General features: G+C 37.0%; 1 protein-coding gene and 1 non-coding gene across 2 annotated transcripts; both read left to right on the top strand.

Moving 5' to 3' along the window:
- Window positions 1-41,866: 41,866 nt before the first annotated feature.
- On the top strand, window positions 41,867-101,247 carry KPNA4 (karyopherin subunit alpha 4). The gene is made up of 17 exons (XM_055308139.1): window positions 41,867-42,075; window positions 65,691-65,735; window positions 66,600-66,689; window positions 66,800-66,829; window positions 66,912-66,964; window positions 69,006-69,101; window positions 69,853-69,938; window positions 75,751-75,837; window positions 78,037-78,206; window positions 78,296-78,340; window positions 81,251-81,382; window positions 86,883-87,011; window positions 88,602-88,706; window positions 92,514-92,585; window positions 94,107-94,269; window positions 96,770-96,864; window positions 99,258-101,247. The coding sequence occupies exons 1-17, from the start codon at window positions 42,007-42,009 to the stop codon at window positions 99,354-99,356; spliced, it is 1,566 nt and encodes a 521-aa protein (XP_055164114.1). The 5' UTR covers window positions 41,867-42,006; the 3' UTR covers window positions 99,357-101,247.
- On the top strand, window positions 87,205-87,527 carry LOC129498977 (small Cajal body-specific RNA 7). The gene has a single exon (XR_008662250.1). It is a non-coding gene; the product is annotated as a small Cajal body-specific RNA 7 (non-coding RNA).
- Window positions 101,248-102,430: the final 1,183 nt, after the last annotated feature.

The raw sequence follows: 102,430 nt of genomic DNA, 5'->3' as shown, positions 1-102,430 counted from the left end.
TTATCTACAGCTTGGGGCTTTATGAAAACAATAATAGACCAGTTGAAGCTGACTGAATCACAGTATAAAAGAAAATGCACGTAGGTCACTAATTATATCCACACCAAATAGTACAATGAATACTGCACAGAAGAGTTCTGTGTGCCACATTCCAATCTTTTCACTAAAGAAGTGGTGGAAATTCTTAGGCAACTCCTGGGAAATGTTTCTGTTCTCAACTGTATTTCATTTATTATCTAGGCTTTACTGATCTTCCTCCAAGTAACACTATTCTTAATATAGACCAGTTTGCCCAGGAAAAACTCCTTCCTTAGAAGTCATTTAAAATTCTCAAAATCTACATCTGCTCAAAGCTTGAGATTTTACTAAGATATCTCCCCACATGATGGCTATGGGGGTTAGTGTTCCTTTGGATACATTGTGTTGACTTGCTATCAGCTTCTTACAGCGGGGGAGCAGAGCTTTTCTCCACTCACAGCTTCCTGTCTATCTCTGATCAGAATCTCTGTGCTCTGCCCCCACCAAGACTTTCAGTGAGATTTACATCCAGTTAATTTCTTTTGGGAAGAAATAAATACCAGTTGAGTCCAAACTGAACAAGATTTCCTTGGATCTGAAGCTAGATGCATATGAAAATTTGACAGATACTGCCAAAATACCTCTCAGAGGGGTTTACTATTGTCCCCCAGGAATTTTGTGTGCCTGTTTGCCCACAGCTTCACAGGCAGAGATAGAAATTTCTTTTTCCTGTGGATATCTTGGTGTCCTATGACATCTTCACATAGTAGTCACCATTAGAAGAACTTCAATCATCTCTCTTCAGATGCTTACTCTTCCTCTCATGTGCAGTTTTCTTTTTCTATTTAATTCAAAGAATTGAATTAAGAACTTACTCTGAAACTAGTTCTTACAAATATAAAATCACAGAACTTGCAACTTTGCTATGATATTTCTAATGGCCTCTGCCCTTTTCCTTTTTGAAGATGAGTCAAAAGTTTTCAAATCAGAAGGAAAAGAAACTGTTTTTTAAGATGTATTTATTATTTATGATAGACACAGAGAGATAGAGAGACAGAGAGAGAGACAGAGAGGCAGAGACATAGGAGGAGGGAGAAGCAGGCTCCATGCCAGGAGCCCGACGCGGGACTCAATCCTGGGACTCCAGGATCGCGCCCTGGGCCAAAGGCAGGCACCAAACTGCTGAGCCACCCAGGGATCCCCTGGAAAAGAAACTTTTACATGATCTAGCATTACTTGTATAATAGAGCTTGGAGTTTTGTTGTTATTTATTTCTGTATTCCAAGACATCTCTTTATTTTCATTCATAGAAAAGTATCACTTTTTTTTGCAATACACACCTTTATTATAGCAATATATAAAGCAAATAACTTTAAATGTTCATAACCACAATTATACATTAAGCTGGTGTTACTCAGCTTGCTCAAATTTGGGGTGAACAGCTGATGTGTAATTCTCGAAATTCGCAGACCTTCATAAAAACGGGTTGAAATGAATGTACATTGTTTAAGAATATTTCAGTGTTCTCTCTCCTGACTTTATTCCCAAATTTGGCACTTTCACACTTTAGTGAGTTAACCAAACTCAAAGCTTTTTGTTACTAAGAGAAGCTACAAGGTTATGTTTGCCAGTGGCACATAACCCCCTATCACCCACTACTGTCCTATTATGACTATTAGGACAGCTGAAATTCAAAAGTTAATCACTAATGCAGAATGTTTATAATAGAGGAAACTGGTTTGTGGACGGGGAGAGTATATAGAAACTTTCTGTACTTCTGTGCTTAATTTTTCTGTAAACCTGAAATTGCTCTAAAAAAATAGAGTCCATTGATTTCTTTAAAGTAAAACAAACAAAGAAAAAGAATAGGCTATGTAACAAAATTCTGTTTTGTAATTGAGAAATGCATGCATAGAAAACAACAAAACACATTTTACAAAAACAGATACAAAGACACTAATTTAATACATTAGAATGATGAGACCATCAGTCTTTGTGGGCAGTGATAATGGAAGTGGAGTATGGCAAGAAAATTAAATAAATAGGGTGCCTGGGTGGCTCGGTCAGTTAAGTGTCTGCCTTCTGCTTAGGTCATTTACCTAGGGTCCTGGGATCTAGCCCCATATGGGGCTCCCTGCTCATGGCGGGGGGTCTGCTTCTCCCTCTCCCTCTGCCTGTCACTTCCCCTGCTTGTGCTGTCTCTCCCTCTCTGACAAATAAGTAATAAAATATTTTTTAAAAAATGAAATAAACAGAGGGCAGCCTCAGTGGCTCAGCGGTTTAGCGCCGCCTTCAGCCTGGGGCGTGATCCTGGAGACTGGGGATGGAGTCCCACATGGGGCTCCCTGCATGGAGCCTGCTTCTCTCTCTCTCTCTCTCTCTCTCTCTCTCTCGAATAAATAAATACAATCTTAAAAGAAAAAAACTTTTAAAAAATGAAATAAACAGAAATACTGGGATATTGCATGGACCAACTATGATACCATGCCATGAACAGAGTATGATCAACTCTGTCCTGTGAACTTGAAATCCTAAACAAACAAACAAAAAAGTAGTGGTTCTTAACTTGGGCAGAGAGGTAGAATTTAGAGAAATTTAAAAAGAATACTCATGCATTGAATTTAAATTTAAAAAATAATAATGAAATAAAAATAAAAGAGAGAGAGAGAGAGAGAGAGAGAAAGAAAAAAAACCCTCATGCTTCAGCCTTGTTTCAGACACAACTGCATCAGAAACTCCAGACTTGGAGCATGTGCATTTTGCAAAAGTTCCTATTAGCCAGGACACTTTGGGTTACAAAACCCAAGTCCAAATAAGTATAAGCAATAAAAGGAAATGTATTGGCTCATGTGGCTTGGAAGTCTGGGGTGTCATCTAGCTTCAGGCACAGATGAATCCAGGAGCTTGAGCTATCCAATCAGGCTCTCTCTCACTGCTGCTTTTCTCCATCTCAGTCTCCCCTGTTCTGACAGGTTCTCTTTAAATGTGGTAGGGAAGCTTTTTACCGACATTTCTGGTCATGTGGAATGAGAGAGAGGATGTAGTAAAATGGAACATTACAACTGACAACACCTCAAGTGTTGTGAGAAGTGGAGTAGGAGTTCCTCAACAGAAGGGATAGGCTAAGCACATCAATCCAGATAATTACCATATCTTCCCAGGATTTTAATTCAGAATAAGTCAAACATTCCCTTGTAGAGTGACATGGATCTTCATGGCAATAGAAAAAAAGAATCACTAGATACATTTTTCAGGTTCCCCATCCTGGTCTCTTGCTCACTTGGGCTCAGTTACCATGTTCAGTCTAGTTTTGAACATGCCATTATGTTCAGTCACACTTTCCCCTGTCGCAGGAATATAAAAACATTCATTCAAACTTGCTATGGGTCTGGCTTACAACTCTTCTGGATAGGCTTAGAATGAAAATAAAGATATTTAGGGGAGCTAGATGTTCAACAATATAGATGAGCCTAAGATGGAGAAAGACTGAATAAATTTATTCCAGATCACATCTGTCACTTTTGTGACAGAATTTGAACTTAGGCTTTAAATCTTATGCTCTGTCCAAGGTGCAACAATGCATAGGTAGTATTAATAATAAAAATAGGGCACCTGGCTGGATCAGTCAGAAGAGCATATGACTCCTGATCTTGCTGTCATGAGTTTGAGCCCCACGTTGGCTGTATGGATTACTTAAATACATAACTTTAAATAGTAATTATTATTATTACAATAAAAATTGCTATTATTTACTGAGTTCTTCCTATGGTTCAGGCAGTGTTTTGTAAACATTATATCACTAATTCTCATAACAGGCTATGAAGAATGTATCATCACCATTTTACAGATGAAGTTATAAACGTCAAAGAAGAACTAAAGCTCAGAGAAATAATTATTCTAATTACATAACTACTGAGTGGTGGAACCAGGACTTAAAACCAAGTACATCAATAAAAAGGCTTAGGGGTGCCGGGGTGGCTCAGTGGGTTAAGCGTCTGACTCTTGGTTTTAGCTCAGGTCCTGATCTTGTGTGTCATGAGCTCGAGCCCTCCATCAGGCTCCATGCTCAATGGAGAATCTGTTTGGAGAGTCTTTCCTCTGGCCCTCCACCCTCTCATATGCAGGCAAGTGTGTTCTCTTTCTAAAATAAATAAATAAAAGTAAATCTTAAAAGGAAAAGTTAATAAAAGTTAATAAATTAACAAATTAACATCAAAGATCCAGGGGAAAAATAATTTTGGAAGAACATAACTAATTAGTTAAAGTAGTCTTGCTCATTTGAAAACATAGACCTCTGGGGCAGCCCTGGTGGCTCAGCGGTTTAGCGCCTACCTTTGGCCCAGGGCCTGATCCTGGAGACCTGGGATCGAGTCCCAAGTCGGGCTCCCTGCATGGAGCCTGCTTCTCCCTCTGCCTCTCTCTTTCTCTCTCTCTGTCTCTCATGAATAAATAAATAAAATATTTTTAAAAATAAACAACAACAACAAAAACATAGACCTCGGGATCCCTGGGTGGCTCAGCAGTTTGGTGCCTGCCTTCAGTCCAGGGCCTGATCCTGAAGACCCAGGATCAAGTCCCGCATCGAGCTCCCTGCATGGGGCCTGCTTCTTCCTCTGCCTATGTCTGTGCCTCTCTCTCTCTCTCTGTCTCCTCTCTTCCTCTCATGAATAAATAAATAAAATCTTAAAAAAAATAAAATAAAACATAGACCTTAAAATATAATCATTCAAACACAATAGAAGCTTATGTCTCTCCAACAAAGTGGTTCAGAGGGGTGTTCAAGTCTGGAAGTGTTCAGCTCCATGAAGTCATTCGGGAACTTGGCAGGATAGAGTTTCTGCCATCTTCGATCTTGGCTTGTAAGGTCACTGTAGTTGTCACCATCCTGGCCTATGAGATGGAGGAAAGGAGAACAATGCCTAGTCTCTTGAAAGTACAGTCCAGAAGGACACGCATAACTTGTGCTGCATTCCAGTAGTAAGTGCTTAGTCACATGAAACACTATGCAGCAAAGGAGGCTAGACAGTATGGCATGTAGCTAGACAGGCATGACCTAGTTACAGCTGCTGTAGAAGAAAGAAAGAACAAATTTTGGTGGAAAACTAGCTGTCAATGCCACAACAATTTAGTAGACTTAACATTAACATAGGCAGAGACCAATTTGTTGTAAAACTTATGAAACTCAGACTTCTAGGCCTCTCACTTGCATGGCCTCTTCCAAAGCTCTGTTAGGGGCCTGTAGCAGTTAGCAATTTCTGTGTAACAAATTACTCCAAAACTTACCATCTTAAAACAATAGCCTTATTACCTCACACAATTCCTGAGAGTGTGAAATCTAGGAGCAGCTTCTCTGAGTGGCTCTGGCTCAGAATATTAAGCTGTCAGCCAAGGATGCAGTTGGCTGGGCTGCAGCAAAGGCTTGACTAGGGCTGGAGGATCTGCTCCTGAAATGGGGTAATCACAAAGCTATGGGCTAGAGACTTCAGTTTGTCACTACATGGTCTTCTCCACAGGGTTGTGTGATGGTTCTCATGACATGGTAGCTGAGTTCCCCCAGAATGAGTGATCTGAGAGAGAGCTGTAAAAGTCATAATGTCCTTTATAAGCTAGCCTCCAAAGTGACATCAATTCTACTGAATTCTATTGGTCTCACAGACCAACTCCAATACAATATGAGAGAGGAGTTACACCAGGGCATGAACACCACGAGACAGGAATAACAAGTGGGTGGTGGAAATCTTCATATATGAGGCTGGCTAATAACAGGTTCCAGAAATGAATTTATGTGTTTTTTTGTAGCATTGGCAAAAGTAATAAGATTTTTCTTATGTTCATTTTCTTAATGAGTCCTCGTCAATTATATTAGCTTATAGCACCACAAAACATGAATCCTTTTCTTATATGACCTTGCCTGAACCTTTAAAATCATTTTAGGACATGGTCAATCTATTCCACAAAACAAAACCATTATAACAGTTCTGAAGGGATGAAGTACTTTTGCAAAATGTGTTTGTTTTAATTAGTGTTAATATTACATAGTTTGTACACTGCTGATTTGTTATCAATGCTAGACAAAAAGTTAGGAGATCTGGTTGTCGATCCAGATTCTACCTCTAACAAACTGGATGATCTTCCTGTCATACAATGCAACCTGCTGTGTTAACTGGCTTTGTGACTACAATGAGTGGTTGCATTCACTAATCTATACAGGCACTTCCAGGCAGTTCTTTAAAAGTCTATATTAAATGAGGGGATCCCTGGGTGGCTCAGCAGTTTGGCGCCTGCCTTTGGCCCAGGGCGCGATCCTGGAGTCCCAGGATCGAGTCCCGCGTCGGGCTCCTGGCATGGAGCCTGCTTCTCCCTCCTCCTGAATCTCTGCCTCTCTTTCTCTCTCTATCATAAATAAATAAATAAATCTTTAAAAAAATAATAAAAGTCTATATTAAATGATATATGTCTCTCTATGCTACAGATGTCTCATCCATAGTATGAGGATAACAATACTTCACAGAGGTGTAGTGATGATTAAGTAAGGCAGCTTATGTAAAGTATCCCAAATATCCTACCAAGCAGTACATGCTCAGTAAATAATAGCCATTCTTAGTATTTTATGAATAAAAATTAACCAATCTCAGGAAACGTATTTTGAATACTTTTGAAGTATCACAGCAATTGGGATCCCTGGGTGGCGCAGCGGTTTGGCACCTGCCTTTGGCCCAGGGCGCGATCCTGGAGACCCGGGATCAAATCCCATATCGGGCTCCCGGTGCATGGAGCCTGCTTCTCCCTCTGCCTGTGTCTCTGCCTCTCTCTCTCTCTCTCTCTGTGACTATCATAAATTAAAAAAAAAAAAAGAACAAGTATCACAGCAATTTATAATTTCAGTCTTCATCTCAGATGATTGCGTAAATCTTTATAAGTGAATAAAATAAAATATGAAATAATATCAAAGTTGTGGAACAACTGGAACTCTCATATACTTATTGATGGGAGTATGAACTGCTAAAATTACTTTGGTAAAATATTTAATAATGTATCTACTTAAGCTAAACTTACACATATCTTATGACCCAGCAAATCCTCTTCTGGCTAAACTCAACATATATTAGTACTATGTCCACCAAAAGGTATATATGAGAATACTCATCATAGCTTTATTGATGATATTCAAACTAGAAATAGCCTGAATGTCTTTCAACAGCAGAATGGAAAAGTAAAGCATATTCATACAATAGAATGAATATAGTAACAAAAAGAACAAATCTTACTAACATGTTGAGTAAAAGAAGCCAAATATGTAAAATGAATACCTCATGATCCCATTACAGGGAGTTCAACATCACGGAAACAAAACTATGGTAATGGAGGTCAGAAGAATGGTAATCTTTGAAAAAATGTTGATTGGAAGAAAGAATAAAGGATCCTTCTAAGGTGCTGGAAATGTTCTATATATTAATCTGAGTAGTGGTTTCACAGGTGTGTACATGTGTAAAAGTCAAGTTTTAGATTTAAGATTTGTGCATCTTATTTTAAGTTGTACCTCAATAAAACATTTTTTAAGTTGGTAATAGAATAAAGAAATACATTGCTGATATCATTGATGTAGGAAAAGGGGCTTGACCATAGTTTAGATTTATGCAATTCTGTTTCATCTCAGCTAAATTTTTGGCAATTATCGTCCTAGGAAGTAATTAGTGAATAATTATTACTCTTCTATCATACACTACCTTGTTAACTGTCTCAACTGCTCACTCATTTCACAAATATTTAAGTGCCAGATAATTTTCTAGGTGATGGAATCATTAACAGTGAACAAAATAGACATAGCTCTTACCTCCCAGAGCTAGGTGTATTGAGCAAGACAGGAGTAAATCAGAAGTTACAGTTGCAGAGAGAGTAGAGTGCACTGGGATGCGCAGAAGAATACTTCCCTAAAGCCATTGGCTGGGAAAATGAGAGGGGCTGATTTTCATGAATTTTTGTAACCCGTAGGGCTCAAAGATAGGAGTTTCAGGCTTAGTTGAGATGTAGACTTGAGGGTGCTGCCCTACTCCTGGGGAGAAGGCAGGCAAGCAACCCTGGGGCAGATAGTGTCATCTGAGGATCACCTAAGGTGCCTGGGGAGAGAGTGTTCACTCTTCAGGAATGCATCTGTGAGAGGTGGCATTCGCAGAGGTACCTCTCTGGGGATAAAAGAGCCAGTGGGTGCCACTTCCCTCCCCTGCCCCTCAGCATAAGTGCAGAGATACCTGCTGAGGGTGGCTAACCCAGACACTGGCTGTTTAGCCTGTCTGCTCCAAGTCCTACACCTCTGCATTCTGGCATCTTTCTTGGCCAAACCTGTATCCATACTAGCACAAATAGGCCCTATCCTAGAAAACCAGCACAGGCCCTGCCACAGCACGTCCTTCAAGTTTGAAGTTTTAAAAGTCAGCAGGCTTGGCTGGGATAGAGCCCAAAGTGCACTGTGCTGCTCCAGACAGGCAGAGACAGTGTGAAGACAGAGATTTGAAAAATGCCTGGGACACACGATGGGAATTTATTCACTCTTCTGGGTGGGATTCCCTGAGAGAAGCAAGTACAGAGACCCCACTCCAGGTACAAAGGAACTGGCTGGCACCATTTCCCTCCCCCATCCCTCAGCATAAACTAGTTTCAGTAAGCAACACAGTGCCAACAGTGACTCCCTAACCTGCTTCCATCAAGTCCGGCCCTCCTGCACTCTGCTGGTACTGCTTTTCTCAGGCAAGTATGCCTAGGGCCCAACACAGTGAGCCACTTCCACAGAAGACCATCAGAAACCCCCCACGCACCATGTCCACTCACCAGAGAGTTCTGGAAGGCTTCAATTCTCGTGCAAGTAGCATCAGGTGTCCTATAACAGGCAGATCAGAGCACACCTAGTTAAATCTCACCACATTCGGATCAGGGACCAGCCACTGCCTGCTGCCAACATGGAGAGGCTCTGCAGACAACTGACCTGAGGGATAGAGTAACTAAAACACAGCGGCAGAATGCAGGCAGCACTTACCAGAGACATTCCCTGAAGTACCAGGTCCAGGAAACTGTATGACCTCTTCTTCATATAGCCATTACTCTCAGGAGCAGGAAACATAACAGGCTTTTCTAACACAGAGAAGACAGAGACCTAGACAAAATACCAAGATGGAGGAATTCATCCCAAAAGAAAGAACAAGAAAAGGTCATGGCTGGAGATCTAATCAAAACAGATATAAGTAATATGCCTGATGGAGAATTTAAAACAACATAAGGATACTTGCTGGGCTTGAGAAAAGCATGGAAGACATCAGGGAGACCCTTACTGTGGAGATAAAAGAGTTAAAAAAATGAGTCAGAAATGAAATCAATAACTGAGATTCAAAACCAACTACATGTAATGACCACAAGGATAGAGGAAGCAGAGGAATGAATAAGTGATATAGAAGATAGAATAATGGAAAATAATGAAGCTGAACAAAAGAGAGAAGAATTATAAATACATCATGAAAACACACTCAGTGTATTCCAATCAATGTAATAACATTCATATCATAGGAATCCTGGAAGAAGAGAGAGAAAAGGGGGGCTGAAAGTTTATTTGAGGAAATAATAGGTGAAAACTTCCTTATTCTGGGGGAGGAAACAGACATCCAAATCCAGTAGGCACAAAGAATTCCCATCAAAATCAATAAAAGCAGGCCAACATCAAAACATACTGTAATTAAATTTGCAAAGTATAGTGTAGGGAAAAATGCTAAAAGCAGCAGGACAAAAGAAGTCCCTAACTTACAAGGGAAGATCCATAAGGCTAGCTGTAGATCTCTCCACAGAAACTTGGCAAGCCAGGAGAGAGTGGCATGATATATTCAACATGCTGAATGGGAAAAATCTGCAGTCAAGAAGGATACTCTATACAGCAAGGCTATCATTCAGAATAGAAGGAGAGATAAGGAGTTTCCCATACAAACAAAAGCTAAAGGAGTTCATGATCACTAAAACAGCCATGCGAGAAATATTAAAGGGAAGTCTGAGTGGAAAAGACCAAAAGTGACAAAGACTAGAAAGGAACAGAGAAAATTTCCAGAAATAATGACAAAACATGTAAGAAAATGACACTAACTATACATCTATCAATAACTACTCTGAATGTAAATGGAATAAATGCTCCACAAAGTTTTGGAGCATTTTTTTGGTCTCAGAATGGACAAAAAAACAAGACCCATCTATATGCTGCCTACAAAAGACTCATTTTAGACCCAAAGACACCTACAAATTCAAAGTGAGGGGATGGGGAAACATCTATCATGCTAATAGATGTGAAAAGAAAGCTGAAGTAGCTATCAGACAAAATAGACTTTAAAATGAAGACTGTAATGAGATAAAGATGGACACTATGTAATAATAAAGGGGACAATCCAACAAAAAGATCTAACAATTATAATGGCTCTGAATGACACACTGGACCAGATGGACTTAACAGATACATTCAGAACAGTTCATCCTAAAGCAGCAGAATACATATTCTCTTCAAGTGCACAAGGGACATTCTCCAGAATAGATCACATACTAGGTCACAAATCAGGCCTCAGCCAATACAAAAAAGATTAAGATCATACTGTGCATATTTTCTGACCATAATCCTATGAAACTTGAAGTCAACCACAAAAAAAAAAATTTGGAAAGACACAAATACATGGAGGTCAAACAACATGCTACTAAAGAATGAATGGGTTAACCAAGAAATTAAAGAAGAAATTTAAAAATACACAAAAACAAATGATAATGAAAACATAATGGTCCAAAACCTTTGGGATACAGCAAGAGCAATCATAAAAGCAATATAGGCTATACAGCAGGCTAGCTATACAGCAATATAGGCTTACCTCAAGCAGCAAGAAAAATCTCAAATAAACAATCTAACCTTACACCTAAAGGAGCTAGAAAAAGAACAACAAACAAAACATAAAGCCAGCAGAAGAAGAGAAAAAAGATTAGAGCAGAAATAAATGATATAGGAACTAAAAACAAAAACAGGAGAATAGATCAATGAAACCAGGAGCTGGTTCTTCAAAAAAAAAAAATGAATAAAATTGGTAAACAACTAGCCAGACTTATCAAAAAGAAAAGAGAAAGGACCCAAATAAATAAAATCACAAACAAGAGAGGAGAAATTACAACCAACACCACAGAAATACAAACAATTAGAATATTACAAAAAATTATAGCCAATAAATTGAACAGGATAAATTCACAGAAACTACCAAAACTGAAACAGGAATAGAAAACTTAAACAGACTGATAACTGTAAAAATTGAATCAGTAATCAAAAATCTCCCAACAAACAAAAGTCCAGGGCCAGATGGTTTCACAGGGTAATTCTACTAAACATTTAAAGAAGAGTTAATACCTATTCTTTTCAAACTATTCCAAAATATAGAAATTGAGAGAAAACTTCCAAATTCATTGTATGAGACCAGAATTATCCTGATTCTAAAACGAAAGACTCCACTAAGAGAGAGAGAGAGAAAGAGAGAGAGAGAAATGCAGGCCAATATCCCTGGTGAACACAGATGCAAAAATTCTTTGCAAACTACTAGCAAATCAAATGAACAGTACATTAAAAGAATCATTCACTATGATCAAGTGGGATTTATTCCTGGGCTGCAAGGGTGGTTCAATATTCACAAACCAATGTGATAGGCCACATTAATAAAGGATAAGAGCCATATGGATATGATCCTTTCAATAAATGCAGAACAAGCATTTGATGAAGTACAACATCCTTTCATGATAAGAACCCTCAACAAAGTAGGGATAGAGGGAACACACCTCAACATCATAAAGGCCGTACATGAAAAACCCACAGCTAATATCATCTTCAGTGGAAAAAAACTGAAAGCATTTCCTCTACAGTCAGGAGCAAGACAGGGATGTCCACTCTCACTAGTGTTATTTAACATAGGACTGGAAGTCTTAGCCTCAGCAATCAGACAACAAAAATAAAAGGCATTCAGATCGGCAAGGAAGAAGTCAAACTTTCACTATTTGCAGGTAATGTGATATTCTATTTAGAAAACCCAAAAGATGCCACTAAAAAATTGCTAGAATTGATGCATGAATTCTGTAGTCTCAGGACACAAATATCAATGTACAGATATCTGTTGCACTTCTTTACACCAATAATGAAACATCAGAAAGAAATCAAGGAATGGATCCCATTTACAATTGCACCAAAAACCATAAGATATCTAGGGATATGAAGAGACAGAAGGTCTATACTCTTAAAACTATAAAACACTGATGAAAGGAATTGAAGATGACACAAAGAAGTGGAAAAATAGTCCATGCTCATAGATTGGAAGAACAAATATTTCTAAAACGTCTAAACTATCCAAAGCAATCTACACATTTAATGCAATTTCTATCAAAATTTGTATGGAACCACAGAGACCCTAAATAGCCAAGGCAATCTTAAAAAAGCAAAGCAAAGCTGGAAGCATCACAATTCCGGACTTCAAGTTGTTTTACAAAGCTGTAGTGATCAAAACAGTATGATACTAGCACAAAAACAGATACCTAGATCAATGGAACAGAATAGAAAACCCAGAAATGAGCCCACAACTATATGGTCAATTAATTTTTGACAAAGCAGGAAAGAATATTCAATGGAAAACAGTCTCTTCAGTAAATAGTGTTGGGAAAACCAGACAGCAACATGCAAAAGAATGAAACTGGATCACTTTCTTACACCATATGCAAAAACAAATTCAAAATGGATGAAAGACCTAAAGGTGAGACTTAAAACCATAAAAATCCTAGAGGAGAACAGAGGCAGTAACCTCTTGGACATCAACCAAAGCAATTTCTTACTAGATATGTTTTCTGAGGCAAGGGAAACAAAAGCAGAAATAAACTATTAGGACTTCATTAAAACAGAAAGCTTCTGGGCAGCCTGGACGGCTCAGTGGTTTAGCGCTGCCTTCAGCCCGGGGCGTGATCCTGGAGACCTGGGATCAAGTCCTGTGTCAGGCTCCCTGCATGGAGCCTGCTTTTTCCTCTCCCTGTGTCTCTGCCTCTCTCTCTGTTTCACTCATGAATAAATAAATAAAATATTTAAAAAAATAAAACAGAAAGCGTCTGCACAGTGAAGGAAACAATCAGCAAAACTAAAAAGCAATAGGAGTTGCCTATAGAATGGGAGAAGATATTTGCAAATGACATATCTGATAAATGACATATATTCTAGACGTATTAGACTGTCTTCAACATGAAGAATGAACTAGAAGGAGGCAAGATCGCAGGAAGAGAGACAGACTGGGAGGCCATTGCAGTAAACTGGCTGGAGATGATGGTATCTAAAACTAAGGCAGTAGAGATGAATTGAGAGTATTTAGGAAAGTGGGAATAATGGGACAAGAAGATTGTTTGGCTAAGCAAAGAAGAGTGAAGAGTGAAAGTTGGCACCCACCCAGTTAAGGCTTAAGCAATCCTGTTGGCGGTGATGCCATTCACCAGGGTAGGGAATATAATGAGTATTATTTTGCTAGTTCGCTAGTTTTGAGGGATTTTGAGGAGGTGAGAGGAGGAAGCTAATGAGTTGTTTTGTCTATCCTGTGTTTAAAGTGCTTATGAGACAATGAAGTAGAGCTATTCAGAATGCAGTTGGTGCTTAGGGGACATAACTGTCCTGAAGAAATAAATTTGGAAGTCAGCACTGTAGAGATTAACTAAAGCTATGAAGTAGAGACAACCTAAAATCACTCCTAAATAATATGTAGGGTAAAAAAAAATCGATAGATATACAATACAGCACTTTAAGTGATATTTAAGTATCATCTTTAAGTGATTAGCAGAAGAGAAAGAAGAAAGAACCAGAAAATCATGTGTAAAGAAGGTAAAGGTAGGGAGATATTTCCAGAAAAGTGTTAGGTTGGCACAGGGTCTCATGTTGCCAAGAGATTACGTCAGGAAAGTCTTGGTGATCTTAACAAGAGTAGTAGCAGAGGAGGCAGCTGCCAAATTTCAGTGGTTGAGGACTGAATGGAAGGTGAGGTAGTTATTGTGTCTGATTCTCAAATACCTGCCCCTTCTTCAAAACTGGAGAATCCTATTCCTCTGGCTGTTGACTAGAGTAGTAGTTTTAGACAACATAGTACACGCTCACTGGTTTAGAGATTTATTCCACAGTATTGGTTAGTTTACAGAATATCTGGAAAGGCCAAGACACCAAGCATGGTTGTTGTACAGTCACTGACAACACAGCCAGGAAAAAGCCCAATGACACCATGCGTACTTTCCAAAAGATATGTTCTTTGTTCTTGCTGTCACCACCTGATGCTTGATACCCATGAATCAAGATCTGGTCACTAGAATCTCTACAACAGCTGCAGTAGAAAAAAACAAAAGCCTCTACATCTATGCTTGCCAGAACTATGTGGCCTCTGCCTTGTGATGTTCACTTCTGCCTGCCAAGTCTGGCAGAGGCACATCTGCCTGGCAGAAAGCATGAGTAACCCTTGCTATACTTCATGGGAGTCTTGAAAACATACTCTTCAACATTCTAGCTTCTAAAGCCCAGAAAGCATACTATAGTGGACTGAAAAGGTGTTAAATGAGATAAGTGCCACTGTTCATCCCTTTGGCTATTCAGCATCTATTCATCTTTCTCTCTAAACTTAAAAATACAAACCAAAAATTGCAACAGCATATAGATTCCTGAGGTTTTTTTCCATTGGTTTTGGCCCTGGGCATGGTAGTAGAAGGAGGCAAAGGATACTCTAGGTTCCAGATCTCTCCCTCCTTCCGCCCCCACCCCCACCCCCCGGCCTTTAAAATCTAAATCAAACACTTCAGCCCATACATGTAATCCCCTTACCTTGTTCATGAAGCATGAGGAATCCCAAAAGACCAGGTGTCAGTCTCAACCTCCACCTCACTGTAAGCACTTTTATGTTTCCTGATTTGGTCTCCCAAAGGACTGTCTACCTTTCTAACAGCCCACCCACTTTTGGATGATGGGATACGTGGTAAGATCAGTGAATATCAATAGCATTAGCCCAGTACTTACTTTACTTCATTCACCAAAAAACAAATTCTCTGGTCAGAAGCAATGGTTAATAAAATACTATGATGATGAATTAGGAATGCAATAGGACTATAGGTAATAATGCAGGTAAAGTTTTGGCATGTGAGGAAAGTAAACCTATATTTATAGCAAATATATGTTTACAGTAAGGAGAACTGCTGCCCTCTCCATGATGGAAAGAAGCCTATATAATCAAACTTCCATTAGATGGTGGTTTGGTATTCCAGGGCTGAGGGCAAGATCAGGACCCAGTTGTTGGTCACTACAGCAGGTATGTTAGGCCCTCAGGAGTTGTAGTAGCCAAGTCAGTTCTGGCGGGAAGGTGGGTGGGGAGTGTTAATATTGAACCTAGGAATAATCTCCTTCCTTGCCACTACAAAGACTTTTATTTATTTTTAAGATTTTATTTATTTATGAGAGACACAGAGAGAGGGGTAGAGACATAGGCAGAGGGAGAAGCAGGCTCCCTGCAGAAGCCCAATGCAGGACTCGATCCCTGGACCTGGAATCACGCCCCGAACCAAAGGCAGATGCTCAACCACTGAGCCACTTAGGTGTCCCTACAAAGACTTTTTAAATGAGGCTATTGAACACACACTTAGATGCCTGGGAAAAGGCCAGTTTTAGAATATTGAGAATCTTTTCCGTAGGGGTCCTTGACAAGCATCCATGTAGGACACAGTTATTAGTCTGGGCACAATCTGAAGATGTCCATCTATGCACTTCTTTCCCCAGATCTCCCTGTTATAATCGTTCAATCTTATTTTTCCCATGATTTGACTTAGCTCTTCCTGTGAATCAATATAGAGCCACACCTCAGAATATCTTCCAAACAAAATAGACTATGATACATACATTCCTTCCAAAATTTGCACGAATGTGTCTGAAAACCTTGATGATTATTTCTTTTTCCCTGTGAAGAAGAGGCAAAGTCACCTGCTAAAACTGAGGGAAGAAAGTGACAGAGTCAGAGATTTGAGGAATGAGAAAGTTTTAAAATACCCACACATAAGAGAGAGAATTTGGAAAACAAAGAAATGATTTGGAGACAGTTTTGAAGATGTCAAACTACATGGTTATGTGATTTTTCTCCAGAAGCACTACTCTAAGCCACTAAAAGCAAAACCACCACAATGGACAAACACAGCATGTTTACTGCAACCTCAAGACTTGATTCACCTGTATTTAAAAATAATTGCTAGTTTGCAAATTAATATACTGATAATTCTAGCTATATTAGGGTTATTATTTAGATAATATATGTGTTAATTGCATCTTTTGTCCAAGATATGAGTAATATATAAAAAGTAAGTATTATTTGGAATAATCATCTTTTAAAATCTGTAAAATCAATTGATAACAATTGTTGCCTCTGGGGCAGAGGATTAGAGGTTGAAAGACAAGAGTGGGGGGAGATTTACTTTTCACTCCATACACTTTTGAATCTTATATCTGTATATAAATATACCTATATAATCTCTTGATGTGTCCAGCCTTACTTGATATAACTATACTTCTCTGAGAGGTCAGGGATCTGTGCAACTGCAGCCTTCTGCCCCTTAGGTCTACTCTATACCAAATGGTACTCAGAGATCATTTTCTAAGCCATTTCTCAGTATCAGCTGACCAGAAGGATATTTTCCAAAATCTATGTGATGGGAATATGAATTACTTATTTTCTCCCCTATATTTTCTAAACTTTCTATAATGCACATAGAGAAAGAACTCATAAATATTTTGTCATGTATTCACTCATTCACTTGTCCCTGTATTCAACCAATTTTTATTGAGGTGTGTGTGTGTTTTCTAAAAATTCTTCTATGATGTGTTTTAGGAACTACAGAGCTACAAAGAGAAAGCCTCTAGTTAGCCACCTCAGTCCTTTTGAATGCGCAGAGCATAAATAAGGAGTGATTCCCACCTTCCCGTACTTACAGACAGATTATGTAGGAAAGTCCTCAGTAGAACAGGACAATATAAAAGCTTTATGTAACAAATGTTGTGCTGTGAGAATAAAGAAGAAACAATTCATCCTGGGCATATCAGGAAAGGTTTCACAGGGCAAAAAAACACCACGTATTTGAGCTAGGTTTTGACCAGTGATTAGACTTTTAGAAAAGAAAAGGAGATGAAAAATGCACATCAGGTTGAGGCATAAAAACACTAATATGTGTGGCAAATTTGGAAAAATGGTCACCGTCTAGTAAGATAAAAATAGAGTATACGTGGAAATACTTATAGAAGCAGGATGCCTAAAGGAACAGAGAGGTCATGTTAGTCAGACATGAACTGGAAGCCACAGAAAGTTTGTGAAAAGGAAGGAACAAGTTTCACTCATGTTTTAGGAAGACACTATATTTGGGCAGTGTGATAACATTAAAATCACATGCTTTGATGTTAAGCAGAACTAAATTTGAATCTTGTCTTGTACTCACTAGCAGCGTCATCTGGGGCAAGTCACTTAATTTCTCTGTTCTCAATTTCATCATGCCAGACAAGAGTTAATGAATGAGCAAAGGCATTCTTACATGGCACATAGCAGAGGTCAAATAAGTTATAGGTACTATTGTTATTATTATTTTAATGATTTATTTATTTGAGAGAGAGAGAGAGTGCATGTGCAAGTCAGGGGAGGGGCAGAGGGAGAGGGAGAGGGAGAAGTCTGCTGGAGAGCAGACTCCCTGCTGAGCAGGGAGCCTGAACGGTAGAGCTTGACCCCATGATCCTCGACCCTCAACCCTCAAGACCATGACCTGAGCTGAAATCAGGAGTGGACACTTAAGTAACTGAGCCACCCAGGTGCCTGTCATTATTATTTTTATGGCAACATGGAAGGCATAACAGCAAGGTAGGATATTGAATATATGGTCTAGTTCAGGGACTGAAATGGAATCCAGGTGAAGTGATTAGGGTCCAAAATAACAATTACTGTAGGAACAGAAATGGCTGAACATAAGATATTAGCATCTAGTGGGCAGAGGCTAAGGATCCTACAATGTATAAGATAGTCATTCAAAACAAAGATTTATCTGACCCAAAGGTCAGTAGTGCCAAGGGTGGAGAAACCCTGTATTAATGGAAAGAGATCAAAGAACAAGTTGAATGACCTTTCCTTAAAATTCTGTAAAATTATAAACTACTTAAAACATATTTAAAATATAATAAACACCCGTGTACTTACTACTAAAATTAAAGAAATATTCATAACATGGCTCATCTACATCAAGGAGAAAGAGGTAGAGACATAAGTCTGGATAATTCTTGAGAAATACTCTAGCCCTCTATGACAAAGAATTAGTTGTATCTGATGGAAGAGTACTTAAATATCTTCAGGTAAAGGTCCTTTGTTCCTCCTTCATGGAACTTTAAGATGGAAAGTTTCTGAAAGGAATAATTTATTAAGAGTAAGAATTTTCTCTTTGGCTCATTAAGCAATATTAACAAATATCATTAAGATAACATAATATCTGGAAAAGACAGAAAAATTGCAGTATGCTATAAAGAAAACTTTCAATAAATGGAGTGTGACATTTCATGGGGACTTTGTTTAAGTGGAATCAGGCAGGAGAAACCAATCTAGTCTTACAAGTCCCTCATTGCTCCATCAAAATGTGACATTGGGTAAGGATTCAGCCTTAGCATGGGCATGACCCCAAGTCTGTATATTCCACTACATATGTGATTTCTTCCCTAAAGTGTCACAAACATAAACAATAAAATTAACTGACTCCTTCAGGCTTTTAACGAACATTAGTACTTGTGAAATAAGTAGAGAAATACAGACAGAGGAGGTGAGACAGGCTTACATCCCAACAAAGGGTTGCTCCTAGTCAGGCCAATTCAGATTCACACCATAGCAAATTTTTAAGAACTACAGCAAATTCACAAGGGTCACTCTTGGGCAGGTAATACTACAAACATGAAATCTGCACATGCCAAGGATACACTGTATAACTAGGGAAATCATAGTAGTATGGCTCCCTACTTTGATCTATGCCTGCCTACCCACTTAGATCCTGTTATATTTACATGTGTACATGGGATATGCATTTTTTAAAGATTTATTTATTTCAGAGAGAGAGAGCATGTGGGGTGGGAGGGAAGAGTAAAGGGAGAGGGAGTGAGAAACTTAAGCAGACTATGTGTGAAGTGAGGAGCCTCACACAGGGCTCAGTCCCATGATCCGGAGATCACTACCTGAGCTGAAACTAAGAGTTTAGATGCTCTACCGACTATGCCACCGAGGTGCCCCTAGGATATGCATTTTTATTTCAAAAGAATCCAGCGGCCAGCAGCCTGGGTGGCTCAGTGGTTTCACGCTGCCTTTAGCCCAGGGCCTGATCCTGGAGACCTGGGATCGAGTCCCATGTTGGGCTCCCTGCATAGAGCCTGCTTCTACCTCTGCCTATGTCTCTGCCTCTCTCTGTGTGTGTCTCTCATGAATAAATAAATGAAATCTTAAAAAAAAAAAAAAAAGAATCCAGCGGCCTTACACAGAATGTTGTATAGATTATTATGCCTGTGGTTTAACATGCTCATGAAAAGCTCTAAAGCTGTCTTGTTCAATACGTGCTACATGTTTTTTAAAGATTTTATTCATTTATTTATCTTAGAGCAAGGGGAGGGGAAGAAGGGGAAGGAAAGGGAAGAGGAAAGAATCTCATGCTGACTCTGTGCTGAGCAGAACTGCTCATGGGGCTCAATCCCAGAATCTTAAGATCATGACCTGAGATGAAACTAAGAGTCAAATGCTTAACTGACTGTGCCATCCAGGTGCCCCAACGCTACATGTTTACTGAGCATGTAAAACATGGCTAGTCTAAATTGAGATATGCTACGAATATAAAAAACGTGGAATTTCAAAGACTCACATAAAACAAAATAGCTCATTAATTTTATCACATTGATTACACATTAAAATTATACTATTTTGGATATCTTGGGTTGAATAAAATATATTATTAAATCAATCTTACCTTTTTCTTTTACTTTTTAAATGTAGCTCCTAGAAAACTTAAATATGTGCCTTGCATTATATTTGTATTGGACAGTGCTAACCTGCAGCTTACCCTACACATCTAGCCATTTTAAGGATCAGATACATTCTAATTCAGACATACTGCTAATATAATATACATGGTATGGAACCAGACATTCAGACATCAGTTTTTCAGAGAAATATCTATGCTAGAGTAGGAGTTGTCCTATTCATGATAGAGGTTTAATCAAGGAAGGAGTAGCTCCAGACCTATTTCCTTAAGACAGGAACTGATGCAATCAATTATAAAAGGTATTACTTCTGAATATGTACATATATGTGATTCTTGGGGGCAGAAGGAATAATTCTAAGCATTCTTCAGGCAAAAGTCATACTTGATTACACATTTTTTTTTGTAGATAAATAATTACATGTAGTTCCTTATTCTATGACTCTGTCTTTAGGGAAGCTCACAACACAACAGCTTGCAAGAAAAATCTTCCAGTAATAGAGATGTTACAATCTTAGTAAGTAACCACACCCATGTGAACAAATAAATCCTATCCCCTTTACTGTATTCTACTGGTTAGAAGCAAGTCACAGATCCCATCCACACTCAAGGGAAAGGGATTACACAGGACGGGAATACCAGTAGTTAGAGATCATGGGCCCTCTTTACAGTCTGCCCTATTCAATAGGGAACTGGTTTAGAGATTAAAAACTAGGAAGAGATGCTGTTAGGATCATTTTACTTAATATGTTTCAAGTGATCTGAAGAGAGGAAAAATTCATTTATTTCCAATGAAAATAATTTTCCAAATAGTGAGATGTCATGGCACTGGGAACAAGTAAAGAAAAACAGGTAAATGGAAATCACAAGCAGCAACAGTAGCAATATCATTGGCAAGCAGCATGTGGACTTATTTCTGAGATCCAAGACACAAAAGCAATAATTGGAACAGTCTTGGTGGAATCTAAGAGCAAGACAAGGTACCTCCCTTCTCGAGTGTCAGGAAACGCTGCCCAGGTTAGCAACAGTGGAGGAAACTGTGCTGGCCAGACCTACACCAAGAGAGAAGTGAGTGCATGGTGAGGTTTCTCAGAGATTCAAAAAAACTTCCCAGTGAAAGTCCAGACAAGATGGACTCTGTAACTGCTTTAAAAGAGGCAGAGGGGTGCCTGGGTGGCTCAACTGATTAAGCAAGATTCATGATTTCAGCTCAGGTCATGATCTTGGGAGTTGTGAAATAGAGGCCTGTGTTGGGCCCCATGCTGGGCATGGAGCTTGCTTGCCATTTTCTCTCTGCCTCCCCATCCGCCCCCCACCCCTTGCTCTCATGCACTATCTCTTAAAAAAAAAAAAGTTAAAAATAAATAAAAGAGACAGAAAGATAAAAAGACATTTTTATTCAACTCAACAGGACAGAGGTATTTGATGTGTACAAAACTGACTAGGCCCATAGTATATGGCTATCAAAGCTCAAAAAAGATAACTAATTTCTTACTGATTGGCTTGATTATAGATTCACTTTAATACTAAAACTCTCATAAACTAAACTCTACTGTGTTTTGGTATCTACCCTCATTTGTTTTCATTTTTTGTTGAGCAGTTATTGTGCTAGGAAATGCTCTAGGGACTTGGGATAAAATGTGAAAAAAAAACAGGTGAGGTCTCTGCCCTCATGGAGTTTATAATGGTGGGAAAGATGGACATTGAAAGAATAATTACACAAATAACCATATAATTATTATTGATGACTGCTATAAAGAACAAGAATAGAGCACTTTAAGAAAAGTTTAACTAAAGAGGAATCCAGTCTAGCCTGCGGGATCAGGATTAAAGGAAAAGTGATATTCAAGCTGAGACCTGAAGAAGGGTTTCCCTACCAAGAGGTAGTGAAAGAACAAGCAGAGGAAACAAACACTTAAGAAGGCCCTGAGATGGGAAGGAGTTTGAGGGGTATGGAAGGAAGTCTATATGGCTGGGTCATGGTGACCAAGAGCTCAAATGGCAGTAACAATTATGTAGGACCTGGAAGATCATGTTAAGGATTTTAAAATTTTTTCTTAAGGGCAATGAGAAGCCACTTAGAGATTTTAAGCAGAGAAATGACTGTTATGGTCATCCCTCTACCCAATTCATGTATAGAATCCTAACCCCCAGAGATGATGGTATTAGGAGTTGGGGACTTTGAGAGGTGATTAGGTCATGCACCCTCCTGAATAGGATTAGTAGCTGTAGAAAAGAGACTCCAGAGAGATCCCTAGCCCTTCAGCCATTATGAGGACAGTGAGAAGGTGCCGGCTATGAACTAGAAAGTGGCTAAAACTAGAAAGAAGTCCTTCACCAGAAGGCATTTTGATCTTGGATTTCAAGGCCTTCAGTACTGTAAGCAATAAATTTCTGTTCTTTTTAAGGTAACCAGTCTGTGGAATTTTCTTATAGCAGCCAGAATAGACCAAGACAAATAACGTAATGTGATCTCTCTTTAAACTGTCACTCCATAACTCATGAGGATTGGATTGGAGAAGAGGCAAGTGTAGATGTGGAACAGTTAGTTCAAAAAAACTTTCCAGTGAAAGTCCAGACAAGTCAGTGAGAACGTTTTCACAATCATCCAGAGAGATACTTGGTGGCTTGGATGAGGGCAATTACAATGGAGATGGAGAGAGGTGGACAAATTCAACAAGTATTTTGAAAGTAGAAAGGTCATTTGATTGGATGGGAAGTACGCTTCACGAAGAGATTAAATTTTAAATTTTCAAGCATGACAACCAGGTTTCTAGCATGAACAACTGGATGGACAGAGTTGCCATTTACTGATAAAAGGAACTAAATGGCAATAGATTTGTGGAGAAGTTCAAGAGGCTTCAGTTAAAAGGTGCAAGATGATCCTTTCTATTGCCTGTGGTGGTAGGGGTAATAATTTTTTTTTATTTCTTTAAATTCAAGTTAGTTAACATATCATGTATTATTAACTTCAGGGTAGAATTTAGTGATTCATCAGTGCATAAAACACCCAGTGCTCATTATATCAGGTACCTTCCTGAATGCCCATCACCCAATTACTCTGATTTTAAAAGATCATAGTGATTAGATAACAATTGAACCACGTGACTTTCCTTTTTTTTTAATTTTTGTTTATTTATGATAGTCACACACACACACACACACACAGAGAGAGAGAGAGAGGCAGAGACACAGGCAGAGAGAGAAGCAGGCTCCATGCACCAGGAGCCCGACGTGGGACTCGATCCTGGGTCTCCAGAATCGCGCCCTGGGCCAAAGGCAGGCGCCAAACCGCTGCACCATCCAGGGATCCCTCCTTTTCAATACTAAATATGACTTACTCGTTAGGAGGTAGAGTACACCTGCTACAGAAGCAGACTATAATGTTATAGAGCAACCTTTGGACTTTTTCTACAATTTCTTTTTTTTTCTTTTTAAAGATTTTATTTATTTATTCATGAGAGACCCAGAGAGAGAGAGAGGCAGAGACACAGGCAGAGGGAGAAGTAGGCTCCATGCAGGGAGCCTGATGTGGGACTCGATCCTGGGACTCCGGGATCACACCCTGAACCACTGAGCCACCCAGGTGTCCCTACAATTTATTTCTGAATGGAAATGCAACTGACCCTATCTTAATTTGGCAATGTTCTCCATAATCAACTTTAGCAAGTCAGTACTAAACAAATGAAGTACCCTCATTTATCTTTACTGATGTAGTAGCTACCAGAAAGTAAAACCTTTCAAACTAGAACCAAACAATTCCTTCAGTTTGTAGAAAACAAATTAAAATCATGAATGACCAAATATTGCTCTTCTGAATGTAACAGAAGAACATTTCTGAGCTCTTGTCCAATTATCTGAGGACAGCAAGTGACTATTTCTCTAAGCAAGAATAAAGGTTACTCTGCCAACATTATTATTATGGTATCCATGATGTGTGGTGTCCAGATTGTGAGTGTATCTTCCATATTAATATTTTATAAAATTGATTCATCCAAGTGCGTTTTGTTTTTCCATATTGACTGGCCTCTCAAGCCAAACACTGTGAGGCTGTTATAAATGGCACTATGTCTTATCCGACTTTGAGCCATAGTAGATATTTAGTTAATGTTCACTGGATAAAGAAAGTAATGTGTGTAGATTGTAAAATGTAGTGAAGATCAATAAGGGATGTAAAAATGTAGAAATATGACAAATGAATTCAGTATAGATAAGTGTTAAGAGAAATGCACTGGAAGAAAATAACTCAGATCACACAAAATATTGTGTGATATCTGGGCTATCAAAATACAACCAAAATACAACTGTGTGATATCTGGGCTATCAAAATACAACCAAAAGAAGAATCTAGAACATAACTTTTTTACAGAAAATATCTATTCTGTGTTCTCTCTAGGATGGTAGTTTAATGCAATGAACTGTAAAGGGAGATTATATTCACCATAATGTAGAAATATTATTTTTAGATATTGAAGACAAGCAGGCATTGACCATGAAAAGATAAGGAATTTCTTATGTGAAAAAAATATACATCGAAAAGCAGTGAATGAAAAGATAAACACTTATAATTAGGCTTACAAAAATAGAAAATGGATTTATCTATCTCTTTGAAAACTTCTATCAAAGATAACAATTACTTTAAACAGTCATTCAGATTGTGTAACACTGAGAGATGGGGAATATTCCATAAACCATAAGTTAAAATGAAATTGTTTCAAATCTCTGATGCATGTTTCACTTATTACCATGTATTTCCATAGTTTGGTTTCTTTAGCATAGTTAAATTGTAACCTGAACGGTGCCTATTCAATCATCCACAATAGGGCATTCTAATTTTTACTGTGCAATCATTTGTAAACCACGGATCATATCCACTTTACATGTAAGCAACACCATTGATGACTCTCAGGAAACCAATGCTGTGTGGCTCTTTCCAACAGTGCTCAGGTTTATAGCCCAACATGTTTTTTTAAGTCTTTGAAAGACTAAGATTGAATTGCAAAAGGATTAATGCACCACCTGCTCATCAACCTTAGCTTCAGAAACTGTCGTCTTTTTTTAAAGGGAAACTTAAACATTGGAGAGCATATCTGGGAGGAAGATTTATTTTTTACTTGATAACTCCCTACTGTTTGATTTTATGTATTTTCACCACACATATTATTATCTTACAGTAATCACAAACCACAACTTTAAAACACACACACTGCCTTGGAGATAGTGCTTTCCCCAAACTTCCATAGAACTTGGTAATATTTTTTTTTAAGATTTTATTTATTTGTTTGAGAGAGAGAGACAGAGCACATGAGAGAGCAAGCATGAGCAGAGGGGAAGAGCAGAGGGAGAGGAAGAAAAGCAGACTCCCCACTGAGCGGGAGTGGGGCTAGATTCCAGGACCTCAGGATCATGACCTGAGCCGAAGGCAGAGGCTTAACTGACTGAGCCACCCAGGTGCCCCCTAACATTCTTACTATAAAATTCTCTATTGTATTATGTAAAAACAAAGCTGAATGCCTATATGGTCAGTAAGAACAAGTTAATTTTCTGTATTCCCAGAGTCATATTATCAAAAACAAACTGGATTCTTCAAGATTCAAATTTCATTTTAATCAAATATTTTAATCACACCACAACAAACTTTTTATTAAAGATGCTAGCAAGAAAGAAAATGGGCTGAGTCAAATTGAGTTAAATAGTCTCATTTCTTAACCTCCAAGCTCTAATGAAAGTACCATGAGCAGTGAAAATGCTTTTTTTTCTTCTTTAGAAAAAGGGAAGAGACCTAGACAAGTCATGAAAGGACTCAACCACTGGGTAAAAAGAATTGGCTCTGTTAGGCTCTGAGGTTAAGGTGCTAGGAAACAAAACAAGTACAACTCACCTGGAGTCCAGGGTCCAAATTCAACCCGGAAATGAGCCTCAGGTAAATTAGCTAATGTTATCTGTGCTCATGTGTGGCTCAGTTGTACCAGTAAATTACCTTTTTATGAATAGTGGGCAAAGACATCTAGTTCACCTACATACCTTTCTTGGTGAGGAAAGCCACTTAGAGATCCAAAAACTGGATCTGAAGTTGTTCTGGAGAAGTCCAAATCAGAGCCTAGGACATCTTATGTTCATCAAAATCCAGTAAAAACATTTTCTTTCCCCTTCAGCTCTGCGTTGCTTGAGAGAAATGGAACCAGTTATGGGGAACTTAAAAACAACTGGCTGACAAAGCTATCAGTTTTCCTTTAAGACTTTTCAACAGGCATTTAACTTGATGTTTTGTGGAACAAAATTTAGGGGTTGGAAAATTTCCTAGGATTATCTATACTAGAATACATAACCTCAGCATGTAGTCCAAATATCTTTCCAGTTCCCCTTAATACTTCATATTTGTGGTTTTCAGTTAGGGTGGGATGGGCTTGACTTGCATACTCTTAGTTTGGAAAACCCAACACAGCGATGGAATATAGTGAGTCTGCAACTATCCACCTCTGGTGTACACTTTACACACATGCATATGCATCAGTGTCTATATCACTAGATGTCAGATTTTACTGTATTCCATTATCGTGCCTTCTCACAGTAGACCAACCCATCCACCAACTAAACAGATTTTACCAAGCTTAATTTTTTTGGATTACGTTAGGAAAACAAGTCATATTCTTACAAATTGCACATGGTCTCCCACTCTGAAAACAGTTACTCTGACTTTTCTGTTCAGTTCTTCTGCTAACAGCATCCTTTTCCTAAGCAAATTCCTCACACCTTTATGATAGCAAAATTGCAATTCATAATAATGCAATCTGACATTACAAAAGATTGCTCAAATAAATTTTGAGTGAGTTCCTACCTAATTATAATGTCTCCATTATATATTGTGGAATTTGCTGCCATTTATTATTGATATTGCTGCCAATTCACTCACTTTTCACAGAATTGCATTAAGTATAGGAAGGCACCACAGTCTCTGGATTCAAATGACAGGGCCTAAGATTAAAATTCTAATTCTCTACTGATGCAGCCACGAGATGATAAAACAAAAATGTTCGTATTTTATTTAAAATAAGCATCTTTACTAAAATTACTGGACATTATTTAAAAATATTCTAAGGCCACTTCTTTTTAATTTAAATTCATTTTCTAAGGCCACTTGTAAAAGTAAAGAGATTTAGCACCTTTATTAATAAACCCAGAGGCTGCTGCCACAGGAGGCCTGTGTTGGATCCAAAGTACGTGAACCCTGGAGCCAAGGTCTAGAGTAGGCCATTTGAACTCTGCTACTTTAATTTCGAATTCTTTCTTGAGGTTTTTTTACTTCCCTTTTGAATTCTGACTTATTTTGGTCTTTCATTTCTTACACAATTTTCTTCATGTATTCTCACCTCATTTTGAACTAATACAGTGTAGTGGACCTGCTTTTTTGAGTATGTCCTACAGATATGCTTTACTGTCTCTACAGATGTTATTTTACTCCTCATCCTTTTTTCTCATAACTTAGTATGCCATCAGACCTTGATATTTTTCTGTTGCTCTTTTTTTAAAAAAAAAAATTATTTATTCATGAGACACACACAGAGAGAGGCAGAGACATAGGCAGAGGAAGCAGGCTCCCCACAAGAGCCTGATGCGGGACTCGATCCCAGGACCTCAGGATCATGCCATGAGTCAAAGGCAGACGCTCAACCTCTGATCCACCCAGGCATCCCTCTGTTGCTCATTTTTATGTGAATTTAGTTTTCTTGAACTTGAAGAAGGAAGACTGGTTCAGATAGTATTTATAACTTCAGTTGTTAAAAATAGGACAGTTTGCTTTTCAAGGTTTCCTGAATATTTCCCTCTCCCACGCACTAGTCCGGACCTTCTCTTTCCTTCTTTGCTATTCTCATCCTGCTGAATTCTGATTGTGCACCCAGCCATTTTTCCTCACTGTGAGGCTCTAGCCTCCAGGTAAAACAGTGAGTCCGTTTTGAGAGTTTCTGGGTTTAAACCACCTTGGTCCCTATAGGCCTTTCCTTGAGATCCTCAGTTTCATAGCCACCCACTAGCTGTGTGGCCTTGGACAAATTGCTCTACCTTTCTGTGCCTCTGCTTCCCCATTTGTACAATGGAAAAAGTGAGGTAGTTAAAAGTAGTTAAAATACTGCTTGACAGGCAGTGATCACTTTTTGAATGTTTTTTTTTTTTAAGATTTGTTTATTTATTTATGATAGACATAGAGAGAAAGAGAGGTAGAGATATAGGAGGAGGGAGAAGCAGGCTCCATACCGGGAGCCCGACACGGGACTCGATCCCAGGACTCCAGGATCGCGCCCTGGGCCAAAGGCAGGCGCCAAACCGCTGAGCCACCCATGGATCCCCTGAATGTTTGTTTAACAGGTAAAATACCCATCTGCACCTTTTTCTGAACTCACATTTAAGTTGTAGAAGCTCTCAGGTCAACTGATGGCAACTATCCCAAATCCTCAGCAACTCAGGAAGTCTATTCATGTGATAACCATAGTTAAGGTTTTGATTTGCTCAATCAACATAGCTCATACTATTTTGGTTTTAATAAAAAATTCAAGAGAAAAGAAAGCAGCTTAGTATCTTCCTGCTAAGAATACAAATGCCCTTTCCTCCAGAGGCTAGTCATTTCTCATTATATCTACTTCATTTTTTTCCCCTCCCTAGACTCTCTAGGAACTAAGAGGTCATTTTATTTGTGTATAATAAAATACGACTTTTCAATACCTGGTACTATTAGCAAATGTGGCAATCTTTTTAGAAAGGTCCTGAGAAGACTTTTCTTAAAAGCCTAGGGCATTAATAAAAAGCATTTTGAAATTTTCATTTTAACAGTCAGTGATTTACTGCTGGAAATTTCTATTATTTATAGTCAGTATCACACCTCTTTAACTTGTTGGATCTTATTTTCTCCCTTGTAAGCAACTTTACTTTAAAACATGTAAATACAAAAAAAGCTAACCAACCAGGTTGCCAAAAAGTATTTTTTTACATCAGCCTAGGATTTTTCTAGGAAAATATGACAAAAAAAAAATGGTATGGTTGGGGGCTCAGGACAACTAAATGAAATGTATGAACCTGGTTTGAATCCTGAACCAAATTTTTTTTTCTTCTTTTTCTACAAAAGAAAATTATTGGCAAAATTAATGAAATTTAAATAATGTGTACAAATAACAACTTTGAATGAATATTCCTGATTTAGATAAATACACTGTGAAACTATGAGAGAACAAACCTAAAATATTTGGGATAAAGAGGCATCATGCCTGTATGTTATTTTAAGAGTTCAGAGAAAAAGTGAAGATGTCAAAACAAATGTGTAAAATGTTAACATTTGGGGAATCTGGGTTAAGGGTACATGAAAATCCTGTGTATTTGTCTCTCACAACTTCAGCAAAAGTCTGAAATTATTATTTATTTTTAAGATTTATTTAGTCATGAGAGACACACAGAGAGAGAGAGAGAGAGAGAGAGGCACAGACAGAGGGAGAAGTAGGCTCCACACTGGGAGCCCGATGTAGGACTCAATCCTGGGTCCCCAGGATCATGCCCTGAGCTGAAGGCGGTGCTAAACCGCTGATCCACCGGGGCTGCCCCAAAATTATTCTAAAATAAAAAAGGGTTTTAAAAGTTGGGGAAGTTAAGAGCAGAAAAAAGCAAGGTCAACGTCTTGAGGGTTTATTTGAACATTTACAAAATCTGTGAATGTTACACAGGGAACACAAAACCCTTATTTTGTAAGAAAAGGTAGGAGCTGAGAGTGCCTCAAATAGTTGGCTAGGGAGACATCTACAAAATCTCTCCCTAAAGGTACTCACTTTGATAGGTGCACTAATGTTTGATTCGATGAACTTTCATTCTATATTAGCAGAATCAATGATATCCTGGTGATCTAATAACTCAGGTTAATGTGATTAGAAATACCAGCAATATCAGATTGGCGGAGATAAAGGTGAGGTATCATGCTAGCATGGGGGGCAACAATGGTACTTGTAATTTGTTGGTGGGATTTAGATTGATAAAACCTAGTGTAATCTTTTGAGGAGCCATCAGGTAGTATATATCACATTTTAAATGACCGTACCCTTTGACTCTACTTTTAGAAATTCATCCTAGGGAAATAGTGGGGAAAGTGAACAAAGATGTCTATTCAAAGATGTTCACTATCACAGCAAAGAACAGGAAACTATGTGTCTATCAGTAGGGAGTTAAATTATGGTTTATCCATGCAAGAGAATATTCTTCAGGATATCCCTAATATATTAAATGAAAAAGTAAAACTAGTATATATAGTATGATCTTCTGATATTTACATTACTTATTTACATTTAAAGTGGGATTTAAAGGCTTTTTTTTTAAGAGTTTATTTATTCATGAGAGACAGAGAGAGAGAGAGAGAGAGAGAGAGAGAGAGAGGCAGAGACACAGGCAGAGGGAGAAGCAGGCTCCATGGAGGGAGCCCGACGTGGGACTTGATCCCGGGTCTCCAGGATCACGCCCTGGGCTGAAGGCGGCGCTAAACCGCTGAGCCACCCGGGCTGCCCTATAAGCTTTTTTTTTTAAGATTGAAGGAATACATGCTAAAAAGAATTGTGGGTAGGAAAGTATTAAGATAAATTTCATAATTTGCAAAATGAAAATGTGGAGCCCCGTGTTAAAAAATCAAAAATTTCAAGATAGTGACAGCTGAGCATTAAATTAGGTGTGGGGCCCTTCTAAATACAGGGCCCCGTAAGATTCCTTAAGCTGCATGCTCTTGAAGCTTACTCTGGCTCTACACTGTGCTTTACACTTAGATATATGCAACACCGTAATATACATTACACTGTTTTGTATATACTAAGACACACACTACAGTACTGGTAATATATGACAGGTAGTTGGAAATATACCTGTTGTCTGTCTCTGCCCTGCCCCCCCCTGTTGTTATTTTGGGTATTGTAATAAGAGCAGTACTTTGTGATAAGGGCCATCCAAAGTGTGTTTAAATTATTCCTAAAAGAAGCTAGCACACTAAGGGTGCTGAGATTAACAATTTACTGGTACCCTTTGGATCACTTCACATGCCACAAGAGTGCCTCCAAGAGGCACTCAATGAGACAGAGATGTGTGCAGCTCTCAAAAAAGATTTCTGTTGCAAATTTTAATTACTTTTAATGAGGTTCTACGATAATGACTACCAGGGACAGATAAATGATGGGTAATTTTTTCCTCTTTTCATGTGGCAAGTAGAGGTAAAAGAAAAAAATAAGAACAAAGAACATAAAGGAATTTCCTATTTCTAGAAATTAAATAGCTCTCCTAGGCCACCCATGTGTGGATGTTTTTCTACTGCTCTAAATGGTTCTGTGATATCCTTGAATTAACCAAATAATATTACTAGTCATTAGTTGACTTGATCTGTCTACAAGTTAAATGCTTCCCCTGATGCTTCTATTTATAAGTAGAACTAAAAACCTGGGAGGTCTAATTTGGGATCAGCACGGTAGCTTCTGGTCTGCCATGTAGAACATCAGGGTTTGATTAGGCAGATCTTAGGGTCAAAGCCAAAAGGCAAGGGACCAAGACATTCTAGTATCTAATGGGCTCTAAATAAGATGGTTTAACACCTACCAGGCTCTGATTTTCATTAGTGATAAAGACAAAAACTTTTAACAAGGGCCTAATGATGTTGGGATAAGTACCAGGTGAGAGGACAAAGGTTTCTAGGATTCAACCAAAACGGGGAGGGATTTGTTGTTAAGTATTTTTCTGCAGTCCATCATAAGGCAATCAGTGGTCAAAGTCTAAATTACACCCCAGGAGCTACAGACCTTTGACTTTACAGGCATCTGGAGAATCTGCTGAAGCTATTTGAGTTCTCCAAGACTTCAGGGTTTTGTATAAGATAGTGACAGAACTATAAATAGAAAGCTGATAAATGCTATGAGGTATTGTGAATTTCAAGACTAATTTCTGTACTTAAAAGTCTTCTTTCTTGTATTATTTTTTAATTCATCTTATATGTGTATACATGATACCGTATGTCACATATAATCTATGCCAATAGATAGAAACAACTAATAAATACACCAGAGTCTTCCTCATATGTGATTATCCAAGGTAGTCATCTGTTTTAGGGCATCAGTTCCATCTTTATTGAAGTTATTAATATCATTCATATTCATGAGGATTTTCATCAGTCTGACTAGCACAACTATTCTCAAAATTCAAAACAGGACCCATAACATAGGTATATTACACTTGGTAGAAATCTATCATTTTCACAAATGCAGAAAATAGCTCTATTTAATGCACTTGCCCTTTGTATTCTCCATAGATACTTAACTGATTCAACCTTAAACATCACAAGGACTTTTGTTTTTATTTTTTTCATCACAATGACTTTTGAAGGGATATTAGACACACACAACACACACACACACACACATATACTTGACATGAAGAACTTTGTAATGATGATCCTCTGCAGACTGAATGGACTATGATTCAAGTAATATTGAGCTCCCCATTAATGAATGTGTTGCACTTCATGAAGTGAGAATTCAAGCACAAACTACATGGTTGGCCTAGATAACATATGTGTGCTATTCTTCTAACTCAGATATCATGAACATGAAATAATTCTTACTGGTCCTGAACAAGACAGAAGATAGTAGCAGAGAATGGAGAGGAGGCAAATGAGAGAAATACCATAAAGATATTCTATTTATTCAATACAAGTTGCCACTCTCTGAACATAGAACCCAGGAGAAAATAAAAAAATCAAAACCATTTAATTTTTTTGCAGTTTAAGAAACTACTTGTAGATTATTAGCCCCATCAGTTTTTTTTTCTTTTTTTGTTGTTTGGAAGGAATCCACCCTGAACAGGGTGACTAACCAAGGAGAACTCTACATTTTTTTTTGTCAGTATCAGAGATGGTTCCAGATCAGTGTGGATGTGGCAGGAGACTCCATTCCTGACTCTAACTGAGAAGGCATGGCCCTGAGACAGGCTAGTACAGGGAAACCAGAATGTCTGGCAGATGGGCCCCAATTGAGCAGAGGAAGAACATTTAAGACACATGTTTTGCCTCTTTGGGAGGTGACTCAAGAACTGAGACATAGTCTGGGCCTTCAAGGAACTAGGGAATGCTGCAGCAACAAGAAACTCAGACTAGACCTCACAGGCTCAATGGAGTCAGTCTTTTAGAAGAATGTCATCAAGAAAATGGCATTTGAGAAAACTCAAGAGAAAAACTTGAGAGCAGAAATGAACCCAGGAAAATATTGCTTTAATCTATTTAAAAAGTGAAATGGATTGGCTACTATCAGCCTGTTTCTTGAAACATTATTTGGTACATTTTTTAAATATAAGAGATATATAATCATTATTTATGTAATACTTTGACATACTGTAGAGCACATCACATCTATTACTGTGAAGCCTATTTATCCTTATTTTAATTCTGTCCTTACCTTGGGCTGAAACCACCCTACACGTGAGAAGTAAGAACAAATCTAGTACTTCTCAGAGTGTGTTCCAGGAAACAGTGCCAACAGCATTGCACTTGTTAAAAACTCAAATCTTCACATGCTATCCTAGACCTACTGAATTAGAAACTCTGGGGACAGAGTCTACCAGTTTGGGTTTTCAGTCTTCCAACTGGTTCTAAAGAACTCTAAAGTTTGAGAACCACTGCCTTAGGCATTTTAGAACTAGGCCTCTTTAGAGCCTGTTTAGGAAAAAAAATATATTTTTTTCTGTTTTCTGTCTCTTCACGGTACTATTCTCATTTCTGATTACCAGTGTGTAGTAGTAGTTTCCTACACCAAACAATTCTGTGACAGCTGATGGGTGTCCTACAATTTAACTCAATTCTGACACCACCTGGAGATAGTGTCAGATTCCACAGGTTAAGGCCTCAGCCCCACAAGACCTAGCACTGCCCCCCTCAACTTCACACACCAATCACAAGTTCAAGCTGTCACCTGTACATCTGACCAACCAGCTGTAAATCAGATTATTTTATATAACCTCCTTCCTGGGGCTTGATTAATTTGCTAAAGCAGCTCATAGAACTGAGGAAAACGGTTTATGTACTAGACTCACCAGTTTATTATAAAAGGATATAACCTAGGAATAGTCAGATGGAAGAGATGCATAGGGTAAGGTATGGGGAAAGGAGCAAAGAGCTTCCAGGATCTCTCTCGACTCGCCACCATCTTAGCACTTCCACATCCACCAACTGGAAAGCTCTCCAAATCCATCCTTTTTGGGGTTTTTATGGAGGCTTCATTAAGTATGCATGATTGATTAAATCATTGGCCATTGATTCAATCTCTAGTCCCTCTCCCTCCCCAGGGGTCAGAGGTTGGTGGTGGGACTGAAAATTCCAAGCCTCTAATCACACAGTTTCCCCTGGCAACCAGCCCCCCCCCCATCCTTAGGAACTACTCAAAAGTCACTGCATTAACATAAACTAAGAAGTGGTTGGAAGGGGCTTGTTAGAAATAACAAGACACCCATTTCATTCTGGAGCTCTTTCAGGAGCTGAGAAGGAAAGATGCCCCTGTAACTCTTATTACTAAGGAAATTATGAAGGTTTTAGGAGTTATGTGTCAGGAACCATGGAGGAAGACCAAATATATATTTAATATAAACCACAATATCACAGAGGTCCAGGAGAGATCTGTGTTATAGGCCAGGGAGGCAGCATGGTGGTTTTGTCTGTTCAGGCTTCTATAACAAAATACCATAGACCAGGTGCTTATCAACAACAGAAATTTCTTTCTTCTTTTTTTTTTTTTTTTAAAGATTTTATTTTCAAGTAACTACAACACTCAGTATGGTGCTAGAACTCACAACCCTGAGATCAGGAGTCACATGCTCTTCCAACTGAGTCAGCCAGGTGCTCCCAGAAATTTATTTCTCACAGTTCTGCAGGCTGGAAAGTTCAAGATCATGGCAGTGGCCAATGTGGTGAGATCACATTTCCTCATAGACCCCCATCTTCTCACTAACCTCACTTGGCAGAAGGGATGGAGGACCTCTCAGGGCCTCTTTTTCTAAGGGTACTAATCCCATTAGTGAGGATTCTATCTTCATGACCTAATTACTTCCCAAAGGCCCTACCTCCAAACACCATCACATTGGGGATGAGGTTTCAACACATGGATTTTAGGACACAAACATGCAATCCATAGTAATGGTCAACTAGAAACTGGGAGTTTTGCAGCTTGTCAGATCTGAAATCAAACTGGGACTCCACTTGTTAGTTGTGTAGGGTCTTGAGCAAACTGCTCAGCCTCTCTCAACTTTAGTTCACTTATTTAAAAAGTGGAAGGGGCACCTGGGTGGCTCAATCAGTTAAGCGTCTGCCTTTGGCTCAGGTCATGATCTCAGGATCCTGGGATGGAGCCCCGCACCAAGCCCTGCATCAGGCTCTCTGCTAAGTGGGGAGTCTGCTTCTCCCTCTCTCTCAAGTAAATAAATAAAATCTTAAAAAAAAAAAACAAAAAGTGGAAATAATGCCTACCTTGAAAGGTTACTATGAACACTGAAGTTTATGTGCCTATATGGTATTCAGGAGTGCTGGCTCTGGTGTCAGGCCCAGTTCAAATGCCAACTTTTCTACTTACTGTGTGATCTCGGACAAATTACTAATCCTCTCTGTTCTTCCATTTTCTCATTTGTAAAGTGAGTAATAACATACTTGCCTTACAGTGTTATTGTGAGGACTTAATGACCTAATATATATCAGTTGCTTAAAAGACTGCCTGTTCAATAGTTATGCTTGTAATAGAAATACAAATAAAAGCAATGATAATACATGTACATAAAACCTAAAATATGGTAGGTACTCAATATAATTATTAGTCATTACAAAATTCTTCCTCACAAAGCATTGTATTATAAGAGGTTCCAGTATATAGGCACCCCCAATACTTTTATATACTCTTTACATTCTAATGTCTTCCCTCCCCTCTGAATAAGCTCCGTGTACTATATTAATATCAATTTCCTGTTTTTTTAAAGGTTTTATTTATTTATTCATGAGAGACACACACACAGAGAGAGAGAGAGGCAGAGATACAGGCAGAGGGAGAAGCAGGCTCCATGCACGAAGCCAGACATGGGACTCAATCCCGAGTCTCCAGGATCATACTCTGGGCCTGGGCTGAAGGGCAGGGCTAAACCACTGAGCCACCCAGGCTGCCCCTGATTTACTGGTTTTGATAGTTTACTGTAGTTATTCAGGATGCTACCATTGGAGAGGGTTGAGTGAGGGTTTGTACATTTTTTTTAATGCCTATGAATCTGTAATTATTTAGAAATAAAAAGCAAAAAAAATAAAAAATAAATGGAGTAGGGAGCTTACCTGAAGTGAGAAATATTGGGGTAAGAGTTGGTCCTATACCTCATCCACCCCAGTTCCTTATTTACCAGTCCCTAGAATCCTAAGCTTCCTCTTTACCAGTGTGAGCTAATGGAAACCACAGAAGCCTGACTGGTAAGGGGCTAGTCCAGGCTCCCCTAACACCAGGTAAGGCATGAACCTGCATAATCTCTGATGCATGGAATTCTAATGTAAGGAACATCGTAATCCCCATAACTCTATGACCTAAAACGGTTCCTGGTGCACAGAGGCAAGGACAAGAGACGTACGCTTCCTGATCAGATTCGTAAATCCTAATATTTTCCTCATAGAAATACTGCCACATACTGTGATCAGGCTCTGTGATGTTCACTTACGTCCTTTATAGATTAAATAAACTTTTGTGGGGCACCTGGGTGGCTCAGCGGTTTAGCGCCGCCTTCAGCCCAGGGCATAATCTGGACCCCCGGGATCGAGTCCCACATCAGGCTCCCTGCATGGAGCCTACTTCTCCTTCTGCCTGTGTCTCTGCCTCTCTCTCTCTCTGTGTGTCTCTCATGAATAAATAAATAAAATTAAAAAAAAAAAAAGCTTTTGTGGGCTAACCTGAACACCTACCCACTAATCATGACCTATGGACATATTTCAAAGAACTAATCTTCAAGCAAACTTCTGAAATACTACCAATCTGTAAGTTATTATACTTATGCGATGCTATTAAAAACAAAATTTTTAATTGAGGAATAACAGTGATCATTCTAGGCTCACTATTTTCAAGTTTCCAAATAGTGTTCTGCTTAACACTAACATCTTAAAAGTTCCCATTACCACCCACCCTGTAAGTTCCTAAAATTGTTAGACCAAGGAAATTTTTTTTTTAAACATTTACTAACGCTGAGGAGTTCTGAGGAACTCTCTGAGAGACACTGCTCTAAGTCATATGATCAGTCTTCTTGACTATTTGGCTTTTAAATGGCTCCTTCTATGGTATTTATTTTTAAAAATTAAAAAACATTATTTTAGGCCCAATTAAAAGCAAGTGAGAAAAGCTTTAAAAAATCTAGGCATGTTTGCCTGGTAGCAATATAAAAAAGATACCAACCAGTCATCAATGATTTGTACCCATATATTACAAGTTTTCTCCAATTAATTAGTCAAAACTGACCTTAAAAAAAACTAAGTTGAAGAAAAATTGTGTGGCTCATCTCTCTCAATCAAATTAATACCTACAGCTAGCTTTTTTAATTCATCATCTCTTACCATTCAGGAACTTCAGTCAAAGTAAAGAAGTAGTTTTTTCCAGAGTTCCCAAGTTGTAAGTCAGAAAAGTTCTGGCAATAAAGAGGAATAAATGGGGGATCCCTGGGTGGCGCAGCGGTTTGGCGCCTGCCTTTGGCCCAGGGCGCGATCCTGGAGGCCCGGGATCGAGTCCCACGTCGGGCTCCCGGTGAGTGGAGCCTGCTTCTCCCTCTGCCTGTGTCTCTGCCTCTCTCTCTCTCTGTATGACTATCGTAAATAAAAATAAAAATAAAAAAATAAAGAGGAATAAATGAAGTCCCCCTATTCCTGATCAGCTGTTTTCCTAAGAAAATAAAGGCATATTACCAAAAGTCCAATGTTTTTCTCTCAAAAAAAGAAACAGTCCATCTATTAAAAAATACAGATTAGGGATCCCTTGGTGGCTCAGCAGTTTAGCGCCTGCCTTTGGCCTAGGGCCCGATCCTGAAGTCCCGGGATCGAGTCCCGCATCAGGCTTCCAGCATGGAGCCTGCCTCTCCCTCCTCCTGTGTCTCTGCGTCTCTCTCTCTCTCTCTCTCTCTCTCTCTCTCTCTCATAAATAAATAAATAAATCTTAAAAAAATACAGATTACATTTTAGCTAAGATTTAGCAACATATAAAATTGCTTCCTGTTTCAGCATATACTACCCAGTTTTGCTCAAGAAATCATCCACAATTCCCCAAACAGAAACAGAAACTATAAGATCCATGTTATAGATTAAAGAAACACTCCAACAGTTTTCAATTTAATGTATGAGAATATTCCAAACTGCTTAAATGAATTACCAATTATAATTCTTTTTATAATTACATTTGATCAAATAAATAAAATAAAATTACATTTGATCAACTAAAACCTGTGTAAAGCTTCCTTTCACAAATCTCTGCTGCAGAACAAAGAGTCTCTTTATTCTGAAAGTGACTAAGAGGACAATTTCATGACACATTCACTGAAAGCAAGTATCTCCATAATATTTTAGACTTTTCTTATACTAAAGTACTAATAAGTCAGGTTATGAAGTAACCTGACCTTGAATATCTTATTTGAAAACAGGTGTTGTATGTGGGTTTTATAGTTTGATTAGAACTATATTTCATATACACAAAAAACAGGTGTTAAAAAGTCTGTTGAAATGGTATTAATGGCTGCATTTACTTCCTTAGTTCAGCAAGTTAAATTTCTTAAATCTCCTAACTACAGATAGAACTACCATATCTTGCCAATTAGGTTGCCAATCTGCATTTAGATCTATTACTAACTCCTGGAAGAACTTCTTTACACTTCTGATAAACTATGTATGTTCTGTCTGGGAAGAACCGGAAGTACAGAACAGGCAGTGATAATTTCAAATGACAAATTTAGGCCAGGAAGCAGACTACCAAAGCAATATAATTAAGCATAATTGTTCCACTTTACAAACTGTGTCACAACTATTTTTAAACATATTGGGGGGTCTGCCCTAAAACCTATGTCTAATCTACTCCCTGAACTTTGTCCCTGGAATAAGCATGATACATAACTAAGAAAAAAAAATTAAGAATTATTAGAAGGGATCCAGTGTAAATTAAAAGCAGTTAACAACTCAATCCACATTCTTAATCAAGGAGTGTTAGCTTGAAAAAAATTTAGAAAGATGTGTTAGCTTGTTTTTTTTTAACTTAAGGAACATACATTGAAAGAAGATGAGATTCAGGTCCTATATTTGACAAATAGTCACAGAGGGCATACCATGTGCCAAGTACTACTAGGTGCCTAATACATGATTGAGAACAAAACAAGTATGCTCCTTGACTTCAGGGTACTTATGGTCTAGAAAGGGAGAAAGACTTCAGAAAGATATTAAATACTAATAATAAAAGAAACTAAATTACTCTGTGGTTATTTCCTGGTTGTGCTGCATGTCTCAGTGGGTAACTGTGATCACAGTCTTCTCTTGGGGGTATTCTGCAGAGAATCAGCTGCAGCTGGGAGAAAAAGACATAGGATGATGGACAACTTTATAAACTTCCTCATGAAAGCTACTATGGAATTTATTCCAATAAGTAACAAAATATTCGCCTATACATTCACGTTGACAGGATAACTTCTAATCATAGGATTAGTTATCACGGGATAACTTCTAATCATAATTCACCCGTAATTTGTTTTCAAGAATCCTGTTTGTAACAAAGAAATCCATGATGGTGGTACACGCACACACTCACACATACATATTTTTCTCAACCTAATTTTCTTATCCTAAAGTCATTTTGAAAACATCCGTGCTCCAGTGTGCAATGTTACTTCAATTTTTTTTAGATCTTTTATTTTTTAAGATTTTATTTATTTATTCATGATAGTCACACACAGAGAGAGAGAGAGAGAGGCAGAGACACAGGCAGAGGGAGAAGCAGGCTCCATGCACCGGGAGCCCGATGTGGGATTCGATCCCGGGTCTCCAGGACCGCGCCCTGGGCCAAAGGCAGGCGCTAAACTGCTGCGCCACCCAGGGATCCCTGTTACTTCAATTAAATCATTCTTTGGAGAAGAGGCTCTCTAATGAACTTCGTTTATATTTTAAGATCGGCAATGAAATTACATTCAAGTCAACTCTCAGTGTGAATTATTTCCAGGTAGGGCTTGTTTCTCTAGGCGGCTGAAAGTATACAAAGTACTGAGAATTTTGAAAGTATATATATATATATATATATATATATTTTATATTATATAATATTATATGTTATAAATATATATTTATTTTTAATTTTGAAGGTATATATATTTTTGAATTTTAAAAGTATATATATATTTTTGTATTTTATGTGTGTGTATATATATATATATATATCTTCAAAATTCTCAGTACTTATATATATCAGTAAAAAAAAAAAATTGGGAGGGAAGGGGGTTGGGCGAGGAGTAAAAGTTCCGAAAGAAATCCCCCAAAACCTCGTCAAATTCAAACACACCCAAATGCTCCTACACCGCCCCCTTTCCTTCCGACCCGCGGTCTTGCAGCCTACCTCGTTTTCCCTGCATATGTGAGATGCGATCAATGGGGTTCAAACTATCTCCTCCCCCCCTTTTTTTTCTGAAATATTCGCACACGTTCCTTCGTAGCTCGTATTATTTCCGCCTCTCTAGTAATAATATTCCCGATACAAATGTCCATCCTCGGGAATCCATTCTCTCTCCCCGCAGTCACAGGACTACTCCACGGCAGGTGCCACGTCTCCGCCTCCCAGAAGTTAGCACTTTGTGGCCAAGCAGCTTCTTTAACTTCCTAAGACGAGACACCTTAAGAGGCAGTAGCATCACTGGGTCACCAGCGCTTCCCGAGCTCCTACCTGTTGCGGGGACTTGGTCTGCAGGGATGGATGGGTCGGATGCGCCCAAGGCGTCCTTTCCCTTTCCCACCCGCTGTCCCTCTCGCTCCCCGCCGCGACTCGCGAACGCACGTCCCCCCTGCGCGTCCCAAGCCCACGGCCCGGGCCTCGCGCGGCGGGAACCCCGGGGGGGCGGGGGGCGCGTGTCCCGACCCAGACTGGGCCGAGGCGCAGCTCTCACTTCCTGTAAAGCCCGTGGAGCGCGCGAGCAGTGCCCTGGAAGAGAAGGCGCCCGGCGGGGGGGGGGGGGGGGGGACTTTAAGTCGGCTCCGACCCTGGACGCAGAGGTCCCGAGCGGCCCCGGCAACAGGAGCGAACCAACTCGTTCCCGGGCCTCCCCTTCCCCTCCCCGCCTCCCCTCAAGTCGCCCAATTCCCTTTCGCTTCCTCCCGGCGGCTCCCGGGCACGTGGTCCCTCCCCGCCCTGCCCCCGCCGCGCCCCTCCCAGCCTCCCCCGCCCTCCGGCCCTGCCTCCCCGCGCCGCTCGCTTCCCCTTTCCGTTTTCTCTTCCGCCCCCCGCTCTCCATCGTCCTCTTTGATTGGTCGAGCGCACCGGAGCCCCGTTGGCCAATCGGCGAGCGGGGCTGGCGGCGATGGGCGTGGCCGCGGCTCCGGGGCCCTCAGATCGAGGCTGCCTCCCCCTCTCAGCCGGCAGCACATTCCGCCGCCGTTGCCGCCGCCCGGCCCCGCAGTTGTCTTCGGCGGAGCTGCGGTCGCGCCGGGGTTAGGGCGGGGGGGGCGGGCGGGGAGAGGAGGAGGGGAAGGCCGCGGCGGAGGCAGCGGAGAGGAGGGAGGAAGCGGCGGCGCGGCGGGCACTGCAGCTGAGGCGGCGGCCCGGTTCCTGGGAGTGTCGGTGCGGCGTGGTGGTTGGGGCGGATCCCGCGGGGGCCCGGGCGGGGGAAGGAGTCACCGGCCCGGCCATGGCGGACAACGAGAAACTGGACAACCAACGGCTCAAGAATTTCAAGAACAAAGGCCGCGACTTGGAGGTAAACTCGGGGGCGCCGGCGGGGTGGGGGCTGCGGGCCTCGGGCCGATGTCCGCCGGGACTCCGGGCGTGGGGGGCCGGGGCGGGTGCCGTCGCCGGGCCGCGGGGGAATGGCGCTGGGGGCCGGCCCGTGCGTGACGCCTCTGCGAACGCGCCGGGAAGTTTGTGTCGGGCCTGGTGCCCCCTCCGCCCGGGAGCGAGGTGCCGGGGTACGGCCGGCGCGGCCTAGGCCTGCCCCGGGGAGCCGGCCCGGCGCGGGTGCGAGGGGCTGGGCCGCGCGGCGGGGAGGCCGGGCGCGGCGAGCGCGGAGGAGGCGTGCGTGTGCCGCGCGGCCCCGGCCCGGCCCCGGCCCCGGCTCCGGCCCCGGCCCCGGCCCCGGCCGCGGCGGAGATTCCGGCTCTGCCCCGGGCCCCGCCGTCTGGCGCCGCGTGAGGAGGGCGGTGGGAGGTGGGGGGGGGGGGAGGCGCCGAGCGTGCGGCGACCGAGCGGGGCTCGGAACTTCCCCTGCGGGGTCCGAGTCGTCTCCACTTAAAGGCGTTTTCTCTGGTCTTCCCGACTCCCGCTTTACCCCTGCCTCCCCCCGATGTCCGAACTACAGGAGTCAACTTCTCCGTCGAAAAAAACACCCCCGGCGTGAGAGGCCATCCTGGTGGATGCTAACAGTGCCTTCCAGCGGCCTGTGTTTTACTCTGGATATAGCTGATTCAAGATGTGGCTCACGGTGTGCCCTCTTCCAGGCAAAGAATACCCCTTATTTCAGCTTGCTCACAAATCTCTTTATCCCCTCCTGAGAGACCACCAGCTGCATTCTTGTATATAAAGTCCACAGGGTTATACAAAGCTGTCATCCTCTAGTCTACAGTATCCTTTCCCTCCACCTGCAGGTGGTGGTAGTGGGGGATGGGGTGGGCTCTGGAATGGCACCATCACGTTTTATTATTTTAAAAGGGTGGGGGGGGGGGAAACCCTTGATTATCTTCGATACAGCTCCCCCCCCCCAGGTGGTTAGGCTACATGAGGTGTGTGGGTAAAACACACACACACACACCAATCACAGAATTTTGATGGACTTTTCTTCCCTTCAGTGTTGAGAGTCTAGGTAAATCGATTCTTTTTTTTTTTTTTTAATACGTGCATCCTGTGCCTGCATCAGGAATGTAGCTTTTAAAAGAAAAGTGGTCAAGTAGTAGTTTTTGTATTGCCCCTCTGTACTTTTTTATACTAAAATCTTCAAATTCCCATCACCTGTTTCTGAACTTTGAGCATTTGCTTGACTGAGATAGTAACTATCCTGGGGGGCTTTTCACAAAGCCATGCAATCTTTAAGGTAGTTTGTGTTGTTTTCAGTGAGTTTCATAGTTTGAGGATCTATTAAAATACCTGAGGATGTGGTTCTTAATTCTGTGATTGTTTTAAGGTTAATGTGAAATATTATCCTGTGATCTTTTTTTTTTTTTTGTGGAAAATTTTTAACATCTTTATTGATATAATTCACATGCCATAATAATCACCACTTTAAATGTACAACTTATGATTTTTTTCATTAAATTTACCTACTTGTGTAATACTGTGATGAAGGAAATTTTTTACTGATACCAATATTTAGGATGAAAACAATTACAAGATTTAAAAACATAAATACCTCAAGTTACAAAATCCAAAAAATAGCGATTAGATGCTTGACAAGTTCTGATGCTTTCCCCTCACCTACATTTCTGGCTGCATTTTTTTTAAAAAACAGCTTCATTGAAATGTAATTCCTATGCTATACAACCCTGTGCAGCCATTAGCACAGCCAATCTTAAAATGGTCTTATCACTCCAAAAAGAATCTCTATTTCCCTTTACTCTCTGTCTAGATTTGCCTGTTCTGGATATTTCCTATAAATGGAGTTACATAGTATGTGATCTTTTGTGACTGGCTTCTTTTAGGTAGCATAATGTTTTCAGGGTTTACACATGTAACAAAAATAAAACAGAGCCTCGTTCCACCTCGTTCCTTTTTAATGGCTGAGTAATATGCTGAATAATAATCCAGCCTATGGATATACCACATCTTGTTTATCCGTTCATCAGTTGATGAACATTTGCGTTGTTTCCACTCTATTTTAGCCGTTATGCGTAATGCTGCTATGAACGTTTATGTACATAGTTTTGTGTGGACCTATGTTTTCATTTCTCTTTGGTTATATCCCAAGGAGTAGAACTAGTGGGTCATACGGTAACTTTAAAAGTAACCTTTTCTGGGATTGCCAAACTGTTCTAAAGTGATCCTGTTTTTTTTTTTTTGGTAATTTAATGTTTCCTCTTACTGTCAATTTCTTATCACTTTAGTCAAAATTAGATTGTGCTGATTCTATTAGAACAATATTATAAGTGATTTTTAAAAATAACTATAAACACATTAACCAGATTTTTTTGAGAAGTTTATAGTGCCTAGGGACATCCTTGAGGACTTTGATAACCCTGTGGCTACAAAAGAAATAGGGATATTTTCACTGTTTCACCTAGGAAAATGACATGACTGTAGTGGAAACTGTACTTTCTCCTCACTTATTCAAAGTCAGATACACCTGTAATGAGATAGCAACTTTTTATCATCTTTAGAGAACACTAAAATGGCCTATTTTGTGTATTTAATTATCTATATGTCTGTGTCCCTCAGAACACTTATTATCCCCATAACCTTCCCCTCCACATATGGTTACTATGTTTTGCTACAATAGATTCTAAGAAAATCCTACTTTGGGTTTAGGTCTCAATGATGACATCTGTTTCACTGAGAGTTTTTTGTAAAGAAGTATGGACCATTACTATCCAGTGAATTTTATTTAATCCCATATATCCAAAATACCAATATAACATCAGCAATATAAAAAATATTGGGATATTTTATATTCTTTTCATACTAAGTCTTCAAAATCCGGTTTGTATTTTACACTTAAAGCATTATCTCAGGGGTACCCGGGTGGCTCAGTGGTTGAGCATCTGTCTTTGGCTCAAGTGGTTTAGCATCTGCCTTTGACTCATCTGCCCTGGGGGTCCTGGGATAGAGTCCTGCATCAGGCTCCTTGCAGGGAGCCTGCTTCTCCCTCTGCCTATGTCTTTGCCTCTCTGTGTCTCTCATGAATAAATAAATTTTTTTAAAAAAATTAAAATGAGAAAAAAATTTAAAAAGCACATCTCAGTGTGGATTAGCTATTATTTCACTTGCTTAATAGCCATATGAAGCTATTGGCTCTCTTATTGGACAGTTCAGATATAGAACAGCATATAGAATGAGGTAATTACCATTTTTTCAGTTTGATCTGATACTGTTTGATAATGACATAGAGTACAAAGTCCTAGAGTTTAGTGTGATCTAATGTCTCTTAACTTTGTGTGTGACCTTGAGAGTCAGTCTTAAAGATTCTTTAATCTATTAAAACAGAGGTACTTTGACACCTGCTTCATGTGAGGAAGATGCTAGCAGTTCCCTGAGCATTTTATCACTTTTTGCTTTTTTGCTTCAGGGTTAGGGGGATTTAATAGGATTCATTGTAATTGATTCTTTTACTCCCGTATTTGCAGTTGGCTCTTTGTTTTTTCTCTGTGTCCATACAGAACTTAAGTTACATTGAACTTAAAATAAAAGGGAAGAGTTTTAATGTAGAGCTCTGTAATTGCTCATTGAAGAGTAGTTTGACCACAGGGAATCATTGACCCTTCTAATAGTCATAATTTTTAAGTGTTAGAAGTTAAAACTGGGGATACCTGGGTGGCGCAGCGGTTTGGCGCCTGCCTTTGGCCCAGGGCGCGATCCTGGAGACCCGGGATCGAATCCCACATCGGGCTCCCGATGCATGGAGCCTGCTTCTCCCTCTGCCTGTGTCTCTGCCTCTCTCTCTCTCTCTCTCTCTCTCTCTGTGACTATCATAAATTAAAAAAAAAAAAAAGCCCTTTAAAAAAAAAAAAAGAAGTTAAAACTGATGAAGAGCTTTCAATATGATGCTCATTCTTACCTTTCAATCTACCATTCTGGCTCTTCCAAAATGTGATCATGCTAAATTCTTGAAACACAGAAGTATTAAAGAAGACGTATATCGTATTCATTTAAAATAATTTATGGGAATTCTTGGATGATGTTAAGGGCTTGACTGCTTTCTTGCAGTGTGGTAGAGGATCATTGTTAACTAGGTTGAGAAAAGTAACCATAGAAAGGGTACACTGAACACAACACAGGAAATGGGTAGTGACCAAACTTAAAATATTTGTCAGGATAGATCAAATAAAGCTCATCTAGTTTATGGTTTTTTATATCATTTTTTAAAGATTTTATTTATTTATTCATGAGAGAGGGGGAGAGAGAGAGGCAGAGACACAGGCAGAGGGAGAAGCAGGCTCCATGCCGAGAGTTTGATGTGGGGCTCGATCCCTAGACTCCAGGATCACACCCTGGGCCAAAGGCAGGTGCTCAATTGCTGAGCCACCCAGGCGTCCCTAGTTTATGTTTTAAAAGTAGAGCAGGGATTCTTTTGTAGACTTTCCAAACAATCTATGATTTTTACAGTAGTTCCGAGAGTATCCCAAGTTCTAATAGCATAAATTGTTAGAAAATAGTTAGCTCTTGGTGCACCTGGCTGGCTCAGTCAGTTAAGAGTCTGCCTTCGGCCCAGGTCATGATCCCAGGGTCACTGGGATGGAGCCCCATATCTGGCTCCCTGCTTAGCAGGGAGTCCGCTTCTCCCTCTGGCCCTCCCTCTGCTTGTGGGCGTGTGCTCTCTTTCACATGCTCTCTCTCAAATCTTTTTTTAAAAAAGAAATTAATTAGATCTTATAAAAACACAACTTTGAGAAAAAAAACTTACCCTAAAAATAAATAATAAAATATTAAATGACTGAACACTTGTGTTTCTCTGAACTTTAGAAATAGTTGCTTGGTTGGCAAGAGTTTAATAAATTGATCGGCTATTTTGTTGTTGTTAACCAGCTTTGGTAGTTTGTAACCATACAGAGTGAAAAGCATTGTTAAGCTATTAAGTCTTGTTAACTTTTAGAGACTGACCTCTCTCATCACAAATCTTGGAACATATTTACTATACTTAAAATAACTGCAGTCTAATTTTTCATATAATAGTCCAGGCATGTGACAATGTGAAATATCTAATAGAAATATAGTTAGGAATTAAATAATTGTTTTTGTGCTCCCTGTCAGCTTTCCTGGTTTACAAGGCAAGCAATTTCAGAATTGCTTCATTGATAATTTTCTCAGAGATATCAAAATGTCTTCGTTTTTCATAGTCTCTAGAATGTCAAATGAACATATATATACAAGATTGGGAAGAGTTGTAGGAGTGAGTTAACTTCAAAAGAATGAAAGTACTTTAGAGAAAAAAAAAAGAAAAATGTGCATATAGTTTTTAAGCATTGATATCTAATGCCTGATAGTTACTGTGGGTCCTCAAAATATTTTTGAGTGTTTCTTTGGAGCAGCATTCTTCTGCCTTAAGGACTGTGATGGTAAAATGAGAGTGTCATCAAGTCTAGTCTTGAATGATGATTTTGGTATTTGCTGGTTTACTTTTGGAACAGAGAAGTATGATCGAAGCATATACTGTATATGCTTTTAATTGTATTCTCATTTCTCTCAGTCTAATAATAGGAATTACTTTATAGAAGAAAACTCTCTAGAGTTAAGTGACTTAATAGCATTACATTAAGGGAATGATTTTAATTCAGGTACATGTCAAAGTAAAGTCTGTACTATTTATACCATACCATACCATATTACCTGTTTTTAACTTCTTTCAGCCTTGATACAAGTCTCAAAGTTGATTAAAAGGTTATATGTGAAAGCATAGTCCATGGGGTGTAATAGCTATTCAGTAAGTTTCCTTTTTCTCCCAGAGAGATTTTTGAAATTGTGTATCTTTTGTGGACTTTAAAGTCTAGAGAACACATTTATAGTCTTTCACTTAGATTTGGTTAGTAAAAGGATTAGTGGAGACTCCCTTTTTTTTAGTTAATATGAGATGCTAATCTTTATATTGGCATCTACTAAATAAGATACACACACACTTCTAATGGCTTTAGTCCAGAAGTTTTCAAAGCTTTGGAGGATGAAGACCTATTTATGCTGTTAAAAATTAGGGATCCTGAAAGAGCTTTGTTTGTGGGTTTCTATCACTATTTGTCATTTCAAAAAAAAAAAAGTCTGTCACTTCAGAAATTAAAACAAGAATTTAAAAAAATATTAGCTCATAAAAAATAACAATGAAGGTATTTTATATTTTTATATAAACAAATTTCTAATGAAGAATAACTTATTTTCTAAAACCCAGAAAATGTGGTGAAAAGAAAAGCCATGTTTAATTTTGTTCTGTTTGGTTTTTTTTTTTTTTTTTTTGAAGTCTCCTATATTTGGCTCAAGAAACCATAGTTGGATTGTCATGTCTATTTCTGAATTCAATCTTTTGTGATAATGCTGTTTTGGTTAAAGTATATGAAGAATATCCCACTTTACACAGGCAGTTGGAGAGGGAGGATGTTTTTTTTTTGTTTGTTTTAATTTTTTATTTATTTATGATAGTCACACAGATAGAGAAGCTGAGACACAGGCAGAGGGAGAAGCAGGCTCCATGCACCGGGAGCCCGACGTGGGACTCGATCCCGGGTCTCCAGGATCACGCCCCGGGGCCAAAGGCAGGCGCTAAACCGCTGCGCCACCCAGGGATCCCCCGAGGGAGGGTGTTTTAATAGCCTTTTCAGATTATTATGGAAGTTTTTGTTTGATACTATACCAGAACTCCACAAAATAGTAGTTTCTTAAAGGTTAGTTGCAATATGGAATCTGAGGCCACCTCAGTGAGCCTTTCATACTCTGTTATCTTAAAATTTATAGGTCTATCTTGCACTTGGATTGTATCTTTTGCACATGCACATGATTTTGTAATAGCATGTATTGGTCATTTGGAAAATATTAGTTCACAGAGTTATGCAGATCTTCCAAATGGTGGCACATTTTATTATACAGTGAAAATTCACCAATTATTGTCAGTGTCATCAAGTAGTTCATCAGAAAAAGCTTGAATATTAGAAATTTGTGAAGCTCACAGTGATGGATACAGATTTTCCAAAATTCTTATTTTCACTTGAAAGCTTAAATTTTATCATTAGCAAGAAACACTGTAAGTTGTTTTCCTTGAAGCCATAAGCTCACTTTGCTCATTTTTGTGAAAACATCTGCCAGACACTGTCTGAATAGCCATAATTTGTCTGTCAGTCGTTCTTTCAAGTAAAAATGGTGTTCTATGAAAAAAATGGCTAGTTCAGTTTGCAACTCAATCATACAAAAACTTTTTCCTTGAGACAGTCATCGTTATGCAGAAGTGGGTATGCTGCAGTAGTTTATGTGTAATCCCCATTTTATCACAAAACTTAAAGAAAGGGCCAGTTTTTAAAAAGGTAAGTTTTTACTGTACTGTCAGGGACATTAAGTGAGCTGGCCTTTTTTTAAAATTTTGTTTTATTTATCTGAGAGAGAGTGCAAGAGAGCACACAAACAAGGGGAGTGGCAGGTAGAGGGAGAAGGAGAAGCAGACCCCACACTGAGCAGGGAGCCTGATGTCGGGCTACGGGGGCTCCATCCCAGGACCCTGGGATCATGAGCCAGAGGCAGACATTCAACCAACTGAGCACCCAGGCACCCATGTTTCTTGTTTTCTTAACTGAAATACAGTGTGTACTTCTACAGTTTGGTGACATTGTCTTAATTCATGCTAAAATACCAGCAGTTTTATCCACTGCATTGCATTGCTGTGCAAATATTAGAACCATAGTAAATATTAGTAGTAATATGAAAATAGTTTTGATCTGTGGACCCTCTGAAAAGGCTTCAGTATCTCTACAGAAACCTATTGATCACACTTTGAGAGCCACTGTCTTTATTAGTGTTGCTTCTGTAAGAGATGACTGTCACTTTTAATTCATAAAATCTCTCTTTTTTTTTTCCCATAAAGATTTATTTATTTATTTATTTATTCATGATAGACATAGAGAAAGAGAGGCAGAGACAAAGCAGAGGGAGAAGCAGGCTCCATGCCAGGAGCCTGACGCAGGACTCCAGGATCATGCCCTGGGCCAAAGGCAGGCTCCAAACCGCTGAGCCACCCAGGGATCCCCTTAATTCATAAAATCTCTTAAAAGACTGTAACAGTTAAAGCATGGATTTGAACTCTGGTTCCTCATTTAATACTTATGGAAGTTAACTTAATATCTCTAGCCATTTATTTTTTATTTTTTGAATCTCTCTAAACCGTTTATGTTTAATAGTGCCTGACATGTAGTATATACAGTGAATGGAAGCTCTTTATTTCTTCCAGCTTGCTTCATCGTTCATTATATCCAAATAATCCCTCGTATTCCTTGTCAGAATAACATTTTGTTTGTAGTTCCTTTTGTACTGCTGTGGACCATAATTCCAATCACATTCCATGAATTGGGGAAGGCTTCCTTTTCTGTTCATTAACGCTCAAGTAAAAGCCTTTCTCTTGTGTGCTTCAACCAAATTGTGGCAAAATTACTAGTTTCTGACTTCATTTATCTAATTTCTGTGTTGTAAGTAGGTTAGTAAATACCTAATGTAGTTTGTGACTTTTCCCACAAGATTGTAAATTTAACCAGAAAATAGTTTTGATTTACACTGTTAGTACTTGTGATGAAAAAAGAGTTAAGGTCATAGATATACTGGTAATACAAGAGTGGGTTGACTACTTAAAACCTAAACTTTTTCTATTACTGTTTATTTACTATTAGACCAAAATTTTACTAGCTGTCGCTTTTACCCTAAATTTAATTTACATTAAACCTAACATAAATTGCATTTTCAATAATGTGTTTTGAAAAACCCGGATTTTGACTTTTATTAACAAAAGTCAGAATCCCATAATTTGGTGGTAGGCATATTTTTTAATATTAGATAGCAAATCATATTCTATCTCAGTTTCCTACTTTATGAAAACTTTAGTTGCTCAGTATCTACTCTGAATACCTGTTTTAGTTTTTATAGCATGTGTTTTTGATTCCTTAAAGTAGGTATTATCTAAATTTATTTAGTTAATGGTAGTTGTATCTTGATGGCTCTATAGGTAGTGTTTCCTTGGTTTTATTAAATGACCCTATCCTGTTTGCCACCCATTCTACCTATTTACCCTGGTCTTCTGTGGTCACTTTCAGCTGTTACTGGTCCAGAAAAGCAAGTAAAATATAGTCTTAATATTTTCAAATAATTGTTACATTATTCTTGGTTTTTTAGTAAGTATAAAACCCAAGTTAAGTCTGATAACTTTAGGGACGCCTGGGTGGCTCAGCGGTTGAGCATCTGCCTTCGGCCCAGGGCATGATCCTAGAGACCTGGGATCGAGTCCCACATCGGGCTCCCTGCATCGAGCCTGCTTCTCCCTCTGCCTGTGTCTCTGCCTCTCTTTCTCTGTGTCTCTCATGAATAAATAAATAAAATATTTAAAAAAGAAAAAAGTCTGATAACTTTAGGCTAAAAGAGCTGATTTTTATACTATGTGGTTATGTTTCAGGAAACAGAAACCCACCTCGCATTAGTTTAAGCATAAGCTTTCATAACCCGTAAGTCTAGGGCCACAACTGGTATTAATTGTGGTTAGAGTTCTAGTGAAGGTCTAGGGAAGATTGATTAAGTAAGATTTGGGCAGCCCGGGTGGCTCAGCAGTTTGACGCCTGCCTTCGGCCCAGGGTGTGATCCTGGACACCTGGGATCGAGTCCCACGTTGGGCTCCCTGCATGGAGCCTGCTTCTCCTCTGCCTGTGTCTCTGCCTCTCTCTCTCTCTGTCTCTTTGTCTTTCATTAATGAATAAATAAAATCTTTTTTTTTTAAAGATTTGATTGCATGCTTATGCCCAAATTAATCATTTTGGGCAGGGGAATATGATTCTGTGATTGGGCAGCACAAGCTCTGTTTGTGTGTTAGATAGGGAAGAATGTTGGTACTTTCACATAACCCCAGATTTGTCACAAGAATGAGGGGATCTGATAGAGTAAAAAGAAAGGAAGAAAAAATTACTGAAGACAACATTGTAAAGCAGCCCTGTTCAATATAGATGTAGAATGGTTTCTTATTTTGCCTTTGAATTATTATGTGGAGGTGTTCATTATATACAGGTATATTTATAGAATTGAGTTCATTGTGATCAACTGTTTTCTCCAACATTTTATGTCAGTGTTCACATTTTTTCTCTTAGTATCTTGAATAATTTTCCCAATTCCCTTTTGTTCTCCAGCTTTAAACTAGTAACAGTATTATCCTCAAATCATAAAAAAGCTTTTTAGGACCAATAAACGAATAAAAAATATAACCAACATCATTAGTCATTAGGGAAATGCCACATCAAAACCATAATGAGATACCACTTCGGCCTACTAGGATTGGTTTTTTAATAAGTGTGAAAACAAAAATAAATAAAAAGTATCAAGTGTTGGTGAGGATATGGAGAAAGTGCAATCCTCCTACATGGCTAAAGGAAATGTAAAATGGTGCATTCTATCTTGGAATGTGGTTTCACAGTTCCTCAAAGTTAGACAATTAACATGTGACCCAGCAATTCCACCCCTAGGTAAAACCCAAGAGGATTAAGAATAAGTGTCTGCACAAAAACTTGTACATGGGTGTTGATAGCAGCATTACCTATAATATCCAAAACAGACTACCCAGATGCCCATCAACTGATGAATGGGTAAACAAATGTGGTCTGTACATACAATGGAATAGTATTATGCCATAAAAAGGAATGAAGTACTGCTTCATGCTACAACATGATGAACCTTGAAAGTATTTTACTACCTGAAATAAGCCAGTCAGAAAAGGTCACATATTCTTGGCAAATTGATAAATTTTAAAAATACTAAAAAATGGAGAAAAGATCACATATTCTGTAATTTCAATTCTATGAAATGTCCAGGATAGGTAAATTCATAGAGACAGAAAGTAGATTAATAGTTGTCCAAGCCTTAGGGAATGACTGCTAAAGGATATGGGCTTTATATGGTGAAGACAATAATCTGGAATTAGATGGTGGTTATTTATGTGCAATTTTATCCTAAAAACCATGGAATTATACACTTTAAATGGGCAAATTGTATGATGTGTGAATTATATCTCAATAAAGCTGTATGTTGGTTTTTGGTTTTTTTTTTAAGAAGCTTAATTAAGAGAAATAGAGACCATGACAACTTTCCACTACCAAAGGGTCATTGGTGACCTCTCGTTACCTCTTTCTCCATGTACCCTTCTGACTGACTGACTTCTCCATGTACTCTTCCCTGTATTGAATTCATTTGTTGAGCAAATATTTACTCACTTTCTGTGTCTGAGGTTCGGTTGTAAGCAGTGAGGATACAACAATGAATAACAGGGTAAATTCTCAGAGTTTGCATTCTAACAAGTCAAGATCGCTGCTATAGACTGACCCTGTGGCGATATACAGCCATTGTGAGCTACTGTTGTAATAGTAGATCTCTTGTGTGCCCTTCCTAAACTCAAATTTACAATAAATAGTATACCTCAAACATGAAGGGAAAGGACATCCTAAATGTTAACTTAGCCAATCCATAAGCATACTTTCAGCATGCTTATGGATTGGCTTTTCCTGAGTTAGGTGCTTTCCCCTTCACCACCTTCCTAGTCAGCAGTGCTGTGGGAGGGAGGATGTGACATGGTAATGAACAGCCTTTGCCTGCTTCTGCAGCAGCATCCTTGAAAGAGAAGTTTTTAGACAAGATTGTAAGTATGACATTATTTAGTTAATGTCACTCCGTTCTTAACTTTTCTGTTAACTTTCTACTCACCATTAAACTCTGATGTATCAGTATTACCTCATTATTAATCTCATCTCCATAGTGATTGCCTTATTTCTGCTGTTGCTCTTCTCCAATTCATAAAACAACTAGAGTGGTTTTTAAAAAATGAAATCATGCCCCTCTCTGCCTCAGTAGCTTTCCATCACACTTAGCTTCCAAATTCTTTACGGAGACCAGATCTGGTCCCTATCTATTTCTCCCTCCTATCTCTGTCACTTTATTATCTCCCTTAGTTACACTCTCATTTTTTAATTCTTCTAACTCTAGCACTTCAGTAGCTAGGCCCTTCACACATGCTGATCTGTGGGAATGCTTTCTCCACCCTCTATACCTATACCCGCCTTTTCTCCACTGTTTGTTTCTCATCCTTTGAGTCTTCAGTGTTATTTACATAGAGTTGCCATCCACCCACGCCCCTAGTGAGCTAATTGAAATTTCATCCCCCTTGTTTTCCTTAAGAAATACATTGATCATAATTTGTTAGTGTACTTACTCTGTTAATTTCTCCCCCAGACTAGAAGTTCCCTGAAAGTATAGACCTTGTCTATTTTGTATACCAGTCTTTTCTTAATTCTCATTGCAGAACCTGGGCTATCACTGGCATTTAAGGAACTACTTGAGGGAATTAAATGAAACTTAAAAAAAAAAATGTGTGTGCACTGTAATTAGGATTAGTGACTAAATCAGATTTTTTAAATGAAGGTAAATTTTTGTCTCTTGAAATGGTAATGGCATGTAATTGTAGAAATTTTTTAGAGAAATGGAAATAAAGTAATCCTCCATAATCTTACTGCTATTAATTTTCTTAGAATGTTTACTTTTTCTTATACATTTTTTCAAATATATTTGAACTTAATTTGGGGTCCTTTTTTTTAATTTGGGTTCCTATAAGAATAATTCATAGTAGAATACAGCCAAGTTTCTCTACCTTGACACTTGATACTTTGGGCCAAATAAGTTTTTTCTTATGGGGAACCATCCTGTGCATTGTACGCTGTTTTAGAGCTTTCTTCGCCTCTGCCATTAGATGCCAGTAGCATGCTCCCTCCCGGTTATAAAAGCCAAAATTGTTTCCAGAAACTGCCAGATGTTGCCTGAGTGGCAAAATCACCGCAGATTGAGAACCATTGGAATTTAGTTCGGTAAACTTCCCAGAACACCATTATTTCAGTGGATTCCTATTGTCTATAAAGTCAGTTAAAATTTTGTAATAAGCTAGGTATTTCAGCCTGTCCGTTAAGTTTAGCAGATATTTGAGTGTTTGCTACATAAATGCTAGGGAAAAGGCAAACGTTGAACATCCCCTGGATTCTTAACTTTTTAGTTTATAATTCCCCCATTTCTATAACTTTCATCTTAGACTCTTCTCCCTCTTAGGGCAGATAAATCCACCTTACCTTTAACACTCAGTTTCGCTTTTCTATCTTTGTTTTTATGGGGTCCCTATCGGAAACACTTCTTGTCTTCCCTTTACCTTGCCATTTCTCCCTTATATTTCCAGGTTGAGCTGAAACCTCAGTTGAATTGGAGGCCTCAGTTCAACATGGACCTTGTCTATTTTGTATACTACTCTGTTCTTAATTCCCATGACAGAGTCTGGCATACAAATTTTCCCTCACAACAGTTTGCATTTGATCATTTCTTAATTGAACTCTTAGAGTTGTTATTTGTGTACCTGTATTTTAGTGTTTACTCATGTAAGATAATGTTTTTACTTGTCATGTGTTTTGTAGAAAAAAAAGTATTACAAAAGGATATGTATGACTTAAACACCAACAAACTAGATAACCTAGATGAAATGGAGTAATTCCTAGAAACACACAATCTATCAAGACTGAATCCTGAAGAAACAAAATCTAAACAAATCTATAACTGGAGGGAAGGGGGGCACCTGGGTGGCTCAGTGGTTGAGCATCTGCCTTCAGTTCAGGGCGTGATCCCCCAGTCCCGGGATCAACTCCCACATTGGGCTCCCTGCATGGAGCCTACCTCTGCCTCTGCCTCCCTCTCTCTCTCTGTGTCTCTCATGAATGAGTAAATAAAATCTTTAAAACAAAAAAATCCATAACTAGGAAAGCAATTGAATCAGTAATCAAAAATCTTCCAACGGCGAAAAGCCCAGGATTGTATGGCTTCACTGGTGAAGTCTACCAAACATTTAAGAATTAATACCAATCCCCTTTAAACTCTCTCAGAAAAACTGACAAGGGAATATGGTCACATCTATTCTGTAAGACTAGCATTCTGGTACCAAAGCCAAAGGGCACTACAGGAAAATTGCAGACAAATACAATAGTGTTGCAGAAATTTTCAAAATACTAGCAAACTGAATTCAACAGCATATTAAAAGGATTATATACCGTGGCCAAGTGGGATTTAATCCTGGAATGTAAGGGATGGTTCAATTTATGAAAAGCAGTATACTATACCAGATTAACAGAATGAAGGGCAAAACCACACATTGATGTCCATTGATGCAGGAAAAGCAGTTGACAGAATTCAATACCTTTTCATGATAAAAAACACTCAACAAACTAAGAATAGAAGGAAACTACCTCAATATAATGAAGACCAAATACAAAGTGCCCCCCAGATGACATACTGGATGGTGAAAGATTGATTGGAAGCTTTTCCTGTAAGAATAAGATCAAGACAAGGATGCCCACTTTCACCAGTACTGTTCAACATAGTACTAAAAGTCCTAGCCAGAGCAGTTAGGCAAGAAAAAGAAACAAAAGGCCTCCAAGTTGGAAAGGAGGAAGTAAAATTCTGTTTATAGATGGTTTGATCTTATATGTCAAAAACCCTAATGATCCTTATAGAAAAATGTCAGAAGTAATAAATGATTCAGCAAAGTTACAGGATGTAAAATCAGCAGTCACTCACAAGGAACATTTTGAAAAGGAGTTTGAGTTACAATAGCATCGAATGGAATAAAATACTTAGGAATAAACCTAACTAATGAGGTAAAAGACTTTCACATTGAAAACTGCAAAATGTTGCTAAAAAATTTAAAGAGGACACAAATAAATAGACATCCCACATTCCTGGGTTGGAAGACCTATTGTTAAATGTCAGTACTACCAAAGTGATCTACAGATTTAATGGAGAAGTGCATATAGAATCTCAAAAGACCCTGAATAGCCAAAACAGTCCTGAAAAAGAGGAGAAAGTTGGAGGTCTCACGTTTCCTAATTTAAAACTTGAGACTTGACATGATCAAAACAGTATGATACTAACAAAAGGCAAACATAGACCTATGGAATAGAATAGGGAACACAGAAATAAACTCTTGCAAATATAGTCAAAGATTTTTGACAGGAGTGCCAAGACCATTCATTGGTAAAGGGCAGTCTCTTCAAAAAATGGGGCTAAGAAAATTTGATATCCACAAGCAAAAGAATGAAATTGGACCCTTACTTAACACCATATACTAAAAATTAACTCAGTGGATCAAGGACCTAAATGTAAAACCTAAAACAAAACTCTTATGAAGAAAACCTAGGACAGAAACTTTATGACATTGAACTGGGTGGCTCAGCCACTGAGCATCTGCCTTTGGCTCAGGGCCTGATCCGGGGTCCAAGGATCAAGTCCCACATTGGGCTCCCTGCAGAGAGCCTGCTTCTCCCTCTGCCTGTGTTTCTGCCTCTCTTTCTGTGTCTCTCATGAATAAATAAACAAAATCTTAAAAAAAAAAAAATTATTTGAGAGAGCATGTGCACGAGTGAGGGGAGGGACAAAGGGAAAGAGAGAATCTCAAGCAGATTCCCCACTGGCACAGAGTCCAGATTTGGGCCTTAATTCTATGACCCTGAAATCATAACGAGCTGAAATCGAGTCAGACGTTAACTGACTGAGCCACCCAGGCATCCTAAAGCAGACTTTCACAGTTAAACACTTTTAGCATTTGGTTTACCATGTTTATTGGGTTGAACGACTATTGTACCTGCCAAGTTTGTTTAAGATGTGATGATCGTTTGGGTTGAAAATACCAGTAATTCAACTTTTCTCCGAACTCTTCTGTAGATTAGCTTTATATAATTGATTATGGTCTTATTGATATGGCTCCTTGCCTACCTTTCTATTCTTGGCTTCTGACATTCTTCAACAGATCCTGCATGCACCATCTTTTATAATTCCCTCTTTTTGTATATGCTGCATTTTCTACCTGGAATCCTATCTTTAGATAAGTTTCCATTTATTAAAGATTCAGCTTATATTTCATTTTTACTGTAGTCTTTTTTTTAATTTTTTTAAATTTATTTATGATAGTCACAGAGAGAGAGAGAGAGAGGCAGAGACATAGGCAGAGGGAGAAGCAGGCTCCATGCACCGGGAGCCCGACGTGGGACTCGATCCTGGGTCTCCAGGATCACACCCTGGGCCAAAGGCAGGCACCAAACCGCTGTGCCACCCAGGGATCCCTACTGTAGTCTTTCTAATGTCAAGAGCAGTATATGCATATTATAACATTACATTTATTAGATGAGTAAAATCAAGTAATGTGTTTTAAGTGGTGTTTGGCACCTAATGTTTGCTAAATGTTAAGCTTTACTACTATTTTATTCTATTTCTCTGTCATAAATACTACTTCCTTAAAGGCACAGATATGCTATGTCTGGTCCAGCTTTTTATTTCTAGTGCTTAACAAATAGGTGATTAATAAATATTTGAATGATTGAGTGAATGCTTCCCAGCAGGCTCTAAATAATAATATAGTAGTAAATCCATATTGTATGGAGAGGAAGGTTATGTATGTTTGTGTGTATATATATAACTCTTTAAAAATTGTCTTTAGTTATAAACAATTTGAGATATAATTTATTGCATAAAGCCATTTTAAATGTATAATTCAGTGACTTTTAGTAAATTTTCAGTTATGCTACCATTGCCACAATCCAGTTTTAGAATATATCCTATAAGCTCCCAAAAAAATACTCGTGCCTGATTAGTCTTTTAAATTTTTCTTTTCTTTTTTTTTTTTTTTTTTTTTTGTGTGTGTGTGTGTGTGTGTGCTATTACCCAAGTATTAACATTCTGGAGAATGAAGATAGCCGTATGAAATAAAAATCAAAGCATTATATTCCTTATCTTTCGTATGACTAACTTGTGAAATTTTCTCTAGTGAGATTGAGTCCTTATTGATCTAAACCCTCATATTTTTCTCAAAAAAAATTAAATATTCAAATTTCATACAGTATATTATTATTACATCATCATAAATTAGTAGTTTTTAGAGTTTTAAGGAAAAACTATACATTGGTAAAAAGTGACTTAGAAATTAAGTAGCCACTAGTTAGAAAATAAGTAGCCATAAATTGGAAAAGGAACCCTGTCCTCATTAGAGGAAAGTGTTTAATCCCTAGAATTTAGGATAGTGATGGATTCAGTAAGTATTTGTTAAATTAAAAAACTATATTGTGTTCTGTAAGATTCACTTGTTTGAATTTTTTGACAATTTCTTGTCCCCTTTTGCCTGAATTTAGGATTTTGTAACTATTTATTACAAGCAAAGAAGTATAATACTAGACGATCTGCCTATAAACTCTACTCAGTCTATCTCTGCCTCTCTCCCCATCCCCCCCATTTACAGCCTTTGTCCTTTAGATAGCTCTTTGGCCTATAAATAAGTCTTTGGCCAGTTTGGCAGCCTTTTGGAATTCTAATTGACAGCTCACTGCATCAGTGTAAGTCATGTGAATTCACAACCATTATGTTTGCATGTAGTATGTAAAAACTCTGCTCTTAAAGATGACAAAAAGACTTAGGAAAACAAGCCTTATATACCTTTTTCATGGGACTCCAGAGAAATAGAAGTCTTTTGAGTTGGAGTTGTGACTTGGTAAATGTCTAAATATCTAATACCACTTTTAAAACATGCTTTTTTGCAATAAAAAACGTGGGTAAATGCTGCCAGGCTGGTGCATAAGAGGTCTTTCTTCTAGTTGATTCGATCTTCTCTTTACCTTGAAGGTAATAGTTTCTTCTCAAGAGAAGGAAATTCTTTTCTTGCTTTCTTGTTCTATAATAAAGAAATTGTCAAATCTCTTAAATTTGCAAATAAGTTTCTGTGGATAGAAATAGCCCGTCTCTTAAATTTGCAAATAAATTTCTGTGGATAGAAATAGCCCGAGGTTTATGTCACTATACAGTGCTAAATTGATTTGATAAATCCTTTATTAATAGTTCCAAATTATCAGAAACTCCAAATTTGATAAGTAAAATGTACTGTAATGGGAAAAAATTCTTTTGGTATAAATAAAATGCATAAATGTGCATATATAATATTTATTTTATATTTTATTTATACATTTGCTTTATTGAAAAGAAGTTAAAGCCCATTTTAACTTAATTCTGCTTTTTGGATGAAATAGATACTAATAAAAATTTTCTGACTACAAATATTTGTCCCTCAGAAGTCTACCTTTTATTGAACAATCTTTTAAGTAGTACATTTTACAAATTTTGTTTTCTGTGTATGAGACTTAGGACCTAATTTTTGTTGTTTACTAAGGTTGTTCGGTGTTTTGTATTGTGATACAGTGCAAAGCCCATTGTCTTGATAATATTTTTTCTGTAGTATGAACCTTAGGCTCTAAAATTGGCTTGAACTCTTATTTCACTTTAAGATTTGGGGGAGACAGTATGACATAGGGGTTAATTGGCTTTGTAGGAGACCATCTGAATTCTGATTCCAGCTATCCCATTTCTAGCTGTGTGGTCTTGGCTAATAATTTAACTTCTTTCGTCCTCAATTTCCTTATTTATTAAAAAAATATTTTTTAACCTCCTAAGGCTATAATTGTTAAAAGATAGTGAATATTGAAACTTTTATTGTAGTACTTGGCAAAGTATTTTTACTCATTTTGCAGCCTATCTTATTTATATTTTTTTAGAGTCTTTTTTAAGAGAAAAATATTCAAAAAGACTTTATGGAAGAAAATGTAAGGTAGAAAATAAATACATAAAAAAAAAAAAGAAAATAAATACATGAGGAGCACTTGGGTGGCTCAGTAGGTTGAGTGTCCAACTCTTGATCTTGGCTCAGGTTTTGATTTCAGGGTCGTGGGTTCAAGCTCTGTGTTGGGCTCCACTCTGGGCATGGAGCCTCCTTTAAATAAATTAATTAAAATGAAATATAAATTAATAAAAGCTTATGAAAAGTTGTTCAGTGTCATTAATAATTAAGAAATTGAAAAACCAGTACATATCTATTAAAATGCCTACATGAAAAAAACCTTTTCAGATGTTGGTAAGAATGTGAAGGACTAGAATTCTCATGTACTATTACTGGAATGGACAGTTATACAACCAGTTTGGAAAACAGGTTGCAGGGGTTTGGGGTTTTATTTATTTTTTATTCAAATATAATCAACATACAGTGTTATATTAGTTTCAGGTGTACAATATAATGATTCAACATAAGTGCTCATCATAAGTGTATGCTTAATCCCTTTCACCTCTTTCACCCATCTCTCACCCAGCTCTCTCTGGCTGCCAGCAGTTTTTCTACATTTTTTTGTCTCTTTCTTTGTTCGTTTATTTCTTAAATTCCACATATGAGTGAAATCATGGTATTCTCTGACTGACTTCACTAAGCATTATATTCTAGCTTCATCCATGTCTTTGCAAATAGCAAGATTTCATTATTTTTATGGCTGAATAATATTCCTGTGTGTGTGTGTGTGTGTGTGTGTGTGTGTGAGCACATCTTTATCCATTCATTTATTGATGGGTATTTTGGGCTCTTTTCATAATTTAGCTGTTGGAAGTAATGCTACAGTAAACAAGCGTTCATGGATCCCTTTGAATTAGTGTTTTGTTTTGTTTTTTTTTTTTTTTAGGGTAAATATCCAGTAATGGAATTCCTGGGTGTGTGATACTGCCATTTTTAGGTTTTTGAGACCCTCCATATTGTTTTCCACAGTGGCCACACTGGTTTGCATTCCCACCAACAGTGTACATGGGTCCCTGTTTTCCACATCCTCACCAACACTTATTTCTTGTGGTTTCGATTTTAGCCATTCTGACAGGTGTAAAGTGATATCTCATTGTGGTTTTAATTTGCATTTCCCTTATCAGAAAGGGAGACAGAACATAAAGACTCCTAACTCTGGGAAACAAACTAGGGGTGGTAGAAAGGGAGGTGGGTGCGGGGTGAGGGTGACTGGGTCACGGGCACTGAAGGGGGCACTTGACGGGATGAGCACTGGGTGTTATTCTGTATGTCGGCAAATTGAACACCAATAAAAAATAAATTTATTATAAAAAATTTGCATTTCCCTAATTATTGTTGTTGAGCATCTTTTCCTGTCTGTTGGTCATCTGTATGTTTTTGGAAACATGTCCTTCAGGTCCCCTGCCCATTTTTTAATTGCATTATTTGTTCTTTTTTGGTATTGAGTTGTAGATGACTTCTTAAATGTATTTTGGGTATTAACCCCTTATCAGATAGGTCATTTTATCTCCTCCCATTCAGTAGTTGGCTTTTATTTTGTTGATGATTTCCTTTGCTGTGCAAAACCTTTTTATTTTGGTTGTAGTCCCAATAGTTTAATTTTGCTTTTGTTTCCCATGCCTATGGGGACATACCTAGTAAAATGTTGGTATGACAGATATCAAAGAAATTACAGCCTATGTTTTCTTTTAGGTGTTTTATGGTTTAGGGTCTCACAGGTTTTTAACCCATTTTGAGTTTATTTTTGTATATGGCCTGAGAAAGTGATCCAGTTTCATTCATTTAGTATTTTTAAGATACATATCTGTAGCAAAACTCAAATGATCATCAAAACCACTTAAACAGAGATTGAATAAATTAGTTTGGCTAAAAATTGAGGTAAAGATTTCTGCATATATAAGATTACCCAATGCATTTTAAGAAGGAATAATATTTATTCCTTACGTTGTTCCTTATATATAGAATTTATATTTTAGAGGGGAGAGGGTAATAATTAGTAAAGTTTTATATAGCCTATAAAATGTGATAGGAGGTGTGGAGAAAAATAAGGCAGAGAAGAGGAATAGAGAGTACCCAGTGGGAGTGTTGCTGATTGGCTAGGAAGGGAAAAACCTTACCATGGAGGTGACATTTGAAAGATTCAAAGATGAAAGTGAGCACTGCAGATAGTGAGGGAAGAGTATTACAGCCATGGAATTAGAGTAGCAATAATAGTAATAGCTAACACATATACAGTTATGGCCAGGAGCTTTTTAAGCCCTTTACATATATTAACTTACTTAATCTTTATAATATCCTATGAAATAGGTATTTTTACTATCCTCATTATATAGATGACAAAACTAAGGCATTGAGAGCTAGTAAATAGTATCGTTGAAAATTGAACCCAAGCAGTTTGGCTCTGGAGTCTATCCTTAGGAGTTGCTGTATAGTGTATCAGTGAAGGCCTTGAAGAGAGAATTTCTAGTGTATTAGAGGAATAGCATAGTTAGTGCAGATACAGCAGAGTGAAGCAAAAGAATGATATGAGCCGAGGTCTAAAAAGTTAGTAATTGGAGAAGGGATAGGACGATTTGAGTAGACTTAAACCATTTTAATGACTGGACTTGTACTCCAAAGTGGAGAGCCTTTGATGGTTTTCAACAGGCGAGTAACATAATCTGACTGACTTTTTGAAAAAGGTTCTTTACTGAGTACTTCCTCTCTCAGAGTCTGGGTAGAATTCAGGAGGACCTAAAGACTTAGAAAAAATTACATTTTTATTTTCATTAACTTCTAATAGTGTTTCCTTCATTTAATAATGTAGCCAATAACTTTATGTAGTTTGTAAAGTTACCCGTGACTCTCTGTCACCACCAATAAAACATTATTGTTGTAAAATATCTTGAAATTTCATTTCTGGTCATCATTACTTTGAAATTATAGTTGTTAGACCCACTGTTAGATCCCACTTAAGGTGATAATGAAGCGCATATGTTACAGTTTGTTTTTTCGTATTTATATATTTTTGACAACTATATATCAATATAATTGTTTTCTTTGTAATCTTGCATATTATCTCTTTTTAGAAACACTAAATGGGTCACCTGGGTGGCTTATTTGGTTAAGCAGCTGACTCTAGATTCCAGCTCAGGCCACGCTCTTAGGGTCATGGGATTGAGCCCCGTGTTGGGCTCTGTGCTTAGCATGGAGTCTCCTCCCCCTGCTCGTGCTGTCTCTCTCTCTCTCTTTCTCTAAATAAAAAAATCTTTTTAAAAATAAAAGCACTATATGAAAGGTGTTCATTGATTTCACCAGATTGTCAAAGGAGACAGTGACACTCAAAAATTAAGATTCCCTGAGAATTGCTTTGGTTATTGTGATAAAAACAAACTAGGGGAGAAGGAGGTCAAGAGCAGAAAGAGGGTGCAAGTTAAGAGGCTTTTGCAATAATGCAGATGAGAGATAATGGTGAGTTGGACCAAAGGTAGTAGAAGAGAAGGTAGTGATAAGTAGTTGGATTTCAGATAAGTTTTGAAGGTTGAACCAGTCCAGTAGGAGGGTTTGCTGTGATCAAATGTGTGATGTGAGAGAAAAAGAAGACTCAAGAATGGCTCTAAAGATTTTAGTCTGTGTATCTAGAAGGATAGAGTTGCCATTTGCTGAAAATCTCTGAAATTATCAATAGATCTATAATACTGGATATATCATAATTTTCAAAAATATTTATTTATTTATTTATTTATTTATTTATTTATTTATTTATTTATTTGAGAGAGACCACCAGTGGGGAGAGAGGGACAGACTTCCCACTGAGTGCAGAGCCTGACACAGGGCTTGATTTCATGACCCTGAGATCATGACCAGAGCTGAAATCAAGAGTCAGACACTTAACCCACTGAGCCACCCAAGAGCCCCTGACATAAATTTTTTAAGCAGTAACATAAGGCTTCTAAAAATAAAGACACAAAGAATAAAAGAACTCCTGGTCTCACCTCCCGTATGAATCATGTGAGATCAGATAGAGTTATGTATGTTTGTTAAAAATTAAGCTTGGTTTTGGATATGTTTGAGATCTTTAGACATAGGAGTATTACTTTATACATTGCTATTTCTACTTAATATGCCCAGGCATATGCAGTCACTAGAAAGAATGAGGAGAACTTAGAGCTTAAACTTGTAGTGTTTCTGAAGGTTTGAATATTTTACAGTGAGCATGTATCCATGTGTTAGGTAAGTTTAAAATGAGAAAAACACATGTTAAAAAATAAGAGAATGGTTATAAGAGAATGGTTACAATATGTGATAGAAAAATTATGTGGTCATTAGAAATAATGAAAAAAATCTGTATGTACCACCATAGGAAGGGCTCTCAAATCTAAGTAAACAAACATAAGGTAAAGATAGAGTAAGTAGATAAGTGTGTCAGAATCACAGTAAATCGAACAGTATTGACCTTTAGAGAAGATGACTGGATGGATAAGAAGACATCTCCCCCTCTCTTTTTTAAGCAGTTGAATTTACTAATCTTGTACATGTATTATTACTTCTTTAAGTGTCATGGTTCATGGGAGGTGAGATTATGGGTTCTTTTATTCTTTGTATCTATATTTTTATAAATGTTATAGTTTTAAAATTTTATATCTAATATAGAAAATTGTGTCTTTATTGTGAGTAAAATATGACTTTATTTACATATATGACTAGAAAAGATTACAAGATGTACATTAAAATGTTAATAGTGGTGTTCTTGGGTGATGGAAATTGAGGTTTTTTTTAAAAAAAATATATTTTTCTTTAATTTCTTGTAGACTATGAGAAGACAACGAAATGAAGTTGTAGTTGAATTAAGGAAGGTGAGTCTGAGTAATATTGGGTACTCCAAGCATAATTCTAACAACATTATAGCATATGTAGAAGATACTAAATGTATATGAATCCCAAGTGCCTAACATTTCTTTTTCTTTTGAAAACGGAAAGATTTTAACTAAACTTAGACTGTTGAAGTTGGCAAGATACAATTTGGCCACTCTCCAAAAAATAGAGATAAATGAGTTGTTTGGTGTTTTTCTTCTGTAATTTTTAATGATTTCTATAAAGTGAAAGTTGTATCTATAGTGTTACACTAAATAGTTCTATTTACATGTGTAGTTATGTCCTGAAAAGAACTTATTCTACTTATAAATTTCATCAACTCTTCAAGTATTAAAATAGGTTATACTTCATGTGTGTAAAAAATAAATTATAGTTGGGAATATATCTTTAAATTTGTCTCATACATTTGAAGCGAAATTTAAGTGGCCTTTGATTTTTGTAAGACATTGTTGATTTTTGTCTGATTTTGAACTGCCCAACTTTTGCTTTGACTTTGTTTTTAGGTGATAGAGAGAAGCTCCCAGATGTATAAAATGGTTTAGTACTTTTAAATAAATATATGTTTGGTTCTGGCTTAAACTGTACACTGTCTTTTTTAATCATTTTGTTTTTGTTTTTTATTTTGTTTTTACATAGTTCACGGTTCATTAAAAATTTAATACTTGGGGCTTGGGGCTCAAATTAGTGTTGCTTAAGTGTTTAAATCACAATTTGGTTTAATTTTCTGCATTTGTGTTTTAATTTTAAAAGGCACTTCCTATTTCAGTTTGTAGGCACAAGATTGCCTAACCTTTATATGAAAGTATTTAGCTTTTTTTTAACTAAAGGTTTTTTTTTTTTTAAAGAATAAAAGAGATGAGCATCTCTTAAAGAGAAGGAATGTACCGCATGAAGATATTTGTGAAGATTCTGATATAGATGGTGATTATAGAGTGGTAAGTTATTGTTATTCTGATAACTTAAGACTACCGGTGAAAATTTTTACATCAATAGAGAATTTTAAAGTGACTTTATAACTTAGTTTTCTCTTTAATATTTTTCACAGCAAAATACCTCTCTAGAAGCTATTGTTCAAGTAAGTTGAGTTTTTTCACCTGTCTTCATTTGTATTTCTAATTACTCTGTATCTATATCAAAAATTATTTTTTTTTTTATAGAATGCTTCAAGTGATAACCAAGGAATTCAGTTAAGTGCAGTTCAAGCTGCTAGGTAAGTTAAATTTTTGAGAATGTATTTAAACTTTATAACTTACCCAGGAGATTGGTTTGAGTTATCACTGTATGGTAATACTGTCACTCATATTTACTTTGATGACAAACAATAAAGAACAGTCCACAGACCAACTAAATTTACTTTAAAATTTTTTCTCTAAAAAAAAAAAAAGAAAAATTTTTCTCTGATTTAGAGTATTAAAATTAGCAGCTTTCTAAACTCACAAACTTAACTTTCAGCTTGCATAATATATGCAGATACTGAGTTGTTTTGACAGGTTATTGCTATCAACCAATAGAAAAACATTATTTGTAAAACTTCCCCTTTTTTGACAGATTTTATATAAAAAGATTTTTCAATCTCCTTCCCAAGTAGCTAATTCTTTTCACAATCCCTATTTTTAATCAAACAATAAGTTGAGTTTTAAGCTTACTGTAGCAGTGTATAGGCAAGCAGACATTAAGATTTAGGGCTATAAAGTTTCCCAGTGTGCTTCCAAGTATGAATATTAAGTTATTTTGCGTATTTCTGCTGTGAAATCTGTGCTCTAGAGGTGTATGCGCCTATTTTTTAAGGAGAGAACCAGAAAAACTTACTTCTGAGACCTTTGTATTAATGAATTGATTGGAGGAGGTATGGTGTCTCATAATACAATACGGTTTTTGCTTTCTATATTTATAAATATAAGAATAATGTTCTGTGTATTAGTGGGAGAGAGACACTTAAGTAATTGATGCTATTTATAGAATTTCATAGTGGGAAATTTCACTGGTCCATCGAATATCTTAGCTAGTGCATGTATCTTTTATTAAAAAATGTATTAGAGTTTTCCTACTTTTGTGTATTCATTTTAAATAACCTGGAACAGATGGGAAAATTACAGCATTAACAGTGTTGCCCACTATGGGTAAAAGAACTTCTTAGAGAGGACTTGGTTATGTAGGGAAAAAATCACAGAAGTATTCACATCTGAAAATGCAAATTAGTGTTTATAGATAGAATGATTAAGAAATTGATGCATTATGCTCACTATTTTCAGTAGATTATTTGAGTTTTGGAGCTTTTCTCAACAGAAGTTCTACAAGATAATTAAAGCCCTAAGGCCTCTAAGTAGGCAGATATTCTCAAATTATGGTCTTTGGGTCTCTAGTAGATCCTGAGACAACTTCAGGGGTATACAAGATCAAACCCATTTTCACAATAATACTAAGACTTTATTTGCCTGTTTTAAATATGTTAACAATTTATATTGATGTTGTAAAAGCAACTAATCAAAACCTGATGGTACCATAGCACAAATCAAGTAGACAGTTATGCGAAACTGATTTCAAATATCTTGTAGACATTGTATGTGCCATTGTGCACTCATAAGAGGGAAGGCCATTTCAAAATCTTTGAGAATGTCCTCAGTGAAATAGTAGAAAAAATTTCTTTTAAATCTGGAGCCTAGATTAAGAAAGACTGGGTTATTTCCTACTTTGTGCTAAGAATTATGCCATGTGCTGTGGAAAATACTGCAAAAAAGCATGTGGCATAATTCTTGCTATATAAGAGCTTTAGAACCTAATTGAGAAGGCAAAGGCATGTTAAAAATAAGGTGGTACTCAACAGCAAATGTAAGCATGTGCTGTGTAAATGTTCTTGGAATTTAGAGAGGATATTGTGAAAACATAAAAATTGAAATGGACTTTGAATAGACAGAAAGGAGGGCATTCCAAGTATGGGGAATGAGATGTTAAAGAGCCTGGAAGTGAGATTGAAAGTGTGAGACAGACAACTGATCTATTGTTGAAGTACAGAAAATAAGATTAGTTGGGTAAGATGGAGCCAACTGACAACTTTAAGCCAGGGCAAGGAGTTTACATTTATTGGGTAGTAAATATGCAGCCATTTCTTCATTTTTATAGGGGAATGATCTGATTAAGCTTTTGCTGTGCGGGGTATTCAAATGGGGTGAGGGTTTGTGTAATCTCTATGTCAAATATGAATTTGAATTTAATTACATATCATTTCACAAGAGTTTGTATATCTCTTACAGGAAGCTTTTGTCCAGTGATCGAAATCCACCAATTGATGACTTAATAAAATCTGGAATATTGCCTATTTTAGTTCATTGTCTTGAAAGAGATGACAAGTAAGTACATTATTTTAGAAAGAAATTTAGAATGTATCCTTTGCAGAAGACAAGATCTTCTAGTGGTTTGATCTTTAACGCAAAAAGAAACGGGCTATAAGATGGAGTCGAAAAGCCAGTGTAAAACAATGAAATGCAAGGTGTGTTTACACTAAGAGGTAAACATAAAGGCCAAAGTGATACTTGAGAATGATGCATTTATCTTTTAAACTGTGAAAATTGGCAAAAGCTGGTTTGGCTGATTAGTACTTGAGAAAACTGGGCAGTAATATGCAGGTATCTTAATAAAGAGTTTTTAGGCCACCTGGTTGGCTCAGTCAGTTAAGCATCTGCCTTTGGCTCAGGTCATGATTCTGAAGTCCTGGGACTGAGCTCTGGGTCGGGCTTCCTGCTTATTAGCAGAGAGCCTGCTTCTCCCTCTCCTTTTCCCTCTTCCCTTTCTCCTGCCCCCATGCCATTCATGCTCTCTCTTAAGTGCTCACTGTCTCTTCCAAATGAAGAAATAAAGTCTCAAAAAAACAAAGTTTTTACTAAAAATAAGTAGGACACTTGAGGAAATTGTATGCTTTTTATACTGAAGAGATACTGTAAATACATTGGAGGTTTAAAAAAAAGTGCTGGATACATAAATACTTTCTGAAACAAAATATTTAATACTTGAAAAAATATTTGAGGGGAGGAATGGTTGGTAGATACTAGATTTGGACCAGTGTAAAAATCCCTGCTGTTTAAAATGATTTGTTCTTTGTAGTCCTTCTTTACAGTTTGAAGCTGCATGGGCTCTGACAAACATTGCATCTGGAACCTCTGAACAGACTCAAGCAGTAGTTCAGTCCAGTAAGTTGGTGATTAACAGATAAAATTGTGATTTCTGGGATCCCTGGGTGGCGCAGCAGTTTAGCGCCTGCCTTTGGCCCGGGGCGCGATCCTGGAGACCCAGGATCAAATCCCACGTCGGGCTCCCGGTGCATGGAGCCTGCTTCTCCCTCTGCCTGTGTCTCTGCCTCTCTCTCTCATTCTGTGTGACTATCATAAATAAATAAAAATTAAAAAAAAAAATTGTGATTTCTAAAGAAGTTAGTAAAAAAAAAAAAGTGATTATCTTAAAAGAATAAAGCTATTTAGATTATAAAATAATAGCTACCCAATTACAGAGTAGTTGAAATAGGCCAGCTTAAGTATGTTACTTTGGTCATTTTGTCCCAGTGACTGACATTTTCTGTTTTCAAAAATTCATTTAATGCTAAATCTGAGAACATTTCCTAATTATAGTAGCAGATACATTATTGTAGTTATACTTCATTTATAGAAATCATAAAGTAAAGATGTTTTTTGCATTGCCATACTAGCTTTTGGCCTCCCTTAGTGAGATTTTCATCATATGGTTTAATCTTTTAGAAAATAGTCTTGAAAAATGGCTTGAAATTTTTTCATTGTTATTAGGATTGTTTTTCTTTTATGTTCCAAGAGATATAAGTGGGAAATTATTACTGGAAGAAATAACCTGAGTATTATTTTTATGAATACTGTTCTTCTATCAAAGAAATTAATAATTTATAGACGGTACTTTTAAAATACTCTTCACAGGGATCCCTGGGTGGCGCAGTGGTTTGGCGCCTGCCTTTGGCCCAGGGCACGATCCTGGAGACTCGGGATCGAATCCCACATCAGGCTCCCGGTGCATGGAGCCTGCTTCTCCCTCTGCCTGTGTCTCTGCCTCTCTCTCTCTCTCTCTCTCTCTCTCTCTCTCTCTCTCTCTCTCTCTCTCTTCTCTCTCTCTCTGTGTGTGTGACTATCATAAATAAATAAAAATTAAAAAAAAATACTCTTCACATGTGTAAGCAGTATACTCGCATAAGCTTGTTAAGACCTTGGCAGTAATTTCTACATGATTTTATTTTATTTTTTTTCTACATGATTTTAAAGGGAAACAAAGGTGTTATCCAAGTAAACATTTTGTCATGTAAACACTTCTGTTTTAATATTACATAGAATATTGACTACCCTAATACCTTTAAATCATGATAAAACTGGCTTAATTTTGGATTTTGCTTTTATTTTATATAATTGACTAGTAAATTTTATAATCTCAAGACAATGTTTTAATCTCTCTTTTTCTTTTCTGTTATATGTGCTTTTTCAAAATCAGCAGGGGCCTTAGAATTTAACACTGCCAGTCTGTCTTGTTTTACCAAATATAATAGATGAATGATTATTTTTTATGAGTAAAGCATGGTTGATCCACATGTACTTAAATAGCATTTTTCAAAGTAGTATCCGAAGAAAGAAAAAAAGAAGAATCATTTGTTCAATTTAGTATTATTTTGTTTGATACAGACCTTTCTCTGTGTTTCCCATCCTCGTTATAAAGCAACAGAACCACTTTCTAAAAAAAAAAAAAAGAACCGCTTTCTGATTCAGAAGGTCTCATGTAGTTACAGGAATTGCTGGTCTGCCAAAAGACCCATGTGATGTTATTTTTTTTTTTTTTTTTTTTTTTTGTAATTGAGATGTAATTCACATATAGCATTAAATTAGTTTTAGGTATACAACATAATGTATGCACCAAGATGTAATTACTAGAAGTCTCATTTCCCCTAATATCATATCAGATTACATAATATGCAGTACAATATTATTGACTATGGTTACGATGCTAAACATTTCATTCTCATGACTTATTGTTTTATGTTGTAAATGTAAATGTTTGTATGTTTTGACCCCTTCTATTTCACTCACCTCCTGAAACCCCTGCCCTGTCAACCATAAGTCTGTTTTCTGCATCTATGAATTTTTGTTTTGTAGGTTCATGTATTTTGATTGACAACAAATCATATGTTGTCTCTCTTTTTTGACTTATTCCACTTAGTACCTCAAGGCCCATTGATCTCCTGATTACAAGTATTTCGTTTTTTTGGTAATGACTGAGTATTCCATTGCATGTATGTGTGTGTGTGTACACACATATTTGTCCATCCATCCATCGTTGAGCACTTCAGTTGTTTCTATATCTTGGATATTGTGAATGATGCGGTCATGAACATAGAGTTGCATATATCTTCAAAGGTTCTAAGTGGTTTCACTGTAAGCATCTTTGCTGAAAGCATTTTCCCATATAACTATTTGGTCATAAGGCAATTTTGCCATAAAAGATCTAAGAATAACTGGTTGGTAGTTCATTGGTTTCATCACCTACTTGACAGTTTGCTTTCATTTCTGCATTGACACAGTACTCCCAATTTTATATTAAATAAATCTTAGCCCTCATAATAGTCTATACAGTGGCACAGACTTTTGAACCCACATTTCTCATGGAACTTTGGAACATATGTCAGTAGACACATGATAATATGCTGAGAACAAAGAACAGTGTAGAAGATTTCACAGTGTAATACAAAGCTGTTACAAATATGCATCCTTGTATTTAGAAACTGATACCTCTCTTAAGAAAGAAATTTTAGCAAAAAATGAAAGCACGATGCTAGATGAAGAGATGAATCAACAAGGAAAAAGAAAAGTATAATGTTAGGAAAGAAAAACTTTCAGGACAAGTGCTTAGGTACAGTTTGCAAAGTAAAATCAGTTTACATACATTTTAAATTATATTCAGATGTTTTGTATTTTGTAATAAAGTCTTGTTAATTTTGTTAATCCATTTTTCATGTTTCATTATGTCCTTTTCAGTGGATGTCCCTCATTTATTTTTGTTATTTTTATCTCTTATGGCGTAATTGCCATATGGCTAATTAGTTATAGGGTGAAAATGTTTGTGGCAAAGATGCTTTTGATGAAAACACTGGGCACTGTTAAATTTTTCATCTTCTTCGGATAAATACCCAGAAGTGGAATTTCTGGACCCTATGTTTTTAGTTTCTTCTACTTTTAGGTTTTTTTATTAGCCTCCGTACTGTTTTCCATAGTGGCTGCACCAATATATATGCCACCAGCAGTGCACGAGGGTTCCCTTTTCTCCACATCCTGTCCAACATTTGTTATTTCTTGGCTCTTTGATTCTAGCCATTCTGACTGGTATGAGGTGATACCTCATTATGGTTTTGTTTTGCATTTCCCTGATAATTAGTGTTGTTGAGTATCTTGTCATATGTCTGTTGGTCATCTGTTGCCAGGGCTTTCAGCACTTTGAATATATCAGAGTGGTATTTTCTGGCCTGCAAACTTTATGCTGAAAAAAAATCTCTGATACGGGGCTTTTCTTGTATGCAACAGGTGGTTTTTCTATTGCCACTTTTAAGATACTCTTTAACTCTTGACATTTTAATTATAATGTGTCTTGGTATGGCTCTTTTTGCATTCATTTTATTTGGAACTTTCCTGGCTTCCCAAATATGGATATCTCTTTCCTTCCCCACCTTAAGAAAATTTTTAGCCATTATTTCTTCAAATAAGTTTTCTGTACCTTTCTCTCTCTCTTCTTCTGGGATCCCATTATGGGAATGTTGTTCCTTTGGATGTCTTGTTGGTCCTCTAAATTATCTTCACATTTTAAAATTATTTTTTTGTTTTGCTGCTCTGTTTAAGTGAGTTCCACTGCCCTGTCTTCCAGGTCACTGATCCTTTCTTCTTTATCTTACCTGTTGTTGAATGTTTCTAATGTACCTTTCGGTTCAGTTACTGTGTTCTTCAGTTCTGGGACTTTTGTTTGGTACTTTCTTACATTTTCTGTTAGTTGAAATATTTTCTATGTTCATCCATTATCTCCCCATATTGGGGAGAATCTTTATAACTTTTTTTTTTTTTAACTCTATCAAGTAAATTATCTCCATTTCAGAAGGTTGTTTTCTGGTGTTTTATATTGTTCTGTTCTTTAGTTATTTAACTTGACTTTCTGTGTTTTTATGTATTAGGTGAAACAACTACCTCTCCAGTCTTGAAGCAATGATCACAGAAAGATAGCATGTGTTTCAGTCAGCTCTCTGTGCTATACTTTGGGGATGGTAGCTTGCTACAGATTGTTTCCCTCCCACTGATCCCAGAAATGCAAGACAGCCCCCCCGCTTCAGCTACCAGTGCCAAGCATTCAAGGGGTGTCCCTTATGTGGACTTGGTGCTCCTGCCAGTTTTAGCAGGGCCACAGGGGCATGCCAAATCAGGATGAACCATCCATCAGGTTTGGTGGAGTGGAGCTATAGCAGTGCTCTGCCCTGGAAAGTGCAGAGATGGTGCATGTATCACTAGCAAGACTAGTGTGTAAGAAATGGCACTTGCCAGCACCTCTATCCCTGGAGAAGTTCTAGCACACCTTTATCCCTTAGGCAGATGCTTTAAGTTTAGCATCTCCTTTATATATGCTCTAAGCGGTAAGTTTAGAATCTCCTTTATAGGGCAGCCCGGGTGGCTCAGCGGTTTAGCACTGCCTTCAGTGCAGGGCCTGATCCTGGAGACCCGGGATCGAGTTCCACGTCAGGCTCCCTGCATGGAGCCTGCTTCTCCCTCTGCCTGTGTCTCTGCCTCTCTCTCTTTGTGTGTCTCCCATGAATAAATAAATCTTAAAAAAAAAAAATCTTCTTTATATATGCTCTAGGCACTTTTCAGCCTATGGCTTTTGTGCTGGATCCTGATGCATGTGGGCAAGTAATCTCTAAGAGCATAGTCCTAGTTTCCTACACCCCTTTGGGTCTCTTGGACATTAGCCCGGCGCTAGACATTTTGAGAGCTTGTTCTGTAGTCCCAAGGGTTTGGGGTTTTGACTGGGGGCTCTGACTCCTCCTCAGGGATATGGCCCATATTTATGAAATCCCTCCTGCTTGTGGGTCACTGCTAGGTTGTGGGACCTGGCTTTGTTAGGACTGTAGTGTCTGTCTCTGCTGTCCGTCTTCTATGACCTTTTTATCCTTTGTTGTGGAGGAACTATTCAGCTAGTTGTATAGAAAAGCATTTATTGTATATGTAGCTTCAATTCGGTGTGTCCATGGTAGAAGGTGAGGTCAGCCACCATCTTGAACTGCATCCTCCTGTTACTTTAAATTTCTATATTCAAAAGTTACTTCAACAATTGGAGTTGGAGTCCTTTTTTTCCCTCTAAATTTGAGAATAATACTTGGATCTATAAGGAATGAATGAATTAATCTATTTATTTGTTTTTAGGAATTGATTTTTAATTCGGAATTTTATTCAGCTTTAATTGTGAATGACAATTGACCAGCTTGAGACACCTGGGTGGCTCAGTGGTTGAGTGTCTGCCTTTGGCTCACGTTGTGATCCCAGGGTTCTGGGATCGAGTCCCACATTGGGCTCCCTGCAGGGACCCTGCTTCTCTCTGTGGGGACCCTGCCTGTGTTTCTGTCTCTCTCTCTCTGTGTCTCTCATGAATAAATAAATAACTTTAAAAATAATAAAATTTACCAGCTTGATTTGATATTTGTATGTTAAAATTGTCATTTTGATGCTGAATAAGTGGTTTGCTAATAAAAAATTTTCCACTACTGTTTTTCTAGTGAAAATAATTTAATAAATATATTTTTAAAATATATTTTTGATAGGTTTCTTTCTTAGGTTTCAGCAAAAAAAGATTGATTTTTGGTTTAGAGTGTGGTATCTTCAACCTTTTTTTTCCCCCAATATTACTGAGATGTAATTGACTTAGTCCTATCTTTAAAGTTAAATGCTAATTTATGTTTTCCTACTTCAGATGCTGTGCCACTTTTCCTGAGGCTTTTACATTCGCCCCATCAAAATGTCTGTGAGCAAGCAGTATGGGCACTGGGAAATATCATAGGTTTGTATAAAACTTGTAATGCTAATCCAACAATTGTTATCATATACTATATCATTTACATATATTATTTACTGTATAATAAAAATGACTAGTAGTTGAAAAGGAAAAATAGTTTGTCTTTTTCAGTACTGGTTTTTGTGAAATAATTTACAGAAATTATAGCTGTTTTAAGTATAAACCTGTAGTAAACAGAATGAACATTTTTGTTGCTTATGATACCATAATATCTTTTTGTATATAGTCAGCTCTTTTTTTAGTATATAGTTAACTCTTTATATTTTGAGTAATTATAAAATATATATGTGATATAGATCTCCTCTCCTTTCTTTATTATGTTGATGGGTCCATTTTATTCCCTAATACTCTCCATTGTCATAGAAACTAGTTAGAGAAAAGGAGGATACACATTGTAAAACCAACAATTTTTCTCCACAATGGCAATTCTAAAAAGAGTCTTAATTGAAAATTTTAATATTTTTTTGGATTTTAGTACAGTAAAATAGAGTAGTACTATCCATTATCATCATGAGGTCATCATCATACAGGAGGTGCTTGTAGCTTATAGACGGTGTCATTAAATGTTGAATACCATGTGATTACCCTACCTTTCAGGTTTTCTCTGATGCAATTGTAAGAAGAATAGTTAAAGACAATTCTGATATATCAAGATTTTTTTTTAAAGATTTTTTAATTTATTCATAGAGATGCAGAGAGAGAGAGAGAGGCAGAGACACAGGCAGAGGGAGAAGCAGGCTCCTTGCAGAGAGCCTGACGTGGGACTCAATCCAGGGTCTCCAGGATCATGCCCTGGGCTGCAGGCGGCGCTAAACCGCTACACCACCGGGGCTGCCCTCAAGATGTTTTTAAACTAGAGATGGACTTTACCCAGACTCAAGAATTTGAAGAACTATCCTCCAGTGAATGGAGAATGGAAAAATCTGGAGTCTGAACTGTGTTACGTCCCTTGCTATTAAAATTTATTTTTGCCACAGATTATTGTTCTTGCATGGAAGTAGTCAATATTACACTCATGTACCTTTTCTATATTACTCTCTGAGGGCCAAGATAGAATGCAGGGGATGATTAGTGTCCCACAGTTAAAAGAGTTTTTAAAATGGGAAAGTTTCTGTAAATTAAACTATTCTTCGTATATGGTATATTCCTACTAGCAATGCTATCTTTTGTGTATCCAGATTCCTTCACCCCTTTGCTTTTATACCAAATTTTAGATTTGTAACTCTTAATGCAGCATCTTGATCTTTGGTTTTAAACTAGTGACACTGTAGAATAATTAGAATACATGGATGCCAAAAGAACAGGCATTTTGTCTCCAAATATTACAGTGCAAGGAAAAGAGGTTTCATTTAGAGAATGTAATTAAAACCCAGAATTTTGGATCAATTTGTTTAATAAATCTGAGATAGGGCCCCAAAATTACTGTGGGAACCACTGCTCTAGGGATATTGGTTCATCCCCTCCTTTGACATTTTTTTTTTTTAATTCTATTTTGGACCTAGTTTTTTAAAATGTGTAGTTAATACTTTTGGTACTCAGGGATCCCTGGGTGGCTCAGCAGTTTGGCACTTGCCTTCAGTCCAGGGTATAATCCTGGAATCCTGGGATCGAGCCCCACATCAGGTTCCCTGCATGGAGCCTGCTTCTCTCTTTGCCTGTGTGTCTGTCTGTTTGTCTCTCTCTGTGTGTGTCTCTCATGAATAAATAAATAAAATCTTAAAAAAAATACTTTGGTACTCTAATATTGGAGCACAAGTATAAATTCTACAAACATTTTTTTTTCTAGTAGTATTTCGGGGTGTGTGTGTGTGTGTGTGTTTTATTACATGAAAGTTGTTAAACTGAGAGTACCATTGAGAGAGAAAATAAAAGCAACAGTTTTCTGCCCACCAGGTACTCTGAAGGATCCTTAGGCTCCTAATTTTGAATGGCATAAAATCGTAGATGAACAATTTATAAACATGAACATGGAATGATGTGCAAAAAAATCTTAGTACTTTATGTCGCTTCTCTTGGCTTAAAGACCTAAAATGAGAACTTGGTTATTGTTGTCTAAAACTTGTATATAAAGCTAAGTAGTATATCTAGTTAAAATACAGAAAGCAGCCTATCGAACTCAGTGCTTTGTTTTCTGAATTGATTATTGTCAACGTATTTTATTGAATGAATCACTCCTTCCTACAGGTGATGGGCCACAGTGTAGAGATTATGTCATAAGTCTTGGAGTTGTGAAACCTTTACTTTCCTTCATAAGTCCGTCTATTCCTATAACATTCTTAAGAAATGTTACTTGGGTTATGGTCAACTTATGTCGCCACAAAGATCCACCACCCCCAATGGAAACCATTCAGGAGGTAAACAGGTGTTTCATGTTTTGTTTTTTAACTATAAACTAGATACCATTATGTATATGTTTTCTGAATCTGTGTATTTCTTTCTCCAGATTCTTCCAGCTCTTTGTGTCTTAATTCATCACACAGACGTAAATGTAAGTATTTTTTATGTGTATATATGTATGTCCTGGGCCGCCCCTATGACACAGGGAAGAATATATTCTACTGAACATGATGTTCTTTGTACTCGACTAGATTTTTCCATTTCATGAGTTGTAATAACATAGCTTGCTATTACTATATTTACTTTGTGTTTACCTATATCATAAAATATAATTTACACTGAAGAAATCAACCCTAACTATATTTTGGCCTGAATAATGTCATGTGGAGAGTTGGGGGAGTAAGAACTCATTTTGGAAGTTCTTAAAATTACCTCTGTGATTGTGCATGTGTGAGAGAGAGAGAAAGAAAGATCAAAACTCATTTTGAAAGTTCCTACAGTTGCCAGTTAGTGATCTCTCTCACTAAGATTATATCTTTGGTCAAGAGCTTTTTATGAAAGCTTATTTTGACGGTCTAGCCAGTGTTTGAGAGACTACATAGGCCTAATAGTATTTCCATTTTTTGAAAGATAAAAAGAAATATTTGTGCCTTTACGTATGGGTTTATATTTGTATGTATGCACCAATCCAAGAACATCAGTTACTCTTTAATTTCAGTTTTACTATGTTTTTCCATCTACAGTGATTTTGATAGTGGTTTCACATGATATAGAGAGAACTCATAAGTATCCAAACAAGAACAAAAAACTAGTGCAGACTAAATTTTAAACATAATACATATACCTTATTCATTCTCACCAACCCAAATGGCAAAGGAAAAAGCACCTTAGGAAGTATGAATGAGGTGGGAAACTGACTGCTTATAAAACCAGCTTTGCCTTCAGTGTGTTAGAAAAGCAAGGAATATGTTGGGTAAAGGAAATCACAGGGATACAACATTGAGGAGCTCTGGTTCTTTGAAAACAGCTTAGTGTGATGAACAGTGTTTGATAAGCTGCTTCATTCCTTTTCAGTTTCTAGGGTAATGCCATTTTTCCAAGTTCTCTTTAAAGCATATGGAACAAATTAAAGTTAGAATTACACTACATCAAGCAGTGACATAGGGTATAAAATTCATTAGATGAACATGATCTTTGCTTTAAAGATAATTTTGTTTTAGATCCTGATAGTCTAGAATCTTTATATACATATATATAGCCATTTTGAGTTTGGCTCCTTAGTGCCAAGTTTGTTATTTCAAGTTACAAATTTTAATATTTTACTTTTAAAAGAGTTCCAAGGAAGATTAATCTCAAAGTTTATACCTCTACCAGAAAACCAGACATCTTGGTTGATCTTATTCAGAGATATACTCTGTTCTTTCCACCTATTTACCCCAATCCAGTTTAGATTTAGATAGCTTCATTTTTCTTGCTTTTAATAGATCTTGAATTTTTCAAGCCAGTCTCATTGTTCTTTAGTAGCATGTTTACTATATGTTTATTAAAAATACAGTCTTCTTATGTAAACACTTGCAGCAAATTCTTAAATCAGACCATGAAAGAACTAAGAAAGTAAATAAAACTGCTTCCACAAACCATATATGAAACACTGAAATTACAACTGTAGTTATAATCTGTAAATTTATTATAGAATATTAACTTCAATACAAGAAGTATATATGAGGTCAAGTCTTTTTAAATTGTGATTGTGATGTAAGCATATTCATGATGTTTAGCGTTGGGCCTTTTAAATAAATTGTATCTGGATTTTATGTACAGTCAGGGAGACAAGTAACTTGAAATTTTTTGCCTGTATCGACAAATTTTGGCATATGTTGGTACTCTGGAAAAAAGTCTTATGTTTGTAAGTTGAAATTTAGTTCTTTCACATATTTTGTGTGTGAATTCTTTCATTTGGTGTCTTTTTAACATTAAAAATAGTCAAAGAGCTTTCTCCAGTTTTTGAAAGGAACAACAGCAAAGTGTTGTTTTCTCCTTCCAGGAAATTCTCAGATGTTTTAAACATATCATTGGTTTAGGATTTAAACAATTTCAAACCTTTCTGACTTGTCTTTTGGCACATAGTTAATATTCCAGAAAGGCTTCAGAAGTAAAGTTCCAGGCACAATTATTATTCCTGTGTCTTTATCAATAACTCTGTTATTTATGCAGCAGTTTTACACAGTTGTCATACTTCCTTTTGGATATAACTTCTAATTAGGACTTAATACAAAAGAAAGATGAGACACAATGGCCTGCTGAACTTCACAATAAAGTTATTCAAAATTATAGTTTAGTTTTTAGTATTTAACTGCAGAGGGTTGTTTTTTTTTACAAGTAGTTTTGGCAGATGCTGTAAATTATGCATTTTTTACTAGAATGTTTTTGATTATAGATCACACAGATTGTCCTATGGTTGCTTGTAATGTCTTGATCTGCAGCTGTAAGACACTTCCACTATGAGAAGTTGCCTGCAGTTTTAATAAGGCAAAGCAAACTGGTTGGAAAAGATGAAAAGTACTATGCTCCTAATACTGAAATAACTGGCTTTAGACATATCTACATGACACCACTAGAAAACAACTTGGAATATATACATCTAGCCCAGAGGTTCTGAGTCACTCCATATGCTGAATACACATGGGCTTATGTATTTACTTCAGTGTCTTTGGACATATGTCTTGGTATAACCATTTGGGAAAGAATGTCTTTTTCTCCTATTTTATGTGTGGTATAGTGTCTATCTTAGTGAATTAAGACTAGATACTAAAACAAAGAAGAAAAAAGGATACTAACCTGTGCTCGGGATCATAATTAACCAAATCATCCTCAGTATGGCTAAAGGATGCACATACTTCATTCAGACATTCATAGATAGATGATGATGTTTAATATAATAGAGACGATTAAGATTTCAGTGAATTGAGATGAGACAAGAAAGGAAAAACTGAGTGGAATAATCATAGGTTAGTCTGTATGGTTAAGAATTATTAAAGTGAATTTTCATTTTATCCATTAGATATTGGTAGATACAGTCTGGGCCCTCTCTTACCTTACTGATGCTGGCAATGAACAGATACAGATGGTAATAGACTCTGGAATAGTCCCTCACTTGGTTCCTCTGCTCAGCCACCAGGAAGTTAAAGTTCAGGTGAGTTTGTTGTTGATAATGATACGAGATATTTTGTTTATCACTAATTTGCTTTAAGCATGGCATTCAAAAATGGACAATTTCATTAGTTCAAAGTATATTTCTAGCCTAATATCACATCTTTTTAAAATATTTTTTCTTTATTGATGTACAGTTGACACACAATATTGCATTAGTTTCAGGTATACAACATAATGATTCAACTTCTCTATAAGTTGTACTATGCTCACCACAATATAATGCCATTACAATACCACTGATTATATTCCCTGTGCTATACTGTGTATCCCATGACTTACTCATCAAATTACTGGAAGTCTGTATCTCTTGATCCCTTTCACCCATTTTCCCCATCCCTCCATGTCCCTCCTCTCTGGCAACCATCAATTTGTTGTCTATATTGATGGGTCTCTTTCTGCTTTTTGTTTGTTTGTTCATTTTGTTTTTTAGATTCTACATATGAGTGAAATCATATGGTATTTGTCTTTCTTTGACTTTCTTCACTTAGCATAATACTCTTTAGGTCCGTCCATGTGGTTGTACATGGCAAGATCTCTTTCTCTTTATGACACACACACCATGCTTTTATCCATTCATCTGTCAGTGGACACTTGGGTTGTTTTCATACCACAGCTATTATAAGTAATGCTACAGTAAACATAGGGACGCATATACCTTTTTGAAATAAGAACATATCTTTGTTGAAAAGAGTGAGATATACCCATTTTAAAGATGGAGAGGAAAATGAAGTAAGATCACTACAGGTCAATAAGAACCATTCTCCCTCCCCCTCTCTTTCCCCATACCTCACCAAAATCCCATCCCAAGGCATCTCCTTTTTAAGTTATTGACTTCTAAGGTAGACCTAGGAAATTCATATGGTAACTTGAGTGTCATCTGAAACAAGTACTGATTTTTTTTCTATTCTTAGTTTTCTTCATTTTTCCTACTCTTCTCCCCCCCACCCCACCCCCCCCCCTTTTTTTTTAGCTCTCCATGCTGTACCACACAAGCTTAGTTAATGCTTAGTTTCATTGGCACTGTGATAAAGGCTTTATACTGAAATATGCTGCTTAGGGCCTTCCTAAATTGTTTCCTTTTAGTTATTTAAAATCTTTTTTTTTTTTTTAATGGAGCAACTGGGTGGCTCCATTAAACATCTGACTTCAGCTCAGGTCAAGATCTTGGAGTCCTGGGATCTAGCCTCAAGGTGGGCTCAGTGGGGAGTGCTTGTCCCTCTACCTCCCCTCTCTGCTCCTCCTGCCACACTCTCAAATAAATAATTTCTTTTATAAGTAAATAAAATCTTGTTAAAACTTTGTTTTATCCTTTTATTATTTTTAAATCCTTCCACATAAATATTTATCCCAAACTTCCATCTAGATAGAGTCAAAAAAAGAGGTTGAAAAGTTCACAAAAATATTAGAAGCAGTAACTGTCAACTGTGGTGGTAAAGGGAGATACAGCATGTTCTTCCTATCCTTCTGAGATAAATAGTATGCTTTAACCATATGATGGCTTATAGTCTGTTCAATAATAGCTTAAGGAAAACTGTTCATCTGATTCACTATTAACCCTGGTGGATATTAAAATCAACTGTGAAGCTTAAAGAAAAAAAAAAATTATTTCCATTGCTTGACCTCTAGAGATTCTGTTTAAGTAAATCTGGGATATTTCCTAGAAACCTGAGCATTAAAAAGCTCTTCAGATGATACTCATGTGCAGTTAGAATGGAGAACACAAACCTTAAAATTTAAGGCAATTTAAGGAAGGAGGGAACACTTAGCTGAATTCAGGAATAGAATAATTTGCCATGTAGAGGTATTTGACTAGGGGCACCTAGCTAGTTCAGTCAGAGGAGCACACAACTCTTGATCTCAGGATAGTAAGTTTGAGCCCCATGTTTTTTGTAGAGATTACTTAGAAAAATAACCTTTTTTTAAATAAAATAATTCATACTAGATATTTATCAGTAAGTTTGCATTTCTTCTTTTTTTTTTTTTAAGATTTTATTTATTCATTCATGGGAGACACACAGAGGCAGAAACACAGGGAAGGAGAAGCAGGCTCCATGCAGGGAGTCTGACATGGGACTTGATCCTGGGTCTCCAGGATCAGGCCCTGGGCTGAAGGCGGCGCTAAACCGCCGAGCCACCCAGGCTGCCCAAGTTTGCATTTCTTAAGTGTAGTATTTATGTTTTGGTATGGGTAGATGGTTTTTTGTTTTGTTTTTTCAGAATGCATCTTTAGTTTTAACATTGGACTTCATTCAGAAATAGGGGTGGAATTTTTCTTTAGCAGCTCTCAATACTTTGTACTTTACATGATAACTAATAGAGGTTTTTAAATTTTTTTCAACTTTGACTCCATAATTTAGGAAAAGAAAATAGTTGTAATGAACTTTCATGTAGGTTTCCTCTATATCCCTACTCATTCCCTCCCCACAAATTATTTTGACACATCCCAGATAGCATATAATTTCATCCACCTTCTCTTAAAAAATAAGGCTGGGTTTTCACATAATCACAGTACAGTTAGAATATTTTTTTTAATCTTAATATTAAAATCCAGTCAGTATCCAAATTTTACTGATTGCTTCATATATTGACCAAATCAGTTTCCAAACAAGATCGACACATTGCATTTGGTAGCTTTATTTATATGTTTCTGTTACTCTACAATTTTCTTTTTTTAAATTTATTTGTTAAAGAAGCTGGATCACTATAAAACATTTTTAAAAGAAATTAAAGAAGACCTAAATAAATGGAAAAACATCAATGTTCATAGATTAGAAGGCAGTGTTGTTAGGGTGGCAGTGCTCCTCAAATTTACCTACAGATTAAATGCAATTCCTGTTGGGGTGCATGGGTGGCTCAGTTCAGTAAGCATCTGTCTTTGGCTCAGGTCATGATCCAGGGTTCTGGGATGGAACTAGAGCTGGGCTTCCTGCTCAGTGGGGAGCCTACTTCTCCCTCTCCCCTCCCCCTGCTCATATGCTTGCTTCTCTCTCTCTCTCTCAAATCAAAATCTTTAAGTGCAATTCCTGTTAAAATCCCAATTTCTTTTTAGTAGGAACTTAAGCTAATCTTAAAATCCATTTGGAAATACAAGGGTCCGAGAAATAGCCAAAACAAGCTTAAAAAAAAAGTTTGGGGACTTCACTTTCAAAACATAACTGCAAAGCTAAGCGTGAACAAGACTGTGATACTGGCATAAGAGTAGATATATAGGATCAGTGAAATACAATCAAGAGTCCAGATATAAACCATATATTTATGATCAATTTATTTTCAACAAAGGTGCTAAGAAAATTCAATTAACAAAAAATAGTCTGAATTTTCAACAAATGGTGATTCAACAAATGGTGCTGAGACTATTGAATATCAACATGTGAACAAATGAAATTAGACTCCTATATATAAAAATTAGCTCAGAATAGATAAGATACCTAAATATAAGAACTAAAAGTGTAGGGCAGTCCAGGTGGCTCAGCGGTTTAGCTTCAGCCCAAGGCCTGATCCTGGAGACCCCAGATCGAGTCCCACATCGGGCTTCCTATGTGGCGCCTGCTTCTCCCTCTGCCTGTGTGTCTGCCCCTCTCTCTCTCTCTCTCTCTCTCTATCTCTATCTCTCTCCCTCCCTCCCTCCCTCCCCCCTCCTCCCTCTCCCTTTCCCTCTCTCTCTCTGTATCTCATGAATAAATAAATAAAAATCTTTAAAAAAAAGAAAAAGAACTAAAAGTGTAAACCTCTTAAAAGAAAACATAAGCATAAATTTTCATGACCATGGGTTAGGCCGCAGTTTTTTAGATATGATACCACAAGCATGACCAACCAAGGAGAAAAATAGATTAAATTGGACTTCACCAAAATTAAAAATCTGTGCTTCCAAGGAGACCATCAAGAAAGTGAGAAGACAGCCTACAGAATGGAAGGGAATATTTGCAAATCATATATCTGAAAAGGAACTTCTATCCAAATTACATAAAAAACTCTTAAAACTCAACAATAAAAAGACAAATAATCCCATTAAAAATTGGCAAAACTGGGGATCCTTGGGTGGCTCAGCAGTTTAGCACTTGCCTTCAGCCCAGGGCGTGATCCTGGAGTCCGGAGACTGAGTCCCGCATCAGGCTCCCTGCATGGAGCCTACTTCTCCTTCTGCCTGGGTCTCTGCCTCTCTCTTTCTCTGTGTCTCTCATGAATGAATAAATAAGGTCTTAATAAAAAAGGGAAAAAAAATTGGCAAAACTTTTAAATACAGTTATCCAGAGAAGACATACAAATGGTCAATAAGCATGTTCTCACATGCTCAACATTATTAGTCATGAAGGAAATGCAAATCAAAGCTGCAATGAAATACCACTTTGTATGTACTGGGATGATATAATCAAAAAGACGTTAACAAGTTTTGACAAGGATGTAGAGAAAGTGTAATCCTTATATACCTATAAAATGGTACACAACCTCTTTGGAATACAGTGTGATGGTACCTCAAAAAGTTAGACACAGTTACTGTATAACACAGCATTTTCCACTCCCAGGTGTGTGTGTGTGTGTGTACACATGTACACCCACCCAAGAGAATTGAAAACACATGTTCACCCAAAACTTGCACACAAATGTTTATGGCACTGTTATTTATAATACCCAGTGAAAATCAAATATTTATCAACAACTGAAGAGTAAAATAAAAAATACAAGTAGAATATTGTTTGTCCATGAAAAGGAATGAAGTATCAATACATGCTACAATATGAATGGACTTTGAAAGCATTATTTTAAGTGAAGGAAGCCAGACAAAAAAGGCCACCTGCTGTCTGATTCCAATTATATGAAATGTCTGGAATAGGCAAATCCACAGAGACATCTCAGGCACAGTAGCTGTCAGGAATCACTCACCACCTTCTCCCTGGGGATGAGGAAAATGGGAGTGACTACTGATGGGTACAGATACTCCTTTTTGATGTGATAAAAATATTCTGGAATTATTTATTAGTTATGGTTGCACAACTTTGAATATATAAGAACCACCGAATTCTACACTTTGAAAGGGTGAATTTTATGTTCTATAAATTATATCTCAATTGGGGGAGGGAATGAGTCATTTGCCTTGTAAATGTTAAAATTAGCCCCCCAGAAAACTTCAAACTTGAAGAAAATGACCTAATACAACTATTAAAAATAATTGATAACTCAAATTCATAAATGTCATACTAAGCAAGAAAAACTTCAGAACACTGTTTTGGTATGTAATTTATTGAAACACTGAATCAAAAATCTGAAGTACTGTCTTATTGTCTTTATGGCCCAAATTACTATCTAAAATTATCCTTATTTGTTTATTGACTATTTTCTACAATAATATTAGCTCCATAAGCCTGTCCTATTCACTTCTCTGTTCAGTATCAGACACAGCTTGGTAAAAAAGAGTAGGTTGGCATGAATGAAAGGGTGTATCTTTCATAATAGAACAACATCTTATTAAATCTTTGTTTCAGACTGCTGCACTTCGAGCTGTGGGCAACATTGTTACTGGAACTGATGAGCAAACACAAGTAGTTTTGAACTGTGATGCTCTTTCACACTTCCCAGCACTTCTGACACATCCCAAAGAGAAAATTAATAAAGTAAGTATTTTTAAATACTAGGTAATAACACACAAAATATCAGCAGTTTTCATTTGTAAAATTTAGGATTCACAAGTGTCTATAATGATTTTTAAGATAAATCATCATTTAGAATACTCTGTTCTTTTAAACATGGATTTATATGATTTTCTGTATATAAAACTAGTTGTAAACATTGCAATTTTGGCTCTCTTGGAAATGATGAAATAGAGATAATTGGGTGTTGAGTGTTGTGTGACTGGAAAATTTTAATGTGTGAGTTAAGTAATTAAGCTTAATATTTTATAGATACTTAATAGAATGTGTGTGTGTGTTTGTGTGCTCATGGAGGCTATTGAAAGGGGGCACTGACTGGTGATGCTGATATTGGAGTGCATCTGAGGCTGTTGTAGAAATACACGGGTTGTTGATTACAACGTTGCCGATGATTATAACCCAATAACAGCTCACCTAAGTAGCCTAGCACCCTAAAATCTCTAACAGGTTCATTAAACATGGTCCTGTGATCTGATCCAAAAGAGCCCACTTCATACTAGCTAATACTAATAGCTTTGGGAATAAAATTTGTTTACTAATTTTTTTTAGAGAAAATGTTTCCCTTTGTATTGATTAATATTATAAATTTATTATGTCTGGTAAATTACAGTGATAACCTAGGATATGAGGATATGAGGTACATATTTTGTCTTATTTTGTGCTAACTGGTCTCAGTGTGCATTTATTATCAGTGAAGCTTGTGAAACACTTGACTACCATTATCTTGGCAAAAGCAGCAAGCACCACTAAAATGTAAAGGGTATCATAAAAAGATCATTAAGGTAGACCAACGAAGCAATCAAACATCTGGTTCTATGTTAGCTCTTAAGAAAAATGGAGCAGGGATCCCTGGGTGGCGCAGCGGTTTGGCGCCTGCCTTTGGCCCAGGGCACGATCCTGGAGACCCGGGATCGAATCCCACGTTGGGCTCCCCGTGCATGGAGCTCTGCCTATGTCTCTGCTTCTCTCTCTCTCTCTCTCTCTCTCTCTCTCTCTCTCTGTGTGTGTGTGACTATCATAAATAAATAAAAATTAAAAAAAAAAAGAAAATGGAGCAGTGAATGACATACAAATAAGTATATTTATAAAACCACTGTTTCAATTTTCACGTCTCCATTATTATGGATAATTGAGATTTGCCAACTTTGGCTAGCATTCTTGGTCACAGTAGAATAGAGAAAAAAGCACATTATGTGAGGGGGAGGCTGAATCTCATTTACAGTAGTTTTAGGATTTGTATCTGTATTGGAGCTCATGGATACCTTAGTATTTTGTTTAGACAAACTTCTTTTGAGTCTTATGTTTGGGAACATTGCTTTCAAGAATTCTTCAGAAGGGTCAGCTCATTATGACTTGAATTAGGGCCATTAACAATTTGTTCAAAGAAAATGTGGAAGATGGGGAGGATAGATGAGTTGAGATTCCTGAAATTTTTATTTTGGAACTCATTCCATAATAAAAAAGCATTTGGACATTGTAACAAATGTAGTGAATTCAGTTCAGATGCAGATTTTAATTTTTAATGAGAAATATTGAAGGGGTCTTGTTCTGCAGGAAGCAGTGTGGTTCCTCTCTAACATCACTGCAGGAAATCAGCAGCAGGTTCAAGCAGTAATTGATGCCAATCTTGTACCAATGATAATACATCTTTTGGATAAGGTAAGAAAACATCTTATATGTATCTGAGTAAGAGGAAAAGGATTTAAATTTTAACAAATTATGTGAATATATGCCTCTGTTTAATTAGAATCTATACAGTAGCATGTATACTATGGTAAAGTAATATTAAAGTAAAAACTTTAAAAATAGCAGTTTTTAAATATAAAAACACATTTCTTTTCAGGAACTCCTGACTCTTCTTCGGTATCATTCCTTTACTAATACTACCATTTTCCTGGTATTTGTTAAAAATACATTATTAGGGCAGCCCCGGTGGTGCAGCGGTTTAACGCCGCCTGTAGCCCAGAGTGTGATCCTGGAGACCCGGGATCGAGTCCCACGTCAGGCTCCCTGCATGGAGCCTGCTTCTCCCTCTGCCTGTGTCTCTGCCCCCCCCTCTCTGTGTGTCTCTCATGAATAAATAAATAAAATCTTTTAAAAAAAAAAAAGACATTATTGTTTTTAAAAAGCATTACTAATGATGATAATATTCAAGATCATATACTGCTGATTATAAATGCTTACATATTGCTCTCATCATTCTACATAATATTACTTCATATAATACTGCAATTCATGAGGTTAAGAATTATCCCCTGTGACAGGTAAAGAAACTGTGGTATAGGCAAGTAAATTGCCCAAAATCAGATAGCAAGTAAGTGTGCTATTTAATCGTATGCTGTATCATCTCTTATGCTTATATTAACATTTGGGAAAGAGACCATTTAAAATGTCACAATTGGGGGAATCCCTGGGTGGCTCAGTGGTTTAGCGCCTGCCTTTGGCCCAGTGCGTGATCCTGGAGTCCCGGGATCGAGTCTTACGTCAGGCTTCCTGCATGGAGCCTGCTTCTCCCTCAGCCTGTGTCCCTCCCTCCCTCCCTCTCTCTCTCTCTCTCTCTCTCTCTCTCTCTCTCTCTCTCTCTTTGTGTCTCTCATGAATAAATAAATAAAATATTTTTTTAAAAAATAAAAATAAAATGTCACAATCACAGAAAGAGGGTTTTTTCTGAATGGTGACCTGTCATTAAAGAGAAGATAAAACCTTTGTCTTCTTTCCCTCCATGTTTTCTACAAACTGGTAATAGAGACTAAGTTTCCTGTAAACTGGTAGATCTGGTTCAATTTTTTAGGCAAGGCTTTTAATACACTACATTTCCTGATGATTCACATCAGAAGATACATACTGTTTGTCCTGTATCTCCAGATATCCTACATCTGTCCTGTACAGATTGATGAGTGAGCTCTCAGGTATTATGAGCCTACATCAATTGATTGTTATAAACCTATCCATCAATCTTTGCCTACTAGTTTTCAGGTAGTGATTAGCCATCATTGAATGGATCCCTTATTTTACCAGGAACTGCAAAATGCTGACTTTCTGATTCTGTCATTCTTTTTTTTGGTGTGTGTGTGACTTTTTTTTTTAATAAATTTATTTTTTATTGGTGTTCAATTTGCCAACATATAAAATAACACCCAGTGCTCATCCCATCAAGTGCCCACCTCAGTGCCCTTCTGTCATTCTTTATGTTATTAACTGTGATTTTTCAGTGAAAAGTTTTTTTTGTTATCAGCTATTGGTTTACTCTGAAATATGGTTCATATAAAAAAAGGCAAAATAAATTCTCATTATCATGTAGTGGTTTTTTATTGTTTTGGGGTATGCGTGTGTGTGTGTTTTAAGTAGGCTCTACATGGGGCTTGAACTCACAACCCTGATACCAAGACCTGAGCTGAGATGAAAAGTCATATGTTTAATAGACTGAGCCACCCAGGTGTTCCATTATCTCTGTTTTTAGAATAACATGGTTCCCTAACAACCTCAAAAGAATACTAGGGTGGAGTTTTTAAAGTCATTAGGAAATTATGGATTTTATGTATTTTTTATAAGTTTTAGTCCATTGTTATTTTTATAAGTTTTAGTCCATTGTAGTTATTTTTTCTAACACTCAGATTGTCCCTAACAAATGGGAATCTCTTAAACTTAGTGTCTGTGTCTTTTTTACATCACCCCAATAGTTTTTCAGAGCTTCCTACTTGTTGAATATGACACAATTCTTAAGCATATTTTCTCTATTTTGTGACCTAAACTCTATGATGTCTTTTTTAGGTAGCAGATGGTATTTAAGAATTATAATTATAGTTCAGGTCCTAAGAAAGATGATTGCTACAAGGTCGTCACTGTTCCTAGGTCGGAGTGAACAAAATGGGTGATAATGTGTATGGTTTTCTTTGTTTTTAGAAAATAGAAAATAGGGGTACCTGACTGGCTTGGTCAGTAGAGCATGTGACTTTTGATCCTCAGGGTCATGAGCTTAAGCCCAACATTGGGCATGGAGCCTACTTTAAAAAAAAAAAAAAAGTAGAAAATATATAGTAATTTCATGAACATGAAAATTCATAAGAAACAAATCATGAAAAATAATTAATTTAAAAAATCATGAGTCAGATACTACTGGGTATTTAGGATAAACTTTTTATATTCTCTTAGATTTTATATTTTCATCTTTTATGCTGGAAATCTTTTTTTGCTGGAACTCTTTCTAAAAAGATTACAATATATATTGAGATACAAAATTTATCAAAATAGCAAGCTGACATTGCCATTAAACATGACTACTCCAGTTTTAAGATTTCTTTGAGAATAGTAATACATAATTTTTGTATGTGTGGTTAAGTCACCAACTTGATACACAGTTAGGTTATTTATTATATGGTGGAATTACTTTAGTATTTTTTGTTTGTTTAGGGTTTTTGGTTATATAAAGCACTATATGGTTTCCACGTTAAAAAAAATATGCACCTTATTTTCAAGGTGCATATTTTCAATATTTTACCAGTTTATATTTGGGATTATTGGATGTGCAGATAGGCTTTATGTAAATTTTGCCATATAATACCATCTCCCTCCGTTAGGATTGTACCATTTTACAATCCTGCTAGCCTCACTGATAGATATTTACATTGTATCAGTCTGATATATACAAATAGATATCACACTGCAATATTGATTTTTATTCCTCATATAAGTTTTTTCTTAATTATAAGCGTTTTCCCAGGTTACTAGTCTAATTTGTATTTAACAACTGGTTATTATTCCATTCAGCAGATTCATCATAATTAGTCATTTATTCCACTGCTGAGAATTCTACTTGCTTTTACTTTTTGACTAGTATGTACTACTAAGATAATATCTAGAAGGAAAGAAAATATTACTTTGTTTTAAATTATTTTCTTGGTAAATACGTAAAGATTCTCATATTATTTGAGAACCTCATGATTGTTAAATATTACTTTGAGAACCTCATGATTATTAAATGTATTACTAAGTAAATTACTAAATCATATATGATTTTAAATGATTTTAAGTATATTTTTCAGTTTATATTTGAAAGGTAATACAGGAGGGTGATGTTTTTATTATATCATCTTATTAATGGTGGACATTTTTAAAACTTTGTGTTTAAAAGGTTACATTTCTTTGATTAAAGTGAAGTGTACATTCTCCTTCTCCCCCCCGCCCCCTTTTTGGGTTTTAGACTACTTTTATTTTATCACTGACTTCATTTAATCTGATTTAATTGAACAGTAATACCAAGTCACTTTGTTGCCAGGAGAGTTTGCAAAGGGGAGTCTACATTTGTTTAGGGTAAATTGAATTCAGAAGCCTTTCTTAAGTAAAAAATTATGTATGCACATAGAAAGGTTAAAAAAACTTGGGAAAATAAGCAGTTGAAAATAATTTCAGACAGCATTTTTTTCCCAGTTTACACTGTGTTGCAATTTGTATTCTTTGCTTTTACAGGGGGATTTTGGCACCCAGAAAGAAGCTGCTTGGGCCATAAGTAACTTAACAATTAGTGGGAGGAAAGATCAAGTAAGTTCAACTCTTACTTATTTCTCAGAACTGGTAAAATAACATACATAAAAATTCTAAATTCTAAGATTTAGATTTCAGTTAAATCATAATTTAAAATAATAGCAAGATGGGATCCCTGGGTGGCGCAGCGGTTTAGCGCCTGCCTTTGGCCCAGGGCGCGATCCTGGAGACCTGGGATCGAATCCCACGTCAGGCTCCCGGTGCATGGAGCCTGCTTCTCCCTCTGCCTGTGTCTCTGCCTCTCTCTCTCTCTCTCACTGTGTGCCTATCATAAATAAATAAAATAAAAAATAAAAAAAATAATAGCAAGATAATAGGCATTCTGTGATTCCCGCCCCCCCCCCCAATATAAAAGTGTTACCTTGACTTCCTTAGGTTACATTTCATAGATGAGAAGTGTTCTCTTTATACCATCTTGGCCTACAAAAATTTTCTAATCCATGGTAAGATCAAAACATATGTAGTCCAAATACATTTGGTTTTTAACAGTATTAGGGAAAAAACAGGACTTTTTAGCTTAATAGAATGGAACAACATCACAGATTCTCATAACAAATGAACATCAACAACAAAAATTTACCAGCAGCCAACAAAGCAAGGAACTAAAGTAAACCAAAAGGCTGGAACTAGGGCAGCCCGGGTGGCTCATTGGCTTAGCGCCGCCTTCAGCCCAGAGCCTGGTCCTGGGGTCCTGGGATCGAGTCCCACGTCAAGCTCCCTGCATGGAGCCTGCTTCTCCCTCTGCCTGTGTCTCTGCCTCTCTCTCTCTCTCTCTCTCTCTCTCTCTCTCTCTCTCTCTCTGTCACGGATAAATAAATAAGATCTTAAAATAAAAATAAATAAAAGATTCCAGGTAAATTTCACAGATAAGGTAAAAAGAGTGAATTTAGAGCTAATAAACAATAAGCTGATAATTGTCACAAATAAGCTATAGACTGATGGTGAGCAATGAATCCACTTAAATATGAATAGAGAGCAGAATATAAATATATAGTACATGGAAATGACAATATAACAAAATATAAAAATGAAAGAAAAATATTATGAAAATATTATAGAACCAATTGAATAGTGAATTGAAAGTAGCCAGGTATTTGAGGATTCTAAATGATATAGCATTCTCACATTGGATACTATTATGTTGAACAATGGTTCCCTTAAAAAAATATCATCCAGCCTCTACAGATGTCATAATTTCTTAATCTTAAAGGGGAGGAAAGCATCTTTGAAGAAAGTATTCCTTACGGCAGATGTTTCGCATGAGGTTAAGTGATTCCTTCATTTTCACTTGTTTTTTCCGAAGTTCAAGAAAAGTAAACATTACATTAAAGGAAGGAATCTCATAGTAAAATAATCTAACAAGAAAATAATAAAATTACCTAATGTAGTCTAACATAACGTGAAAAATGAGGTCATGTTTCTATACTCAAAACTTTAAAGTCAAAATTATTTCAGTGTGATCATATGGTGCGCACAGTTCACTGATGTTTATTATATCATGGTGTTTTTCTTCTTCAGGTGGCCTATCTAATCCAGCAAAATGTTATTCCACCTTTTTGCAACTTGCTGACTGTAAAAGATGCACAGGTTGTGCAAGTAGTACTTGATGGACTAAGTAATATATTAAAAATGGCTGAAGATGAGGCGGAAACCATAGCCAATCTTATAGAAGAATGTGGAGGCAAGTGTATTACAAGCTATTATTTCACAGTTTTAATGTTCTTTTTGTAACTACTTTTTATTTTCTGACTAATGTAGCACCTCTGTATTTTTCTGTCTTAGATTATCAAGTAACAGAATAAAGTAAATACTATATTCTATATGTACAGTCCTGCTCAGCTTCTTGCATATGCTTAGGTAACTGAATTGCTGCCCTGTATTTGAAACAGGCACTATGCTAAGGTACTGGGAAAACAGTGGTAAACAAGACACAGTCCTTGCCCTCAAGGCATGTAGTCTAGTCATGGAGATAAATATGAACTGATTTAATGTGCTAATTACCCTAATAGAAATGTACAACAAAATGAAATACCTTATCCATCCTGGAAGAAGCAGGAAGTGACACCTGAGCTGGATTTTGAGAGATGAATAAGGATTAATAAAGTAAAAAGGGATGAAAGGTGTTCCAGGCAGAGACACCATGAGCAAAGTCTGAGGTGAGATCTAGAATTCAGCAAATTATATAAGTAGTTCAGTGTTGCTGAATCACAAAGTATGGGGTAGACACTGCCTAAAGATGAGACTGGAGATACAACCAGTAACCAGGCCCCTGCCGTCTTACAAGCTTTGTAGCACAGCAGATTCTTTATTCTGTAAGGCTGTAGTTCCCAAATCTGATTCTGTGCCAGGGCCACCCAGAATGTAAATAGCATGTCTTAACTTTCAGCTTTTAGAATTAACCATGTAGATAGAACATGGTAGTCTCAATTGTAGCTGTGGAACAAAATGTAAATGTTACCAACCTGGATAAGCCTAAAAGGAAAGGGTTTCTGACAGATGTGGAGAAGTAAATGAAAAGAGAAGTAACTTAAGAGTAGGAGGACCATATCTTCAATTTGCTTAATGGAGGAGTTCAGAGGCTTGAAAGAAAGAAGTATTTTTAAAGCTACTGAAGGAACAAATAGATCAACAGAAAATAATTCATAACTATCACGTTAGGAATAGGAGATGGAGAATAGTTAGAGAACCTAATGAGGAAGTTGAGTACCAGAAAACAGTTAATATAGTTTAAAAGTTTTTACTACTTTTTCCCATGTAAACATTTTAATTATTAAAAATGTAATTTTTATATATTAAAATTAAAATACAGATCTGAGCCTTGCCTTCATCACTGCAGGTAAGGCCAAGAATCTGTATCTTATAAGCACTCCCAATGAATTCTGCCCCAGGGTATTACAAATCATTTAAAGATTTTATCTGAGGGATTGGTATGTTTAAATGGAGCAAGGATATCAGGGAAATGGGACCATCGGAGATAAGAGGCAGGAACCATTTAGGAAAGTATATAGTGATAGGGGCCACAATAAATGATGACAGGATTCAAGGAATGGATAGTCTTACAGGTTTTTGAACAGATTTGAGGATAGAGTATTAAGGGGAACTTATTAGGCTTTCTTTCAGATTTCAAGTTGTTTATTATCATCAAGTAAGAATACAGTGAATAAATAGTTTAATTGAAGAAAGGCAAGTAATAAATTATGTTTGGACATTTTAAGCATTACATACCCATAAAATATCTGGTGGAATTATCACACAGGCATTTTAATTTTATGCTTCTGAAGCTCAGAAAAAAGTCCTCACCCTATTATAGTGGCTTAATTCTTTTGTTTAAGATTTTATTTTTAAGCAATCCCCAGACTCATCATGGGGCTCAAACCCACAATCCCGAGATTAAGATTTGCATGCTCCACTAAGTACCAAGCCAGCCAGGCACCCCTGTTAAATTCTTTTTTACTGAAAGTGTGGGCCCACTAAGTAGAATGTGTAGAGTGAGAAATGAGCCCAAAGCAACTTCTCCCATGTAAGGAATAGATAAAGGAAGAACACTCATGAAAGGGCAGTTTCACTTTACTTCAGAAGCCTTAAAATTATTAGTCCTATAAAACGAAACAAGATGTAATTTGCAAATCAGTTATGTTTATATTTTCTTTTTAATGTTTCTGCCTGTGATTTAATAAACTTATGTTTATAGGAACAATTCCTCTTTCCCCTGAAATGCTTTGATCTTGATCATTTTCCATAATACTTAACAGATGTCTTAACATTCATATATATTAATCGCCAGTATTTTCATTATTTTTATACATGCTCATTAGAAAAACCTGGCAGAGGCTAGCTAGAAAGTAGAAAGAATCTGCTTTTAACTTAATAACAAACAAAAATAATCCATATTATTCCTTATAAACATTGGTTATATAATATTCTGCTGAATAGAGAGGTGTCCCATTGCTTGCTTAAACATTTATATACATTTAAACACTCAGGATGTTAACTTTTAAGATAAATATGCTATATCTTTGTGCATTAAACCTTTTTATTTTTAAGATTCATCTTTAGAATAGAGTCCCAAAAGTCATAGATTTGCCAAAAATTGGGATTATGTGGTCCCAAGGTTATTGTAAATTTTTTGTTCTTACATTTTAAATATTACCATTGTTTTCACTTCATAAAATTTCTTGCAGGACTGGAGAAAATTGAACAACTTCAGAATCATGAAAATGAAGACATCTACAAATTGGCCTATGAGATCATTGATCAGTTCTTCTCTTCAGATGATGTATTTAAAGTTTTCTTAGTTTTTTGTATAAACATAAGTCTAGAAATATAAGCTAGGACATACATTTTTAGAATGGGATTAAAATAATGTCACTTTCAGAAACATAAATATTGTAAAATTTAATTTTTTGTTTTTTTAAAGATTTTATTTATTTATTCATGAGAGATACACAAAGACAGAGACTAGACTAGAAAGGCAGAGGGAGAAGCAGGCTCCTTGCAGGAAGCAAGGGACTTGATCCTGGGACCGAGGTCACACCCTGAGCCAAAAGCAGACGCTCAACCACTGAGCCACCCAGGCATCCCATATTGTAATATTTTAAAGTTTTTAAATGGAAGTTTTTACCCTTTGGACACCTTCTTCCCCTTTCCTCTGCCTCCACCCTCTACCTATGGTAACCATCAGTTTGATCTTTCCTATGAGCTTATTTTTTGGGTTTTTTAAGATTCCACATACAAGTGAGATCAGACATTATTTGTCTTTCTCTGACTTATTCATCTTAAGCATTAAACCCCCTCACGGTTTATAGATGTTGTTACAAATTGCAGGGCGGTTTCCTTTAAGTCTTTATAATATTATCCTGTGTGTGTATACCACATTTTCTTTATCCATTCATCTGTTAGTGGACATTTAGGCTATTTCCATGCTTTGGGTATTGTAAATAATACTGCTGTGAACATAGGGGTGGAGATGTCTTTTCGAGTTACTGTTTTCATTTCCTTTGAAATATATTCCTAAAAGTGGGGAATCCCTGCGTGGCTCGGCAGTTTAGCACCTGCCTTTACCCCAGGGCGTGATCCTAGAGTCCCAGGATCAAGTCCCCCATCAGGCTCCCTGCATGGAGCCTGTTTCTCCCTCTGCTTATGTCTCTGCCTCTTTCTCTCTCTCTCTCTCTCTCTCTCTCTCTCTCTCTCTCTCTCTACCTCTCATGAATAAGTGAATAAAATCTTTAAATATGTATATATGTATATATATATATATATATATTCCTAAATGTGGAATTGCTGAATAATCATATGGTAGTTCTATTTGTAATTTTTTTGAGGTTTCCTCCATATTATTTTCTAAAGTGGCTGTACTAATTTACATACCCGCTAACAATGCACATGATTTCCCTTTTCTCCTTGTCCACACTAGCATGTGTTAACTCTTATCTTTTTAATCATGGCGATTTTAACAGAGATGAGGTAATACCTCATTGTGGTTTTAATTTGCATTGCCCTAATTACTGGTGGTGGTGAGTGTTTTTTTTATTTACCTAATCACCTTTCATATATCTTTTGGAGAAATGTCTGTTCAGGTCTTTTGCCCATTTTTTTAATTGGGTTGGGTTTTTGTTGTTGTTTTGTTTGTTTTGGTATTGAGTTATGATAAGGATTTTTTTTTTTTTTGACACTTGACAAGTCAGGCTTTATTTTCACTAGGTGTCTTTATAGTTCTCAAATTTTATATTGTTAATAGCATAACATGTTTATAAACAAAACAGTGATACTAGTATATTCTATAATAAATCCTTTATGATAATAGGTCTCCATATTTGAAGATACTGTCACTGTTATTTTTAGTAGGTGACCAAAAATAAATTTGAAGATACATAAAATGGAAAAAAATAAATGGTCAAGAAAGATAAGTTACTAATTAATGTAAGGTGTAACATACAAAAATATCTTCATGTTGTCAGTATATGGTAGTTGAAATTAAAGTATTAACTTGTTTTAGTATTGTTTCTTGGGAAAAGTAAATCTAAAAGCAGTTATTCCTTAGAAAATTATAGATACAGCCAGCCACCAGTGGATTTTTTGCTGGTTCTCAACTTTACAAAAAATAATTGATACACACCCTAAACTTTTCCACATTATCAAAAAAGATTGGCATAAACTATACTGTAGGTCAGTGATTTTTTGTGGTATTTCAAAAAAGAACCTTTAAGGTATATAGAATATTATTTATTCATTATAGCACAGCTATTATTTTACTGTTTTAAGCCCAAATGTCATTTGTCTCCAATTGCTACTAAAACCATAACTAAAGATTACAATTACTCTCCAGAAATGACAGCATTAAGTTTTTTAATGTCATCAGCTTTTATCTATTTGCCCAGGTAAGAGGGAAATTATAACGCGTATCCTCTCAGTGTGAGATGTAGGACCATCTGCAATTTATTACTTGTATTTCACTCTTTTGGAAGATACCTTTCATGCATATTCTCAAGTTCCCTCTCATTTCAAGTGTTCTTTAAGATAAAACCTTTACAAAAGGTTTCAGCTTTCTAAAGAGATGGTAGGACAATTGGCTCTCATTTCTTTTGTACTTTTTTTTTGAAATAATATTTCTATAGTGTTATTTATGTAACCTTTAAAACTAATTATCACTTACTTTTTCTTTTTTCTTAGATTGATGAAGATCCTAGCCTTGTTCCAGAGGCAATACAAGGTGGAACATTTGGTTTCAATTCATCTGCCAACGTACCAACAGAAGGGTTCCAGTTTTAGAAAGATGTTGTGGAAGTTAGGTACAATGCAGCACTGAGATATATATATATATATACATATATATAAAAAGGTTTGATCCATCAAGCTTGGCTCATGGGATCTGCTGCTGCATTAAATCGGGAAAGAAAATGTGAAGATTTCATTTGGAATCACAGAAAATGCCCAAATGAGGTCAAGATGGCGAGTGGGTGCGAGTGAGAATGAGTGGCAAAATGTAACGAAAACTTTACATGAATGCTTATTTAGGTTGTTCAAAGTAAAAAGGGCTACAGGTCACAGATCTTCAGTGCCTGAGAAGGAACATTGACTTACTCTGTATCAATTGAGGGGAAAGTGCAGTACTGTCATCTTCAAGCCTTGTAAGCATAAAAGAGGATATGATGCCCATATAAGTCAAAGGAAAACGAGCCCAGGCCTTGCTACGAAGCAGTGTGTGAGTGGACAATGTTGAATGAATGTCTGGCTCAGTGATAGGGAGTCAGGTTCATCTTTCAAATCTAGGGCTCTTCACTCATGAAGCAGACTCCTAGTCCTGGAGTGACTGTGTACGAGAGTATGGTTGTGGTGCTGTATGTGAACGCATGCAAGCTTGATTCGCCTTCAGGGGGCTGATAACAAACCTAGTAAATCATCAAAGTGAGATCTTAAGTGTTAATGTACACTGGACATGAAAACAAAGACCGGTTTAGCAGCAGACATTGGTTTACTCTGCAGCCTGTGTTTTCTATTCCCCCTCTTCCCTCTACCCAACCCCCTCCTTTTTTTTGTTTCTTTTTAGTTTTTATTTACTTTACCTAGTATGGCTTTTTAGTTGCTTCTCAAGTCAGAAAACTTTTCAGGAAGGTTTCCCTGTGCATTTGCACCAGATGAATGTTTGATGCTATGAAAAGCTTTCCATATCATCAAAACTAATTTGTGTAGATTTTTGCATGAAAAAAATCATAAATTTCCCTCAAAATAGACTGTGTTGCAGTACACAAGTTGCCATAATAGTATAAAACAGTAAAATGTGCTTTAAAAAGCCATCCTTTTCATTTTCAGAGATAACATAAAGATCTTTGCATGAGGTAAATCTACAGCATAGTTCATTTTTAGATTTTGTTGAGTCCTGTAAAGAAGAAGAAGAAAAAAGTTTCAGTTGTGGTAGAATAATACCGTGCTGTGTTTAAATGTTACTTGTTTTCAAACTTTGTTTTCTATGAAAATGATATGGAAACTTCTAAAATGGAATTTGGTGCATATGTACTGCTGAATAAAGACCGATGAAGAGGTTTGAGTAGATGTACAAATCAAGTAATGGTTTGAACACCTTTAATAATATGCCTAATCTGTTCAATTGTTTTAGAATCTTTTTATCTTAGATGTAGGCAGCCATGAACAATCTATTTTGAGCCACTTTAGGGAGAAAACTTTGTATTTTTAAAACTTGCATAAAAGTTATGCAAGTGGTTTTTATAAATTGGAATAATACCTCAGTTTTGAGGTTATGCACACTAAATTAAATGTGACATAAATTAATTTGTACAAAAAGAACTCTTTATAAGGTGGCTCATTGTAGGAAATCCTGTGCCTTCCCCTTTGAGCACAAGTGTTGCATGAACAACAGTTTGCTATAAGAAACATACCAGATTAGCCACCATTAGCATCTATATCTACTTTGTGTTTAAAAATCAACTGGTAATTCTGAAACACTGTAGAATGGATAAAAATTATTTTGTGATCATAACTCTTTGTTGAACTAGAGTATTTTTGCAGCATTCCTTGTCATCAGAAACATGGTTAAAGTTTAAAACTAGAAGCAGCAGAAAACTAGCTTGTAAAATTTATCCAAGTAGAATGCAGGCTAGGCTGTCTTGGGGAAATAAACATTAAAACTTAAAGCAATGTTTTACATGGGGTGTGTGTGTGTGCTGTTTGGATTTTAATATATATATATTAATGTATATTAATATATATATAAATGTAAAGTTGAGTATGACTCAATGGCTTATTTTAGATTGTCCTTGAGCTTTTTGATCTAGAACCAGTATAATAAGAAATTTAACTTCTGTACTTGCAGTGTACACATATTATTATTCTAACCCACTGGATCTGTTCAGGTGACACTATCTTTGTTTCTGCTTTCTCCCTGTCCAGCCCAAGATTTTGACCTTCCTTTATTCTTCCAGCTATATGGACTGAGAGAGACTACTTAAACTGTATTTTACATATTACTGTAACTTGAGCAAATGGCAGATTACATACAAAGCTTGTTTTTTTATAGAAGGTTTAAATTAACAGAAGTTGAACATGACAGTATTTTGTATGATCCATGTTTCTTAGTAAATAGATCTTAGTAAATAGATCTCAAAGTAAGCCAGTAAGGTTATAATAGGCTAAATGATTTCATAAAATAGTTAACCCTATAATACATCCTAGTTGTGGATGATAACATCTGTGAACACAAGGGCTACCTGATGGTCTAAATATTTCATTTCTACCTATGGTCTCATACAGGACATTGATTTTGTAATAGAATTCTTGGAGGGATTTTTCATTTTCTGAAATTGTTTCAGCATAGTTAATTTAACAGTTCACCCCAATTAACGGATTTAAACATAATCAAGAAACTTGATTCATTTTTAACATAGAGCATTATTTGTGAGGAGGGGAAAAATGGAATAGTAAGCCTTTAATAAGCTTAATGTTCTTGACTTTTCATGCCTTAAACTGCTTTTTTTGGAGCACTGAGCCCTTCTCAAGTTGTATAAAAATAAGAATGTTCTATTACAAATGTGTGAGTAGCCCTTGTCTAAAATACATCTTTAAAGATACTTTTTTCCTTCCTATTTTGTGTCATGATGGAATTAGTACTTTCCACATTACTCTGAACCAAAACCAGAACATTGCTATAATTAAAACTATAGACTAATCATGAAAAATACACCTGGAAGATTTTTTAGCTTTTAGTTTAGACTTACCTGGTAACTGCATTTCATAGGGTTTTTTTGTTTCTTTAAAGGTATCATTGCATTGTTTAATGATGGGCTTTATTGTAACATTAATATAATTTATGGATCACCCTATTTGGATTC

The sequence above is a fragment of the Nyctereutes procyonoides genome, unplaced genomic scaffold, assembly GCF_905146905.1.
Source record: "Nyctereutes procyonoides isolate TBG_1078 unplaced genomic scaffold, NYPRO_anot_genome, whole genome shotgun sequence".
NCBI classification, from domain to species: Eukaryota; Metazoa; Chordata; class Mammalia; order Carnivora; family Canidae; genus Nyctereutes; species Nyctereutes procyonoides.
Note: the sequence above shows the minus strand (reverse complement) of the source record. Positions and strands in the feature narration are given on the sequence as shown.

Coding starts and splice junctions, on each gene's coding strand:
- KPNA4 (XM_055308139.1), top strand. CDS start 42,007: ATGGCGGACAACGAGAAACTGGACAACCAACGGCTCAAGAATTTCAAG. Junction 88,707..92,513: donor TAATACATCTTTTGGATAAG/GTAAGAAAACAT, acceptor TTGCTTTTACAG/GGGGATTTTGGCACCCAGAA. Junction 94,270..96,769: donor TCTTATAGAAGAATGTGGAG/GCAAGTGTATTA, acceptor AATTTCTTGCAG/GACTGGAGAAAATTGAACAA.